Source organism: Engraulis encrasicolus, chromosome 2, assembly GCF_034702125.1.
Source record: "Engraulis encrasicolus isolate BLACKSEA-1 chromosome 2, IST_EnEncr_1.0, whole genome shotgun sequence".
NCBI classification, from domain to species: Eukaryota; Metazoa; Chordata; class Actinopteri; order Clupeiformes; family Engraulidae; genus Engraulis; species Engraulis encrasicolus.
In genome coordinates, this window is record NC_085858.1 from 35729020 (window position 1) to 35873198 (window position 144179).

A 144179-nucleotide genomic window follows, 5' to 3' on the forward strand; every position below is an offset into this window, starting at 1 on the left:
GTATAGCCGTGTGCGAAAATGGCATTTAGCAGAAAAAAAACCCAATTTTAGCCATAGAAATCAATAGAATTGGGCGGGATTTTGAGCTTCTAGGCGGGTTTTGACCATTTTTTGGGCTGGAAATCATCAGCCTCATCTGGCAACCCTGCTTGCAGGTGCATCACAGTGGGACAGACATCACTGGAAAGGAGAAGCTGGAGCACACTGCAGCTTAGTTTTCAAGACTTTATTTTGTGCACACACGCTACCAACGTTTCAGTGTTGCTACACCTTCTTCAGAGTCAAATGATAGCAAGAGAGAGACACACATTTTAAGACTTAACATTCACAGGTGATCCCACTTGGTTTGGCTAAAAGTTGGTCTCATCTCATTGCAGGTAATTGACCCCAACCCCCAACACCAGGACAAGATTGTAGACAATTAGACAGCTTGCCAACTTCCCAAAACAAAACAAAAAAGTGAAAAAACAATAGGTAACACTTTACTTACTGCATAACACATTCATAACAGCTCTTATAACGTCTACACGAAGCATTCGTGATTGTTTCATAACACATTCATAACAAACCTTTCATGAACGTACCTAGGCCTACAGAATGGCCGCAACTTGTCAAAATAAAAGTCAACAACCGCAAACGAGAACCATACCCCTTTGGATCCACCGCGCCTTTCTGCATTGCATCTGGGTCAATGATTTCGACAGCGTCAAGGTGTAGAAGACCCATTTTTGATTTATAATGTAAGATTTGCATACCTAGGCTGGTTTTGTGATATTTTGCTAATTAGCATGTTATATATAGGCTACTGGTTCCAGGCACTGTAGCCAACTATGGGTCTAGCTAGCTACCCGTTGTTTGCAAATAGCACTAGTCTAGAACTAGTGTTCTATTCGCAGTTCACCATTTACCTCGTCCTCTGCCAGTGTACCTGTCTGCCTGCGATGTGCACGCGTGTTCCCCAGACATACGGTTCTGCAGCTGCTGCATGTCCGGGCTTCTCACCACCTGCTCCGCGGCACTCGCCCGTTACGGGATGGTGGATGGAATCTTCGCATCGTAACCAAACCATAGCCTACACACTCCCAAAATCCATCCTTTCCCTTAAAATCAATAAACTGATGTTTTCACAATGCAACTAGCAGCTCAATCTCTTCATTTCCTGACCAATTAGACTACCTCTCAGCGCTAAACTCAATAATTACATTATAATGCATCTGATGTAGGCCTAAACTTCACAATATATCCATGAAATGCTTATTAAGGCCTAAGTGAGTAAATAACCATCCAGACTGTCTAGGGTAGCCTACCCTACACTCAAACTCCATGGCAGTGAATACCTGAGAGCAGAGGTACTCTAACAATGGTTAGAGTACCTCTGCTGAGAGTTACTGTTAAGTGACACTGGATGTAGACTTCATAAGACATTCATGACATAATTATACCTTAAGTGTAAATTAAAGCCATTCCAGTTGCACCCGATAACTAAAGTGACATTAGATGTAGACTTCATAAGATATTCCTGAAATAATAACAAAGGCCAGAGTGAGAAAAAAATGCTATTCGGGTTGCACCAATATATTCACCAAAATTTCAGGCTATGAATACTTGTTAACTCAAGTGAAGTGACACTGGATGGAGACTTTATAAGACATTCATGAAATAACTACGAAGGCTGGAGAGTGTTCATGCAATTCAGGCTGCATCAACACAGTTGTGGGAGAGTCTACCACCCAGAACTTGCCAACAAATACTTTAACTCACGCTTATTGGCTGTTTTCTGGGGGGGGGGGCGTTGCGATCAGAATTCTACTGCTCCAAGCACTCCACAGAGAAGCACGGCCAGACTACAGTAGTGGAGCCAATCCTTTGGCGGAAGTACGTAGGATGGTTTGCGAGGCTATTTATTATCAACTCTGGGGTGCATTTCTCAAAACCATAGTTGCTAACTACTTTAGCTACTTCTTAGTTTTCAATTCAATTTCCCATTGGCAACTACCCAAGTGGCTAACTGGCTAACAACTGCGCAATCTAGAAACGCACCCCTGTCCTGAGACTAAATACCTACGAGCAGTACATAGACCAAAGCTTCTTTCCCAGACATGCAGGGCAGGCCTCAGAAGTTAGACTCTGGAATGAACAGTGCTATTCTCCATCGTCTCCAGCTGCGTCCATACTGTGAATACTCAAGCTGTGTGTAGTCTCCAGAGATACAGTGTTGAGAGCCGAGCACAAGTTTGGTGCAGAGTAAGAGCCAGGTTGTGATTCATGTTTATTCGACGTTCTTGAGTTTTGGAGAGAAAAAAAAAAACACATGCACACACACACACACTCACACCGTACAGCCGCATTCACTGAACGTTTCGGCCAGCAGCACCCACACAATAACAAACACAGAATAGACAGATCATCAAAGAGATGATAGACACGCAGAGAGAAGCCTGCCAGCTTCCCATCATCAGCATCCTGCCTGATTTCAAAAGACTTCCGTGCAGCCAGGGCCGTAACCAGACATTTTCGAATACCGGGGTCAAATACTGCGTTCTGTACTGTATACTGTACATTTAGAATGCTTCAAATACCTCAGTCAAACTTTTAAGTTTGTTTTCATTAATCACTGCCTTGAGGATAAATGGGGGTGGCATGTACAGACTGAATTCATCATTGTTGATCATTGATCGATTTTCATCATAGACAAATTTTAAATTTCTAAAAAAAATACAGAGGACATGACCTCTGTGTCCTCAATGGTAGTTACGGCCATGCTGCCAGCTTGCCATCATCATCATCCTCATCCTGCCTGATTGCGAAAGACTTCCATCCAGCCCTATTAGGTGTCCCTGGCCCCAGCCCAGCAAAGCCCCACTGCAACGGCAAGGAGCGGTCACTTCTGCGTGTGTGAGCGCCGAATAATGTAAACTGTGCCTGCACCAAAACAAAAGCCGTCCCTCACCCCAATCTGTAAAGAAGAAGAAGGCATTTTGTTTTTTAGTTTTAGCTAGAACAGAAATGTCAGTGTTGGGTTAATGGTCAGAGATGAATCACCAGTAATAATTAACGGGAAAAAATGTCCAAACAGAGAATTGTTTGGATGCTGTTCAGCTCATCACCAGTCCCGGTGCTCTGTCGACGTGGGCTGCTTTGGCGAAATGAGCTAATGGGCTTTTAACATTACTTGAACCCTAACCTACAAAGTAATTCTATACCTAAATTAATAACCCCTAGACCAATGACCCTTAAACTTTTTTTCTTAAAGCCCCCTTACCTGTTACCAAGAAAAACCCAAGCTAATCCAGTACTGCACATCTCTGCCCTTGCTACACTTATGAACATTTGTGCCGAATAAGATGATGGCGTCGTTATTGTAACTATTCTTGACCTTATTTATAAGAGTAGACGGTAGCATTCTTGAAAAATGACAGTTAACATTGAGTCCTATGAGACCAGTTAGCCGCCAGCTGGTCTCATAGGACTCAATGTTAACTGCTAGCTTGGAGGTAAAATTTGCACTGCCATACCCAGAGAACGGCCAAAAGTAACTCAAGGGGAGGTGTAAAATAAGTTTATTTCCAAAAATGTGACCGTATCACTTTAGCAATTCCATGGTTTGGGACATGACAAGGTTTGTACAGTCAGAAAGACCATTGGAATCCAGGCATGATGCTGTACTGGTAACACCAGCCACCAAACCTCTCATAGAGTTGAGTGTGGTCACTACAATAGCTTTGACCAGGTGAACTTTGAGGAGAATCTCCTGAACAAACTAGAGCTGTTTCACTTTTTGGTTGTCCAGATGTCTGCACCAAATGTGGTGATTGTAAATTTAAACAAAAATACCTGAAGCACTTGACTCACCAAAAACCCTGCCTGCATGTCTAAATGAGATGCTTATTCCCAGATGGAGGCCAATTGCCACATCTTTGTCACTGCCAATGTGCCAATGCCAATTTTCTCCACTCGACAAAGGATAGATGTGCAGCCGCTGTGGCTGATGTGTGGCCAAACCCAGACCCTTTGATTGGCATCCAGAACCTTAACAACACAGTTGGCCAAGGTCAAAGACATGCTATTGTTCTGTGCGTTAAAGGAGCACTTCAGCCAATTTCAACATGCAGTTGTAATGCTCACTCTACCCTGGACTTGTCAGTACATGAGATTTTTTTTCAGCCTTTATCGAGACGCTGGTCATTGTAATAGGGGCAGGTGTTTGTTGAAAAAACCATCTTGATTTATTCCCAAAACATCCAAAAGGTTATGTAACATCAGCAGACAACCATCAAACAAACTTTTTGGAGTAGGACTATGTTGAGATTTTTTAAAATGTTAACAAAATCTGCTCCTATTAGAGTAGATCAGATTTCGGAAAGCACTGAGCCGAAAAATGCAGCATCACCAGATACTGACAAGTCAAGGGTAGCATAACCAATACAACAGCATATTGAAATTGGCAGAAGTAGTCTTTCAACAGGTTCCGATGAGGTCTGAGCCTTCAAAACCACTGATGAAATAAATAAATGGAAGAGGACAGCATAGAAAACATGGTTCATTTTACAGAGGCAACTAAAAAGTGGCCATGCTCTCACCAAACATTGAGGAGAATGGCAAGACGATTCTGGAGAAGGTAGTGGTTCTCATGAATGAGAGGTTCAGCAGCAGATTGTATGGATAACGCTTGGCATTAATTATTTGACAAAAAGCTGAGACCATGTGCAACAAGAGCATTGATACACCATCAAACATCACTTAATCAATCAATAAAAATGTATTTATATAGCACAATATCACAACTAAACTCAAAGGGATTTCAAATACACTATACTGCACTACAACGGTGCTTGTGGCAAAGCCGTATGGTCCGCATATGTCCCTTAATAGGCTACTTACTGCACTTCGCCTTTGTAGAGCCCATAGCCTACATATTCTCACATTCACACATCAGCTCTGGAGGCTGCCAAGGTAACAATTGTCCAGGATTTATGTGAAAAAGTGCTCTCTCTCTCTCTCTCTCTCTCTCTCTCTCTCACACACACACACACACACACAGCACACAGCACACAGCACACACACACACACACACACAAATACACCAAATCAGACTGGGAGTGGGTTAAGGCAAGTCTGTGCCAGAGAATGAGAGAAGATTGGCAAAGAATGGACAGGGCAACCAAGTCTCCCTTCTCAAAGTTTGTTATGTGCGGCAGGTGCAAATGTTTGTGTATGTGTACCGCCTCATGAAGCAGCAAATGTGAAGTATAATTCTGCCGTATGCTTTTATATCCGTTCTGTTATGGTTTACCATTACAATGTGTAGTGCTTGTGGATTATGTTTCTGCATTAAAGGGCTATTCAAAACATTACACTTTCAGACTGTGTGATGCACACAGAAATGTTTTCAATCAAAATGAGTTGTTCCCTTTCGGTCGATTCACTCGGTACAACACAGATAGTATGGGATATCACGCCCCCGCGTGGTCTGACTTGAAGACACCTTTATTCACGCCTGAAAGGCAAGTCGCGTGGTGACGTAGCAAGCACCGCCTACGTAGTACTTAAGCGCAGTCACCAGCGATGCTTCCCCAGTTCAAGCTTCTTCACCTCGCTTGGGCACCTAACTCTGAAACACCGCCTGTCTAGCCCGCTAGCTGGTTTTAAGTGTGTACTAGTTGACGTGCATATGTGTGTGTCTCATTACAATGAGCTCGCCAAAACCGTCTAACTCCGCTACCCCCGGCCCTAGACCGTGTCCACAGGGTTGTGGTTTTTCTCTTCATGAGAGGGATCACCACGACGCCTGCCCGGTCTGTCTGGGGATCCTCCACGCTCGCAGAGCATTGAACGACCCTCAGGCATGTGCGTTTTGTCGCCAGCTTAGGATCTCAACGCTGGAGCGGCGTGTTCAATTTGTTGAGCGAATCCTCGGCCAGGCTGCTACCGCCGCCCAAGACCCTCTCCTCTCCGATTCCTCCGAACCCCTGCTGGGCTCCGAGGGCGACCTAGAGGGCTCTGGTGGTACGGTGGTCAGCTGGGCGGACCAAATGGAGGAGATCAGCGAGTTGGAGCTAGCTGCTCCACAACAGCTAGCTCCACTAGCTCAGACAATCGATGCTACCGAGGAGGAAATTTTCGACTTGGGTCTGGATGAACATGGTTTTTCGGAGGACGAAGACCAGCCCGACTTACAGGCAACTCAGGCTATACCCCCGGTTGAGACGGATAACACGTTTTTCGCCTTATACCGCCGGGCAGCCCAGAAGCTGGATGTGGAGTGGCCCCCCACCCCCCCTGCTCAGAAGCCGACTAGATTTTCGGGGTTCTTCCTGCCTCAAACACCAACTGCAGCGAAGCCTCGTCTGCCCTTATTTCCGGATTTTGTTACTGAACTAACAGCCTCCTGGAATAAACCCCTATCCACTCGGGCCTCCATGCCCGGATATGCGCCATTCTTGGAACACGAAGGGGCAGATAAAGCGGGCCTTCTTAATCCTCCCCCAATGGAGTCGTCCCTAGCGGCGTACCTGGCCCCTGCGCAAAACTACGGCGTGGCCGGCCCCACAACGCTGCCTTCGAAGCACTGCCGGTTCTCGTATGCGCAATTGGAAAAATGCTACAGGTCACAGGCGACTACGGCTCGGGCGATGTCCTCCGTATCTATGCTGCAGACCTACCAGGCAATATGTCTCGCGGAGCTAGCCAGCCTGCTACCCGAGGGAAGTGCACTCACGGAGCTACTCAATGAGATTCGTGTAGCTACTGACCACTCGCTACGCATGTCACGCTGCGCTGCTCTATCTCTGGGAAGAGGAATGGGTACGACCGTAGTGGCACAGCGTCACCTATGGCTCACTCTGACGGATATGCCAGATAGAGACCGAGCCTCATATCTGGATGAGCCCGTCTCACCCGAGGGCTTGTTTGGGCAGTCACTCGACGCTATGCAGACCTCCTTCGATTTGCGAAAGAAGCAGGCTGAAGCTCTACAGAACGTGCTGCCAAGACGTGATGCTAAGCCCAAGGCTAACCCTCATCCCTACAAGCAGCATCCTCAGCCCCAGCCTCCGGTGGGTTTCCGACGCCCGGGTACCTCTTATCAACCCGTGAAGAGAGCTGCTTCAGCCGCCCCAGCGCCGCAGAAGCAGCCTACGGATAGAGCCCCAGGCCAGCCGGCTTGGCCCAGACCCCCCGCGCCTGGCCCACAGAGGCACGCCGGGATGGGGAAGAGGAAGCAAAAATCATCCTAGCTCCGGCTTCAGCTCCGGGACGACTGTCAACTTTGGGAGACGCTGCAGCCGCCCTTCCAGTGCCACTGCTGTGCCACGACATGTTTCAGGGCCCCAGTCCGAAAAGGACTCGTTTGTCCCTACCCACACAGTCTCCCAAGCATTCCCACCCCCCCACACCACTTCTGTTCCAGCCCCACTGTTCGGGCATAATAAAAGAGTGCGTGTCTGTTGTTGTGAAATCGCCTCAAATAAAAGATGCAGTTCATTCTCACACAATTTCGAAGGGGTACAAAACAGAGCTAAACAGTGCTTGCCTCCCTCCACAGGAGGGCGCGAGTGCTCTACCAACGCAGCCACCGGCAGGTCGCCTTGCGTCTCGGTTATCTCAGTGGCGCGCATGCGCAATATCGCCATGGGTACACTCAATAATAATACAGACTACAGTTTCGCCTTCCCCCGCCTCAGTTCTCCACAATTGTCGAGACAAATGTGTTACAAAATGCTGTCGGGGCTATGAGGGAGGAAATAAACTCTCTTCTCTCGAAGGGGGCTATAAGAATAGTTCCGCACACGGAAGCACAGGGCGGCTGGTACAGTCGGTACTTTGTTGTGCCAAAACGCAATGGGAAGTTACGTCCGATCTTAGATCTGCGTATGCTAAACAAACGCTTGAAGGTATTCAAGTTCAGAATGTTAACTTTACGTCAACTTCTGAAAGTAGTCGGACCGGGAATGTGGTTCACATCAATAGATCTGACCGACGCATTTCAACATGTAGCTATTCTCCCAGCCCACAGAAAATTTCTCAGATTCGCATTCGAGGGCACTACTTACGAGTATTTCGTCCTCCCTTTTGGTCTAGCGCTCTCTCCCCGTTGTTTTTCAAAAACACTGGAAGCAGCCCTTGCACCACTGCGAGCTCAGGGAATTCAAATACTAGCTTATTTGGACGACATGGCTATCATATGCCGTTCGGAAGAACAAGCAGTCACACACACGGCCATGGTGCTGTCTCACATTCAGGCTTTGGGGTTTTCGGTGAATTACATGAAAAGTTCCCTGACACCTCGTCAACGTCTGGAGTTTCTGGGTCTCGAGATTTGCTCACTTACGGGTCGAGCCTTTCTAACAGAACACAGAACAGCTGCATTCCACGAATGTCTAGCTCTGTTTCAATTGGGACGCAAACTCCGTTTTCGCACGTTCCTTCGCCTATTAGGTCTGATGGCCTCCATGATAGCGGCTGTCCCACTGGGGCTTTTGCACATGAGACCGTTTCAGATGTGGGTACTGTCACACCGTCTAAATACCTCACGTCACCTAAACAGACGAATGTTGGTAGATGCGGCGTGTCTAGCTGCGCTGTCGCCATGGAGACGGAGGGATCTCCTGCGCAGGGGAACTCCCATAGGCAGGATTTATTCCCGAATTCTAATAACGACAGACGCGTCCCTCAGGGGCTGGGGAGCCATATGCGAGAACAGAACAGTGAGAGGGGTCTGGACCCCATGTCAGAGCAGACTCCACATAAACTATCTAGAGCTGCTGACTGTTTTCCTGGCCTTAAAATGCTTCCTCCCCACGGTGGAAGGGCATCACGTTCTGATCAAGACGGACAATACTACAGTAGTGTCATACATAAACAGACAGGGAGGGACACGTTCACTCCCGTTACTAACATTATCGAGGTCGCTCCTCCTGTGGAGCGAGCAACATCTCTGTTCAATCCGAGCGACGCACGTCCCGGGCGCTTTGAATCTGGGTGCGGATCTTCTCTCCAGGGGCGGGCCCCTTGTGAGAGAGTGGCGCCTCAACCCCCATGTGGTGTCTCAGATTTGGGACCGGTGGGGCAGGGCCCACGCCGATCTATTCGCATCCAGAGAAAATGCGCACTGCCCTCTGTACTTCTCGATGCTGGATCCCAGCGCTCCACTCGGGGTGGACGCGCTGGCGCACAGCTGGCCAAGGCGCTTGCTCTATGCGTTCCCTCCGGTGGAACTGATCACGCCTACACTGGAACGAGTGCGTCGGGACAATCACTATTTAATTCTGGTGGCCCCGTGCTGGCCAGCGAAGCCATGGCACGCGGAAATAGTCAGCCTACTGGCGGACGAGCCGTGGCCTCTTCCCCTGCGGCCAGATCTCTTGTCACAGGCGGGGGGGCAAATCCTGCACCCTCGACCGGAGCTATGGCGCCTGCAGGCTTACCTGCTGAACGGTCAGGTTTAGTAGCTAGGGGCCTACCTCCCAACGTTATTGCCACTATACAGAATGCTAGAGCTTCATCTACGCGAAATCTATATTCGTATAAATGGCGTGCGTTCGAGAACTGGTGCCACAGCAGACGTATTGTGCCTTTTCAGTGTTCTGTAGTTGATGTTTTGACATTCCTGCAGGAGCTCTTCGAGCAGGGCCTGTCTTTCTCTACCATTAAGGTCTATTTGGCTGCTATATCAGCATGTCATGTAGGCTTTGAGGGCGTGTCACCTGGAGCGCATCCTCTAACTATTCGTTTCATGAGGGGTGTGCATCGTCTAAGACCATTTAATAGGTCGTCGGTGCCCTCGTGGGACCTCCCTGCTGTTCTGGAGGCGCTGTGTGGCCCTCCTTTTGAGCCTCTGGAGTCAGTGGACATTAAAGTCGTGTCCTACAAGACCGCACTTCTGCTCGCATTGGCGTCAGCAAAGCGCGTATCTGACATTCATGCTCTTTCAGTACATCCATCTTGCACTCAGTTTGCACCTGATGGGGCAAAAGTTGTTTTGCTGCCTAACGCTGCTTATCTACCCAAGGTCATGCCTAGGTCTTATCAGTCTATGGCGATTGAATTATTTGCCTTTTCACCCCCTCCGTTTACCTCTGAGGAGCAAAGGCGTCTGCACTGCCTCTGCCCTCTGCGGGCACTGCGCACATACATGTCACGAACTAGCGAGTTTCGGTTGTGTGACCAGCTCTTTGTTTGCTTTGCTAGGCCAGCTCGCGGTAAAGCATTGTCTAAACAACGTCTCTCCCATTGGATTGTCGAGGCTATTACTTTGGCCTACAGCACAAGGGGCATGTCATTGCCTGTGGGTTTGCACGCTCATTCAACTAGGGGGATGGCAGCATCCTGGGCTTTATTCAAAGGTGTATCTCTGGATCAGGTCTGCTCAGCAGCATCCTGGTCCTCCCCTCACACTTTTGTACGCTTCTACCGTTTGGACGTGGCGGCCCCTTCGGTGGCCTCCTCGGTCCTTTCCTCTGGGACAGGATGTTGACATGTGTCAGCCCTTGCTGTGCGGGGCGTGTATATAGGTCCCATACTATCTGTGTTGTACCGAGTGAATCGACCGAAAGGGAACGTCAGGTTATGAATATAACCACTGTTCCCTGAGGGAGAGGAACGAGGTACAACACCAGCTTGCCCCGCTCAGCTCATGCTCGGTGAAGTTCGCTGGGTTGAACTGGGGAAGCATCGCTGGTGACTGCGCTTAAGTACTACGTAGGCGGTGCTTGCTACGTCACCACGCGACTTGCCTTTCAGGCGTGAATAAAGGTGTCTTCAAGCCAGACCACGCGGGGGCGTGATATCCCATACTATCTGTGTTGTACCTCGTTCCTCTCCCTCAGGGAACAGTGGTTATATTCATAACCTGACGTTTTCATTGTAATTGTAATTGTATTTTAAATCAGTTAACATTACAGTTGACATCTTGGGCTCCAATTACAGGATGGGGAGGGGTGGAAAGGCGTTGGATAGATACAACTGGCTTTGGGCAGGCTTCACTTTGTGTGTGCCACACTGACAATCTCTTACCCAAAAAGACTTAATGCTAGAATAAAAGCCAACGGTGCTGCAACAAAGTATTAGTTTAAGGGTGTGCAACCATGTACATTTTTTTCTTCTTACCTTCAAAGCTTTGCATTTGTTTTACAATTGCATTGTGCAGGTTATAGCTTATATTTAAAGGGGAAAAACGTGAAATAATTTCTCATTTTTAAATCACAAAACAATTACTTTTTATAGCAACTTTATATGCTTCTTTGACACATACCTTACATACATAGAAATATACTGTGCAGTATGACGTGCAGTGAAATTGCATGTTTGTCTAATAGCGAAAGTTGGTATCTAAAGTGAATTATTCATTGAAAGCTCATGTTGTAAGAATTAAACTATAAGCCTTGATAAGGATGTACAGCATTTCATTTTTTTAATACACACACACACACACACACACACACACACACACACACACACACACACACACACACACACACACACACACACACACACACACGCAGGGCCGCTGACAGCTTTTGCTGGGTCCAGGACAAAGTCATCTTAAAGGGGCCCTCTACCCAATACATACAATCTAATGGGGACCCAATTCCGGGCCCCTACCTCCCTGGGCCCGGGATGACATACCCCTTTGTCCCTCCCTGTCGGCGGGCCTGCACACACACACACACACACACACACACACACACACACACACACACACACACACACACACACAGACTGATCCCCATCCCCCCAGACCAGAGCAGGCCGTCTCCTCTCCCATGCTCTCCCACACACTTCCTGCCTGGTGCTGGACTCACTTGCATGGACATCTGGATTGTGAGTAAAGTCATGTGACTTGTTCTGCTGCCAAAACATCACTTCTAGGAAGGCATTTATCTTTTGTGCATAGACAGACATCGGGAACATGGCAATAGAATAGAATAGAATAGAATAGAATAGAATAGAATAGAAGCGAATAGAACAAGTGAATTCTTTAGAAATGCTGGCTTAGCATGTTGACCATACTGCCTATTTGCCTTACTATTCACCATGTACAGAATTATGTGATATGAACACAAACTCTTGTTGGGACAAAATATCTGGCAGTTTCATGGACTTGCCAATTCTGTTAACTCATAGACTTAAGAAAGTGCTGTGGGAACATATAGAAAACACTTCCGTGCCTCAGTGGTGTAGTCTACTTTTTTGAAGTGGGTATACTGTATATTCGAGAATTTTTTGAAGTGAGTATACTGTACATATTTATGCTATTCTAAATAATGGATCAATCAATTTTAAGTGGGTATACTGAAGCCCCTAAAATTTAGAAGTGGGTATACTCCGTATACCTGCGTTCTACGTATACTACACCACTTCCGTGCCTCCATTACAGAATTTTGACAAATCCCATGAAACTGCCACAGATTTTGTATCCATGTCTATGTCACTAGTTCACCCCTGAGTGCTTAGTGTATAGTCAGCCAGTTTGGCATAGGTAGCTGGTCCCTTTAAGCAGAAGTCATGTGGGATGACATCCGTTGCAACCCCATTTGTGTAGGGATAGTGATATGGAGCAGCTCGGGCAGGAAGTGGGATCATTCGAGAGCCCTCACGCAGGACAGTTGAATGGGTAAGAGGGACTCAATCTTCATGAAAAGAGGAGTAGGCACTGACAGCTGTCACTCAGTGGCCTTCCTGCTGAACTAGTATTGTATTACATTTCACAGGACTCTGTGAGATCAGGTTGAAATCATCCTATGAGGTTCTTGAAGAGTACAGTAAAGACCCTAGTAGTAATTAAATGTTTTCGACAGTGATATACATTTTCATTTAGGTGGGTTGCTTATTTACATGAGACTGTAGCGAATAGGCACTGTCACCGGTGGTATTGGCTGATCCGCACAGCTTATATCGTGTGAGGCAGGGTTTCCCAAACTGGGGTGCGTGCACCCCTGGGGGTGCGTGGCCTGCCACAAGGGGGTGCGCGAGCTGAATTGAGAAATGGCCGATATGTGTGTTTTTATAAAGCATTAATGAAAATTAAGTCGTTTTTTTTTTTAATGGTGCATTGTATGCTTGAAGAAACATCAAGTCTATTGGAAAGGATGATTTCCTAAATGACTCTGCATAATGTGCAATGATTTGTGCACTGAAGCTAAATACAAGTACACCAAAACATTCGCTTAGGGGGTGCGCGAACCACATTGAAATGTACAAAGGGGTGCGCAAGGAAAAAAGTTTGGGAACCACTGAGGAAACAACTGCCCAATCAGAGCGTAACGACAGACTGTGGCATAAACAAGTATGTATGTCCTGCTGCACTGGTGTCTGGAATATTTGTGTGGTTTTTTTCTGGCCATGAGTTGATAAGGTCAGCCTTTATGACAGGGAGTTACTGAATGACACTGGTGCGATGCATGGCCTGCACTTCCTCCATGCTAGGAGAGATATACAGAGAGCTGCTTAGAGAACGGACTTCATCAGAGTGTCTGACACAGATTGGAATACTGGAGCCTTGTGTTCTAGAAGACTGACTCCTCTTTTCAGTTCTATTCATCTCTGATAAATACTCCACAAAGAGAGTTTCTGGGAAGGTCTTGCATAACCTTGTCTCCTCCTCTTCGGAGCCCCCCATGCCTTGAGGGACTCTACTTCCTCTGCTTGGGAGGGGTGCATTTGGGGGTGTGGTGGTGATGGGGAGCGTGTGTGTGGGGGTGCTATCCTCTTTTCAGTTGTACAGAAAGTGTACTGTGACATGGTTCAGTGTGCAAGAGAGCAGAGCAGTCGGTGAAGATGTCTGCACACTGTGTCCCATTGCTGGACGCGTGGAGGAGAAATATAAGTGCTCAAATCAAGAGGAGCCAATCGCTGAAGCTATGTCCTCAACATGTGTAAGTGGCCTTTTAGAACTATGATTCTAGCACAATGCTTTTAAGCTATAGCAAACAGTTGGCCTATTGTCTTGATGTTGTATTGTCTTGATTTGACGTTTCCAACGTTTATCGTGTGCACAAAAGGCTGAATGCACAAAACACTTTTCCTGGCCGTCTTACGTAAATGAGGCAATTTGATTGGTAATCATAAACGGGGGAATACCTTAGATGTCTATCAGGCAGTGGCTGGTAATAGGGGACGGTACAGGCTACATCCAGGCTAGGCAACGCCCATGTATAGTAATGACATGACATGATGCTGTGTAATTGAGGGTTAAAAATGTTTTGAATGACCATGACATGTTGTCATCCTTTCTTGCCTCAAGTCATCTGTTGATGTTGTATTTTATGAGGAGACATGTTATCTCTCTTTCCGTCATTTATGAGTTTTTCATGTTCCCCAAGCACATCACAATGCCACTTTTAAAGGTGCACTGTGCAGGAAGTGGTCAAAAAGGTACTACAACTACTGCTCACTGAAACTGGGCTGCCTATTGCCAAATTTGATATTTTCATGACAGTTTATTAAGTAATAAACTAGCATTTTCTAGTATGGCCCAAGTACAGTCAGTTTTGCAGCTAAAATGTCTATTTCTTGAAATTCAGAAGATCCCCCTTTTCATGTATGAAAAGTGCAATCTTCCCAGTCATAATGAATACTTAGAATTTGATGGTGGTGGTAAGGATTCATGAAAAAATGTAGCATTAGTGAATGGGTAGCATGGATTCTGAAAATAAACAACTAAAAATCTTACACAGTGCACCTTGAAGGCTGTCCGATATCTAGTGTGTAAATCGATCAAATATGATGATAACTTATTTTATAACATATTGTTTTAGTGCTTCGCCAGATGGTGAGAGCTGCAGTTTGACAACTGACTTTGTTTGCGAGACTCTCATTCCATCTGGGACTTCAACAAATGCTGCAATCTGACTGCTTGGAATGCCATGTTTGTCCAGGTGCCATGCTTGTCCAGTCCAGGTGGTGGGTTGCTTATTTACTGTGATACCGTGGATGCAAATAAGCACTGTCAACTTGGTGGCATTGGCTGATGAACTTCTTCTGGGAAGGTCTTGCATAAAGCTTCTCTTCTCTTCGGAGCCCCCATGCCTGAGGCTTAGGGGACTCTACTTCCTCTGTTTGGGAGGGGGGTGTATTTGGGGTGGTGGTGAGAGGGAGTGGGGGGTGCTAGTCTGTGTACCCGACCATTATATTTCTTCTCATAGCCTACATGGGGTTTTGTTTGTTTGTAAACACGGTGTTGTGAGGAGGGGCAAGACACTGGCAGCCAACCACGTGAGCTATTTTTTTGACCGACAGCGGTTTCCAACAGCCAGAGGTTGAGTTGTGCGCAGTAAGGGTCGCGCAGCCAGGGGAAAACAAAAAATGAGAACCCATTCATGAAAATAAGTATTATGGGTGGGTCATGCCAGCTAGGGGGGGGTGTTATCCTCTTCTCAATTGTACAGCAAGTGTTCTGTGACATGGTTCAGTGTGCAAGAGAGCAGAGCAGTCGGTGAAGATGTCTGCACACTGTGTCCCATTGCTGGACGCGTGGAGGAGAAATATTAGTGCTCAAATCAAGAGGAGCCAATCGCTGAAGCTATGTCCTCAACAGGTGTAAGTGGCCTTTTAGAATTAACGATACTTTTAGCAGAATGCTTTCTAAGGAAGCCAATTGTATTATCTCTGTGACTTGACGTTTCCAATGTTGCCTATATGGCTCGTAGGGGACGGTAAGCTAGGCAACGCCCATTTACAGTAGTGACATGATGCTTTGTCCACAGACCTATAGGCTAGGGCTGTGGCTGTGGCTGTCATTGAGGGTTACAAAATGAAACAATTTGATATGTTGTCATCCTTTCTTGCCTCGAGTCATCTCTGGATGTTGTAGGCTATTATATGAGGGGACTTGTTGTCTCTTTTTCTGTCATTTCTGAGTTCCCCAAGCACATCACTATGCCGTTTTTTAGGGTGACAGATCTGATGTGTGAATTGTTCAAATATGATGGCTAACTTATTTGATAACATTTTTTTGCGCTCAGCCAGATAGTGAGAGCTTTGGTAGAGTGACCAAACGTCCGTGTCCTGGGCGCCCCGGGATAGTTCATGAAATTATGGAAACGCGCGGGTATGGTGTCATTTCCTGGTGAACCAGTATGGTAACAGGCTACTGGTACACTGCCATCTCACGCGTCTCCGCAGGCGTGGTTTAGTCAAAAGATGCTTGCACGTGGTTGGAGCAACCTAATATGAATGACATGGCACTTCGACCACTCACGTTGAAGCTTTGTGACGTAGGACGTGTCGTCACCTAAGCGCCGCCAGGTCGTACAGGTCGGGAATCAAAACAGTTACAGCGTGTTAGAGAAGAGACTAGCAGAGAACATAATGGCTGTAAATGACCGATGTCGTCTTTGCAAGGAAAATCTCAGGATAAAAGGTGTCATTACAAACAGCAGGATTTTCCAGAAGGACACTAATGCAAAATCAATCGAGGAACGGCTGGCAGAAATCGGGTTGACATTAGCAAATGTCCAGGAGCGTTCGTTTCGAATTTGTCAGAAGTGTTTTCGCTTCATTGCTAGGCTAGAAGAGAGTTTGAGTACTTTCAGAGAATGGCAAGACGCAGAAAAAGAACCGAATCGCCCTACTATAGGCCTATCCAGTTTAACATCAGCCACGACGACCGCAAGTGCAGCAGACACCACCACCACCACGGCCTCGGCCTAGGCAATCGCAAGCAAACGGGACAGAGCCCGAACCCCATCGGAGCAACCACCGACCCCTACGGCCCCCCAGCTCCGAAATTACCGAGGCCAGCAGCCACCGACAACACCCCAGCTCGACAAAGCGTTACAGAGGTGAGAAAATATATTGGGTTGTTAGACAATAACCAATGATTTGCGCCAGTGCAAATACAATAAGCATTTAGCCAATTTAATGGCTACTCAACCTGCTTATGTTAGCTCCACGCATCAAGCCAAGTCTACTTAGCACCATGCCATGGTAAGATAATGGTAGACAACTGTACCGAGAAAATCTCAACTGTCTTACAACTACTTGCTGTACGCCTGGTTTAAGCAAGTCTTGATTAGACGTGTGTGTGTGTGTGTGTCAGAGTGTATTTGAAGAGCTTTTTTCCACAATGCTGTAAATCCATTTTCAAAAATATTCCAAAATGAAGTGTTTTGTAGTCTATTTATTGCTAATATCACTGAAATGTGTTTTATAATGTTTACATTTGTTCTGAAAATACCACATAACATTAAACCAGTTCCAATTTTCCCAAATGCCATCATAAAGTTGGATTTAAAAAATAAAATAGGAATAAAATGACTTCTCATTTTGGAAAAGAGCTCTTCATTTGGTGTTGGATGTGTGTGTGTGTGTGTGAGAGAGAGAGAGAGAGAGAGAGAGAGAGAGAGAGAGAGAGAGAGAGAGAGAGAAGAGAGAGAGAGAGAGGAGAGAGAGAGAGAGAGAGAGAGAGAGAGAGAGATATCAGTCCACCAAGCTCACCAGTCCACACATTTGCTTGTGGTGCCCATCCCCCATTGTCACCCCTCTCTGCCCCTCTCCCACTTTCACAAGATGTTCTGTTCATAGTCCTCTCCTGTCCATCTCCTGACCACAGACAACATTAGTTGTTGTTTACTTTTATTAATTCCCAACAGACCATTCAGGTACTTCCACATTTCCCAAGTAACCCATGTTTTATGTTGGTCTTTTTGATTTAACCGTGAAGTCAATTGAACTACATGTTGTATGAGTTGTGTTATATAAATACATGTTATTATTATCATTACTTTTATTATTGTTATTGGAGTATCTTAAAACACTTTCAGTGTTATGTGCATATACTAATATAGTATGCACTACTAATATAGTAGTATTTAAGTCAATTAACTCGTATTGTATTGTAAAAAAAAAAAAAAGTAATCATGTAAAAACTGTCCCTGACTATATTTTTTGGGTGTGTGTTACAGGTGGTTGTCTATTACCCCACCAGAAGTAAAGGTGAAAGGATGGTGTGTCCAGATGGCACAGCGGTAGTAGTGGAGGCCCTGGCAAGAAAAAACTGGAACTGGGCAGCCAAACAGATAACGAAACACCAAGAGCTGTTTGGACCACTCACAGAACACATTCAAAACATTCTGGAGGAAGAGTGCAAGAAGATATGCAGCCCTTTCACCCATTTCATGCTGGCCAATACATTGGCTGACAGTTTTAAGGCATTTTCATTTCAGAAATTGCAAGCAGATTTTCAGATTTTTTTTTTGTGATACCTCAGCATACTAAGATGGATATGTGTACCATGATGTGCATAATGCAGAAGTCACTTGCCCTACAACCAAGGACACTTCCAGGGCCCAAACACCTTACACTGAGACACAGCTAGAGACTGTTGATGGCCCATTGGTTATGTACCTGTGAATTTAACAGGCTCCCTCTTGATGTCTGTTCAGCTGAGTGGAAACAGATTTTAAAGGGATTGTATGGTGAATGTATATTCTATTCATGCCATTCAATAGTTTTTATAGTTTTGTTAATATTTATTATGTTTCTCTGTGCACATTATTTATGTCTTATCATTGTACAGTTAATACAACACCCAGATTGTCACAATAACACTTTTATTTACATATGTCACAATAAAAAATATTTACATTTTCTCCAAAGACTTTTGTACATCATTATTTCCATTCTTGTATTTACATTGCTATAACAGCATGTGATAACATTTTGCTAGTTGGACCCAGAACTACTGCTGTGTTGCGTCTCAGTTTCAGACTCATCATCAGACTCATCAAAATAGCCAGTGAAATCAATGTCTGGCACTAAGAAAGTGTCATCAGGGAGAGTTTGCTCTGTTTACTCAAAGTCATCAAACACCTCACTTATTATAAGTAGAATTTCCTGAGCATGCCGTAGCCTACACACTGGTAAGTTGTTTGTTATATAAGTGATATCAAAGATGTAAGGACTATGGTTGACTGCTGCTTCTATTAGCTTTGTTCCAAACCCGGTGCAGAAAGCCTTGCTTGTGACAAGTGGCATGTTTGGTACTAATGTACGCCTGTACTGCTGCAAGCAGGCCCTGATAACATTCTTGTCCTCTTCTGTCACATCTCTAGATCTTTGTGGGGTAGTAGTGCACACCTGTGTTTGCACAGACTCAAATTTTGGCACAGGCTCAGAACAAACACCAGATGAACACAAACAAATGGAATGGCAATAGGTGCAACGACTATGACCAGGCTCCAAATTTGTGACATGCATGTCGAAGTGGCTAAATAAGGCTCTCCTTAAACAGCCTTGTGTGCCTGCCTTAATCACTTCTCTCACTGTCTTGTCAACCCTAGGTGATCCTTTGATTGCATACAAGACTGCATGTGAGGGTAGAGGGTATTACTAGATACATGTTTCAGGCCAAGCCTGATGTTATGTCTATTTGGGCTCACTGTCACCCGGGTTGCATTGTGCATGTGTAGCAGCTTGATGACCCTCTCTCTGTTGACAACTTCTGCTGAAGCCGTCCCAGGTAGCAAAAACCGTTAAGAACAGTCGGCCTGATCTTGGCGGAATGTCGGCACAGTCGGCTGAGTGTCGGCTCGGCTGGAACACTGGTTACCGTGACTCAGCCAACACTTCATAGAACACTGAAAATAACTGTCACTTCATGCAGTAACCGAGCCAACACTCAGCCGACACAGAAAATAACGGTCAGTCTCATGCAGTAACTGAGCCAACACTGAGCCGACACTGTCGGTATACGGTAATAGGACCATTATTGGGCCGCGGACAAAGCCAGAATCGGACCGACTGTTTTCACTCGCGAAAAAAGGATCGGACCAACAATGGGCCAGATAAACTTTGCTACCTGGGGTCAAAGCCATGACAGGTGTGCCTGAAAGATAACATGCATTCTGTTAGTCATCAATAACCAAACAGCTATAGGCCGGCTCAGCGGCCCTTGACGGGCTTTTGCTTCCCATATCTGATTTCTATTAATACTTTATTTATGAAGGCTTTATCATGTACTGGGTTTGCAAAACAATGGGGGTAGTTTTATTGCAAGGAGTCATAATTTGTTATGCCATTAACACTAACTGTTAACATTACATTACACTTAGCAGACGCTTTTATCCAAAGCGACTTACAGGAGGTTGAATTACTTACAGAGGGTCAGTGCAATGTACTCTGAAAGTTAATACAATGTGTATTAAGTAGCCTACAGTAAAAACAACAGCAATAAAAAACTGTAAAGGACCTGTTGATAGACAAGGGTTAAGTAGGTTGGCAGGTTTTTTAGAAGGTTTGCTATTAAGCAGTGAGTTTTATTTACAATGTCTGACCTTTCTTTCACAACTTAGCAGAGTTGTCCCAGGCGAGAAAAGCTCTCTCTCTCAATGCTGGATTCCCCTTTACACCGTTGCCCCTGAAACATAGAACGATCTCCGTGAGTACATTGAAATTGCTGGACGTTAGCACACCTTTAGCACAACTGGGTGGGGGAAGGGGTTTGTTCACACCGAACTTCACAAGGCTCTGGCGTCAGCACTGGGCATAGCAAACAGCGAAATGGCTATGAAACGTTTAAACTACGCCCAAACCAAAACAATCCCTTTACTTAATCTGACACTAAAGTTTCACGACCTGGGGGGTGGGTGCAGCAATGCTTCCTGGTAAACCAGTAGCCTTTAAAAAACCTTGGGCGTCAACAAATAGCTTCTGGTTCAGCAGAAAAGCAGAAATGTGTTGAGTCACAAGTTCAATAAAAACGTTCCAATAAGCCTTACGGGCGTCCAAGGGAAGTGTTTAGTCTGGGTCTCATTCCCATGGGGTATCTGAATCCCGAATCAAAATAGCATGCGTGTTTCTCCAGCACTCACGAGTGTGCTACATGAGCCACAATTTCACATAAAGCACAATAAATAATTGCTAATAACAACCTTGTTTTTTCACTTACCATCTGTAGATTACGTGAACTTCATCCACAACAATTCCCACCAGGTTTTTTTGATAGACTTCAGAAGAAAGCATAGCCAGCCACTTCTTCTTTAGCCATGACTCGGGACTGCTCCTCCTTTAGAGAATCAACTTGAGGTATTTTGGATAACACCGCTGAAATTGCTGCTTCCATCCCGACCCATGATAACTCCTCGCACGCCGCCATTACTGTTGTGATTCAGTGAGGGGGCGGGCACAGCCGAACTACCCTGGGGGAAGGTGTCGCGTTCGATAAACGTCATACCCACTGAAATCCCTCCCTACGATCCTGATTCGTCATGCTGCCCCGTTCATTCAATAGTGTCCGGCTGCGTCCTGCGTCCACTAAAGACACGCCCACCTCTCGCTCGAGACACGCCCTCTCGAGACACGCCTACCGGTAGTGGCAGGAAACAGGATTTAGCGCCGCCATACGAATTCAAACAGTGAATAAAAGTTGTTAAACGGTATTTCATATAATGATGAGATACTGAGAACCTCAGCTGATGAGAGCTGAGAACCTCAGCTTTCCATAACTGAAAACGGCATTTTCCTAGCATCTACCAATCCGAAGGTGTGCGGGGTTACTTTTCTAAAGATAGCGTTTTGTTTCCTTGGAAACGGAACAGAGATGAAGCCAGACAGACTGACGAAGCGATAAAACAATGTATGTCATTTGACTCGGTTTTGCATTATTATGGATGCATTTCTAATCTTGACATTCTAATGAACAATCTGTGCGAGTTTCAAAATGCGTTTTTATGGAACATGGGAGTAAAATGTGTTAACAGTACGCCCGTCTGGGATTTGTTAGCTAGTCCGCTAGTTAGCTAGCAAGTAAATAGATATTACAATCGATCTGTCTCAATGGCCCAAACATACACAAAGAAACACCAGGATTTGGATGTTTAATATCAGCAATTTGTCAAAGCAAAACATTTTGAAAACATTCACAGACCAGTTCATTATATCCACAGCCTTGAGTGTCGGCAAATCTTCCCACTTTTGACACATGATGTAGTGTAGAGCTAGCACTTGCTAGCTAACTAGCGGGCCAGCTATTTTAACAAATCCCAGACGGGATGTAAACACATTTACTCCCATATCACATAAAAACACATTATGAAATTCGCATAGATTGTCCATTAACATGTCAAGATTAGAAATGCATCCATAATAGTGCAAAACCGAGTCAAATAGCGTGTGCGTAACACATAAACCGCGTCCGTTTCCAAGGAAACAAAACGCTATCTTTAGAAAAGTAATTCCGCACTTAAAGTAGGCTACCTTCGGATTGGTAGCTGCTAGGAAAATACCGCTTTCAGTTATGGAAAGCTGAGGTTCTCAACTTTTAAACAGGACCCATGGTGTGTCTTTAGGTCTAAATTAAAAATATTCTGTGTCAGATCGAAAAAATTAAGTTTTGAATGGGTTTCAATGGCTCCAACGGGCTTCAAAGGGCTGTGGTGTAATCATTGACAGTAAATAGAATGGACGCCAAAATTCTATTTCATTGTTGAAGCCAAGTTGGAGCCAAGGTTGGACCCAAAAAGACCAAAAAATGGCCAAATCCCATTCATTCCTATGAGAGACATAAAACCCTGTATCTCCCTTAAATGCCACTCCAGGGGGATCATTTTTCGCTCAACTAGTAGGTCCCCTTGCTCTCCAACTTACCAGGGTGGTGATTTTTTGTGGTGATGTTTTATTTTAGAGAGATATTAAAAGTTAAATTGACCAATGAGCATCAGAACATGGTTTGATTGACCGTTAGAAGTCTTGTTGTTGTCCAATCAGCACCTGCGTTTGGCGTTGATTTGGCGTCTGTCGGCACCTTACCTGTCGCTTCTGCCTTATCTGTCGCTCTTGTCACCTGATTGGCTGAAATGAACGATCCATGTTTTAGAGGCTGTCCGGGTTATCGCCTGTTCATAAACAATCGTATTTTAAGTTTTGCTGGCAGACTGAACCGTGCACCGTGAAGCAGAACATTAACATTGAAATCGCGTCGCATTCATCCATCTTGATGTACTGAAATGAATTTCGACACAGGCTTGTTATACCCCCTGATTTACTATGTTTACTGCTAAGCTAATGTATCACGTCGTGTAACACACGACTACCGGTACATTAAGTTTATATTGGCCGCGAAATATTTTACATCTGTAAGTTAATACAGTGTAGGCTACTATTTTACATCTATAACCTATCTATAGCCTACTATTTCCACGATCTGCTTACCTTGATCCCCACAGATACCACGCAAAACGCTAAAATACGAGGGAATGCACTCATTGATATTGCTACTATGACAGACTGAGTGACTGGATTACATTAACTTGCTTTTCGTTTTTACCTGGTAACAATTCTATAATAATTATATTCTCTATAACATATCAAGGTTAAAATGCAACTAAGTAGAAGCTTGCAGTATTGGCAGGCAGTAGCCTATTTGAACAGTCTCAGCCATGCAACTGAGAAGAGGTTTTGCTACACAAAGATTATAAAAGAAAACTACCCCCTTATACTGCATACCCCTAGACACACAGCATACTTGAATAAAAATAACATTTTGTTAAACAGGTGCATGAGTAAGGGACAGCTCTTCCACATACCCATGTCATTGTAATGGGGGCAGGCGTTTGTTTACATTTCAAAAAAACATCTTCATTTATTCCCAATAACATTCAAAAGGTTATGCAACATCAGCAGACAACTAGCAAACAGACAGTGATACCTTTTGGGATAGTATTTGGATTAGGACTATGTTAAGAAGGTTTTTAATGCAATCAAAGTCTGCCCCATTAGAGTAGCTCAGATCTCAGAAAGAGCTGAGTCAAAAAAATGCCAGCATCACCGGGTACTGACAAGTCAAGGGTAGCATGAGCTATACAACAGCATATTGAAATTGGCAGAAGCTATCTTTTAAGAGGCAAATGGTTGAGTAATCCAGTGCCACTTTGATGTTATGGGCATTCTAATTTACCAGAAATCACCAGACATAACCTTACATTCATTTTCAATGTTTTTTTTGTTGTTGTTTTTTTCTGGTGGCCCAAAATTGATGCAATGCCGCTGCCCATTGACTTCAATGGTGCGACACCTTCCATTCTAACACACATTGAGACACACTGCCATGCAAAGCAAGTAAGAGTGTGGGGAGATATAATCACAAACAGTAACTACATTCCTGTCCTGATGCATCTGCCAGATGGCAATCTAGCAAAGAACTTGTGCCGAGGGTGCAGTAACACATGGAGAACAATGATGTGATGCAGTATGTGATGGTTTATTAGCAGTTTTGTGGTTGTAGTGTCTTCTACAGGGTTCACAAGAAGTGTAGATTTTGCAGAGGTGTTGGTGACCCATGACTGGTCCTGGATGGTGCACCACCTTCACCGAATCTCCCCTGATGCTGATGAGTTGGACATGCTGGAAATGTCATCTAAAGTTTGGCAAAGAGAGAAGATTAGAGGAGAGTGCGTGCGTGTGTGTGTGTTATTAACCCATTTTAGCCTGATGCTGCATACACGATGCATTGTCCAAGGCGCCTGAAGTGACATGGGTGCATTCCAATATGCAGACTCCTGTCCATTCTCATGCAAGATGATGCAACTAATTTCACGTTTTTATGTGCCTCAGAGGCTGAGCAAGTTAGGTTTTTACCGCCCCTGGCAAAAAGTATGGAATCACCTGTCGTGGAGGATGTTCATTCAGTCATTTTTATTTTTAAGAAATATGATGGATCACAGACCCGACTCAGAACTGAACTCATTTCAAAGGGCAACTGTCTGGCCTTAAGAAACACCAAAAGAAATCATGAAAAGTAATTCCGTTAGTAAGAAAGAGTTACTTTTTTTAGAGCATGCATAGGGGAAAAAATATGGAATCACTCAGCTCTGAGGAAAAAAAATATGGAATCATGAAAAACAAACACACAAACAAGCACTTCAAAAACTTTTTCTGGATTTTGGAACAACGTCCAGCCTCGGAGTAATAGTATTAATGAGAAAAAAACGGTATCCTTCATCAATTTGGCTTCAAATGTCTCTGATTACAGTGACAGAACATCTTTACAGGTTGGGACCTTGCCATTGACCATTTAAAAGTGATACTGTCCCATTTTTTGAAATAAGCTCATATTACACACCCCCTTGAGTTAAATAACTGACGTTTACCTTTCTCCTGTACTTTCAACCGTTCTTTGAGAATGGCAGTGCAAATTTTACCTCCGAGCTAGCAGTTAACATGGACTCCTATGAGACCAGTTAGCCGCCAGCTGAAATGAGTTCAGTTCTGAGTCGGGTCTGTGATCCATCATATTTCTAAAAAATAAAAACGACTGAATGAACATCCTCCACGACAGGTGATTCCATACTTTTTGCCAGGGGCTGTATATGGGTTGTAATAACCAACCTACCGTAGAGCACATTTGTTGTCAAGTGTAGAAGCCTGGCAAATAAAGACAGGAATAAGTCGGTCTCAGTATCACTATGCAACTACATTCACAATGTAATATGTTGGTTTAGTTGAATTCTGTCCATCACAATGTAATATTATGGTTTACATTTAGGCATACAACTTTCACAATGCCATATTAGTTACATTTAGCTAGATAGTGTCCTATTTGGTAAGGACATGTACAAGTGATGTAGGCTGTACAGCAGGGGTGGGCAACTTTCATTATAAGGTGGGCCAACATTTTTAATTACCACAATCAGTGGGCCACATCACCACGCACTTGAGAGAATTTACAAAAGGATACTTCACTTTTTCTTTATTTATACCTGAATGCTTACACTATTGATTTATAGGGGGTTAAAAACTGTCCTTTGTCTTTTTTTTTTAAAGTGAGAAGTTGGGCTGCATGTGGCGCCCGAGCCTCCAGTTGCCCATCCCTGCTGTACAGTATGCTAACAGAAAGGCTCTCATAGTATTTCAAATAATGGTCTATATAAAAACTGGTTATAATAGGTACAGTGCAGCATAAACAGGGTTGAGGGGGTGGTTTATTTTATTTCGTTGTACCTACCGAGTTGTTTAGCCAATGTCTGTGTGACACGTTCATGCTGCCACCTCCACAGCATCCTCTTCACAACCGCAGGGGCAAAACACCTGAAAACATAATAATGTAATCCTTTTTCAGTCCAAGATATAGACTAGAAAATGAGTGACAGCATCAATCAGATATGCAAGTGTAGTGGACCCCCCATTTTTGGCTTTTTGTTATTCCCTTATTCTCACTCCCTGTCTTTTTGTTGTCCTGTCAGAAGTTGTCTTTTAGTTTAATTATGCTTTTGCACGTTTTCGCCAATAGATGGCATCATAGGACCAGCAATGAGTGCAGAGACCCTCTCTGGTGCAGTAGCCGGGTCTTTCTCAAATGCAAGGCCAGTGTCCTTCCAAGTGTGTCAGCCTAATTAGTCACGCCCAGTGATTGGATACTTTTTGGTGAACTCTACAGAATATCCAATCACTGGGTATGACTAATAAAGGGTATCCAATCACTGGGCGTGCCTAATTAGGCTGATACACTTGGAAGGACACTGGCCTTGCATTTGAGAAAGACCCACTAGTGACTTCAGTCACATAAAGAACGAAACGTGGAAGTGACAGGCTTTGTTATGATACAGAAGTAGGCCAGTGACAATGGCCTCACAATTTGGAGACACCCCAACCGGAGGTAGAACAAAACCCAAGAGAAGTCACATTTTGGGTGCTTTTTTTGTTTGGAGGTGCATATGAAAATGTGTAAAAAATTTTAGGCTTAGCATTAAAATCACTTTGGCCAAGAATCATTTTCATGTATGGGACACCCTAGAGATGAGGAAAAACATTATTGGGTTTTGTTCTACCTCCGGTTGGGGTATCTCGAAAACGAAGGCCTTTTTGGGTCCATTGTCACTAGCCTAAAGGCAGCGGTGTCAGCTGTTCAGTTATGCTGAGGAAAATGTAAATAAACAACGAGCTCTACACACTTGAGGACCTTATTCATTAAGTGTGCAACATAAGCATTCACACAATAATGCCACCAGGTCACATTTAAGATTTAATTAGGAGTATTTTGTTATGGATCTTATGTAGTGATAGACTTACCATTTCTTGTTATGGCATATCTGGCCTATTCCCAAGAGAAGGCTGATGTCCCTGTCTGTTGATCTGATTTTGACGTCGGCAAGATGCTTCGTGCTGTCTGGGTTTCAAACCTAGTGGTGAAATGACAAGGGATTTTATGTAAACAAAATGCTTATTTCAGTAAGTGTACATACAGTAAACAGATCTAAGAAGTTCCCAGAGCACCCTACGATAGCTGGCATGGTTGGCACAAAGACCCAAAGAGCAAAATTGTCCCAAGATTGTCTTCCAAACAATTCCACTCCAAACATTTTCCTTCTGAAATAAACAATGTCCATATCCAATCAAACCTCAGTAGGCAGCTATCTCGTCAGGTCGGCCCAGGGTCGGCCTTACCATAGACACATCTGTGGCCCGTAAATTTACAATCTCAAACGTCATCGCCATATAAGCCATGGCACAACACAAGCGTTTATTTTTATAATAAACAAGATATCTCGGCACGTTTGCGCTAGTTATCCGAACACTGATTGTTAACGAAATAGTGTAGAGCTAGCTGCCATTTATGTTATGCTAGCTAGGGTCAAGTCATCTCATCCAAACTAGCCACAGTAAGGGCGAAATTACGCTTCAAATGAACGGGAATGACTCAAAACATTAGAAATATATTGTTAGAATGTACCGTATACAATGTTAGTCTGTGAGGTTAAATAGTTTTCTTACATATATATTTTTATATCCCAGTTACGTACCTTATCTTCTGCATGAATCGAGGCCTCCTGTTTCATTGGCACGAATGAACGAAAAATCCTGTCAGGGAGCGGAGCAGTTAACCGCAGCCTTTTGTTTACAGTTGTTACCAGGGCAACGCAGCTAGGACCCCAAAGCGACAGATAAGGCAGAAGCGACAGGTAAGGTACAGAGACGTTCTTAATGCAGAAGATCTTTGGTAAGGTACCGACAGCGTCCATTCTATTTACTCTCAATGGGTGTAATCCATTTTTCAGACCGCTCGAGACACGCCTTCAGACCGCTCGAGACACGCCTTCTCAAGACACGCCCCTGTCTTGCAGGACGCAGACAGACCCTACTCCGTTCATTTCGTGAACGGAGGAGGAGAGCGAATCACAGGTGTACCAGAAGGTTTGTGTAGCCCAGCCCCCGCCCTGGGCGTCAACACATAGCTTCTGGTTCACCAGGAAAATGGTGTCATTGAAACATTAAAAATCCTGTAGATAACATATAATACACAGCTTTACTTGAGCCTGCATTGAAAAGTAGTTCACCAGCATTGCTTTAAAGGCCAGGGAACATGATTCCAATCCGTTCTTTGTCCGTAACAGGTTGCGCCTCTCACTTGTGCCCATATCGAATGCATAGGCTACACTACGCACCTGCCCGGCGTAGCAACACAACGCGTAGCCTACAGTGACAAACTATTAACTGCACATGGGCGCATAGGTGCTAGAGCGTGTGTTGCGCACCGACTCTCTCTCTCTCTTCTAAATGAAGGAGCTAGTAGCCAGAAAATCATTCGAACAGTTCTGTCAGCAACATGACGAAACGCAAACGTTCATCATCGGTGAGTTAGGCTACTATGAAAATTCCTGAATATGCCGATGCATTGTGCGCAAAGCAAATATTTGAACGATCAGAAAAAAACAAAGAAAAATAATCTGCTTACCAAATCAACTCTTAGATGAAGCTTAGATAAAACGAACAAGTTTGCGAGGATAACAATATGGTAGGCTAGATGAAAAAGGGTTAAGAAGATGACAGGCAATGACAGATGACAGATTTTTTTTTGTAAACTCCAACAGAGCATATGTTCAAAAAAGACTGGAAGAAAAAAAATCACTGGTCCAGGCACTTCAGTTGATTACTGACTGTTACCCCATTAATCAACTGAAGTGCCTGGACCTAACTCACGCAGATGGATGCATGTGTTAGTCCTATTTCCATGTCAATGCTGGGGTGAGTTTCTCAAAAGAGAAGTTGTTAGCCTGTTAGCAACTTCGGGAGTTGCCAATGGGAAAATGCATTGAAAACAACAAAGTAGCTAATGTAGTAAGCAACTTTGGTTTTGAGAAATTCACCCCTGCCCACACACTTTTTTTCTGCTGATTCCCAGCAGGAGTAGGCTAACTCCATGAACATTTCTCAATGTTAAATTTTAGTGATGGGCAAGTAACCCAAATTCATTATAGTTCAGGGCCATATTCCAAATGACCTGGGTATACCTGAAAATTCTGTAGAAACAACCACCTACTGGTAGCCTAGTTGAATTGGACAGAAAAAACAAATCAGGTCAAATTGCAATATTTGACTCTGGAATGTAGCCTAAACTAATGAATTCAAGTTGTCCATCAGTGTATAGGCCTATGCAGTTGCCCCCCACCTAGCAACTGGCTTTTTTTGTGAGTCTCGTATTCCATCTGGTACTTCAACAACTCAGTCTGATTGGCTGGATTGTCATGTTTGATTGACACTTTGGAAGCTTCTTTGTATATGGCTTCTGTAGTCTATACTGCATTTGGAAGATACTACAGTATGTACAAAGTAATTAGTGGTACTATTTCTCACATTAATGCAATGAAGAAAACCACTCAAGTTCCATGCAATAACATATTCAGTTCATCTCAACATTTGTGTAATATGCACAAAATAAGGATTGGCAGCAGAAAGGACTGGTAATCATATCATATTTCATGACCCTGTCTTAAGTGACATCATTGTATGTACATACCACACTGCTCCCTTTTATAACCTGACAATGACACACCTATAATGAATATTCCTGAATTTGGTAATGAACACAGATATTAAAAGTTGCTGCGTGCACATTTCTCTCTCTCTCTCTCTCTCTCTCTCTCTCTCTCTCTCTCTCTCTCTCTCTCTCTCTCTCTCTCCTTCTCTCTCTCTCTCTCTCTCTCTCGCTCACACACACACACACACACACACACACACACACACACACACACACACACACACACACACACACACACACACGCACACACTACACATCAGATATAGACCTTGTCTCGCTTGCTTCCTTGAAGGACACTGCTGAGAGAGAGCCAGTTGAGCCAAATGCCACGATGGCAGGCGAGGAGAGAGCTGCATATTGCACACATATCATAATATCACTTGCACTTGATGTTTGTGGTCTGTGGGAAACAATGTGGTGTGTGTACAAGTGTCCTGCCTAGCCATGCTGCGCTGCTGTGCCTTGTCCTGCCTCCCCTTGCCTTCCATGGCATTTGCCCTCTGACCCCCTGCGTCGTCTGCTTATTCCCTTGCAGGGCGCTGCTGAGGGAGCCTGGCGTGGTGGCATCTCTCGCCGAGCAGAATGCCAAGATGGCAGGCACGCTCCTCCGCACCGATGGCACCGCTGCGTTCCGCCGCTTCACGCCGGACTCGCTGGCAGCGATTGAGGCGGCCAAGGCTTTGGAGTGTGTGGATTGTGAGGAGGAGATGTGTCAAGACCAAAGCCAGAAGAAGAAGAAGAAGAAGAAAAGGAAGAATAAGAAGGAGCAGAAGGATCGACCCAAACCCTCCAGCGACCTTGAGGCCGGCAAGGTCGTGCCCTTCATCTTCGGCGACCCTCCACCGGAGCTGCTCAACGTGCCCCTGGAGGACCTGGACCCCTTCTACAGGGCAAAGAAGGTCAGGGGTGTATTTAATCTATCAAGCAATTGATTCATTTACCACCGAAGCACCAAAATATATCACTTAATTATTAAATGCCACCAAACCATGACAGGAGGAGCACACAGGATTCCAGTTTTCAAACTACTTAGAGTGTTATCATAGTGTTATCTTCAATGGAAAGTCAATGGAAACTATTTTCAGATGAATTAGGCAAATGCTAGGCATAAATGTCAACTAAACCAGTGGTTCCCAACCTTTTTCTTCAGGGACCCATATTTTGACCATTGTAAGCTTTGGTGACCCAACTGCGTGAGGGCCCGCACGAGAGGGAGTAACATGATACTCTGTTTCCTGCTCATTCTTAACTAATTTTAGTTATGTAATTTTATTCGTCTTCGGTAAAATATAGGTGAAATGTTTAATGTAGCACAACATTTGATGTTTCTATGTATATATTAGGTTAGATGCTTTGTCATTTATACAACATGGGCTATATGTGGTATTAAAATGAAACCTCTTAAAAACAAGAAGGCTTTCCGACCCTCTGTGGATCTTTGGTTAGCCATAGGTTTGGTCCGGACCCATAGGTTGGGAACCACTGAACTAAACAACAGTAAATCAGCTCATGTTTGGGTTTAATCAAGTTTTGGATACCGTTCACACATACATGGATATTTTTTTCAGTTTTAGCATCTAGTTTAGATGTGAATGGAGTTTTAGAAATCTCCTCCTAAAACATCTAGAACCTTTAGGGAGCTGAAACACACCTGTCGTGTCCACATGTACACTGTATATGTAAATGGATACAGAATCAATTCTGTGTTAAAAAATATTGACATATGTTTTATCAAGGCCTTAGGCCTAGTCCCCACACAGCAAACTGCCAGGCGTTTTTCGCCAAGCGGACTATCGCGCTGGGGGCGTGGTCACCAATACTTACATTAGATACTCCCTGGGGCTAGCTACGCTTCTCTGCCTTTCAAACCTAGTGGCCCAGTCAGCCCCTAGCGGCAGACAGCCTGCAGATCCGGCAAGATAGCAAACGGCGAACGATCGTTTACACACATTACCCACCCAATATCACAACATAGTGTCTACAATACTGCGATATCGCCCCCATTCAAAGTCAATGAGAGCAGAGCGTAATTCAGTGGTGTGGGGACGGGCCATGAGAGCATCAATAGCTTGAGAGCATGAGAGTAGTAATACATCTTTAAAATGCCTAGGTCTTCATTTTCTCTCTTTCAGACCTTCGTTGTCATCAGCAAAGGGAACGTGATCCACAGGTTCAACGCTGAGCCAGCTCTGGATTGGCTGTGGCTACGGCCCTTCAGCCCTGTCAGACAGGCAGCCATTCAAGTGCTTTTGCATTCATATCCTTAACATGTGACCCAGAGCGCACACACACACACACACACACACACACACACACACACACACACACACACACACACACACACACACACACACACACACACACACACAAACACACACACACACACACACACACACACACACACACACACACACACACACACTTCAAAACACCTCTGACCTCTGATATAAGAAATGAAAAACTAACAATCTTTTGATGACATAAACAACACACTCCTTCCTTAACCCACATATACATTGTTCAGATTGTTCATCGTCCTCACCATTCTAGCCAACTGTGTGTTTCTGGCAATGCCCTACTCAGCAGACGCATTGGGGTGAGATGTCTTAAATGAAATCCTTTGCACAAATCTGACACATCCAATTTCTCGCCTGTTACTTTCCTTCTTTGCCTAGTAACACAAAATGTGAACTGCGCTTGTTCAACATTAAGCTGCATTCACAAAGTCTTTCTGTTTTCATATGCATGTTTGGGATTCTAAGATTCAGAAAGCTGTACATGAGTTATCAGAACACAGCTACTGTAAAGTTGGAAACAGCTTAATTTGTGGTCATAAATTCATGAAATTCTGAGTTTTAGATGTAATGTAATATAATTGATGATTCCCTCCCGGTTTGACTAAAAAACACCTTGCCAGCTGCACCTTTAAAACACAGATTCAGTATCATCTACCTGGCGTAACCCGTCTTCTCCTGCCTGACCGCTTATGATGTTGCAGGTTTACCTGTATTGCCGTGTACACTTTAGAGGCCTTGATCAAGGTGCTATCCAGAGGACTGTGTTTGGGGCGCTTCACCTTCCTCCGCGACCGGTGGAACTGGCTCGACGTGTTTGTCATCCTCATGGGGTGAGTGACGCACCAAGGAGAGCAAAGCTTTTGGTGGGGCCTGGCGCAAAGTCATCCGGACAGTCGTGGTCTTTAAAGGGGTATGCCACTACTTTGGGGCTTAATACAGTTAAAGGGACAGTTTGGTCAATTTCAACATGCATTTGTATTGCTCACGCTACCCTTGACTTGTCAGTACCTGGTGATGCCACATTTTTCGGCTCAGCCCTTTCCGAGATATGAGCAATTCTAATGGGGGCAGCGTTTGTTTACATTTTTAAAAAATGAAACATAGGCCAACTCCAAATATTTTCCCAAAAGGTACTGCTGTTTGCTAGTTGTCTGCTGATGTTTTATAACCTTTTGGATGTTTTTGGGAATAAATTAAAATGTGTTTTTGAAATGTAAACAAAGAGCTGCCCCCATTACAATGACCAGGATCTCGGAAACGGCTGAAGAAAAAAAAAACAAATCTCAGTCACTGACAAGTCCAGGGTAGTGTGAGCATTACAACTGCATGTTGAAATTGACCAAACTGTCCCTTTAAATCGTTGGCCAGGGTTTAGAAAGGTGGTAAAGTGTCATATTTTTCATGTAAGCCATTGTCTTGCTTTAAGACAAGTTAAAAGAGAGAGTATGTCGCTAAGCTAGTGAAAGTCAATGCATCCGTGTAGCATGCTACATGCAACAGTGATGCATTGACTTTCACTAGCTCAGCGACATACTCCCTCTTTTAACTGTATTAAGCCCCAAAATAGTGGCATACCCCTTTAATGGTTGAAGAGATGGGCTTTGGACCAGAGAGTTGCAAGTTCGAATCCCACCCTTTCACACTCCCTACCGCACTCCATGAGTGCATTCCAATATGCGACCTTGCGTCAGGTGCGTGTTATGTGCATTGCAGTTTGCAAATGAGAAAATTAATTTACAATTGAGTTTGCAAGATATTGAAATATAATGCTGTTGTCAGTGATGTCATCATGACGTATTACTTTCTGGTATGAGGCCGGTAAGCACAAGTGGAGGAGGCAAGGTCGCATATTGAAACGCGGTGCCCTTGAGCAAGGCACATAACCCCTTACTGTTCCAGGGATTGTACCAACTCCTGTTTGTTGTAGCTCCGCAGAGTAATCTGAATCAGTCTCTCTCTTTCTCTCTCTCTCTCTCTCTCTCTCTGTCTCTCTCTCTCTCTCTCTCGTGTGTGTGTGTGTGTGTGTGTGTGTGTGTGTGTGTGTGTGTGTGTGTGTGTGTGTGTGTGTGTGTGTGTGTGTGTGTGTGTGTGTGTGTGTGTGTGTGTGTGCACTACTCTGACGATTAATGACTTGAAAATGAGGATGATCATCACTTATACTGGGAGCTGATTTGGGACAGTCATATGAAATATAATCTGCATCAAAATGTGTAACAGTGTGCATGTGTTGTGCTGTGTCTTTGTAACAGTGTGTGTGTGATGTGCTGTGTCTTTGTAACAGTGTGTAGTGATGTGCTGTGTCTTTGTAACAGTGTGTATGTGTTGTGCTGTGTCTTTGTAACAGTGTGTATGTATGTGATGTGCTGTGTCTTTGTAACTGTGTGTATGTGTTGTGCTGTGTCTTTGTAACAGTGTGTATGTGTTGTGCTGTGTCTTTGTAACAGTGTGTATGTGATGTGCTGTGTCTTTGTAACAGTGTGTATGTATGTGATGTGCTGTGTCTTTGTAACAGTGTGTATGTATGTGTTGTGCTGTGTCTTTGTAACAGTGTGTATGTGATGTGCTGTGTCTTTGTAACAGTGTGTATGTGCTGTGCTGTGTCTTTGTAACAGTGTGTATGTGATGTGCTGTGTCTTTGTGTGTCCACAGGTACCTTGGGATGTTCATACACCTGACAGGATTTACTATGTTTGCTGTGCTGAAGGTTATCCCCCTGTTGCCTGGTATGGACCAAGTCATAGCCGAAAACGTTGTTGTTGTTGTTGTTGTTGTTGTTTAGTTTAGGTTAGTTGTTTAGTTTATCATATATAAGCTACTTAGACTTCAACTCATTTTCTGCATGAACATTACAGGATCTTAAATGATCAATCAATCAATCAATTACTTATATAGCACATTATCATACAAAAGTGTCATTCAATGTGCTAGATAGAAAGTAGAGAAAGAAGATAAAACCGCTTTTACTTTCTTTTTAAAACAAGATACGGTTGGGCAGTTCTAATTTGGAGAGGAATCTGGTTGCAGCATTTGGCAGCATAATGACTAAATGCCATTTGACCCTTGGCACAACGAGTAGAGGAGACCCTGAAGATCTAAGACGTCTATTAGGATGACATTGCTCTAGCACAGGGGTTCCCAAACTTCACCGTGACAAGGCCCCCCATTTACCGGTAGATTCCAGCCAAGACCTCCTGACTTGAGCCATGCCACACTGTTTTTTCTGTGCACCCGGTTTCACAACTTGATGAAGTTGGTGCATTTCTAAACAGAGAGTATAATATATAGGGCCTATATAAACATTGTTAAGAAGAAAATGATTCCACTCCGATTGTTCAGCTTTTTTTGTTTATTTTGGCTACTGAAGTTATTCAATTTATGAAATTATTCATTTTATGTCACTATGTTTTTCCTGACAACCTGGTGCGGAATCCCAGAACCTGCTGCGGAACTCAGACCTGTGACTCAGAATTTTCTGTGCACAGTGTTGTACCTGAACTAGTTCATCATTTGAGCAAACTTGGACTGAACGCTCACTGTGTACTGCATGATGAACGAACCATGAACTAGTTCATTCTGGTGCCTGTGAACGAACGGCATGTGCATTTGTTTAATAAGGTGCCACATTTCCTTGGTGTTCAGGTGAAACCCCAGCCAAATACATTTCAAAAGGGCCCCAGTAATATAAAATGACAACACATATCTTTTCATTGTTCTGATAAAAAATGAATACCTGTCTGTGGTTTTATGCCTGTATAGGCTTTGTCAATGATATTGAACAACATAGCTCCAAATCTCTTGCGAAAAACACTCTGTGTAGTTCCCTTTTGGAAACTATGAACGAACTATGAACTATGAACAATAATGAACTATGAACAAATTAGTTCATTCTGAAATGTGTGAACTGAACTTTGAACTAGTTCCTGTAAAAGATTAACTTTCCCAACACTGTCTGTGCATATGTGAACGCATCAAAGTGTACCCAGTCCCCTTAGAAGTGAACCGTATGAGACCTTTATTACCGTGGTCTCAGTACGGTTCTCTTATAAGTTCTGACAAGTTACACTTGTGACTAGGTGTAATCACTTAAGGAGGGCTCTAGAGCAGTGGTTCTTAACCTGGGGTGCGGGCACCCCCTGGGGATGCGCCAGAGATTTTAGGGGGTGCACAGAATTTTTTTTTGTTGAGAATGCAACCAAACTTCTGCTTGCGGACATTATAATTAGGCCAAATCAAAACCAAATTAAAACATGGTTGGTCCCCATGTAAAGTGATTATGGTATTGATCAATGTCTCAAGCAAGAATCATTGTAATTAATCACTTAAATGCCTATACACGTGTAGACATTTGGGTTGGGGGTGTGCGGTTTGTCTTGGGCACAGGTAAGGGGGTGCATTAAGAAAAAAAGGTTAAGAAACACTGCTTTAGAGGAACGGGTGTGATCAACAAGAGGCCTGAAACCCAATAAACGCCAGAAAGATCAGACGGTTCTTTCTGTAATACACTCACAATATGAACGGAAACAGAGTACTTTTGCTGTCAGTTTACACTTTTTGTTCCACTTGAAGAGGACTGAGTTTTCCTAGTGTCTACTCATGGCCAGTAATACAATGTCCCTGTTCTTTCTCTGCCGAGACTAGGCCAGAAGCGGGTTGTCGGCGCGATGGCCCATTCCCTGCGGAGGCTTCGTGACGCGGCTGTCATCACCCTCTTCAGTCTGGTCATCTTTGCCTCAGTGCTGCTGCAGGTCTTCATGGGCGGCCTCCGGACAAAGTGCATTCTTATTGAGGGTACAAACGGGACGTATGATGATCTTGGCTTCTGGCATGATGAGGATCCCTATGGTCCTAGACACATCAACAACCATTGTAAGCCTACTTAACAACAAAGCAAAGACCATTGGTCGTGTGTGTGTGTGTGTGTGTGTGTGTGTGTGTGTGTGTGTGTGTGTGTGTATGCGTGTGCGTGTGCGTGTGTCTGTGTGTCTGTGTGTGAAAAATGGAATCCTTTGAATGGCCATGGTGCATCTTCACCTTTGCCATTGGCATTGTCATGTCATTGCTGTAGCCAATATAGCCGCTGAAACCGAAAGGATGAACAGTGGCACGCCATATTTATGAAAAGGCGAAATGCATACAAACAAAAGCCGTGCACTGTTGATTTCTCCTTGTTTACTAAAGTGACTCTTGCCATTTGTAGCTAACCAATATTTTCTGCCGGGCCGCTTGGATCCTTTGGTGTGTGGAACACGGTCGGACGCTGGGTGAGTTCTTTTTTTTTAGATATTGTTTTGGTCTTTTTGACTTTATTTATGATAGTACAGTGAAGATGGTGACAGGAAGCGAGTGGGGAGAGAGAGACGGGGAAGGGCAATCGAGGAATCGGGGAATCGAACCCAGGTCGGCCGCATAGTAGAAGAGTGCCCTACCGTTAGGCCACGGGTGAGTTCTGTCAAAGGTTCTACATAGGATGACCAAGACAAAGCATTCTTCTTTTTTTTTTACTCCACCAAGGAAGTTATGTTTTCGGTCGCATTGGTTTGTCTCTTTGTTTGTTTGTCTGTTTCTCTGTCGGTCAGCAGAATAACTCAAAAAGTCAGGAATGGATTTGGATGAAATTTGGAAATGACAAAAGGAACAAGTTGCTACATTTTGGTGATGATACGGATCACGACGCGGATCCAGGATCTTTCACAAAACAAAGCAGAAAGACAAATAAAAATGTTTTATTTTTTGAGGCTTTTAAGCCTTTATTTTTGAGACAGGACAGTGGAGGTGAGACAGGAAATGAGTGGGGAGAGAGAGAGACAGGGAAGGATCGGCAAATGACCCGGGACGGAATCGAACCCGGGTCGCCGGCGTAGCAGTCCAGTGCCCAGCCATTCTAGCCACGGCTGGGCCCAAGACAAAGCATTCTATGCATTGGCATTCTAACAAAGAGGGATCAATTCCGGTCTCCTCAATAGGAGAGACCAGGGACATTTTGATAGATTTCCCCATTGACCGCCATTCATTCTGAACCCCTGTCGCCAGTCTTCCAAAGAGGCGTGTAAGATTAGAATCTTACAGCTGATTGATTCGGAAAGAAACTCCTCCTGAACTGTCCCTTACTTGTCAATTAGTGGTGTCAACAATGATCGATTCGGCGATCCGAATAGATCCGGGGCATGGATGATCCAGATCCAGATCCGGCAAGTTCCAGAATCAATCCGGCAATTTTTTAAAGTTTCAATTACTTCCATGGATATTTCGGGAGCAAATGAATGTTAAATTAAATAAAAACACTTCAAAACATTGCAAGACTGATACAGACTGATACAGAAAACAGCCAATAAATTGTTGCTCAGTATCTGACTACTTGTATTTCCTCATCATGGCTGAACATTTGCTTTGCGTTCAGTAGAAATGCAATGCATTGTAGAATTGAATCGAATCGGATTGGATCTAATAGAATCGAATCGAATCGGATCTACTACCTCCCGAATCGTGATCGAATCGGATCGTGAGGGCAGTGCCGATCCACACCACTATTGTCAATCGTCTCTGGATTCATAACCATAAATGAGCGTTGCTGTCCCTATGCTAACAACTGCCCATTGACCGCTGTTTTAATGTCACAACTGTTTTTTATAAGTTTATTTATTTATAAGTTTATTTATTAATATGAATTAATGCTGCCCATTCAAAAATCAGGTGTCATTGAAAAGGCAGTGATGCACATGGACACCTATTTCCATCTAGGCTCTTAACGATTATCTTTTTCATGGTCTTGGTCTTGGAGAGAACTCAGTCGAACACGCTTCTCCTCTCCTGTCCTCTCCTCTTCTAACCTTTCCTCTCCTAACCTTTCCTCTCCTCTTCCATTCTAACATCTCTTCTCCTCTCCTGTCCTCTCCTCTCTTCTCTCCTCTCCTCTTATCACCACACCTCTCCTCTCGTGCCCTCCTGTCCTCTCCTGTCCTGTCCTCTCGCTTCTCCTCTCCTCTTGTAACCTCTCCTCTCCTCTCCTCACAGTGGCTGCCCTGCCGGTTTTATATGCCTGTGGACAGAAGGAAATCCCAACTATGGCTACACAAGCTATGACAATTTCTTAGGGGCCTTCCTCTCTGTTGTCCGTCTAATGGCGCAGGACTACGCAAGTGACCTCATTGCCCTGGTTAGTGTGAACTTTTCAAATTCAAAAATTCAAATTCAAATGTAAAAAAGCTTTACTGTGTGTGTGTGTGTGTGTGTGTGTGTGTGCGTGTGCATGTGCATGTGCGAGTGTGAGTGAGTGTTTGTGCGCGCGTGCGCACAAACCGATGTAAGGCTACTTAACAACAAAGCAAAGACCATTGGTCCTGTGTGTGTGTGTGTGTATGTGTGTGTGTGTGTGTGTGTGTGTGTGTGTGTGTGTGTGCGTGTGTGTGTGTGTGTGTGTGTGTGTGTGTGTGTGTGTGTGTGTGCATGTGCATGCGTGTGTGAGTGTGGGTACACATGCGCGTGTGTGTGTGCGCGCGCGTGTGTGTGTGTGTGTGTGAGTGCGTACGCACATGTGTGTGCACGCGTGCGTGTGTGTGGGTGTGTCTGTGTGTGTTGCGTTTGTGGTTTGCGCGAGCAGTTTGAGAAAACAATGTGTGTGCACTGAATTTGGAATGAAGGATTTCCTATAAATTATTTTTGTTGGCCAGAGGCACTCTATCTTCTGCCTGGAGGAAGCAGCAAATGGTAAATGGACTGCATTTATATAGCGGCTTTCCACTCCTTCGAGCACTCAAAGCGCTTTACATTGTGCCTCACATTTACCCATTCACACACCGGTGGCCGTGGCTGCCACGCAGTGGACCACCCTGCCACCAGGAGCAACTTGGGGTTAAGTATCTTGCTCAAGGACACAACGATCGACTCAGACCGAGCGGGGCTCGAACCAGCAACCTTTAGGTTGCCGAACGGCTCCTCTACCACCTGAGCTACCACCGCCCAGTTTAACCCATCTATGCCTGAAGCATCTGCAAAAAACGCCTGCTGAATGCCTAAGCCTTTGTTGGGAAAGTTGCCCTCAGCCTATAAAAACCAATATCTTCAAGCCTCAATATCTTCTAGCCTCTGATGCACATAATAACATCAAATAAGTTGCATTCCCAAGACGCTCATCATGCATTACAATGTGTTGATTCAGCTGTAACATACCCACATTTTAATTAAAAAAGCTAAAATCTCTAAGGCCTGAATCCAGCGTATATGTGTCTCCAGGCATCAAAGGGTAAACAACACATATGAGTCATCAGGCTAAAATGGGTTAAAACAAGAATGGAGTGAGTTTTTCAAGATCCCCTTAGCTTTATTTGAAGATCCATGGTGTAAACATAATCGGCTCACAGACAGAAGATCCACGGTCGGTGACTAATCGCCCCATGGCTGGAAGATCCATTCTGTGAACTTCATTGACTCCTTCTGAAGTTACATCATCACTGACTGCGCACGCATTGTTGACTCAGACACACACCAGGGTTCCCACTGGTGCTTGAATTCCTTGAAAATGCTTGAATTTCAAAAAGTGTTTTCAAGGTTGTGAAAATGCTTTAATTTTTGGTGAAGTGCTTGAAAATGCTTGAAAAAGCCAAATAATAGAAATAAATTGTTCAGGCACATCAAAAATCTGAGGGAGTGAGATGTCAGATGGGATTTGCCATTCGACACCCTAAAATTGATTAGAATGCAGGAAATTGCATTTTAAAAACACAACATTTTCTGGGGCAGGACCCCCACACCCCCTTCCCGCGGCCTATTAAAGGTGCTGGAAAACTGAAAATTTGGTGCTTGAAGGTGCTTGAAAAGTGCTTGAATTTGTTGATGAAAAAGGTGTGGGAACCCTGACACACACACACACACACACACACACACACACACACACACACACACACACACACACACACACACACACACACACACACACACACACACACACACACACACACACAGTGCAGTCTCCAAAGAGAGAAGACCTGCTGTCCTGAAGTGTTATGCTATTCCACTATTCCGAGAGGGAATAGGCTGTTCTAGAAGCATTGGAGATGTTTGTGGTTACAAGAAATTAAATGTACCGACTGGACTGAGGACACCATTAGGGCCTTCAGGCCGACCAGAACGGAGCTGGTGTTAGTGCCCGCACCAGTTACGTTCAGCACTAAAGTGCTAGTCTGCAAACCGCCCGTGTTCATACCGGGCTCTGAACTTTTTCCACACGTGACGGTGGTACCCGGATGAACCTGCTGACGGCCACGTTGTCGTGGCGGTTTGCAGAGAAAAAACTACAATTTTGCGGTTCGCGAACGCAAATATCTGTGGCGTGAACACGCCGGCCGGTTTGCGATTAGGTGCGGGAACGGGCTTCAGCACGGTTCTCAGTCGGCCTGAACGCGCTACATCAGGAATGCCCGTGCCTGTGGTGCCCACTTCATATCTGAAGTTACTGTGACCATCCATTTTCTTGTTTGAGAAAAAAAAACAGCTGGCTTGTTTCTTTACAAATGTGCGGTGCATGGTCGATTCTGCTCCAACCATGCGCGCGCAGCCTGATTACATCACAGAAGTGTACAAACGTTAAAGGGACACTGTGCAGGAATTGGTCAAAAAAGGTACTGCAACTATGCTGATCATTGAAACTGGGTTGCCAAATTTGATCTTTACATGAACGTTTACTAAGTAATAAACAAACATTTCCTAGTATGGTCCAAGTAGAGTAATTTTTGCAGCTAAAAATGGCTATTTTTGGAAATTCAAAATGGCGGACCATGGAGAAGATCCCCCTTTTCATGTATGAGAAGTGCACATTTTCCAGTTACAATGAATACTTAGAATTTGATGGTGGTGGTAAGTATTCATGAAAAAGGTAACATTAGTGAATGGGCAGCATGAATTCTGGAAATAAACAACAAAAAATCTCACACAGTGTCCCTTTAAACGGGTATATTTGCTCACAGGCGAGTTTTTGTAGACAGTCTGTCTCAGGGGTGTGGCATGACATTCTGTGCATTATGTTCAACCAGCTGAAATGGATCATTAAAATGTGAAAGGAAAGTTATGGGATTCATTATGTTACCCCCCCACCCCATATGTCTGGCCCTGATGATTTTAAGACGAAAAATCCCCACTCACAAGCTACGTCTCATTATTCATTTATAAATTACCACCATGTCCACAAGCAGACAAGTTTCGGCTCTTAAGCCATCATCAGTGTGTGTGGACATGGTGGTAATTTATAAATAAATAATGAGACGTACCTTGTGAGTGCGGATTTTTCCTCTTTAAGTTGATACCTTTTATCGCGCACCCTAAATCTTTCATTTTTTTCCCAGAAGTTGAGCGCGTCCTCTGACAAACTTGAGGGCCCTGATGACTCTCACTCAGAATTGGGTACTCATGACATCTTATGAATTGGATGGGGGCCGCTACTTTCAGATGACTACTGTATAATATGTCCTGATCCTGACCACAGCTGTCAGCTGATCAACCGAGTAACTTTAACTTTAACTTTTTAAAACTTTTTTTTTAACTATAACTTTTCTCTTGACCCGCAGAGCCTGCGTGCGGGTGGGACTTACAACATATACTTCTTTGTCCTGATGTCGCTGGGATGCTTCTGTCTGCTGAGTCTGCTCCTGGCAGCCGTCTCCATGGCGTACGCTGAGATGAACAACGCCGCCATCCAGGACGCCAAGGAGAAGGAGGAGGAGTACACCCTCATCCTGGAGGAGATGAAGAGACAGCAGGAGCAGGTGAGTCAGGGTTATTGAGAATTCAGTTACTTTTTGTGTGGTCTTTTTTCGACTTTATGTCCGATAGGTGAGAGAGGTGAACAGGAAGCGAATCGGGAGAGAGACCGTTAGGGGCCGGCAAAGGATCCGGGAGTCGAAAGGAATCTAATTGAACCCGGGTCATGTTAGGCGAGTGCCCTACCGGTTGTCCACGGCAGGGCCAGGGTTATTAGAATTCAATTACATTACACACGTCAGATGGTTTCAACTAAAGCAAAAAAAATAAAGTGATGCATCTACATTAGATCTCATCTAGTACATTACAAAAGTTATGCATCTAAATTAGAACTCCAATAGTTTGTAGATCACTGTTTTCTGAAAAAGCTCAAGTGAAACATAACAACATTGCTATGAGTTTACCGGGAGTCTCAAGTAACTGATTAAGCAGGATCATCACTATTTTGGTAATAATGAAGTTTTAACAATGGCGCTACATAGAAGAGCACAAGAACCTGGAGAGGAAAAGTACACAAGAACATCTTTGAATAGCAGCTTAAGGAGAGTTGTTTGATTTCCAAGAGGTTTGAAATGAACACTGTACTACAAAATTGGAAGAGAACACTTTTATTCTGAAACAGATCAAGAAACAGCGTGCCGAGGTGATCAGTGTTCTACAATACAACCACATGCAATAACACCTGAGAGACAGTTACACAGGACCATCCTTAAAGACGGGCGTCTTGTCTGAATTAAAAGAATTTGAGTGAAATGTTAGTTCTATCCACAAAAGACTCGATAGACAAAATTAAATGCAATGGAAGGTATTAATTTATAACACAAGGAAAGCAATAATTATCTTCGGTGCAGACCTCGGCCTAAAGGAAGGCACATACTGCACTGTACCCTGGCGATGTACAGCATGAGGCGGGGGTGTGGGGGGGCAAAGCCTACCCTCCCATTAGAGGATGGGGACCAACTGGTTATGGCAGCTTGAGGAGAGGGCATCGGATGGAGAGGGAATCGGATGGAGACCGGCGCGAATCACATATCTGGGTTATGATGACCGCTAGCCTTATTATCATGACTTTCAAATCTTGGTCTGACCAAGAGCAAAACAACTAACATTTTCAAACGGTATGGTTGACCTGCACCTACCTTGGTTTGCTACTGGTCGATGGCAGAAAAGGCTGAGCCAAAGTTTAAACCAGACATTTTCTTAGTCCCAATAGAACGTCTCTGCTGAAACCATGTCACTGCCTTGAACACACCTCTACCCAGGATCGTTGGAAATGCTCAAAGCTGACTTCCTGAACTCAGAATGGATACCTGAACAAGCTCTTTTCCTGAGCAAGTGTAGCAGAGCCAAAGGTATTGCGTCACTGGGCTCACTGCAAGGGCGGAGCCTGGTTATGATGACCGCACAGTGAGAAGACCAAGAGACCAAGAGAGATTGTTGTAGAGGAGGAAGTGGGGCTGTCAGCGTCGTGCTCTAGGTAGCAGAGAGCAGAAACAGACAACCAGAGGGTTTTTAGATGCGTTCTAGCATCTCTATAAGAGGGTATGTCCGTCAGTCGGTTTGTCCGTCTGAAACGCTTTCTTTAAAATGGCCAAAACCCATTGTTTGCCGCCATTTTTCATGTTACATTGAATTGTGTTCATTAATTTGCATCTATAAGCAACAAGTGGACGCCTCTTTGTCTGCCCGTCGAACTTGTTAAATAAACACTCTGACATCCTATTGACTGCAGGCCGAGGATGAGAAAGTGCCATAGCAGGGAAAGCCCAAACCGATAGCAGATTGGGTAACTAAGGGCGGAATTCTCCCACCCGCTTAAGTCAAAAAAAGCGCGCAACGGCGCCTCCGAGCTTACTCAAGCCCGTGAGTAAACGGGGCTTACGCGCGATTTCATCACTTGCGCGCTTTGGGTGGGGCCAGGTCAAAATCAGGGAGTTCCCCATGTTAATCAACCCTAAGCGGATTCTCCCGTCCACTTAAGCGTGTTTGCCTTTACGCGCATCAAAGGGCTGTAGTAAGGTCAAGCGCCACTATGAGGTAAAATGTAATATTGCATTTGATGCTCGCTTGGCTCGCATTTTGAACATGTTACACGGTATGCTTTGTTGTTGTTCCTTACCGTCCGCGTGAGTCCAAATCGAAATTCATTCACAGTTCCACATAAAAGTCCTACATTAATTGTGACGAAATATGACCAGCTACCCAGAGCATGTTCTCATATCGGTGAACTTACAAACAAAAGCAGGTAATTAATCAGTATGAGGAGCATCATGTCTCCACGGACGTTAACCAAAACCAAAAACATCTAGTTGCACCACTAGTAGACTAAATTGACAAGGCACGTCAGACTAAAGACCACTGTTCCAGTCGTCCTAACAGACACCCAAAGTATGCCTATTCAAAAACAACCTTCACCATTTTTACTATGTTGTAGCCACGCCGTTAAGTAAGTTAAGTTTTTATTTCAACTCCTCCACTTTTGTGATTTATTGGAACTCGTGCATATGTGCATGTAACCTATTAAACTTTCTGAACTGATGCCCGACATACAAAACCACCACATACTGAGGTAGGCTACAGGTTGTCCTATCTGTTTTTGTAAGGCAGAAAATATTTCCTGAATGTCATTACAGCTAAACGTAAAAGGTAGGCTTACATATCAGAGCATGTCTTTGGCATTTCGCTTCTGGTCTCTATTACACCCCATCAGCTGCGCGTTTAAGTCCTGGTTTGGCATTGCATGCCCATGTCCAATTAATTTCCATGTCTGCGACAGAATATAAAATCTCCATTTTTTCATGACGATCGATTTCCTTGATCATTCTTCAGCATGCATGTAGCCTAAGTGTAATATGCTGACGGACAGCTGAGATCCACATATTTCCAATTATTTTAATGTCACGTTGCTGTACAGAGAAGCGGAGAAACACTTTTAAAAGTCAGCAAACAGGCCTACTATGTGTTTGTTTAACTGTGGGAATGATCAGCATTTTAAATCACTTTTTGATTTCCGGAATTGTCCAGGCAACACGCCAAACTCCATTTTTAACAAAACGTTCAATCATGTTTATTATTTCAATCAACCTGTTGCGCACCAAAACGCTCAGCTGAGTTCCCGCCAAAGGGACACATCGCGTTTCCATGTCGTTATCTCACCTCCAATACTTGCCTTGAGTTTGTGAAAAGGAGTGGAGGTTAGATTTTGAAACGCTTTTGCAAGAGGACTTTTGGCACGTGGTTTTAAATTCAAAGTTAAAGTTCAGTGGACTGCCGAGGTTTTCACATGGTTGATCTGAAAATCCATGCTCCATAGTTTCTTTGTAGCCACAACTGATGAACTTGGCGGAGACTCATCCCCCCATTTAGCATATATCACGCCTATGTTGGGCTACGCGCTGTTTTTCTGAGTTAAGCGCGAGGGGTGTGGCGACGTTCCAGGGGGGAGAATACGCGCAAGATAAGACCGCGTAAAAAGTGCGTGCCTTAGGGCGGAATTCTCCCGTCTCCACTTAAGTCGGTTTTACGCACGCACTTTTTACGCGGTCTGATCCTACGCGTATTCTCCCCTCTGAAATATGACCACACCCTTCGCGCTTAACTCCGAAAAACAGCGCGTAGCCCAACATAGGCGTGATATATGCTAAATGGGGGGATGAGTCTCCGCCAAGTTCATCAGTTGTGGCTGCAAAGAAACTATGGAGCATGGATTTTCAGATCAACCACGTGAAACCCTCGGCAGTCCATTGAGATCCAACACTGAACTTTAACTTTGAATTTAAAACCACGTGCCAAAAGTCCTCTTGCAAATGCGTTTCAAAATCTAACCTCCGCTCCTTTTCACAAACACAAGGCAAGTATTGGAGGTGAGATAACGGGATGTGTCCCTTTGGCGGGAACTCAGCTGAGCGTTTTGGTGCGCAACAGGTTGATTGAAATAAACATGATTAAACGTTTTGTTAAAAATTGGGTTTGGCGTGTTGCCTGGACAATTCCGGAAATCAAAAAGTGATTTAAAATGCTGATCACTCCCACAGTTAAACAAACACATGGTAGGCCTATTTGCTGACTTTTAAAAGTGTTTCTCCACTTCTCTGTACAGCAACGTGACATTAAAATAATTGGAAATATGTGGATCTCAGCTGTCCGTCAGCATATTATACTTAGGCTACATGCATGCTGAAGAATGAACAAGGAAATCGATCGTCATGAAAAAACGGAGACTTTATATTCTGTCGCAGACATGGGAATTAATTGGACATGGACATGCAATGCCAAGCCAGGACTTAAACGTGCAGCTGATGGGGTGTAATAGAGACCAGAAGCGAAATGCCAAAGACATGCTCTGATATGTAGGCCTACCTTTTACGTTTAGCTGTAATGACATTCAGGAAATATTTTCTGCCTTACAAAAACAGATAGGACAACCTGTAGCCTACCTCAGTATGTGGTGGTTTTGTATGTCGGGCATCAGTTCAGAAAGTTTAATAGGTTACATGCACATATGCACGAGTTCCAATAAATCACAAAAGTGGAGGAGTTGAAATAAAAACCCTTTACTTAACGTCGTGGCTACAACATAGTATAAATGGTGAAGGTTGTTTTTGAATAGGCATACTTTGGGTGGCTGTGAGGACGACTGGAACAGAAGTTTTTAGTCTGACGTGCCTTGTCAATTTAGTCTACTTGTGCATGGTGCAACCTGCAACGAGGTGTTTTTGGTTTTGGCTACCGTCCGTGGAGACAACATGATGATCCTCATACTGATTAATTAATTACCTGCTTTTATTTGTAAGTTCACCGATATGAGAACATGCTCTGGGCAGCTGGTCATATTTTGTCACAATTAATGTAGGATGTTTATGTGGAACTGTGAATGAATTTCGATTTTGACTCACGCTGACGGTAAGGAACATCAACAAAGCATAGCCTACTGTGTAACATGTTCAAAATGCGAGCCAAGCGAGCATCAAATGCAATATTACATTTTACCTCATAGTGGCGCTTGACCTTACTACAGCCCTCTGATGCGCGTAAAGGCAAACCCGCGTAAGTGGACGGGAGAATCCGCTTAGGATTGATTAACATGGGGAACTCCCTGATTTTGGCCTGGCCCCACCCAAAGTGCGCAACTGATAAAATCGCGCGTAAGCCCCGCTTACTCACTGGCTTGAGTAAGCTCGGAGGCGCTGTTGCGCGCTTTTTTTGACTTAAGCCGGTGGGAGAATTCCGCCCTAAGTGAATGAGTTAGGTATCGCAGGCAGCCCCAGGAAATATATCAATAATGGGGGCCATACATCATCACTATGAGTTTATACATAGCCTACAGTAGATGCATACCATGTGCAAGCATTTTATGTGCACAATATGTGAGGAAAAGTGGTTAATGTATGAGCCTTTAGTATTTCCTAGTATTTCCTACTAACCCCAACTCCAATGAAGTTGGGACGTTTGGTAAACAGTGAATAAAATCAAAATGCTATTATTTTCAAAACACTCAATCTATTCATTAGATGGAGAATAGTGAAAAGACAACATATTAAGTGTTAAAACCGAGAAAAAATATTGTTTTGGGGGACATATGTACTCATTTCTAATTTGAGAAATCCAACACGTCTCAAAAGAGTTGGGACGGGGACAATAAATGGCAGCAAATGTCGAGGAAGACTAAAAACAAAACAAAAGACAACACTTAACAGTTAAATACATTAACCGATGAGATGATTTTATATAAAAACAGTGTTAATTCCTATCTTGGACATGATTTCACCAGCTTAAATGGTGGGTGTATTCCTTGTCATGTTTTGCAATGTTTTCCTTTCTGTAGTGCTTACAGTGTGACAGGTCTTGACCAAAAACCCACCATTTTATCACATGCTGGTCCTTATGATGGAGCCAAACTGTTAAAACATAGTAGAGAATGCAATTTGACCTTACTATGTGGCAGTAATCGAAGATCTCCCTTCAAAATATAATGCATGAGTGGCTTTTCATGCTGTTTAAAACCCATTTATACCATTCAGCACTGTATTTAACTCTACAGATGAGTGAGAACATCTTAACCAATGCACTACTGCATCCGCATGCCATCATGGAGGCTGACTTTTGAAGCTAGCACTAACACAAGTTGGATGGTCAATTTTCACTGTAGCACAGGATGTGCAATGCTCTATTATTGTCAAAAATAATGGACTTCTACAACTTCTGCTGACTTCTGTAAGCAAAGGACAGTTTCCCATGTCTTCTTGGTCTATTTCAAGTGAGCTCAGGTGTTTAGGAGAATGTTAAACCCCTGTGTCATTTTCATGCATTAAGCATTCTTAATATGGTCAATTTTCAATAGCTCTAGCACTCCAGGAATTAGAGTGAGACTGCAGCCAATATATATTTCATGATGTCATGAACCTATACAATGATTTTATTAACAAAAATATGTCTTATATACACTCAATCGTGGTAAATCAAAGGGAATTCAAAAATGTATGTAATAACTATGGTAATTATTCCCTTTGCATCTTTAATTCTGAGTGACTCAGCCTCTCTGTGATGATCTTATACCTGGACACCTATATTGTCCGTCAGTACAATTCATTTTGAAATGTTCTTCTTTGTTGTTTTATCTTATTTGGATGTTTACTAAATTTCACTGATCCCCGTCCCAACTCTTTTGAGACGTGTTGGATTTATCAAATTAGAAATGAGTACATATGTCCCCCAAAACAATTTTTTTCTCGGTTTTAACACTTAATATGTTGTCTTTTCACTATTCTCCATCTAATGAATAGATTGAATGTTTTGAAAATGATAGCATTTTGATTTTATTCACTGTTTACCAAACGTCCCAACTTCATCGGAGTTGGGGTTTGTACATTCTTTCAGTATGTTCTGTTATGTCATCCCATGTTATAATATGTTATTATGGTCACATTGGGCTTTCTCATTCTAAAAATAGATACGGAAGGAGGATATGGGAGAGTTGCATTTTCAGGTCAGAAAATCTGGAATTCGTGGTGCCGAAGGGGATCTTTAGATCATACCTGCAAACTCTTTTGGTGACAGTCACCTTTTTCCCGGCAAATTAGGTCATTCACATGAATCGTGTAGAAGATTTGGGAATCACCATAAAGAACACTAGAGGATTGTTCCGCTGGAGACTGTCACCTTTTTTTCTCAGACGAGTTTGCAGGTCTGTTAGATAATGACATGACTCCTCAATTAATTGGACTCAAAAGCATGAATATGTTGCATAGGTTGTCTAGTTATTGCTATTTTTGCTATTGCTGTTTTTGTCTATTTGTGTTTTTTATTCAGTGAGACCAAAGGCAATTTTCATGGTGGCATGACAGTAAAGCCTGGCTCAAACTACGCGACTATCGCGCCGATTCTCGGCTGAAAACCCCCCTTACGACAATCGCTGGAACGTTACCCCCCAGGACCATCGCAAGCGATTGTCGGGAAAGATTTCCTCGTCGTGAGCGACGTTTGGAGATAGAACTTTGGCAGCTCAAAGAGTCGCCGATCGCAAGTCGTAGAAATCAAACAGCGTTTGATATTTGCGACTGGAAATAGAACGTCGGGCATTGTCTCGGTGGCTGCGAGCAGCGACAAGATTGACAGTTGCGATTCTCTTCTAGTGTGCGGTGCACCCCGACGCCAAAATCGGACACACAATCGCTAGTCGTGTAGTTTGAGCCTGGCTTAAAGTATTCTATTCTATTCTATTCTATTCTATTCTATTCAATGTGATAGTCAATGTCATTCCATGTTTACAGCAGAATGAAACCAGCGCCGTAGCCACCTCCGACGATCAAGATATGAGCACTGTAAATGTCTTAGCAGACACAGAAATCACTGTGGAAGGTATCTATCTATCCATGTATCTATCTTGGGGGTGGGGTTATTGTTATCTGATAGATTATGACTGTTTTGCATTATTATTATTATTATTATTATTATTATTATTATTATCATCATCATGTTGTTGTTGTTGTTGTTGTTGTTGGACATAAAACATTTACACCAGTAAAGATAAGTCTCTGAGGCCTGTTGCAATAGATGACAAAACCAACAAAGGTCGGCGTCTGCGCCTGCACTTTAGACCCGTGTATTGCTTGGTGCGTGCACTCCCAAAAAGTAGTAATCACTCGAAATAATGATAAAAGGACGCGCACACAAGGCTTGTGTGAAAAATGTATACTGTAGACGAAATTTTACAGCAGAAGTCAGAGGTTAACTGGAGCAACAAACGTTTCAGACCTAGTCCATTCTCAATGTCTCCAGTAGGACCCGTAGGACCAGTCAATGTCTCCAGTTGACCTCTGACTACTGTTGTAAAATTTGGCTACAATATACATTTTTCACACAAGCCTTGCGTGCACCTCCTTTTTTCATCATCTCGAGTGATTGCCTGTTGCAATAGGAAATATGAAGAAGATTGGTGAAGAACGGCACAAAGCCACAGTATACGATAAACAAAAGAACAAAGACTTACAAAAATACAAAAATACCCAGGGCAGCCACAGGTTGGGTTGATTTTCTTAAGAAAAACAAAGACAGAAAAAGAGATAGCATTTGTGGGGTTCATCATAAAAAAGACAATCAACTCTTTTTTGGACTTTGACAGATGTCCAGCATCCTTTGGATCGTTGTACGTCTCTCTGGCGTAAGTGTGCGGGAACAGTCCTGGTGTGGAACTGCTGTTCTTCATGGGTAATCCTAAAGAAGATTTTGCATACGGTGATGACGAACCCCATCACAGACCTGCTCATGGTCATCGTTGTCATCACCAACATTGTCTTCATGAGCATGGAGCACTATGAACTGACTTACGAGATGGAGTACACACTGCAATTAGCCGATAAGGTGAGGGATTTATTTTCATGTGAAGACTTGTAATGTGCACCACTCTGGCAGTGGAACATAATAATACTAGTCATTGAAAAGACTAAACCACTTAACCACTCTGCCATTCGGGTAGTAGCAAAGTTGTAAAAGTTTCATTGAAACGCTTTACTATTTGGTGTGTGTGTGTGTGTGTGTGTGTGTGCGTGTGCGTGTGTGCCAGGTATTCGTTGCAGTATACACAATGGAGATGGCTCTCAAAATCACTGCAGTGGACCCTTACCATTACTTCCAAGTGAGCTGGAATATTCTAGATGCTGCGGTTGTGTTCCTGGCTATACTGGAGTCGAGTCTGGCTGATGTCCAAGGTCTTTCGTTTCTCCGTCTGTTCCGTACGGTGAGCAAACTACTTTTCTTTTTTTTTTTTTTTTTTTTAAATTGGGGGGGGGGGGGGGGGGGGCTTTATTTGACAGTATAGTAATGACAGGAAGTGAGTGGGCAGAGAGAGACGGGGAAGGGTCGGCAAAGGACCCGGCCGGGAGTCGAACTCTGGTCGGTCGCATAGCAAAGTAGGGCCTAGCGAACTACTTTTCATCATCACTTTAGTGAGTTAGTGGTTTATTTTCAAAATGTATGCTGACCATTCCAAAAAGGATATTTTCATGAGTATGTACTTCCGAGTAATAAATAATATTTACTTGTCTGACCAAAGAGGTCATTATTGTCTATGACTAATATTTCAAAATGGTGGAGTGGGGGAGAAGAATCATCTTTTTACGTTACATTTCATTACATTATGTCCTAGTCATTATGAAAATGTGTAAATTTCCAAATTATTAATCACTGGTTTGCAATTTTTTTTAAAAATGAGGGGGGGGGGGGCATGTATGGCCTTTATTATGACAGTGCAGTGAAGAGTTGGACAGGAAGTGAGAGGGGAGGGACGGGGAAGGTTGGGATCGAATGCGGGTCAGCCGCGTAGCAGACGAGTGCCCTACTGTTAGTGCTGCGGTAGGGCCACTGGTTCGCACTTTTTAAGCACTTAATCGCCTCCACTATGCAAATCTGAATCTCTGTCCATCGTTCAAATGAGAGACTTTGCCACTCTCCTGTAACACTTGTAGGAAACTTGTGAAATCAGCTACAGAAACCTATTCCTTCCCAAAGGGAAATTAATAATAAAATAATAATAATAATAATAATAATAATAATAATAATAATAATAATAACTTGATTTTATATAGAGCCTTTCAAGCAGGGCTTTGAACCGGTTCAAGGAACAAAAACGAAACCGGAAACTTTATTATTTTTTATGTTCTGCAACGGGAACACTTATTTAAAAATTATGGTAACCGGTTAATACCGGTTAATACCGTTCCTCAAACTAAAAAAAAAGTAATTATTTTCCTGCGCACGTTACCATGACAGCTGAGGTTCATGTCCTGTGTGACATCAGACATTCTCTGATTTTGAATGGAGAGAGAGCTGTGGAATACAAAGTCTCCACTCCACATCTTAAATAACACTGTCATACAAGGGCAAAGTTTCCATTGCATCATTGTTAGATCTTGCAGAGAAGGGTGTTTAAAGCGCACTGAGAATGTTCTTCGTTATTGGGCATCCATGGCTGCTTCAAATATGCACAAACTCACAATGGCCATCTTAGGGCTCCCCATGACCCAAGTTAGCATGGAGCGCGCAATTTCATAATTGAGGTTTATTCTCCGCTTCTCCGCTTAGGTCGTCCCTGAATGACAATATTCTGAAGGATATTCTTTTCATCCGCTTGAATAAACAGTTTGGAATGTAGGCTGACCCATTTGCACTTCCGTCTTTCTTGGTTAATTAACGTCACCTATGGGGAGTAATCAGCTGACAGGAACAAAATTAACCGTTCCGGGAACAATATTTTTTTTTGTTCTAACCGGTTCGGGAACGTCAATTTATTGGTGGAACACATAACCGGAAACGAAATAATTCCGTTTCTGTTCGGAACGAACCGTCTGGAAAAAAATAACGGTTCAAAGCCCTGCTTTCAAGGAACCCAAGGTTGCAGGGGGAAGGGCCAGTGTGGTTAAAGTCCATATGCCTCTGTGAATAGATGGGATTTAAGGTGCTTCTTGAACATAGCCAATGTGGGGGCCTGGCGTATCTTGGGAGGTAGACTGTTCCAGAGTGTGGGGGCAGCAACACAGAAAGCTCTGTCACCAACAGTACGAAGTCTGGCTCGGGGGATGGTAAGATGGTCCTTTCCAGAAGACTGCAGAGACCTGGACTGGGACTGGGGTTGGAGGAGTTCAGAGAGGTACTGGGGAGCAAGAGAGTGAAGTGATTTATATGTCAAGAGGAGAATTTCGTAATCTAAACTCTACACTCAGTACCCGCCCGGTGATGCTGCATTTTTTGTCTTAGCCCTTTCCGAGATATCAGCTATTGTGATGGGGGCAGCTTTTGTTTACATTTTAAAAAATCTTAACATAGGCCTAGTCCAAATATTTTCCCAATATGTATCATTGTTCGCTAGTTGTCTGCAAGATGTTTTTTTGAAATGTAAACAAACACCTGCCTCCATTACAATGACCAGGATCTCGGAAAAAAAGAAAGAAAAAAAAGTTATCCTTTACGTCTCCTAACGGTGCATTTGTTGTTGATGTTTGTCTGCAGATTCGTATCTTCAAGCTGGCCAAGTTCTGGCCCAGCTTCCACAGCCTCCTGAGCGTCATGCACCCGGCTAACGTGCTGCGCTGCGGATCGTCTGTCCTGCTGGTCATCTTCTTCTTCTTCTTCACGGTGATGGGAACACGCCTCTTCGGCCAGAGCTACGAGTTCTGCGTCTGCAAGATCACAAAGGACTGCGAGCTGCCACGCTGGCACATGGCCGACCTCTACCACTCGTTCCTCACTGTCTTCTACATAGTCGGCGGCCGCTGGGTGGAGGTCCTGTGGGACTGCATGGAGGTGTCGTCTCCGGCTTTGTGCGTGCCCTTCTATATGGCTGTCACGTTCCTCGGCACCTTGCTGGTAAGTAGCGGTTCGACCTGTATGAGGAGCATTGCCGAAATATACTGTGGATTGGGGTGCCCTACAGAGGGCAGACTTTGGTGGGGCCCAATGCACCACCTTGCCCCTGCTGGTACACTGTATTCCCCAACATGTTCCACGAACTCTAAACTTTTGTGGAAACTTATTCCCGTTAAAGTTTTAGTTTTGTGACCAAATGTTTTATGTAAATACTACATACATGCATGCATATGCAGGACACAAAATCTTTCAGAAGATGATCAAAAACTTTGAAATGACTGAAAAGATTGAAAACTTTAATTCCATAATTAGATTTTTAGTTTTTAGCAGCCCAAGTCAAGTATGTACTCCAAACTCTAAAATGCACAGAAACAATGGTTTACACAAAAGATTTGAGTTAAAAACTAAAACGTTTGTGTAAGTCTTACATAAAATCAGACATGTTATGTGAAAACAAATGTTATGAGAAAAAATAAAATCTTGAATGTTTTAGTAGCTGCTACTCAAAGATCTAACATGCTCCATTGACATAAATATTTCGAGAATGGTGCAAAAATCAATGCAATTAGTACTAAGCAGACAGTTAAAAAAATTTAAGTTAACAAGCACAGCATTGTTTAGCTATATTGGCTCTAAGTTTTTGATTCCAAAATTAAAAGTTTTATGTTTTCCCATTTTAGAGCCCAAAAAAAATCTTGGTTGGTTTATTGATTGGTTGGTTTATACTAATGCACTAGGCTACCACCCCTCTGTTTAAACCAAATATAACATTAGCTTTAATTCCACAAACATGAACAATGCTTTATATCAAGTTTTTTTTATTTATTTTGTTCCATGTGGTTGACAAACAAAAACAGTAGACAATAACACAACAATCATACAAAACACAACAATCATACAATACACAGCAATCTAAATCTAAATCTAAAATTTAGACCACACAGTCAACAGTCAATATATTACAAAAGAATCAACCTCAACACATTAGGCAATTTAGTCATTTATTTGTTGTCCATTTCTGAATCTTTTATTAAGAGTTGGTGGCTGAAGGAGTTCCATATAGCCTAACTTACAATAACATTTCTCCCAAAATAGTGTCAGACTTCACAACACAGTCAGTTGTTTATCCTTTGGAGTGTTGAGTAGAGCTGATGGATCATAGAGTTCTGGTCCCATATCGGCTGCCTGTGGAGCATAAATAGGCCTAATAAGTTTAAGGCTTTCATGAGGACTTGTTGGATTAGGCCCCTACAGCATGATTGCTACACTGGTTTATACAGAAGTTCAATGTGCAATATGTCATCATGAAAATGCAACGCATCACTTGCAAATACACTGCAGATGTATGATACAAGAAAAAGATTTGTATGAAAGGCCTACACAGTGCTAGCCTAACTAGCAGTAGCTAACATTCTAAGCTAAGTTGCTAACAAAACATACACTCAGTGTAGCATCAAGAGCACCTAATGTCACACACAGCAACATAGTAAACTACTACACATACACACCAATACACTTGTATGGGTCTTTTCTTACCTTGAAGTGAGGTTGATAGACACATTTTTCCATGCCAAGTTGTCAGTTGTGGTTTGATGGTCACATGGTGTTGAGTAAATCTATCCCCCATTGACAGATTCACCATTTTTAGAGAAGTTTGTATTTTATGTTACATTTTAATAAAATAGGGTTTCTATGGTTCTGACATGGATGGGTTCTTCTTTACACAAAGCAGAAGCTGGTAAACAATTAAAAAAACAACTAAAACAACCAAAAAAGTGAGTGAGCCAGCCTTAGGATTCGAACTCTCAACCTCAAGATAAGGACATGCCAATATGGCTATATGCAGAGGACTATCCCCTATACCACTCAACTGCAGGTTTTGTATTGGTAGAAAGTTAGTCCTGTTTGTTAGAACAGTGATTCTCAACTGGTGGGTCGGGACCCAACAGTGGGTCGCGGAGGGTTCCTGGGTGGGTTGCGGAGCTGTGATGCAATGCACTAAAAATTACTATGATGTTGAAGACAGAGTGAAACATGGTTAATAGGCCTTTTCCTCTCCACTACCTCATAAGACACATTGTATATCAACATACAATGCAAATAATAATGCATATTATGAAATGCATGGTAATATTTTGTATTATTATTGGAAGAATCTGACGGTGCGACACACAGTTTGGGTCACAACGTATTGACCATGGCAAATTGTGGGTCACAAGACTATTCCAGTTGAGAACCACTGTGTTAGAAAGTATTGGACTTACTCATAATTAACAGTCAAATGTGTTTCACACATACTTTCCACTTCAAATTCGACCAACTGACATCATACCAAAACAATGGTGTTTGAATGTGATTTTTTTTTTTTAATAACATCCTGTGCTGGGAATCGAACTTGAAACCATCATGTTTTGAGGCCAACTGCTTAACTGTTAGTCCATGACTGCCCAAGCCCAACACACTGACATCCATAGTCTCATATCTCAGATACTGTATAGTTCCAATTGACATGATTTAAAGAATTTGTAACTTTCACAGTTTCGAGAGAAATAAACAATAAATATCTACTTGAGTGTTTTTTATTGGTAATACAGGATTCAAACCTGCAATCCTCTGATCTTGTGGCCATTCCCCTATCCAGACCACAGCAACTCAAACATTGTCTTGCTTTACCGAAGCCTTTTTCTTTTGTAATTTCGCTCAAAACTAAATGTGAAAAATATTGCTAATTAAAGCTGGAGTCATGGGTCTGGTGGCCATCTGAACATTTTCATACCATGTTCTAGGAAGTAGGTAAGGTTATCTCCATGTTGGGGATTGAACTTGTAACCTTTGAGGTTGAAGACCAGCTGTTTAACCACTACTCCATGGTCGCCTCAGCTGTTGTCAAGACATCTAACCACTCATATTCCAGATAGAGTTCCAATTTACAAACTCAAAGACATTGTGTTAGGATGTCAGTTGTACTTAAAAACACAATGCCAACCAGAGTTAATTTATTGGTACCTGAAAACCTGTTGAGAACACCTAAAATGTGTATGTCATCTGGACATTTTTGCTATATTGAGTACTACAGCGTAAACTTTTCTAGTTCATTGTACTGTTGGGGAATACAGTGTAAGCCAGCTAGACTGGCAGATTTAGTGAACACACTGCCCCTTACATAATTAGACACACACACACACACACACACACACACACACACACACACACACACACACACACACACACACACACACACACACACACACACACACACACACACACACACACACAATTCATATGGTTTCGTTCGTTCCAGATGTTGCACCTCTTCCTGACCTTGCTGTTGAGGTCCTTCAGTGGGGACCACTTGGCCTCAATGGCCAAGGGCAACGGCAGCAGGAGAAACCTCCGTGTCGCCATCGGGAGAATCACACACGGCATCAGCTGGGCGGCCAGGCATGTCCAGCAACTGCTGGGTCAGGGTCAGCAGCCCGGACCGGCAGAGGGGAAGGACGTAGCCCTCGACCAGCTGGACACAGCAGGTGAGTCTGGGCTGGCATGTTATCATGACGTCCAGAGGCTATTCTGGGGTAATGTGGGGCCCCAAGCGAAAATTCAAAGTGATGAACATTTGAAAAAAAAAATTGCCATTACCGTAGTAAAGTGTGAATTGTTATTCACTATCTAGAAGCTTGAAGTCCCAAGCAGCTGCTTGCCTAGCCTGGTGACAAGATGCGCCTCTGATGATGTCTTACTGTCCCCCGATGGGCGGAGGTGTCAAAAGTAAAAGTACATTTGTGTTGTAAGTACAACACTAGCCCACACGTAGCGGTTACACCATTTGCTCCATTGCACCTTATGAGATAGATAGACTGTGTTGTTACTGAAAAACGCCAAAAACCTAACAAGGACGCACCCCAAACTTGATCTAAATAGTGCATAGTTAGCTGATCATACCCGTAAGGCAAGCACAGAGGTCTACTGGTCAATCAGATGAGTATGTGTTGGAAGGAAACTGTGTTTGGTTTTTTTCTTTTTTTTTCTTTTTACTTTTGACATCTCTGCCAATGGGGCACCTAAGTCAAGTAAAAAGTGGAGGAGACACGCTCACACTATCGCCTAATGATTCTCACAGTTCTTAACCCCTTAGCGCAGCACTATGGCTCTCTGTAATGTCATAGCCATGTTGTTATGATGTAGTTAAGCATTTTCAGCAAGTGAATAGGGTCGCCGGCGACCCCTGCTGCAGTAAGAGGGTCTACCTGGGTGCTGAATCCCACATAAACCATAAATTGTAAAGAAATACTGTCCTTCGCTTCCGTCATGTTCCTAAGTCATGCCCTTCTGCTTAGAACCATGGGACCTTAACTTGCCTTAACCTGCCTTTACATTTGGAAGTAACGGGGCGAGTCAAGCTTAATCCTGATTCTGTTTGACACATGCTCTGGATTTCTCGTATGATAGCAGCACATTTTAAAGATTTGGATTGGTGTCACATTTTCAGCAGGAAAGAAAGTTTTTGCTCTGTTTTGTTGTGCCTCACGAATTTGACGTGAACCGGTCCGAGGCTGAAGAGGCACACAGCCAGCCCTACCACTGCATCGCCAAAGTTACTGCATGTCAGGCGATGTCTCTCATGTAGTCCAAATAATTAAAACATTTGCAATTGCACACACACCTTACAAATCGCTTGCCAAGTGAAGCTGACAACAAGACCATTGGCTATCATTAAATCTGAGGTACAGCATATGTCTGATCTAGGAGGAAGAAAGGCGAGGTGGTTTGATCAGTCCCTTAGAGCCCCGTCATTTACTTCCCAGGCCTCGTGAGCTGACTGGAAGGTTTAGGAAAACATTAGGTAGCCCTTGTTTAGTAGTCTAAAAGAGAAAAACACGCACATCCGTCTCAAAAAAATTGGGTGCTGGATTAGCAAAAATACCATGAAAACTGAAAGAAAAGTCCGCGACACCAAGCTCTTGAAGGACATGCTGCTCGAAACGTCACATTAAAATAAGAGAAAAAGTCACTGACTTTTCTTTCAGTTTCCATAGCCCTTGTTTAGGCCATGAACCTGATGAAGATCTGATGAAGACAGATTGATGGAGAGATGTGCTTATTACCTCTGATTGAAATAATATTTTGCTGTTTGGGGGGGATGGCGCCCCCTGGTGCCCGCTGTGTGTTTAGCCATCCCATGCCCCCACACAACCACACTCTACACCTGTTCTTTGTTGCACCTTGATGAAAGGCTGAGCATCCTAAACATTTTGCTATTACACATTTGGGAGCATATACAAAGTATTAAAATTGGATGCCGACCTTTACAACTACTTTTCAGAGTCTGGGCCGGAGCCGGCGGATGGTCAGCCGGACGAGCTGAAGGACAAATCTCTGACGGAGGATACGGCCGCCACGGTCCATGTTGCAACGGATGAGGCGAGCGCTGAGGCTGATGGTGGCGAGAGCATTATCATACAGGAGCTCAAGCCAGAGAATGGCCACAGCGATAAGGTACAGTGCGTCTAGCTGCATTAAAGGATGGCATGACATACTGTATATTGCTTCAATATAAGGTATTATACACACAGGACGGTATTAAGCCAATGTGGTGGCCCCGGGCACTATACCTCACTGGTGCCCCCTTTATAAACAATATTTGTTAAGTTCCTGTATTTTGGTGCCCCTCCCCAACTGGTTAAAAATGGTTGGTGCCCCTGGGCACTGTGCCGCTGACCCTTATGCATAACCCAGCCCTGTATCTAGATCTAAATGCATGAAATGACAATGCATTATTTTGCATTATTACATTACATTGATGCCATTGCTATTGTAAAGATAATATATTACGTTTAAATGTATTTTAAGTAGGGGTGGGCATAGATTAATTTTTTTAATCTAGATTAATCTCACTGTAATTATGAAATTAATCTAGATTAATCTAGATTAATCTATATCAAAATGGCTCATTCAGAATAGGCACGATAGCGAAATAATGCAGAAAAAAACCTTGGGGTTTCTTAAGACAGATGGCGCATTAGACCAGAGCTCATCTTTTTTTTCCAAAATGCATCTCATCTTCAAAAAATGGTCATGTTGATACTTGGTGATGAAAAAAATATGTGTTAAGTGTGTCCAATATGTTAGGAAGCATTTACAGTTATAAGATAGGCCTACTGAAATTTCAAAATGAACAGCGCTATAAGTTGTAGAGGCAAATACAGATAAATCTATCAAACATTTAGGCTATTTAAACAAAATTACCTCAACAATTCAGCATTTCTAATGGGCAGAGAGAGAGAGAGAGAGAGAGAGAGAGAGAGAGAGAGAGAGAGAGAGAGAGAGAGAGAGAGAGAGAGAGAGAGAGAGAGAGAGAGACTGTTAAAAGGAGCAGCGGCTCCTTTAAGAGAGGGAGGAGCTCTGCGCGTAGTTGTCAAAACATCATCTAGAACCTACAGCACTGGCACACGGCGATTTGACAGTTGTTCTCAGAGTTAGAATGCCAGATGAGTTACAACTCGACATGAATTCAGTTTGCAAAAAAAAAAGTCAAGCGCGACAACCGCGAGGTTTATTACCGTCGAACATGAGAATATCTCACTGAATCGCAAATGTGCGCGATTGCAACACAAACATTCAGCGAGAGTAGATATTGACAGTTTCAGTTTGACAATCTTCAAAATGCATAGGACTATCACACGGAATGTTTTGCAATTATAGCACAGGCAAGATTTCTGAAAGTTGTTTATGTATTCTATGCAATGCGTGAGGAAATGTAGGCTATGTCGGGCTGGTAGCTACTCACACACAATAATGTCTCTCTATGCTTCACCTCAAACAATAACGTCTCTTTAGTCTACAAAAAGCGCTCAAACAACAACTACCACGGCAGAGGGATTAATGTTTTCAGCATGCAAACACTTCATATTTAGTAGGTCTGCTGAAACAACAGGTGGAGAGAGGAGAAGCGACTGGAGCGCAGTCTGAAAGCGTCTGTCAATTAAACGCTATGGTGACGTGCATACCCAAACTCCAAACCTATATTTTGAGAATAGATTAACGTGCGATATTTTCTTTATCGCGCGACAAGAGTCTCACATTATCGCAGCACGTTAACGCCGATAACGGCCCACCACTAATTACATGACATTCAATTATTATTGTATGGATAAGGTACGTCTAAATACTTTGAATTACATTACTTGTAGATACTGGTGTTTCCTTGATTGACTTGCAGTCCATTAGGTACAGTAGTACAGTAAGGTGAAAAAGGTGGACTGCACTCAGGTTCTTCTTTTCTTCTTCTTTATTATTTTTGTTGTTTTTACATAGCAGCAGAGAAGAGACAAACATTTCGTCTGTTGCCTTACTGCTGCTACGTAAAAACAAAAATAATAATAACAAAGAAGAAAAGAAGAACCTGAGCGCGATTTACTTTTTTCACCTTGTAAGATTATTCAACTGGAGATGCACCACACGGAAGAGAGAGGTGTTCTAACTAAAATGTTGCTGCTTAATGTTTCCGTAGAAGAATGGTGTGGAGAGCTCTCCACAGCACACGGCGATGGACGAGGAGGTCCCCATGCCCCCTGAATGCTGCACGGAGAGTAAGTAATGCTGCAAACATGACACTAGTGGAACCGTTTTACACTTTGTCACTGAGGGTTGGAATTGCTTCACATAGGCCTACGGTATTTGTGGGTGAAGATAGGAAGTTAAAGCATCACCGTAGTTTTTCACACTAATAATGTCAACAGCAATAATGTTATTGCTATGATTAGGATTTTATAACTTAAATTGTTAAATGATTATTTTTATTATTGTATGAGATGCTTTTGCCTGACACCTTTGCATGCATGTACCGTATGCCTGTGCTTGTGTCCAGACTGCATCCGCCACTGCCCCTGCCTGGCCCTGGATATTACCCAGGGTAGGGGGAAGACATGGTGGACGCTCCGGAGAGCCTGCCACGCCATAGTGGAGCACCGATACTTTAACATCTTCATGATCATCGTCATCGTCCTCAGCAGCATTGCTCTGGTACGGTACTGTCATCAGGGATTCATTTCGTATACTGACTAGTAAGCTCAACTCGCCTTTGTGGGTGTACATGACCATTTGGTGTGTTCCAATACATTCGAGAGGGAGGGGAGGTTCTTAAAAGCCCTTCAAGCTTCCCCTTGAAACAGAGGTGAGACCTCCACTTCTGAACCCATTTCGCACAGCTTTTGGTATGTTAAATTAAACATGTTAAAAAGGAGGTAAATGCGTTAGGATTATTTATTTCACATCACACACATTGTAGGCAATGGGAATTCTCTTGTACCTTTGCCTGAGTGTTTTGGGTGGCGTGAAATGTACTAGAATGTTGAGTTTACTGAAGATCCCTCTTAGTTCTGTCCAGATAGGCCACTACTTCTACTTCAGGCACTTTTGCATGCACCTTAACTCTTATGACCAGGGTTGCTGTCAGCGTTGGCTGGGTTCAGAACAAATTCATCTGAAAGGGCCCCAAAACCAATGCATAAATGTAAAGAGGACCCAATTCTGGGCTCCCCCATTTTGTAACCCACCCCACCTTCCCTAGCATATGACCAGTGATGTAGTCTACGTAGAACGCAGGTATACACAGTATATCCACTTCAAAATTTCAGGGATTTCAGTATACCCACTTAAAATTGATTGATCCATTATTTAGAATAGCACAAATATATACAGTATACCCACTTCAAAAAATGCTCAAATATAGAGTATACCCACCATAAAAAAGTAGACTACACCACTGCATATGACTACATTGCTTTGGCTTTTCTTGTGTGTCCACAGACCTTTGAAGACATCTTCCTTGAACATAGACCAGTCCTGAAAATGGTAGTGGAGCATGGTGATCAGGTGTTCACAGCGGTCTTCCTTACGGAGATGGTCCTTAAATGGATGGCCTATGGCTTCAACGTTTACTTCAATGATATCTGGTGTTGCCTCGACTTTTTCATCCTAAATGTAAGTCTACGTTAATGATAAAAGACACCGTTCTCTCTATGTCAGTTCTACATTTTGTGTTCCATATTTTTCCTTCTTCATACTATCTTAAATAGTGTTCCTGACAACCGCCTTTTGTTCCTTAATCTTTGAGAGTTTGAGAAATTGTACTATGCTTGCCAGATGATGATTCTTACCCAAGATATGCTGGCATGTATACAGCTTAACCCATTGACGCCTAAGGCACCTGCAAAAAAGGGTGCTGAATGCCTGAGCCCTTTTTAAGAAGAGCTGCCCTCTATAAAAGCCTACATATCTCAGCTTCTACAGCACATAAAAATATGTACTGAGTTGCATTTAAACAGTAAGACCCTCATCTTTCATTAGAATGTGTTCATTCATCTCAAACAAAAAGAGATTTTTAATGAAGTTGTCTCAAATCTCATGAGCCTGAATGTTGCGTAATGCAGCTCCAGGCGCCAGGGCCAATGTTGCGAAATGCAACATCAGGCATCAATGGGTTAATCTTACTATTGGCTCACCACTTCACCTTCAAGACCCACTCTCCCTTCTGGAAGGAACCAAATTACCAAAGACATTTTAATAATCAAAACGATCAATCTATCAGATAGGGCGCTTATGGATCATTGAAGCAAGAGAGGAAGGTTTTTTTAATATACAGTATATAAGCTGCGGAAAGGAAGCAGGAAAGGAAGGGAAAGGAAAGGAGAAACTCCATGGCGTCATGTTTTTGTTGCTTAGTGCACAGTTATCAACTCATTTGCTTTAAAATGTGTTTATTATTAGTAGTTATCAAAAATAAACAAATCTCTCTTCAAGGTGATGGAGAAATACTGGTACGCACACACACACACACACACACACACACACACACACACACACACACACACACACACACACACACACACACACACACACACACACACACTGCTGTTGCTAACAACACACTGTGTCTTCCCCCAGGTGTCCGTCTTGAGCTTTGTGGCCAATGGGCTGGGGAGCCCCAGGCGCTCCTCCCTCCCCTTCAGAGCCGTCATCCCCCTCAGGCTGCTCTCCAGGAGCCAGAGGATGCAGGTGAGTCTGTCCAGGGGTGAGAAGATACGTGTACTCTATGGACCTTTCCCATTTGTATTTTTCTACCCCTACCCCTACCCCTCACCCCTACCCCTTACCCCTCCAAACAGAGTCTGCCTGTCCGAACCCCTCCTTTTTGAGGGCTGCAAAGCCCTCCCCCTTACCCCTACCCCTCTGCCTTAACGACTATTGGGATACCCCTACCCCTACACAAAACGGAGGGGGAGGGGTAAGAGGTAGTGCCAAGGGGTGAATTGAGATTGGGCCTATGTGTTAGGGCCTCCACACATTGTCTCCGACAAAGTGCGGAGCACTGCTCCGCCATACAGTCCCTCCAGGATTTTGCACTGGGATTTTGTGATTTTTGCGGTCAAAATGTCTGATTTTGTGGCGGCATTTTCTCATTTTTTGCAAAGATGTTGCGCCCCTTTCTGGTAGTGTTAATTTTGACAGGAATTTTTTATTTAGTTTTAGTTTTAGTCTCTTGACGAAAATGTAATTTTAGTCATCTAAATAATTTTTATTTTAGTCTAGTTTTAGTCGACTAAAATTCATACAATTTTAGTCAACGAAATCTAAAATAATTTTAATCAGCTAAAATATTACATTAATTTCATCTTGTCTACACTTCTCTATAATATCGTCAAACTATAACACAATTTGGGGGAATCAATGATTAAAATGACATATTGTAATCATAAAATATTGTCAAAAACTGCCAGAGTGTCTTATAAGCCAGTGCGTCCAATGTGTAAAAAAAATCATGGCCGCGACACTCATAAATCTCTGTCGATATTTTAGAACGACTTCGGGGGAAAACGGGACTGCGCGTTATGAAAAAATACTTGTGGGTATAGCCTACCAGTAGGCTAATGAAGAGCGTCGCGGGGTACAGTAGCCAGGTTACTGTATGCAAGCGTTACAATGTCACCTGTTGGAAGACGCGTCTCTCTCTCTCTCTCTCTCTCTCTCTCTCTCTCTCGTGCTCGTATTGCAAGCTGTTGCATATTATTTGCTTGATGCAAAGTTGTGATGGCATACACGCTCTCGTTGACATGGTTCTGTGTATGGTTGCATGGATTCGTAAGACTTTATTGCAATAACACAGTGAAAGCGTGGAAGGGCCGTTCACTTCCTATCTCGGTGTCCTTGACTGAAAAAAGTTGCAAAACTCCACACTTCCGAATCCTTTGCGATCGGCACTACAGTGATTGTTATGAGAAGGCTTGTGCCTACGCATAGACATAGACCCTTAAATTACAAACATTAGCGAACATTGAAAAAAGATCAGACAACGACCGTCGGGTAGCATGCTCATGAAAGCGACAGGGAAGAGTGGAGAAGTTGCTCAAAAATGTAACGTAAGATGTTTGCTACTGTGCGACAGCACCGCCACTATTTCATGACTGCATACACTTCTTCGTCATGGATGGGAAACAATACTTTTTCCAGCCAGGATTGCACTGAAAAGTAGGCTACTGCTGTTAAAAAAGGTCACGGGTGTGCAGCACCGATGCCTGCGTGTATGTGTGAGGGAGGGGAGGAGAGAGACGCGGAGCAGCTGAGATGAGGGTCGCGACTTGCGAAATAGCAGGCAATTCTTTTTCAATGTTTCAGTGACATATTAACAAAAATGCTTCCTATTGGTTTTCGTCTCCGGTGGTATTGTAGTCACATTTTTATTTTTTTGACGAAAATATAAATCAATAAACTCCACAGAATGTTGAAGGGGACAAAGGGGAAAATTTGCGGGAAAAATGCGGCTTTACAGGAATTACGTGGCATCGTGAAATTATGCGGAATATCATTGAATTTGCATGAATCCACGCGATCGCTGAATCGCGAAAAACTGGAGGGACTGGCCATAGTTCGATTCCATTGTTGTCAATACAACCCGCACACCTGCGCCGATGTCCGCGGACATTCATGGATGTCGGCAAGAGATTAGAGGCGAGTTCTATTTTGTCGGAGCCGCCCATTGACTGACTATTCATGCTATGTTCGTGTGAAATTGGGTTTGGGGGTCAGAATTGTGTCGGAAGTGAAAGTGAAAGCTCCACAGTGCTGTCGGAGTGAATGTGCGGAGGCCCTTAAGGCCCTAAACAACAATGACTATGAAGATAACGGCATGACAGTCTTTGTTTAAAAAAGTGAACGCGAAAAAGTGAAAGCCCAACTGGGAAGCTCCAACTCCCGTTGTCATTGCGCGAGTAGGCGAGAAGCAAGTAACTGTAAGTGTGAATGTAAAAGTCTGTCCCGGTGTGAAAGGATGCAAATGAATCTCCTCTCCTGACTGGGGTACACGCCATTATAGTTCCTCACATCCTTTCCTCTTGCTTTTGGCCTTGTGATGTAAAGCTTGACGTCATTGAGGATGAAAGTTTCATTCATTATCTTGCAAAAGCACAATTCACAATTCTGTCTCCCTATCGATTGTACATCTGTCTGTCGCTGTGTGTGTCTGTCTGGTGTTATGTTGATTGACATTGTGTGTCTCTGCCTGTGTGTGCTCCTGTTTGTCTGATGCTGTGTTAATTGCCATTGTGTGTGTCTGTCTGATGTGATTACATTAAATTACATTGCATTACATTACATTTGGCAGACGCTTTATAACCAAAGCGACTAACAAACGAGGACATAATCATAGCCAACATCACCAGCAGATACAAAGTGCACAGGAAATATACAGAACAACAAGTGCAGATGCAAAGAAGGGTTTTTTTTTTTTTTTAGAGTAAAGTACAGCGCGCTAAGCCCCCCACATTTGGGCTTACATTGCCCACGGGGACCCCGGATCGAGTCCGGCCAGGGTCATTTCCCTGCCCCATCTCTCTCTCCCAATCATTTCCTGTCTACTCTCACACTGTCCTGTCATAATAAAGGCCAAAAAGCCGTAAAAGATACATTTAAAAAAAAAGACTACACACATACACATCATGTTATGTTGATTGCCATTGTGTGTGTCTGTCTGTGTGTGTTCCTGTCTGTCTGATGCTGTGTTAATTGCCATTGTGGATGCGATGTTAATTGCCATTGAGTCTGTCTGTCTGATGTGATGCTGATTGCCATTGTGTCTGTATATCAACCTTTTACGAACAAACGCCCCCTTGTTCTCATCACAACCCTCCCAACTCCCCCTTGACCTCATCATAAACCTGACAGTGCAATAACAAAATTAAATGGCCTAATGCTCCCCAATGGCAACTAACCACCGCCCCCTCTCAGCTGTATCCTTCTCAACACCCCCTAGAGCTCCCCAACGCCCCCTGGGGTTCTGTAGCGCCCCCGTTGAGAAACTCTAGTCTATATGATGTGATGTTAATTGCCATTGTGTCTGTCTATCAGATGCGGTGTTAAAGTGATACTGTCCCATTTTTAGAAATAAGCTTATTTTACACCTCCCCTTGAGTTAAATAATAGGGTTTCACCGTTCTCCCATACTTTCAACCGTTCTCTGGGTATGGCAGTGCAAATTTTACCAAGCTAGCAGTTAACATTGAGTCCTATGAGACCAGTTAGCCGCCAGCTGTTAAGAGTAAGAGTAAGAGTAATTTATTTGTCACATACAACCCTAGCTTAAGCTAGTGTGCAGTGAAATGAGAGTTGGTAACTCCATATGTGCAGAAAAATCTAAATTACAGAAATTAATTATACATCATAAAATAAAAGTAGACGTTTTTCTTAATTGCTGTGTAGACTCAACGACAAGGTGAAGTTCTCTCTGGAAAGTGAACGTAGTGTAGATGTGGCACTGGCGTAGCTGTTGTGAAAAAGTCACATGGGAAGGACGCTTCCGTTGAGGCGTGCTGAACTCGCTTAGTGGCAAAGTAAACGAGGCAAAGCGCAGTCCAATATCCACCCACCAACATGTGTGTGAAGTTGTCAGGTCACCGGTCGCCGGTCGCTCGAGGCTTTTCCACTCAGAATCCCGTTTGGCGTTCCCGTCTCCATGGAGAGTTCCGCAAAGCGTCGTCTCATCTGACATAATCCGCTAACTACTAGCTTGGAGGTAAAATTTGCACTGCCATACTCAGAGAACGGTTGAAAGTACAGGAGAATGGTAAAACCCTATTATTTAACTCAAAGGGAGGTGTAAAATAAGTTTATTTCCAAAAATGTATCACTTTAATTGCTGTTGTGTCTGTCTATCTGATGTGATGTTAATTGCTGTTGTGTCTGTCTATCAGATGTGATGTTAATTGCTGTTGTGTCTGTCTATCAGATGTGATGTTAATTGCCATTGTGTGTGATGGGTGTAGGTGGTGCTACGTGTCCTAAAAGGGGCCATCCCGTCCCTCATCAACGCACTGCTGGCGTGCCTGACCTTATGGCTTGTCTTCAGCATCGTTGGCGTCAATCTCTTTGCCGGAAAGTTCTACCACTGCTTCAACAAAACCTCAGACGAATATTTTACAGAGGAAGACGTGCACAATAAAACAGAATGTTTTTTGCTCATGGAGGGGTTGAATGAAAGGCCTACAGAAGTTGTATGGAAGACCACACATTTCAACTTCGACAATGTTATGAATGGCTATGTGAGCCTGTTTCATGTGGTATGTACAATGAATCCTATATAATTTGTGTATGTTGTCGTTTTAATGCTACTTTCTAAACAGGACAAATATGTGGGTTTTGTATTTAATAGCTTTGTTGAAAGTTACATTTGTGATATCACTAGTTTGAGTAGGCTTACTCACTTGCTTGTGTTATGTTATGTAATGTAATGTATGAAAATGACTTCCTGGTGACAGGTGGATCTTCTTATTGGTGTAGAGTAAAGAAAAGAAAGTTCCCACGCACTGTTCATTTCCATGGTTTACTGCGACGTTTCGGTCTATTGCAAAGCAATTGGTTGAATTGCTTGAAGAGGGTCAGTAGACCAAAACGTCAGCGTAAACCATGCAAATGTGAACAGTATGCGGGAGCTTTCCTTTCTTCAACATTGGTGACCCAGGGGTTCCACTCCTACGCACCTGACCAAAGGAGGTGTGCAAGAATTCGACACTTGTTGAAATTGGTGTACAGTACCAGTCAATGCTTGATAGCATGCCCGTAGCTACCATTGAGGACACAGAGGTCATGTCCTCAGTATTTTATTTCAGTATGTAAAATGTATCTATTGATGAAAACCGATATATGATCAACAGTTATAAATGTATACGCCACACCCATGTATCATCAGGCATTGATTAATGAAAACAAACATCAGAGTTTGACTGAAGTGTTTGAAGCATTCTAAATGTACAGTATGCAGTACAGCACAGAGTATTTGACCTCGGCATTTGAAAATGTCTGGTTATGGCCCTGCATGATAGGTATTGCTGTCCTCACACAGTAGAGGAAAAGTTATGTGACTCCCCACTGTGTGTCTCCCACAGTCAAGCCAGAAATCAGGAATGGACGTCATCTACAGTGCTGTTGATTCACGTTTGGTTAGTTTTTTGTTCTGCACACTTTTCCCTGTCAAATAATATTAGCACTAATACATACAATGTTATTGCCTGCATAAGTACCTTGTAAGGCATGTACTAAGGTACTACTAGGTCCTTTCTAAGGTTAAATTGGTAATAAATCCCTTACTGTGCATGAACAAGACATTTGTGAATACATGCCTAACAAATGTTTGATTTTTCTTTGTACGTGCCTTACAAGTTACTTATACAGGGATATTGTATGTACTAGTGCTGCTAATAGATGTATCCCTAAAATAAAGTGTTACCAAAGAGAGATGCGATATACTTGTACTATGTTGCTCATTGTAGTTCTGAGTATGAAATACAGTAAAAACAAACATACTGTTTCATTAACAGATTGAAGAACAACCAATTTACGAAGACAACCTCTATGCGTCCCTGTACTTTGTCTTCTTCTCCATCTTCGGGGTCTTCTTTACGCTTATCTTCTTCATTGGGGCAATCATAGAGAACTTCAATCAACAAAAATCCAGGATAAGTATTACCAGAGATTCTTTAAGAATATAGAGATATGCCAACATAATAGGTTTCTACGGGCACCTAACGTGACCAGGTTCCGGTCTGCCTAATGGGGCGTGTCATAATGCTCCTAGAATGAATAGAACAGTCCTTAGGTCTGCCTAGGTCTGCCTTAAGGGGGATTTTCCCCCCTTCCCCCTTGCAATAATAGAACCCGGAAACAATGGGCCAATGGAACCTGTCTCTCTCTACTCTCTCTGGTATTACGGCAGACCAGTAGTACAGGAAATTGCTAAAGATGTAAGCTAAAAGGTACCTTGACATGAAAATTACCTGAAATGAATATTGAACATATTTAATATACATGTATTCGTTTTATTAGTTTATATACGTACGTTTATAAGTTGTATGTATACAGTAGCCTATACTGTGTATGTAGTAGTTTGTATATATACGGGAGAGAGAGAGAGACAGAGAGAGACAGAGAGAGACAGAGAGAGAGGTAGGCCTACTATACTAACTACACTGTATTATACTATACTATATAGTAGGTCTATTATAATGGTGGGTAGATTGTGATTATTGAATAATCGGCAATGTCCCTCTACAGCGGAGAGCAGAACATCTTCCTCACAGACAGCCAGCGGGGAGTCTACAGCGCTATGAAGAAACTCGGTCTTCAGAGCTCCCAGAAAGCAGTGTCACGGCCACAGGTCAGCAGTGGACATGCACAGTATTTGCAGAATGAATTCAACACTGCTGAGTATATATGGTCCCACGCAATTTAGTGTTAGATCATTCAACTCTGAGTGTTGAATGAACACTCAAAGAGTTGAGTATAACACTATTTTAGAGCATATATGACTTCGGTGTTAACCCATTGATGCCTGATGTTGCGTTACATCCAGGCTTACGCGACATCCAGGCTCATGAGATTTGAGACAACTTGATTAAAAATCTCAGTTTGTTTGAGATGAATGAACACATTCTAATGAAAGATGAGGGTCTTAGTGTTTAAATACAACTTAGTGCATATTTTTATGTGCTTCACAAGCTGAGATATTTAGGTTTTTAGAAGCTGAGGGCAGCTTTCCTTAAAAAAGGGCTCAGGCATTTAGCACCCCTTTTTGCAGGTGCCTTAGGCGTCAATGGCTTAATTTAACAGTTCAAATTCAGCACTTAAATTCAAGTGGGACCATATGTGCTCAGAATAGTGTTGTATTAACACTGCAGCAATTACAGTAGGGTGGATTCAGGTAAATTGGGCCACTTGTTTCCATTCACTAATATGCAAAAAAAAAAAAAAAAAAAAGTGGCCCAATTTACCTGAATTCACAGTACTGTGTGGGCCAGTCTGCTTCAATGTTCTCTTGACTTACTGTACTGTAAGCCCTTTGCTGCTTGTGGCTGTTTGTTCAAGCTCTCACCCCTAGTCTTTGCCAGTCTCTATCCAATCCACGCATCATGCTCACATATTTGTGTCTCCTAAATGTTTTAAAGGGTGTTTTTCTTGTCCCCTTGTTTTCATATTTACCTCACAGGGCCTATGTTGTCACTACATGTATGACTTGGTGACCAGTCGGTGGTTCGACATAGGCATGATGGTGGTGGTGCTGCTAAGTATCCTGACAACGATGCTGGAAACAGCCGATACCCCTGGCTTCTTCTTAGGGGTGCTCTATTTTGGACAATTGGTCCTAATATTTGTCTTCCTCATTGAATTCATTCTGAAAATATTGGGCCTGGGAAAGAGCTACTTCAGTACCGGCTCGAATATCCTGGACTTCATTGCACTCATTGTGAATATAATCAGTAAGTGCAAATGACACTTTTTCTTCCATTTTTTTCCCCAACGCTTTTCCACATAAATTACTTTATTTTTAACCACACACAAAACAAGGTGGTCATGTCTTGCCTTAAACTTTTTACCCTGTGAACATACGTGATGTATGACTAATTGAGTTTATTTCTTGTTTTAAAGGTTTATTTCTGGCAGACCTTATCCATTTCTACCTTTTCCCCATTGCACCCGTATACCTTTTACGACTAGCAAGGACCGGTCGGGTTCTACCTCTAATTCCTGGTACCGAGGGGATCAGGACGCTTTTCTTCGCCCTGAAGATGGCCCGTCCTGCTCTGTCTAACATCGCTCTGCTCTTTGGCCTCACCATGTTTGTCTTCTCCATCTTTGGCATGTCAGAGTTCCCCTTCTTCCTGTCAGAGGAAGGCGATACAGGTATAGACGAGTTATTTAACTTCCAGACATTCTTCAGCAGTTTCAAGTGCCTCTTCATCTGCACGCTTTCGGGCGGCTGGGAATCTTTCGTCTACAACCTGGTAAGAAGTCCGTTATACCTCGACAAGAAGCACCCAGGATTTGACGTGTGGGGTAGTTGGGTTAACCCCTTGGAGGGAGCCGCTTTCATTTACTGTTATGTGCTCGTAGTCTCCCTGTTAGTGATCTATATGTTCATCGCCTTCATACTGGAAACGTTTGACTTTGATGAAGTCTCAAGCGCAGATGCAGCGAGGGAGGATGACGAGCATGATCATCATGATTAAATGGAGGTGGTTGCTACATTACCGTAGGTCGGTAACACTTCACAATAACCTTCCGCTAATTATTTAACTAATGTTATTATATGGTTGTGACGTCATCTGTCGAATGCTCCATTCATTTCAACGGGGCTCCCCAACGTTCGGACGTCTGTTATTTTTCGATAACTGACGGGTTGGTCTATAACAGACCGCTGTCAATGGCAACAAGACTTTTTTCACTGCTAAAGCGACTTTTCAACAAGACTTAATCAGCTGCTGTGATAGACAGCGTTGTCCTGGCTACCGCTGTCAATGGCAACAAGACGTTCACTGCTAAAGCCACTGGCTTTACAAGTCAGTGGCTAAAGCGAATGTTTCATATCACTCCGCAGGGGGTCCGGTCTTTTGTCACTCTAATCAGCTGCTGTGATAGACAACACCTGTTGTCCTGGCTACTAGAGGTGCTTAGGCCCTAACTCGAATCTTTGAGGCATCCGGATTGATTGGATCATTCCAAGGAGGGTATCCCGATTAGACGGATCATTCGGATCACTCGGATCACTTATTTAAAATAAATAAAAATAAATAATAATAATGTATTTTTTAAAACGTTTCTGCCGTTAAGTAGCTATGCGCCTCGCCTTTGTTGTCCCATTTATCAATTCATGTTGATAAATCAAAGAGTAAGACAGTTTGATCAACAAAACTCACTTGATGAATCGTCACAGTTCCTAAACTCATGCTGCGATCCGACCCACCTGGGTCTCCTCATTAAACATGCAACCACGACTCGAAGAGCCTTTGGCAGCAGTGAAACGGCATGTTCCTGATTTTGCAATAAATAATGTGTGTGTTTGTATTTAAGAAGACTAAAAGTCAAATATTTGGGAGCAGAAGTCTAGCTGAGCAGGGACAGTCAGGAGTCTTTACGCTGTAACGCAGTGAGTGATAGTAGAGTCACGTCTGTAGACTATAGGAGTAGCCTGAGATGTAAAAGTGTTGGCAGAGCACTGTTAACATTTAGAAATGTAGACCTCAACAAAGTCAGAAGCACACACATAGGGAGTGGGGATCCGCGACTCAATTGGCCACAACAGGCAGGACGGTTCAAATAGGCTCGATGAATGACGAGGCGGGAGTTGGTTTAGTTTTACTCAGTGAGTGTTCGTGACTGAACAGCATACTAGACAGCAGGCGCGGAGTGGCCATCGGGAAATCGGGGACTTGTCCCGGTGGGCCGCGGCCGCGAAATATATTGCAACGGCCGTATTACGTTCTCAGACGGCCCTAAAACCTTTGAGCGAATCAAATTCTCTGCTGGCCTCAAAGTATTCTATCGTCAAAGCTAATGTAAATTAGCTACCATTCAATTCTTAATGAGGTAGGGGATGACTCAAGAGTATATATACCGTTTACCCGACCGCAATACCTCAGTGACGGTGTCAAACACTAAATTGGCCACACCCCTTCTCTACTGATAATGTTCATACACCGTAGATCGCGGAAGTTTACTAGATCTTAGTAACATAGTTTCGTTTTCAGTATTTCAAGAACCTGTGATATTTAGATTGGTTACCAAGGAACGGAAATATTAGTCAGTTGTGATTTATTTTCCGATTTCCACATGACTGTTACAGTTTACAGTCTGCCACTGCAGATTCACTTCTTCTGTGGTTATTGACTTGGGTTACGAACATACTCCACCAAGTGATAAGGAAGTGAACTGCAGCTAAGCAGGAAAACACGCTGTCACGCTGTACATGTTTTGATGGCATTGGTTTGGAACTAGAGGTATATCTCCTTACAGTCGAAATAATGTTATATCATACATATATTTATATATGGCACATTTAGGATGTAGCCTATGCAATGTCTGAAGAAATGGAACAAAATAATTTACCACACAAGATTCTGATGTGAGTGTTGGTGTGTAGCATAAACTGTGGATTAAAATGTAATTGCAAGAAACAAAGACATTTGCTGCGACGAAGACAGCGTTTTTAAGGTAGGCCTACATCGTTTGGTTATACATTTTGTTGACTTATAGTTGTGCTTTGAAGTAGCTAGGTTTGGCTTATTTGCTGCATGGTGGGTTTATTGCACAATGTAGACATACTTTTTGTAAAGCTATAGGCTACTATACTATATTTTGTGAGCCTACTCTTCTAAAAATCCCCACACTCAAAACTTTGTGCCCATGCTCATCCGTCTTCCTTAAACGATATTTCAATTTCAAACTGTCAAAATGACAGTGGAGTGCATAATGGAACAGCAGCGTGATGTAGCCTAACCTAGTAGGCCTATGAATGCTTTGGACTGTGATGATGGCTCCAGTGGTGTAGTCTACTTTTTGAAGTGGGTATACTGTATATTTGAGCATTTTTTATGTGTACTGTATATATTTGTGCTATTGTAAATAATGGATCAATCCATTTTAAGTGGGTATACTGCAATCCCTGAAATTTTGAAATGGGTGCGTATACCTGCGTTTTACATAGACTACACCACTGGCTGTGCATTTCATCAAGGTGTAGGCTAAATTCTCCAATTCAGGTTGATATTTTGACTACACTAATGTTCACATGTAGTACGACTGCAGATTTCGTGGCTTTTGTCTTTTTGGTTAGGAAACCATGTTGTTCGCTTTGTTGTTTTTTTTTTTGTTTTTTTTTTTAAAGAGGGCCGCTAAGGGGAAAATTCTCCCGGTGGGAAAAGGTGGGCCACTCCGCCCTGGCTTTTTCTAGGAATTTTTGGCATGAGGGAGCATCATGGCAGGTTGCGGGGGGGGTGAAGGGGGAATTTACTAGGGGCGCTCAAAAAAGTAATCTATATATATATATATATATATATATATATATATATATATATATAAAAGAAGTATGAGGGTGCACCCGCGGAGGTATGAGGGTGGAGCGCCCCTATTTCCCCGTTCAGAAAAAGCCCTGCTAGAGAGATTAGAGAATGGCTGTTGTAGTCAACTAAAGAGGATATATTCCAGTTTCACAATTTCTCGCGCTGTAACTGCCATTTTGTTGACATATTAATGAAATGCCGTCTGACCCGCCTGGACAAACTAGGTTTCAGCACCTCCCTCTGCAACTGGCTGCTGGACTTCCTGATGCAAAGACCACAAGCAGTACGGGTAGGGAACAACACCTCGAGCACCCTGACCCTGAGCACGGGGGCTCCGCAAGGCTGTGTTCTCAGCCCCCTGCTGTTCACGCTGCTGACACACGACTGCACAACGACCCACAGCACTAACCATCTAGTGAAGTTTGCGGATGATACAACACTGGTGGGCCTCATCACCAAGGGCGATGAGACTCACTACAGAGAAGAAGTAGACCTGCTGGCCAGATGGTGCAAAGACAACAACCTCCTGCTGAATGTCAACAAGACCAAGGAGATTGTTGTCAACTTCCAAAGGGTCCAAAAACAACTGCCACCACTGACCATCGACGGCGATGCTGTGGAGAGAGTGAGCAGCACCAAGTTCCTTGGAGTGCACATCAGCGACGACCTCTCTTGGACCACCAACACTACATCACTGGCGAAGAAGGCCCATCAGCGTCTCTACTTCCTGCGCAAACTAAAGAAGGCAAGTGCTACACCCTCCATCATGACAACATTCTACAGAGGAACCATAGAGAGCGTCGTGTCCAACTGCATCACAGTGTGGGGAGGAAGCTGCACGGAGAAAAACAGGAAGACACTCCAGCGTGTTGTGAACACAGCGAAGAAGATCATTGGAGTACCACTCCCCTCCCTGCAGGACATTTACACCACACGCCTCACCCGGAAAGCACTGATGATCATCAAAGACACAAGCCACCCTGCACACAAACTGTTCAGCCTCCTGCCCTCTGGAAAGAGGTACAGGCGCCTCCGTTCCCGTACCACCCGGCTGGCGAGCAGCACAATGCACCAAGCGATCAAGATGCTGAACACTCAACCCACTCTCCCTCCACTGTCAGCCTCTAGCCAGCAAGGCCCCTGACAACCCCCCCCCACTGTCAGCCTCTAGCCAGCAAGGCCACTGACAACCCCCCCTCCCCATCCCCCACCACCATATCTGCGACTGAACATTCCACCTGCACTACTATATTTGTGAATGAACTTTCAACCTGCACTCAACACTAAACACACACACACACACACACACACACACACACACACACACACACACACACACGCACACACACACACACACACACAAACACACACACACACACACACACACACACACACACACACACACACAAGCACACTGCACTTTCTGCACTAAACCCAACATACACACACTGACACACACACACACACACACACACACACACACACACACACACACACACACACACACACACACACACACACACACACAGACACACGAACACACCCACAAGACGCACACCGCACCTTCTACCTGCACTAAACACATACACACACACACACACACACACACACACACACACACACACACACACACACACACACACACACACACACACTGCTGCTGGTGTACTTGACAGACCTTTTTATATTTATTTCTTCAAAATGCTACTATTACCATGTCAGAACGCTATAAAGGACTTTTTTTAGGAAAAGCACAAAAACACAACAAATACCTCTTAATGTATGTCCTCTACAAGTCTTCTGTTGTCCAGTCTTGCACTTTAAATGTCTGTATGAGCACTGTCTATGTCCATACTGTCTTAAGTCCATGTATATGTACTGTCTATGTCTATACTGTCTATGTCCTTACCTTAATTAGTCTATGTCTGTATGGGAAAGCAAGAAATGTAATTTCAAATTCTTTGTATGACCAGTGCATGTAAAGAAATTGACAATAAAACCTACTTGACTTGACTTGACTTTGGCGGGTCAATGCACGACAGCCATCCGGTCTGTCCGGATGAGGTCTTGATCCGGCTCTCCAACCGGATCGTACGGGTTTTATATCAGCTTTACTGGCTACCTAGCTGTTGCCTAGCGGTGTTCCACAACAGCACTGTTTTGTTTTGCGCAGCAACAATCTTAACATTAAATAGGTCTAAAGAAATGTCCCCGCCATGTGTGAATCATTTAAGTATACCCATATAATAAGCGGGTTAACTTTCGGCGAGTCGGTCGCTTTGTGGAATAGCAGCACTTCAGAGAGAACAAGACCCCTCCGCTCCGCGTCGGGGTCTAAAGATTCTCTCTGTCGTGCTGCTATTCCACGGTAGCGACTTTCTCGCCGAACGTTAACCCTTACGTAATACTGATGTATAGCATTGAAATGGTGATGACTGACCTCTAGTAAGGGGTGGCCAGGGAAGAGGGAGCAACTAACTAATGGTAAGCTATAATTACGTCTCCCCGAAATTGGGGGGTGGGGGGGCATAAGCTCTGCTACATAATCGTGATTATCGTGATCGTGATGGTGATCTAAATAATGGGGATTATGATTTTTTTCCATAATCGGGCAGCCCTTATATATTATTGTCATCTGCAAATGTTTAGTAAGTGTTATACAATTGATTTAATAATGATATATCAACGCTTATAATAGTATTATAGATGCACAACAAACCATTAGCTAACCATTAGTCAACCATTTATGCGGAAAGTTATTGTGAAGTGTTACCCACTAGGTCATCCCTGGAATTTTGTGGCTGTTTTTCCCCCAGATTTGGTTGGTTAGGGCCGGGTGATTCACCTTCCCCCAGATTGTGTTCATGGAAATATCAATTCACGACTCGTATCGATTCAACAGCCCCTACCCCAACCAAACCCCCCACCTCATATTTAAAACGAAATAATGGCTCCACTGTCTGTTAATAGATTATCTACATGTACTTTAATTTTGATATGAAGTGCCTCAACAAACCTTGAATAGTAGCAAGACATATCATAGTTAACCCAGTCAAATAACATATTTTAATTTACCCTCAAACACTAACATCTCTCCTCTACAAAGTCTCTTAGTAATGATGTGTAAGATACAGTATCTTGTTTATTCTGTCATGTATTCTTGAATGATCTTGAATGATGTTTGAATTAAAATGGAGATGTAAGGTCCCACCTACAGTGGGGTGAACGATGGAAATACGTATGTCATCAGACTAAGATTTATTTTTTTCTTTCTCTGCTTTGGTTTTCTATAGTTTTTGTACCACTATCATGTTTGTTCTGAAACATATATGGTTGATTATCTACTGGTACACCATGTCTGTTCATGTTTTCCATGTTCAACGTTTACCTGCAACTGGTATAGAATAATAAGCTTCAGCCCCATAGCCTGAATATAGTTAACTACAGTAGATCATTGGTTCTGTGGGGGGGGTTGGGGGTGGTCTAGCTTATCTCTGACATACTAGGTAAGGGGGCTTTAAGGGGAAAAAGCTATGAACCACTGGACCAAATTATTGCATACCAGCAGGACTTGTCTTATGGTACTTTGTTTCGTTTTGAAGTTCATACAGTATTATTACATAGTAGGTGCAGTACTTTTTATCCAAAGTGACTTGCTGATTTTTTATTATTATTACGTCCCCAACTAATGCTTCATTACATTACATTACATTTCTTCAAACTATCTTTATATGCTGTATATGTATGTTTGTGTTCTAACAAAGTATATACTGTACCTCTACTGTTTTATGTTGATACATATATTTTTGTAATTTCCAAATATGTTGCCTTAAACTAATCATTGTGGATTTTTATACAAAAAGACTTTTTTACAATAGTCTGACTATAAACCCTCATGTATTTGCGGAGTCAGCTGTCTTTTTGCAGCTTTGTCAATAAATGTGTCTCTTTATAGTTATTTTAAGCGATGCAGGTTGTCTTATTTATTTACATATAAATGCATGATATGTAGATTTCACCAATTACTTTGCGGAAACATGGTGAAGATAGCCTTGTTCGCAGCTGGGCAGCATATTTGCCAGTTTCTTGCCAAGTTACGAGGGGACACATGTCGGTTTCGTCTCTGAAAAGAAGTCTTCTGCTGTTTTAGACCAAAGATTTCCCTACTGGAACACCATGCCACCATGCAGCTGACACCTATATCATGGGTGAGTCAAAGCGTAAACAAAAAGAAAAATTAGAGCAGTTGTCCTCACTGCTTAAGATGCAACCGTTATCAAACATTTCTCATTTCATCACAATGTTTTTTCCCTCTTGCCACAGGTTATGGCACATCATACACATCATAATTTGTACTATATATAATTTGAAAGCACTTCGAGTCAACTTTATAGTTGTGATACTGCGCAATATAAATACATGTTGTATTGTAATAATAATACATGTTGTATTGTGTTGTATCACAGGGACTGACAAAAACAAAGACACATCAAAGGGACTGACAACTCGGAGGCATGGGATCTATTCGTGTTACTGAGTGTCATAATCAGTTGTGGGATTATCACGTTCTACTTTTTTGTTTCACTTTTAGAAATCTTAACTGAAGATGTGTAATGCAAGGAAGACATTAAAAAGGCTTTTTTTAGTTGTGATAGTGGTAGCTGTGCACACACAGTTAGACGATACCCTCACTCAGGAGTAAGTTAGTTAAGTGAGTTCATTGGACAGGCTGTCCTAAATCACAATATTGCCACAGGTACACATAGTGTGTGTGTGTGTGTGTGTGTGTGTGTGTGTGTGTGTGTGTGTGTGTGTGTGTGTGTGTGTGTGTGTGTGTGTGTGAGAGAGAGAGAGAGAGAGAGAGAAATACAGAGAGAGAGAAAGAGAGAGAGAGAGAGAACGTGAGCATGCATACAAAACATGCATACTCTGCCCTGAGTTGAGGGATATTTCACGTTGCTGGTCCCGTCCATTTGAGATCATATTGGCTGTATGTGGCCCCTGAATCGAAATGAGTCTGACACCCATGTTGGGTGTATTTGGTAGTCTATAAGTGTTGAATTAACACACTATATACTGTGTACAGAGTTTGAACGTATATTCTCACTACCTGCGTAAAAGCCTCTCATCCACTATTCACAGCCAGGTGCCATGCACACCGTCTGTTACAAAAATGTTCTTTTTTTTATTAATTATATGTTACAAATTTGTTGTTACCAGGATGGCAATAGTGCATTACTAAAAACCATGTGTTATGTCATAGTAGAGTAGCACTATGGTAATTAACCTTTCAATGACTATTACAGCGTGCCTCAGATGGCGTGCATTAAGGGGCTACAGAGACCCATATTTGTTTACCATTGTAAACTTTGGTGACGGCGTGTACTCTTGCAGTGTTACCTCATTGCCTCTTACACTGTATTTTTTAATCTCCCAAACGCTCTGTTCCTTGTGATGGTTGACTCACTTAACCGTTTCGGTAACACTTTATTTTAATGGTTGGTTCACTATAACAAGGGATCTACCACATTAGGTACAATGTAATAACCATTGTAACAAATACCATGTAATACCAGTGTAATACCATGGACCAACCCTAACCCTAACCCTAGATGTAAGTACAAAATTGGTACACAGTGTTACACTGGTATTGGGCTACATGGTATTAAATATTGTTACACTGGCTATACCTTATGTGGTAGGTCCACTGTAATATGTGAACTATTAAAATTAAGTGTTGGCTAACCCTTGTTTGTTTACTGGTAGGCTATCTATTCAAATACATGTATTAGATGGACCCTGAATTTTGTTGTTTGGTCACACATATGAATTAAAGAGTTTATTCTATTTAACATATCAAATATTTAAACATAAAAAAATATTTTAAAAATCAATAAATAAATAAAATCAAGAGGGCTTCAGATCAGGAACTCCATCGCTGTGACTGGCATAATCTGCAGTACCTTAAATGCACACTAAGTGGCAGTGTTATCCCTCTTTTAGCAGAGCCGTACAGGTCTACGGCTCTGTCTTTTAGCAGAGACGTAGACCTCTCGTAGATATAGCTCCTTTCTTAAAAACAAGCATAGTTTCTAGGGTCTCTTTACACAGCTTGGGAATTCGGCTTGTAAATGACATTTAAATAAGAAATAAGAAATTGTAGGCTATGTTTTACTCCACTTGTGTATGCTCCCTGGAGAGTTTGAAGGGTTTTTAACATTGTTTATTTATTTGTTTGTTTGTTTATTTGGTTGCAGTGTTTTGCCAGGTGAATCAACTATGGCCTTGTTTATTATTATTATAATTATTATTATTGTTATTATTATTATTATTATTATTGAGTTGCTGTGTCACTCTGTTGCTTGCTGTCATCACTAGGTCAATTACAAGATTAGCCTAGTCCCAGAGGTGTGGCGACAGTAGGCTAGGCCTAACGATGCCACCTGAGGGCAAGGCAGTTGCTCTCTCTCTCTCTCTCTCTCTCTCTGCTGTGTTATGGAAAGCTCAATGTGACTACTAAAGCATATTATTAGTACACTTTAAAACTGTGTTAAGCTCTCGTAGTTGAGCTTTAAACCGCGATATTTCCGTACGGTGCATGAGGAGAGCTCTCGCACCTGTGCTGAGCTATCCATGGTGCTGAATCTTTGGACGATGGAGTAGCCTACTGCGCTTCCGGAACATTTCCATCGATATGCGCGCCTACTGTCTATTTTGATGGACAAGGTCGCTTTGTCTCACTTTGGTTCACGCAGATGAATAAAAAGACTATGAAACACTTTGTCCATTTACAAAATAGGCTAACGTTTATTTCAATTGATCACAATAAATATAATGACAATAAATAAATAAATAAATAAATAGAATGACAATAAATAAATAAATAAATAAATAAATAAATAAATAAATAAATAAATAACGTGTCGTTGCTCATTTGGTTTTCCTAGTCTGCAAAAACGCGTGGAGCTGCACGAGATTGAAGTGGACTTCATCCCTCACGATCTCCCATGCGCATGCGCTAAGGTCCTGGAAGACAAAAGAGGGACAACGCATGAGGTAAAGGTATGAATAAAACATCTTCACTCGGGGCTGAGGATTTTGGAGCTTGCAATGCTTACCTTTTCTGTGAGGATGGCATTGAGTTTCTCAAAATAGGACTTCAGGGTTGCATTTTCGTTGGAGTTCTGGGATCCCACCTAAAAGAAGGAAGAAGTGAAAAAAAACGTGAAATATTTTCATCGTAGGCCTATTTACAATGACAGCTTTATTTTGGCTATTTATTTTAGTCATGTGTTTGGGTGTGAGACTTACACATGGTTTTAGCTTCTCGATTTGACGATGGAGTATGTTGATGAACAATTCGAGTTCGCTTTGATTCCATGAGGACGTGACTTCGCTCATATCTCTCCGGAAGATGTCGCGGACATACCCCAGCGCCTCCAAGGCAACTTCGGCTACATCTGCACCCTGTGAAGGCCAAGACAACGGCATTAATGTTAGTCAGTCAGGCCTGACAAGCTATGATAATCATTTTATTCTGTTATATGCATCCAAGCGTCAGACACCATCCACTGTATTTCTACTTTTCTTAAGTTAATTATTTGTTTCATTATTTTACTTAGTTATTCTCGGATTTATATGTTCCTAGGTTGTTACTTGCTATGATCTTTAATCTTTCTATATAGTTTACTGCACATCAACAGCACCTGGACAGTGGTAGTGCACAGGAACTTTGCTTTGAGCTCTCCCTAGTTTAGTTTGATATGCTTTTTTTTCTAGACTTTGGTTCAATGTACCACATACTCTTGTCCGTTTGTACTCAGACCACAGCAGACAGAGCTGCAGAGGGCAGGCATTAGATTAATGATTAGAAAAACGCAGCCTTACCTGGGCCTTCTCATACACACCCTGGGGGAAGAGGCGCGCCCCCTTCTCTTTTACGCACCCCAGAGGGAAGTGTCCGCCCTGCGCAAGAAACAAACAAAAAAGGTCAATATAGCCTAGCCGTTTTCATATGCTGCAAACTTGGGGAAAATATGTGTACACGTGGGCGTAATTTCGGCATGGATGTAAGGGACGCGTCCCCACCAATATCCAGCGATTATCGTTTTGTCCGCACCAATTTGATCACTGGGGCTGGGGGGAAAAACGGTCTCCCGTCTCATTCGCATTGCGGCGAAGAAAGGGTTAACCAAAAGTCCTTTGCCAAAGGCTGACGACCAATCTGATTGGCTGTGCCTTCCCCTTCTTTCACGTGAGACTCTAGGTTGTGTATGGTTGCTAGGAGGCAGGAGCGCCAAAAAAAAAAAAAAAAAAAGAAGCTGAGGTCTTTTCGGTAGGTTCTATCACTGCGCTTATCAGTGGTGTTACCACACGGTACGTTATTAAATTACTCTAGCAGGCTAACGTTCCAGAATCTTTGGTGCAACGTGGGTGACACGGGCACATGACTGCCAAGTGAGATGGCAGGCAAAAGAAAAAAAGTGGACATACGGAGCTACTTTTCAAAGAAATCTGTAAGTCACACTATCACTCGCTGATGAAATGACGTTTGGAACACAGCCCGTTAGCAGGGCAAACTCGTTATCTATGAATCAAGTTGTCTACGATGGCACAACTAACTGCAGAGACTGTTGTGCAGTTGAATATCCAATGGCTGTCAATATGTTAATGTTGCATTATGTCCTGCAAATGATAGAATGTTTGTGACAGTGACACAATAACTCCTCGTCAACATAACACGAGACAGATTTATCACGAGGGCGCCTTTGTAAAACGTCGGCGGGCACCTTAGCATAATGACAAACAAAAAAAATGCAGAATTCAGAAGGGGATATGTCTGGAGGTCTGAGTACCCGCGCCTCCCATTTTGCCTCTCGTCCCTCTCTGTCTTTTCTTTCAATTTCGGTTGCGCGTGCATCACTGCATCCAAAGGGTTGGTGCTGCCCACCCTCTCTCTCTCTTTCTCTCGCTCCACATGAATTTCACCAACCTCTAACCTATTCAGTGTCTCGTTCTACGTTTCCCCAATAATCAACGTCTTTGAAAGCGTGACATGAAATCAGTGCGGTAAAGTTAGTTTGATATTGGACATTCATTTGACATTCAAAATAAAAACTTGATGGATCTGAAAAATAAGTCTTGTGGTACATGAGGGACTTCTGTCCCTATGTTAAAAATATGGTTTGATGACTCAAGGTCAAAAGGTCAAGGAGCCTAATTAGTTTATATCAACAAATTAAGTATTTTTATTATTTGTAGAATTACTTGAGTGCTAAATCTAAAAAACAAGTCTTGTGGTAAATGAGGTATATTTATCTCTGTTTTATAAAACTGGTGTGGTGATCCGAGGTCAAAAGGTCAAGGAGCCTAATTCATTTACAACACATTTTTCATGATTTTATTTTTTTCTGAATTGACAGAATGAAGAATGACAAAATGAACTCTTGTGGCATGTGAGGGACACATGCCTCTGTGTTACAAAACTGGTTAACCGACTCAAGGTCAAAAGGTCGCGGAGCCTAATTCATTTATATCACTCATTTTTGTAATATTATTATTAAAATACCCACCAAAGTGATTCATCTGTAAAATAAGTCTTGTGGTACATGAGGGACTTCTGTCCCTATGTTAAAAATATGGTTTGATGACTCAAGGTCAAAAGGTCAAGGAGCCTAATTAGTTTATATCAACATATTAAGTATTTTTATTATTTGTAGAATTACTTGAGTGCTAAATCTAAAAAACAAGTCTTGTGGTAAATGAGGTATATTTATCTCTGTTTTATAAAACTGGTGTGGTGATCCGAGGTCAAAAGGTCAAGGAGCCTAATTCATTTACAACACATTTTTTATGATTTTATTTTTTTCTGAATTGGCAGAATGAAGAATGACAAAATGAACTCTTGTGGCATATGAGGCACACATGCCTCTGTGTTACAAAACTGGTTAACCGACTCAAGGTCAAAAGGTCGCGGAGCCTAATTCATTCATATCACTCATTTTTTTAATATTATTATTAAAATACCCACCAAAGTGATTAATCTGTAAAAACAAGTCTTGTGGCAAATGAGGGACATTTATGTCTGTGTGATAGACCTGGTGTGGTGAGCCAAGGTCAAAAGGTCAATGAGCTTAATAAGTTTATATCAATATTTTAAATATTTTCATTATTTATAGAATTATTTGAGTGCTAAATCTAAAAAACAAGTCTTGTGGTAAATTAGGTATATTTATCTCTGTTTTATAAAACTGGTGTGGTGATCAAAGGTCAAAAGGTCAAGGAGCCTAATTCATTTACAACACATTTTTTATTATTTTATTTTTTTCTGAATTGACAGAATGAAGAATGACAAAATGAACTCTTGTGGCATGTGAGGGACACATACCTCTGTGTTACAAAACTGGTTAACCGACTCAAGGTCAAAAGGTCGCGGAGCCTAATTCATTTATATCACTCATTTTTGTAATATTATTATTAAAATACCCACCAAAGTGATTCATCTGTAAAAACAAGTCTTGTGGCAAATGAGGGACATTTATGTCTGTGTGATAGACCTGGTGTGGTGAGCCAAGGTCAAAAGGTCAATGAGCTTAATAAGTTTATATCAATATTTTAAATATTTTTATTATTTATAGAGTTATTTGAGTGCTAAATCTAAAAAAACAAGTCTTGTGGTAAATGAGGTATATTTATCTCTGTTTTATAAAACTGGTGTGGTGATCAGAGGTCAAAAGGTCAAGCCGCCTAATTCATTTACGACACATTTTTTATTATTTTATTTTTTTCTGAATTGACAGAATGAAGATTGACAAAATGAACTCTTGTGGCATATGAGGCACACATGCCTCTGTGTTACAAAACTGGTTAACCAACTCAAGGTCAAAAGGTTGCGGAGCCTAATTCATTTATATCACTTATTTTTGTAATATTATTATTAAAATACCAACCAATGTGATGAATCTGTAAAACAAGTCTTGTGGCAAATGAGGGACATTTATGTCTGTGTGATAGACCTGGTGTGGTGAGCCAAGGTCAAAAGGTCAAGGAGCCTAATTCATTTATACCACCATTTTAAATATTTTTATTATTTATAGAATTACTCGAGTGCTAAATCTAAAAAACAAGTCTTGTCATAAATGAAGTATATTTATCTCTGTTTTCAGTCTTTATGGAGGCCTGTGTGTTTATGTGTGTGTGTATGTTATGTAAAGGTGACCCAGAGTCCATTCGCGTGCGTGCGTGCGTGCGTGCGTGCGTGCGTGCGTGCGTGCGTGCGTGCGTGCGTGCGTGCGTCATGGTCTTGTGGAATGAAGAGGGGAAGAGGTGAGGAGGATGTACCTAGGGTTAACCAGTTTTGTAATACAGAGGCATGTGTGCCTCATATGCCACAAGAGTTCATTTCATAACATTGGTTGGTATTTTAATAATAATATTACAAAAAAGAGTGATATGAATGAATTAGGCTCCGCGACCTTTTGACCTTGAGTCGGTTAACCAGTTTTGTAACACAGAGGTATGTGTCCCTCACATGCCACAAGAGTTCATTTTGTCATTCTTCATTCTGTCAATTCAGAAAAAAATAAAATAATAAAAAATGTGTTGTAAATGAATTAGGCTCCTTGACCTTTTGACCTTTGATCACCACACCAGTTTTATAAAACAGAGATAAATATACCTAATTTACCACAAGACTTGTTTTTTAGATTTAGCACTCAAATAATTCTATAAATAATAAAAATATTTAAAATATTGATATAAACTTATTAAGCTCATTGACCTTTTGACCTTGGCTCACCACACCAGGTCTATCACACAGACATAAATGTCCCTCATTTGCCACAAGACTTGTTTTTACAGATGAATCACTTTGGTGGGTATTTTAATAATAATATTACAAAAATGAGTGATATGAATGAATTAGGCTCCGCGACCTTTTGACTTTGAGTCGGTTAACCAGTTTTGTAACACAGAGGTATGTGTCCCTCACATGCCACAAGAGTTCATTTTGTCATTCTTCATTCTGTCAATTCAGAAAAAAATAAAATCATAAAAAATGTGTTGTAAATGAATTAGGCTCCTTGACCTTTTGACCTCGGATCACCACACCAGTTTTATAAAACAGAGATAAATATACCTCATTTACCACAAGACTTGTTTTTTAGATTTAGCACTCAAGTAATTCTACAAATAATAAAAATACTTAATATGTTGATATAAACTAATTAGGCTCCTTGACCTTTTGACCTTGAGTCATCAAACCATATTTTTAACATAGGGACAGAAGTCCCTCATGTACCACAAGACTTGTTTTTACAGATGAATCACTTTGGTGGGTATTTTAATAATAATATTACAAAAATGAGTGATATAAATGAATTAGGCTCCGCGACCTTTTGACCTTGAGTCGGTTAACCAGTTTTGTAACACAGAGGCATGTGTCCCTCACATGCCACAAGAGTTCATTTTGTCATTCTTCATTCTGTCAATTCAGAAAAAAATAAAATCATGAAAAATGTGTTGTAAATGAATTAGGCTCCTTGACCTTTTGACCTCGGATCACCACACCAGTTTTATAAAACAGAGATAAATATACCTCATTTACCACAAGACTTGTTTTTTAGATTTAGCACTCAAGTAATTCTACAAATAATAAAAATACTTAATTTGTTGATATAAACTAATTAGGCTCCTTGACCTTTTGACCTTGAGTCATCAAACCATATTTTTAACATAGGGACAGAAGTCCCTCATGTACCACAAGACTTATTTTTCAGATCCATCAAGTTTTTATTTTGAATGTCAAATGAATGTCCAATATCAAACTAACTTTACCGCACTCATGAAATCGGCATTGCGCGTCATACATTTTTGAAACAAATAGGCTATGGAGACAGCACCGCTCGTGCTTATAAATCGACGTGGATCAATGACCATATTCATAGACCATGCTCTCCACATTAATTTCACCTAGGCCTACCTCTAACCTATTCCGTGTCTCGTTCTCCATTCTCAATAATCAACGTCTTTGAAAGCGTGACATTAAATCGGCATAGCGCGTCATACACGTTTGAAACAAATAGGCTATGGGGACAGCACCGCTCGTGCTTATAAATCGACGTGGATCAATGACCATATTCATAGACCGTGCCCTACATCTGCATGACATGAACCTATGATTGATAATGCAAAAAAGCTTCTGGAATCTTTGTCTTGGAGCACTTTTGTGTCCCCACCAATGTCAAAATCAAAGTTTCGCCCTTGTAATGAAAGTCTGTTTCTTACCATCTTTGAGAGAAGCAACACGCTTTCCTCGTTCTTGCTGCCAAGTTGAAATTGGGCCCACCTGCATCCTTCTGCCAAAAGCCACTGGGCGCACAGCACAACACAGAACTGAACGAGGTTTCCAGAATGCATACTTACGAGCTTACAAGTCTCAAAAACTCTTAGAAAGGCTAAATTACTCTCTTAATTTGCCAAGACGTATGAAGAGTATGCCATAGCTGAAGGGTATTTAAACGATGCCCATATCTTTCGTTTTTGCATATGCGGTAGGCCTATGTGGTTGGCACCACATTTCGTTTCCCTTGTGGCTTTCAACATTACAGGTCTATTACCATTGTTACTCTACTCATACCCATTTACTTTAATAACCGTTAGGCCTATTATTATTATTATTATTATTATTATTATTATTATTATTATTATTATCAACCTATTATTGGAAGAAGGTGTTATAAAATTAAGAAAAGCGAGGCTTTGTGGGCCTACCATGTCAATATCGTAATATGTTAAGTAGCCTATTGTGTACATTATTATGGATGTACATTGGAATTATATCCAAGTTTGTAAGACGTGTATTTTGTCGAATGTCCTGTAAAGAAATGCGGGCCCATGAGTAGGCTACTGTGAAGGATGGCCGTAGAAAAGTGCAGACTCTCCATCAACCCAAATAATCCGTTTTTAGATATATTTTTGACACTGAAGAAGGCTCTGTGCAGCCGAAACGTCTGTCATGTCAGTCCCTGCAATGTTAAAATAAAGAGAAAAACAACAAGAAAGAAGAAAAATTGAGTGCGATCCATTTCCTACTAGATTACTTCAGAGACGCACCAACAAGACGGAAGAGCGCGGTGTGTGGAAGATAACCTTGTAGAGGCCTATATATTTTTTTTAAATCACTGTCCAGAATATAGGCCTGTACGCCTAGCCTACATAAGCCTGATGATTAATTTTCCGATCCTCAATCATTTACCCTATTATCAAATGATAATGTATTCATATAACTGAGACTTACAGATGAAAATGTGCCAAAGCACGGCACACTTTTTATTATTCATTTGGCAAAATTAAAGAACGTGTGTGTGAACACGTGCAAACAATCGCTTAGGCCTATCTAGTCTAGTCCACTTACAATGGTGCGTTGTTGAAAAGTTGTTGTTACTGAAAGACCCATTCGAAGTGAAAGGAAGCTCTCGCAACAGGAGCAGATAATAACACAATTTATTGTATTTAGTGTTAGTATTATTTATTTATGATGCAACTTGCCTTGGTGGACGGCAGTCATCTCTGTGAATGGTGGTTTCAGAAAAGGGAAATCGCAGTTACAGTCACTTTCCATTTTGTCTTTCTTAAGAATTTCGTTCGGCTTTCTTGGGGAATCCCTGTGGAAAGAGCTTGCGTCGACACGAGATTTACCTTCACGCATTTCTGATGTAACAACAGGGATTCCGTTAATGGGGAGTGGTTATGTCACGCCAAGTAAACCTTAAGTTAGGCTATATACATTTCTTTCTTTGCACTTTAAAAAAAAACCATTTAAACAGCTTTTATCTGATTTTTACAATTTATTTAACTATGGAGTGATGCTTTATCTCAAACCAGTCTATGAGACAGGTATTCCGCTATACACATCTCACAGGGACGCGGTTGCCATTGTAAGCAATGGCATCCTTCATTCAGTGTCCAGGTTAAATGTATTTTCCCTGGGAGAGACCATTGAAAATCGAACAATGAGGGAAAACCTGGACAGGTGGCAACACTATAGGCCCAGTGGATATGGGGTCTTGGCATGGTGGCCCACAGCCAGGTCTAGACTGGGACAAAAAATCAGGCTGGGCATTTCGGCCAAGTCTGGTCCACCAAGCAATGAGGCCTGTGGTAATATTTTTAGTCATCTATTACGAGCTTTTTTGACCACAACAGGCAAAATGGATATTTAAATCCGACTCGGACATGTTAGCTCTAGTGGCATGAGGACTGATACCACTGCACTGAGAGGAGGAACAGGCCAAAATCGTCAACAGTCCACCAGGCAAGTGCCCTACATGTCATATGGCCAATCCAGCTATGCCCACAGCCAGAGAGGCTGGTCACACAAGCATGGTGGCCCAGAGAGATGGGATACACACATCATGAGCGGCCCGGCTTACATTCATTTATCAGTCATGATGTAGGGCTACACTGCTCGGCATGTTCGTTCAAGTTCAATTGTGTTATAGTTATATATCAGCAGTTGCTGAATGTACTTTAGTGTGCCCACAAATTCAACAATACAACCAGACAAAACAAAACTGAGGGGGGGGGGAGGGGGGGGTTGCATGGAAGAATAAAACAAGGGGGCATAGACTATAAACAACAGGAAATAACACAGGCCTACAAAACATTGAAAAGTACAATGAAGTGAAATGGTTAAGATGCCACCACCCATTTCCAAATAACCAAGTGGCCAACTGGCCAGCAGTGATTATGGCATGGAAAAAAACTGTGGTAAGATGCCACATGCTTCTGTGGTCAAACCGATATGGGCCACATCATACAGTTCAACTGTAAGGTTTTGGGGGAAATCTTCCAGTTTCTCCAGCGGACCAGCGGTTTGCATCAAAGAAAGTATATTATTCACCTCACTCCTTTCTCTTTACCTCAGAGAGAGAGATTGTGTCTGTCTGCCTGCATGTGCGTGTGTGTGGTTATTCTCTACTGTAGGCATAGTGTTCACTTCCCCAAAAGCCTCTTGGTTTTACCATCATTTATTCTGTATATAGCACCGATACTCTATGATGCGCAGAGATCAGTTCTTCATTCTCATCTCCCTGTTCTCTGCTATTGGACAGTTAGACAGGTTGGTATCATTCCTTTGGATCATGTTCATTTTTCCCTATGTTTCCTTACTGATTTAGAGTAGCCAACTTATGCAAGTATGAAGTAACCTACTATCCATCATTATTTTCTTTTTCTTCTGCTTTTTCAAACCGGTTGAATAACGAATGTGTATGATCATGTGCTATGTTTGACTGATTGATTGATTGATAATACAGTGTTGTGTCCTTCTTTAAATGAAAGTAATCAGAATCAGTTGTAGGCGCCTACTGTATCTTACATATGCATGTAGGGAGAGGGGGGGCTATATAGGCCTACTATGCAAAAAACACAATTGACAATGGGAAATATGTGGGTATAGCAGAGGTCTAGATGAAAAGTGTGTCTTTTTTATTTTTAATGTTTTGGGTCTGGGTTTGTCACTAAGAATAAAAAGGTAAGAGCAGAAAAATCCTGGTTGAAGGTGACTTTTTTCTCTTTGTATCTTGTCATTTGGTTGTCTGGCTCCCAAGTCAGTGGTGAGTTTCTCAAAAGGGAAGTTGTTAGCCTGTTAGCAACTTCGGTAGTTGCCAATGGGAAAATGCATTGAAAGCAACGAAGTAGCTAATGTAGTAAGCAACTTTGATTTCCAGAAATTCACCTCAGATGTTTCTGGATATGCGGGCCTTAACCTACTCCTATAGCAGAGGTCTACACATGATGACTCATGGACATGATGCTGTGGGAGAGGGGACCTTCATACTTCATCGCTGCACCTGTGTGACAGGCTCTCCATGAATATTTCAATTCTACAATACATATAGCTGACAGACACTGTGATTATTGTACCACTTAAAAACTGTAATATCTGCTTGCCAAGCCTCCTTTAATAACCCCTTGTGGACATTTTCCGTCTGAAAATAATGTGTTCTGAAGCAGGCCTGGGAAGGTTTCCAAAGAGGTACCAACATTGCAATGAGGTTGGCCTTGACCTTGGCTCAAGGGGCTAAGGAGCCTTACTGTTGCGCCAGGTAGCCTGAATTTCCTCGACTTTCAAATCTCTTCAAGACTTGGTCTGACCAAGAGCATACAAATTAACATTTTTCAAACGGCATGGTTGACACGCCTCTCTTGGTTTGCTACTGGTTGTTTGCTTCCCGACAAAGTGGGAGGGGTTCCCAATATTTCCGGAACTCAGAAACGATATTTGTATTGCTCCTGGCCTGACTAGAAGCAACACACTGAAGGTGTTGCGTCACTAGGAGGGCGCGCCCTGGCTAGGGTTCGATTTCCTTTTCTTCACTGTACTATCCTAATAAAGGCGGAAAAAAGTCCCGTCCTGTGTGTGTGTGTGTGTGTGTGTATGTGTGTGTGTCTGTGTCTGTGTCTTTGTGTGTGTGTGTTCAAAACACAGAAAGCTTTCAAGTGCTCTTCTGAGTAATCTCTGCACTCTGACTAATCTCTGGTTGAGTCTGGAGTTTTCAGTGCAGCCCAAGGCCAAGACAGGTGCACTGGTGATCCCCAATTGTCTGATACTTTAAGATGTGTTTATGCCACTGACTTTCTATGTTGCAACCACATCACAACTATGCTTGTCTATGCCCCTGACATTTCACTCTTTTTCATTTATTTCTGGCCATGAAGAGTATGCAATTTTTCACATTGACATAGGGGTGTTTGACCTCCCCTTTGACTTAACACTTGCAGCATGGTGAACCAAAGTCAGTTTCCAAGGAAACCATTTATTGTTTGTGTTTTTCACTCATCTGCACACACACACACACAAACTGTCTTGCTCTCTCATCCACACATGCGCGCGCGAACACACACACATACACACACACTCTCTCTCACACAGAGTGAGAGAGTGAGAGAGAGAGAGAGCAAGAGACGTCTGACCTAGTATTAGATGCGAAGCCTCTTGTTTGGAGGTGATTATCAAAGCTTTGTGTACGCCACAGCCTACTCATCCACAATTAATTGAAATTTGCCCACTTGGGTGACTCAGCCGTGTATCTACTAGTGTATGACTTTGGTGTAACTCATACTGTATCAGGAGAAAGGTATGAGGGAGATTTACCACCTTTCCTCAGTCCTTGCACACACTCACGCACACACACACACACACACACACACAGACTGACTGACTGACTTACATGAATACTGTAGTGGTTTGTCTTGATATAGAGCTGCTGTATTGGGCCTGCAGGGCATAAACAGTCGGCAGGATGCGTCACTCTGTTTACTATTGGGTTTCTTAATCAACATTATGCAAGTCTGTGCAGGGCTGGACAGGCCAACTGGCATAGTGGGCATTTCCCGGTGGGCCCCACACTCTTGCGGGCCCCTTTTTAAATTTTCTTTATTTTACATTTCTGAAAATAGGGGGCCACTAGGGTGCAGGGCCCACTGGTGAGTCAGTTCTGTGCCACTTATTATGAGGGGCCCCTTTAAGCCAAAATGCCCGTTCCCTATTTCTCCCCTAGTCCAGCCCTGAGTCTGTGTCAGTGTGCGTCTCTGTTACTGTCTTCTCGACTGCTTTTGTCAGTCAGTTTTTGTCTCTATTGTATTAAACCCGCAGTCGCGACCTGGACTGAACTCTGGCGTTGGAATTAAAGGGATACCTCTCTCTCTCTCTCTGATAATGCCTTTGATAGTTCTTGCCCCCGAGTAGGGAGATCTGGCAACGTGAATGTGAATTGTATGTGAGTCAGTTGTACTTACGTGTAGCCAACAGCTATCATAGACATGATTTGTGTTTGTGCTGCCATGTCTGGGGGCATCAATTTGAGAATACAATCCTGTTAGTATGCCCCACTTGACCTCCCCTGTAGCTCCAACCCCTTATTGTGTCTCAGTGGGACCTAATACATGGTTAAACATGAGGTCATTTTTTAATAACATTTCTAAACATTTCTTACAAGGGTGAGGCATAAATGCACTTTGTTGTGTGCAGTGAACAAACACTTGTGTGCTGTGGAGTGCTGTGTCACAATGACAATGGGAGTTGGAGTTTCCCAGTCTGGCTTTTCTTTCACAAAATCTAAAATCTTTCATGGAGCCTACGATAAAGCAGTGCCCCCTCACAGACCCACTCACAGACAGACAGGTTCATTAAGATAAATTATAGCTGCAAAGTAGCTGCATGTTTTATCCTGTCCTGAAATACCGCTGTGTTTGCTCAACTCATAACTCCTTCCTTTCTTAACACCTCTGTGAGACATGTGATCTTATAGGCAGATATCATTCTGTTCATTCTTGCTCTTTTATTTTGTTATACAGTCCATATGGGCCTATAATTTGATTCCGCAGCCTATATATAGAATCCATAGCCTGTAATCTAACACAGGAAGATATTTGAAATAAATGTAATATTTCTATTTCATTCTTTAGAGGAAGAAAAGGTCAAGCCATGTTTTCTTTAAGACATTTATTCAAGGTAGGCAATAAGTATAAATAAATAAGTATAAATAAATAAATAAATACATAAATAAATAAATAAGTAAATATAAATAAATACTCTCTCACGCGGGCGCGCGCGCACACACACACACACACACACACACACACACACACACACACACACACACACACACACACGCACACACAGGGCTATGGAGCCGCTGGATGCCGGTGGGGTCGTCTTGTCCAAAACAGGTGATCCGAGCAAGGGAGTAACTTTGACTTTGACATTGGTGGGGACACAAAATTGGTGGGGGTTCTCGGTTCTCCCCCGAGAAAATTTAGAAAATACAATGGTTAAAAGTACAATTTTAACGCAATATGTGAATGTATTAGCCTATGAATTAATGTACCTCAATGGTTTTAGAGGGGGATGATTTTTGACCATTTTCATTGTGTCTGTGTGTGTGTGGGGGGGCGGGCTGATTACCAATCATAAGTTCATGGCACACAGATGTTATATCAATGAGCAGATGATATGTCAACCAGCGTTCCTTAGGAAGTTGGTCTTTCAATCACACGGTTGCAGGCTTAAATCCCACCCTTAGGCTACCTCTGTTTACACCTCCATCCATGACTGGAGTGAAATTGACCAAAGCAGCTAGTTCTGATACAACATTGCTCCAGAGACTGTTACCAATAACATATAAGTAGCTTTGGGTTCAAATGTCAGCAAAGTGGTAGGCCTATTGCCTAACATGAAAATGATCACCAGTTCTGCCAATAGGCCTAGCCTACTCACTTTATTGACATTTAGGCCTATTTTAACAGCAACAAAAATGACACTGACATTTGCAAACCTTTTCTTGAAATAAGCTTGCATGTTTTTTTAAATAAAAAATAAATAAGACCCGGCCCAGAATTTTTTTTTGGGTTCCGGTGCCGACTGACCCTTTTTATCCTCCAAAATTAGCGATGCTGTGTGGACTGTTGTAGCCTACATACAAAACAACACATTCTCATAGGCTAACTCCCTATCTCTCGCTTTCTCCCTGCCTGTAGCTGCGTTTGCATCATAGCAGCCTACAGGCAACACACGTGCGCGTGCAAGTGTCTTTGCGCAGCGCGTCTTGACAGAAATCCCAGCGATGTCACCACATAGTTGCGCACCAACTGTGTCACGTTGCAGGCGAATTTTAATGCTACAACATACCAGTTAGCGTTGTAGCCCTTCTACATGACCGAAATGCAATACAACACAATGAGTAGGTGTAGGCCTATCTGCGATTTTTGAATGATGTTGGTTACATACTCTTCATGGAAGAAGGCTTCCATTTCAGCCGCGTTGGATGTTCAGCGAGATCAGAACCAAGTCGCAGCAATTAGTCTAGGCTACTCAAGTAGTCCTACAGTTAAATAGCCTGTAAAACCAAGTCAGGTTAATTTAATATGAAATAAGGGAAATGTTTTGCCGAAGTGTAGCCTTCCTTTAGGAACTCTTTCATTTACCACATGGGTCGCGTTAACAGAGGTTTGTCCGACGGATTTTTTTTTTTAAAGGAAGACTGAAGATTCTGAAGCCTGCCCGTCCTTTCGACGGTAGTTTAAATAGGCTACACCCGTATTAGTAGATCAAGTGTGCATTTCAATTCGTTATTATCTGCGCTGCGCAGATACCACATTTCTTCTTAAATAGGCCACTTTATCCTTCACCTTTCTCCGCCTCTCTCTGCTTGTCACGCAACTATTACGCATCTGCAGGGCTCCGGTCCCTGCACCCAAATAGTGAATTAGAAATTGCCGATGATGTCGGCACAACTGTTGGAATAGGCTAATTAAGATTCAGAACCGTTTGTAGGCCTATACGTAGGACTAGGCTACTACATTTCACCACAATCTGATTTAATGGCAGGGCGAAGTTATCCCTCTATCGCATTTCATAAAAGTTTTCATAAAAAGTTTTTTTTTCATATCATATACTCAGGCGTCGCCACAAACTCCTCGCTTGAAACAAAAAGTACTGTATGCAGGCCTATGTACCAGAAATAGTAACGCACGGTGTCTTCAGGCGCGGTTCTTGCATAGAGGCGTTGCTAGGCAACCGCCTTAGGCCCCGCCTTAGCCCCCCAAATTTAGGGGCCCCCTCTGACTGGGAGCGGAACATTTCACATAGTAATTGGGGCCCCTTTGGACAGTAATTCACAAATAAATGGTAATTTTCATAAATAAAGAATTTTGTATGTTTAAATTGGAAATAAGAGCAACACAATACATTACAAACAAATACAGATCCCATGCACACCCCTCTCTTTCGTGTTAAAATGGAATATTCCATCCATGCATGCCATGTGCGCGAGACGAGTTCCAAAACATTCGCTACGTTCCCACACAACATGCCTGCGCATATCTGCACAGCTCAAATGCGCACAATGCGTAATTACAGCGCATTCGGAACGCACTGTGAGTGCGCATTGCTGCCCATATATGCGCAGCGGGTCCCTCCGCGAACGCGCTGAAGAAGGAAGCGACTCAAGCGAGGTGACTGACATTTCTAGGTGGTGAACAGACATGCGAGTTTTGTGCTTTCCTGAATATGGATAACACTGTGCGTAAATGTTTTAAAACTCCAACATCGGTAACTTTGGATAACCCACGACATGACATGTTAGAAGCCTGGACTATCTCCGTGGATCGGACAGCGACAAGGAAACGGTGCCCTACACTGTAGCACTAGCAGGTCAACTACTGTGGCTATCCCCACTGATGGATCTGTGAATGGCCGCGGCACTGATAACCCCAAGTTTTGTTGAATGAATACCTCGTGAGATATTTTGTTTCAAAAAGGCGTTACTTTTCCTCTAGATGTGAACTGGAATTGGCTCGAGTAAGTTTTTCCATTGAAAATGACGCAGCTAAGCGCTTGCAGACGGTGCATCGGTTACTGTATCGTCAGACAACCTTCTCAATCTCTCTGAAATGATTTCAGAAACATGCTGTCGACATTTGGAAAGGCTTAAACAAGCATGCAGCTTTCAAGGAACATTCTGTAACTTGATGCGATGTGGCGAGATTTAGAACATCGCAGAATTAGCTGACATGTCAGCCATAGCTCCAGTAGATATGCTGGAGTTTTTAATAATGAACTGCGTTACGTGGCGATATTGCTGGCTAGTTCTGGATGCTAACAGGAGGTGATGTGGAAGTTCAGCCCGGAGAAACGCCGACGTGATTGACAAAAGACAGCGCTCTCTACTCATAGTAAGTCACATTGATTGTGTGTGTGTGCGCGCGCGCTTGTGTATGTGATTGCAATTGGAACTATTGCTACTACTATGCCTCAGTTGGTTGGTTTGGAATTCACCCGCCGTGGTGTTTTGTTTTGTAGCCAATTCAGTTTGAGATGCTTGCTGCTCGCCGTCCAATACGTCATGTGGATTCCCTGATTGTCGCTCCCAACGCAGGACGCTCCCCGGTCGGCTCACTCCCACTAGCCAGACTATCGATCCCACCGCCATATAACGGAGCTAGTTATCTTTTTGATGTTAGTTTTTTGTTTCTAACCCTAACCCTAAATTGCTTGTATGTGGCAGTGTATGATAATACGTGAAATATAATCGGGTGGGAGGACTACACGTCCGGGAGTGATAGAAACACCTGGGACTACACGTCCGGGAGCGATCTCAGTTGGGAGTGTCCATCTACCTCCCGTCATGTGCACACGCAGTTGGTGGTGTGGCGGTGGTGGCATTTGGGCGAAATGATAGGCCTACACTGCAATTTTACTGTCTATTTTTATTTGTGTCGTTGAACTTTGATCTGTGTTTGCCTGGTCTGGGTAGAGAGAGAGAGCGAGAGAGAGAGAGAGAGAGAGAGAGAGAGAGAGAGAGAGAGAGAGAAAGGAGAGGGAGAGAGAGAGAGAGAGAGAGAGAGAGAGAGAGAAAGGAGAGACAGAGAGGGAGAGAGGGGGAGAGGGGGAGAGGGAGAGGCAGGGCCGGGTTAAGATGACCTGGGGCCCGTAGGCTACAGGTTGCTGTGGGCCCCCCTGGAAGGCAAATATCACAACAAAGCCTTTGATGCCCATGTGTAATTGATTGATGTGCATGTGAAGATTGCAATGTTGAATATGTCAACATTGAATGCTGTCTAAATGTCTACAGCAAAACTTGGCCCAAGCACATTATGTTCAGGAGGTCTTCTGACTGTTGTAGAGAGCTTAGTTTTTGAATTGTGTATCTGTGATACAGAAGATGCTGTGAGCTAAGCATCTCTAAGCAAGCCTATTAGGCTATTATTATTATTTTTTAAGGGGGGGTACACACTTGGGTGGGCCGGTGGGCCGATGGGCCCCCTTGCTAACTTCGCCTTAGGCCCCCAAATGGCTAAGTCCGCCACTGGGTGTCTTACATAAGTAACTTTAATCTGACGTTTTGAAATGGTAGTTGTTAGACTAGGCCTACTCATTACTGAAAAAAAGTAGTGCGACTACAACGTTACCGGCAACACTGGTCGTGATTACACAGTAGGGGGCTAAATATTGGTGGGGACGTGTCCCTACCGTCCCCACCATAAATTACGCCCATGGATCCGAGACATCATGCAGAATAAACCTCAGCGCATGCAGTGTCTCCTTTCTCACGACCTCCCACGCGCAGACACTGTACTCCTGGAAATAAAACAGCGATTGCGGAAGAGTTAGGTTTAGTGAAAAATAAGGGGCAGGGCTTTTGTGGTGGATTTATTTTCAGATGTGCAATGCAGGCATAGCCTACCTTTTCTTCAAGGAAGTTTGTCATTTCTCCAAAATACTCCTCCAGTGCTGCTTCACTGTCGGAAAAGGTGTCTTCTTGGACTGTCTGCGACTTCTTTAAGACCTTCATAAGCAACAGAAAGCCCCATCATTATATGGACGACGCTTACCAAAACTGTCAACATATTGCATTTGCAAAAAAAAAACAACAACAAGGTACGAAAAGTATTCCCTTACACACTCGCTCTCCTCGACCACTCGATAAACCAAGTTTCGGAAGATGTCCAGTTCGACTTGGTCCCAGTTGGTTGGCATGGTGTCATTTTCATAGAGCACGTCGATATTCACGAGCGTTGCGTAAACAGCCCTCTCCACTCCGGTATCCACCTGTAATGAAGAATAGTTTGAGGTATTTGGCTCACGCTGCACTCTGCACTTCACTAAAAAACATCTCACTCGGAAAGAAACCCTCTTACAACTAGGGGCATGTCATGAAGGGACAGCATTTTATCTAATGTGCCTAAATAAAGAAAGAAATGAAAAAGCTCACCTGTGCAGTGGTGTTTGACTTAAACGAAGAGACAGGGAATGTAAAACGAGCATTGTGATCAAGGCACTCCAATGGGAATAGACCTCCCTAAAACAGATCAGAACACACATAGGGCCCAGGTCTATTCAGAAGCATATTCCATCAATATCAGTGCAATATATTTTTAAACCTTGAAAATATAGGCTACGTTTTAAATCAGATGATAACTTTACCATTTTCTCCAGAAGGCTTTGGATATTTTGTATCAACCCCCCGTGTATCCGGCAAGAAATAGGCAGTGGGGCGACTTGCGCAGCGCACAAAATGATGCACAAGTAAGTGAGGCTGTGCTGTGCCATTATGACTCAGAGACAGGAAAGCTGCAACAGAAAACATGCCTTTAAATCACCTCTGCAGTGATTCACGATGAAACAGTTATTCATTCATACACACAGTGCATCACATATTCTACACCACGACTAAGATATTGATACCGAAGTAGCCAGAAGTGCTTACCTGTGGTAGTTCCCAAGCCGCAAGTGTAGGCTGGTTTTGGATATTGTTTGATTATGCCCGGTAGAGCCATGTCTTGAGTTTAAATCTCCTTGTTGAATGAAGATGTATGAAAAGTGAAATGCAGCTCACGGCGTCTGGACGAAATAGTCTGGGAAGTTTGAGGAAACCGCAAAAGGAAGTTTCCCATCCTCAGTGGTGGTGCCCTCCCCCTCCCAAACACTCACACGGGGGCGCGCGCACCCCAGCTGGGTGACACACGAAGCGCATTTGAATGTATATACGCTAAAGTTCGAATTAAAAGTAGATTGTGTGCAGCCATGTTGCCTTGCAAATCACTTTATTCAAGAACATATAACGTCTCTTTTAGAAGCATGTGGAAACAAAGAGTGGAGATTGTAACGGTTTTGGAAGTGTAGTCCTATCCTAGAATCGCCGTGTGGGCGCCTCAGTGGAATTTGTCTTCTTTTTGACTTTGCTAACGGCGAAAAAAATTAAATATGAATGTGATATTCTATGATAGGCCTATCAACAGCATTGGCCTATTATACGCTAATTGATGGAATAACTGATGATGGAACATTCTTGCGATTGCGATGTTGCTTTCAGTTTCGATTTCCGCTTTCCTTTTCCACCCTCACGTAGCACGCTGGCTACACGAGGGGGGGAAAGCAGCCTCAGCTGAGTAAGCAATAACACGGTGCTTTCCCCTTTCTTGCATGCAGGAGAATCTCTCCTTTAATATGCTGTAACAAACATTTGAATTGATCCCACATAATTGTGCCTTTCCTCCACTTGGCAGGGCATTTCATTTTCTGTCTTGCATTAGGATATTGTAGTTTTCACTGTCATCTGTATATTCATAAAGCAGCACTTATTTTCCAAGATGTTCCTTCATTTAATTAGCCACATAGCCTACTGTATATACAGTATGCCTATTCCCTGCCCATACTGAACCCATTTATGTCCCCCATACTGGTAAACTATGATAGAACACACAAGGTTCTGAAGTGTTAAACCCCAACAGCATTATGTAAATGGATCCACTGTCATTCAAGTCAGAGGCAAAGGCCATTGTCAATTGGACCAATGCATGTGTAGATGGCAGAGAGGGCCGAGCAGGATGATGAAAGGGATGCAGAGAATCTAAACAAATGTGGTTTCATCATCTCACTATGTCAGCCTAAAAGGTGTACGTTCACAGTTTATTTCCGGAATTTATGCTGCCCATTCACAAATGTTACCTTTTTCACAAATACTCGCCACCATCAAATTCCAAGAATTCATTATGACTGGTAAAATAAAATCATTTTCATATATACGAAAAGGTGGGATCTTCTCCACGTCTGCCATTTTGAATGTACAGGAATAGACATTTTTAGCTGCAAAAGTTTGGTCATACTAGTAAATTTCAGTATATTACTTAGTAAATAGGCCTATTCATCATTTGGCAATACGCAGCATAGTTTCAATGAGCAGCATAGTTGCATACCTACTCTGACCACCATCCTACCCAGTGCACCTTTACAATTAAGATAGCTTAAATTGCAGTATCATGGCCATCTGAGTCTAACTTGCCCTCGCCATCCGTAACTTGCGCTCCATTCATATTGCTCAATTAGTAAAAGGGTATGGCTATTTGAGTCTGCTGCAGAGCAACTCTCCATCATGAGAGACAGGGGTACGGTATTTGTTTGTTGTTGACATTGTGTGTATTGTTTACTTCACCTTGGTGACTTGTGCTGGAGTGTGTGATTCGGGTTAAGATGACGTGTCATGGGCACTTATGAGATTGTGAATTATTAGAGAGGTGTGGTGAGAGTTGAGAAACTCCCCGCGGGGCAAACAAGAGTTGGCAGGCATGTCAGTGTGTGTGTGTGTGTGTCTGTGTGTGCGCGCACGCTGATTTGACACAGTTTTGGTCTCTGTCTCTGCCTCTCATGCCTCTCTCTCTCTCTCTCTCTCTCTGTCTCTCTCTCTCTGCCTCTCTCTCTCTCTCTCTCTCTCTCTCTCTCTCTCTCTCTCTCTCTCTCTCTCTCTCTCTCTCTCTCTCTAGTGCTCACTTCCCCTGAAGGCTGCTTGTCTCGGCCTGATTATTTATAGTCTTGATACCCACTCACATGGAGATGAGAGGGCTGCATCTGTGTTCTTGCCTTGTCTCGTATAGCCTTTTTCTCTTGTTGGAAAATACCTCTTCTCTTCTTTTGCTGTACAGTCCTCGGTCTAAGAGTATTGCTGACACAGCCAAAATTATCACGCCGTAGATATACTTTCCAAAATATACATTTTACTTCTCACTATTATGATCTAAGTATTTTTATCTAATGAAACTGACCATGAAGCCATATTTGTATCTGCCCAATGCTTAACGGGTGCAGTTTACAACAATTCCTCATACAGGCCTAATATTTGACTCTTTGATTTGATCTCTCTCTCTCTCTTTCTCTCTCTCTCTCACTCACTCACTCAAACACACAAACACATGTCTGCACACACGCACATGCACACGCACACACACACGCACACACACACACACACACACACACACACATACAACTTTAATTTCATTGTATGTTTTGCTTTTCATAATGTGCTTGAGACAAATAAAAACAAAGTGTCTCAGGATGGCTCACATACACGTGTCCAACATGACTAATAGCTAATTAACATCAGTGAGGTATCCCATCACTCCACACCTGAGAGTTGAGCCCAGGTCATGGCTGTGTGTTTGTGTGTGTTTGCGTGTGTGTGTGTGTGTGTGTGTGTGTGTGTGTGTGTGTGTGTGTGTGTGTGTGTGTGTGTGTGTGTGTGTTGGTTTCAGGTCTGGATCACAGGGACTTGCGCAATAACAATAACACCTGAGTATCTGACCATAATCTGACCCAGACCAATGTATGTAAGTACAACAACAATACAAACCATATATCATTTGCCAAAGGAGTGACTCACCATCCCAACTGCTCATGCCCTGCAGGCCCCGACCAGTGTAGCAGCTCTCAAAACCAAACATGTGCCTCCGTCAGTCAGTCAGTCACTCTCTTTCTCTCTGGGCTTGAAAGGGCTGAGGTGTGATAAAAAGGAGGCACTACACCTCACTCACATACCTTTCCTCTGAATTGTGAGGCAGACTAGTCATGCACAGTATATGGCTGAGTCAGAGAAATAAAAAATTAAAAAGGTCGCATAAATCTTTTCTTCTCCTCTCACTCCCTAAGGCAGGGGTGTAGAATCTTTTTCTTTCTAGGGCCACTTCCAACTTTATGAAGTCCTCCAATGGCCGTACAAACCAGGATATCCCCCTGCACTTTAGGCCTATACTGAATGTGGGGACCTTTCCAATAGACCTTCACTAGGTCCCCTGAAAATATAGCTTAATTCTATTTATGTGAAACTGCATGACATTAAAATTACAGTGTACATCGGGGGTTGGATAAGGCAGACCCAGCTCCATAGGTTCCCCACTCCTGCCCTAGGCTAGGGCATCACACACACACACACACACACACACACACACACACACACACACACACACACACACACACACACACACACACACACACACACACACACACACACACCACTGACAAATGGTGGAAGGCTATATGGAGCATTGTGTTTTTGTGCCTATTTAACCTCATGTGCACAGGACACACGGTTTTCTGTTTCTCTTTCAGAACCACAAAAAGAGAGACTACTCAGACATGACATTCATTACAAAATAGCATTTAATTAATAAATAATAATCTGGCCAAAAGTATACCTAGCAACATATATGTTGTTTACAAATAAATAAATATGTAAATAAATAAATAAATACACAAATAAAGAAATAAATACATAAATAAATAAATACATTAATAAATAAACAATAAATAAATAATAAACAAACAAACGTACAAACAAACAAACAAACAAATGGGCTGCATCTAGCCACGAGCATGGGGCCTATGTGTTGTGGTCCAGGTCTTCAGGATGAACTTGAGAGTTCGTGATGTCTCCTTGCGCACCACCTCCCACGCACATGTACTGTGCTCCTGGAATATAGGCACAATAGTCACAAAACAATTAAACTATTGCAAGTCACAATTAAATTGCAAAACAATTGTACATGTCCTCATAGGTTAGAAAAGTCATCATAAACAACAGTTGTTGGTGTGGTTAAAAAAAGGACATGTGTCCATTGAGTATCTAGTATAGACTAGAGAGTATAGAGTATAGTCTCTTTGTGTATTTGCCCCATTCTGTTTCCATGGATCTTACCTTTAGGTGTAGGAAGTGTGACATTTCTTTGAAATATGCATCGATGGGAGATTCTTGGTTAGGAAAGTCATGGTCCTGAATTACCTAAATAAGATTAATTCAAATCAACAATGAAGAGAATAATTATTAGTGACACAAATAGTAGTGGTGTACAGTAGTCCTTTTTTTCTTTTCTATTACGTATGTGCATGTTGCACTAATGAATTAATTGCATTTAGTCTCATTGCAAAAACGCAATGCTGTGTCTATTTTGTGCTATTGTATTGTGTGATCAGGGTTGTAGTGTTAGAATCTAGCACTTTAAGCACTTTAAAAGCGCCTTCTGTCCCACTTACGCATTGGTTCTCCTCCACCAGTCGGTATACTATGTTTCTGAAGTCGTCCAGTTTGGCTTGGTCCCAGCTGGAGGGCATGGTGTCATTCTCAAACAACACATCCATATTCCTCAGCACCTCATAAGCTGCTTCCTCTATGCTGACTTCTACCTGCAATGATGAAGCCAAAATGGTTGTTGTTGTTGTTGTTGTTGTTGTTGTTGTTGTTGTTGCTTAAAATCTTTTTGTTCCTCATTTATGAAACGGTCCTTACCTGTGCTGCAGTACTGTTTGACTTGAAAGAAGAGGCAGGGAATGTAAGATTGACATTTTCATCAAGGCACTCCAAGGGGTAATGACCTCCCTACAAAAACCCCCCCAAAAAACAAAAAAACAAAAACAAAACATGTTAACTTGAAACTGGAGACTTTTGTTTATTCATTATTATTAGCCTATATTCACAATAAAGTGTTTGCTTTTAAAGTGTAAAGCTGTTTTTGTTATTGTTATTATCATCATTATTGTTATTGTTACTATTATTATTATTATTATTATTGTTATGACGAAGAAGAAGAAGAAGAGGAGGAGGACGAGGAGGAGAAAAAAGAATTGTTATTTAGCCAATACATTACCATGTCTTGAAGAAGGTCGTCGACTTTCTGTAGAAGTACCCCCTGTAAGTGGCAGGGTGTGGGCATGGAATGCAGCTGGGCAGCCCACAAGACAAGGAGGCAGAGAAGAAGAGGACAGCTCTGGGGGGCCATATCTGTAAGATACTGGTGAGTTATAGATGATCTCCTAAGACGACGAGACTTGAGTCCTGCAGTGTGCTGAGATTGAGCTGTGGTCACGATTCTACCCAAGCTGTTTCCTCTGTGTGTCCTCAGTACCACACGGGCTGTGTTTTTATATCTCAATCCCATGAAGCTAAATGTTCTGAATGAAAGGATGTAAGAAAAGTGAAAGGTGCATCTGAATGAGGTCTGAGAAGGAGGGAGGGAGTGGGGAAATTCTCAACAAGCACCATTGCTTCCCTTTTTGTGGCATCTGAGGAGAGAGAGGTGGTGAGGGTTGTGGAGACCCAAAACACCACACACACACACACACACACACACACACACACACACACACACACACACACACACACACACGTTGCACACTGTAATTCACACCTTAAGTGGAAGTGGGTGCAAAAGATGGTTTTATGGTTTCATGGTTAACAACATAGTTTTATGAATGAAACAGTTTTGTTTCATAAAGGCTATCCCATAGGAGGGGGGGGGGTGTATCTTACAGGTAATCTAGTTGATTACTAAAAGATCACAGAAAGTACAAATTACTTTGAGTCAAAGTTTAACCCTAGGAAAAGGAAGAATTAGAATGGTCCTATAGGCTCTTTACTTTATCTTGAAACGTGGAATACTCTATTGTTTCACTCTCTACTCTCAATTCAGAGACACTTTTTATTGCTCTCTATAGGTTATAGCTGCACAATGTAATTAATGCACCTGTCCGCTTTGGTGGTCCAAGTCTATTCTTCAGTGGGCCATCATTGTTTCGTGTAACGCCACAGAGAGTTTTGTGGAATAGAAAGCATGAAGATATATAATTACAGTATTGATACCCTTTGCATCAAAGCTTTTTGTTAATAAAATGCAACCTATTTATAATCCCACCCTTCTGGTTAATTTCAATTTCCTTAAACAAGTATAAAGAAGTCTTTCCGGGCCAGATCCATATGCTTGGTGTTTGGGCACCAAAATAGGCTAGGGTATTATTTTGAGCGATAAAGTAGACCTATAGGCCTAATGTTAACTTATAATGTTACAATGTTACTAATAATGCTAACTTTTGAGGAAAAATTGGTCGGGAAACGGACAGTCCTCATTCCACGCTGAAGTAACGGGAGGGTAGGCAGCTCAGTGGAATATTGCAATGACGACGTGAAAGAGCAAGGATAAAGTAAGGCAGTGGAGCAACTTCTCCAAACGAAAATCGCTCACCAATCCGTCTGCGGTTTCTGAAAAATTCCCAATTTTTATTCGCTTATAACAAGATCCATCACGAACAGTGGCATCTCATCACTCTTTCGTTTTTGGAATCGCTGAATAAAACCGCAGGAGAGGATATGGAGGGTAAACCACATCGGCTTGGAGACAGCAGCATCTTCAACATCTTAAACAGGTACCACAGGGTTGGGCTGGGAAGCTTGGGTTAAAATATATATTTTATATCGTTTGTTAAAACATGTAGGCCTACTGTGAAATATAACGGTACCCTGCATGGCCCTTCTCTCAGGTCACGCATCCCTACTCTACATAGGTTAAACCATGGCAGTCCACAGTGGGGTCTTCTTCGCTCTGTCCATCCTCATCTGCCATGCCACTGCGGTGCCAGTGACATGTGGACTCCAGCGGCGTCTCTTGGAGGAGTCTCATAGACTCCTTGAGGACATGGTTGGTAGTCTAAAGTCTAGCTACCTATTTATGAAATTAAAAGTCCAAGCTTAATGCTATTAGTTAAGACAGTAAGGTCGTGATGATTATTTCATGATTTTAGAAAATCTGTTTACCTTACAGTCTGGGCTGTTTCCTTTGGAGTGCCTAGATCTTAATCTTGCCATCGCATTCCCCTTCTCGGCCTTTCAGACATCAGAGTCAGCAGAGGTGAGTGGCATTGCCATTTCGGAGAGGTAGAGGGGATGATTGTGAGGTTGTTATCATCAATTGCCATGAATTAAACAAGCCATGGATTGTCTATCATTGACCGTCTTGTCCACGAGTCTTTTAGAAAATTGCCATGTCTTGATTTGGACCGGTGTGCGAAGGCATGAAGGAATTTGGAAAGATGTGGCAATGGAATGTGACAGCGCTACCGAATTCAGAATATTCACAAACGCATCTGCAAACGTCATTATTATTAATCCGCAAATGTATTGCTTGGTGTGTTTCATGTAATTTCTTGGCCACAAGTTATCACAGTGCGTATCTCCCCCTCTCCCGCAGGAGAGTGCCGCAGCAGAGAGGGCGACCTATGAGGCGCTGGTGCTGGTGGACATGGTGTTCGCCATGGGCCACATGCCGGCCTCCTGGACTCACCTGGAGGCTTTCCAGCAGGTCATCAACCGCCAGATCGAGGAGAGCAAATGTGTGAGTGAAATAGGCACTGCAGACATGCAGATCTGCTCCTGGCACCTCACGCTGATAACAAACACACACACCAGTGACGTGCAGTGAAGGGTATGGTAGGGTAGGCAGTAAATATAGAATATATATCTATTTATATATATATATATTAACGGTGGGTTCGGTCCTCCCCCAGAAAAAAATGTATTTCTTAGATGCAATTTCCTGCATTTTAACCAAATCTGGAGAGTCACTATCAGCTAAAAACTTTTACAAATGTGTGTGTGTGTGTGTGTGTGTGTGTGTGTGTGTGTGTGTGTGTGTGTGTGTGTGTGTGTGTGTGTGAGAGAGAGAGGGGGGCCTTATGCCACAAGGTATGGTTTGAATAGGCAAATAGGCCTATTCACATAAACATGCTGATATTTTCTTTAATGTGCAACAAATTAGTAGGCCTATGTTTCTCTAAATACTGTAAATATAAAGTAGGCTATAAGATGCCATCAGTGCTTAACCACCACAGCTCTAATAACTAAATAAGTAAATAGGCTACACTATTTAGACATTTGGACATTGTCAGTAGACCTAAATCTGAAACAATAAGTGAAAACATAATTTCAATTTCTTGAAAAGGCCAGCTACAATTCTTTGTTTTGCCAAATTGCCAAATTAGCTCCAGGACCCATACTTTGTACACCTTTAAGGACCTGTAGGCCTACATTTTACAATAATAATTTAGAAAGCTACAACATTTTGGGGGAAAAGCTTTAACTTTTGGCTTTAGCAGTTGATTTTGTTGCTCTTCTGTTTATTCTGTTGCAAATGCCAGGGCGTTTCACATGGATGGAGGGTGGCACAGTGTAGCCTACTTTTGAAGATAAAATGTCTAGTTCACCAACTGTGAATCACACCATAGCATGTGAGGGGGAAACGATTTACATTTAGCAATAAACCAACCTAGGTAACAGCTCCTGCCTCACTGCCGCGTTTTGTGCTGATAATCAAACACTCACAGACAAGAAGGAAAGTAGGCAAGGGGGCGGGTTGCTTGCAAACATGACCCGTGCATTCAGACAGTATCGAGTAAACCAACGAAACCACTTCTGAGACTCATCCTTGTGCGTGATAGTATTCTCAAACACTTCAGCTACGGTTGTGCAAGGTGTTTCAAATAAAGTCAATTTGTGAGTGCGGAAGCACTCCGAGAAACCATCCCCAGTCAATCGTCCTGTTCCACGTTGATCTCAACTCGCACACCGCGCACTTCAAAAGAACGCAGCTGCACTTGCTAACAGGCTCCACACAACTCACGCATTGCGTAGTCATCATCATAATAAATTAGGGAAATGGAGTCATGTCGTACGCTCAAAAAAACAATCTCGCGTCGATAATAACACACACACGGTCTATTCATGTCCACCACCGCACAACCAATCTTCAATGTCAACACCCTGACAAACGGTGACAACAAAAGGCACCACGAACAAACTTGAGCATGTTCATGTTAAAAGGCTACCCGCAGCATAATAATTAGATGAATCTTACCTTAAAGCAGAATCACAAGTAGGCTGTGTTTTTCATGCAAGCTAGTTCCATTAAAAGCCCGGGGTGGTTGACATGATGAAGACATTTTGTCCCAGTGCAAACTACTTGAAGCTGCTACCCATCTGATGTTGAATATTTCCACAATGCAGCGATTGCAAACGGCTCAGCTGTCTGTCACTTTAACCGTCTTTCTTGCTACTTCTCGGCATTTTTTAAAAAAATAATAAAGACAAAAAGCCAAAGACTGCCATGTTTTCTTTCCGATACGGCTAGAGATTTGAACAAGCCTTGCCTTGCTAGTTGTTGCTATCATAGCTGCCTGTAGGGCAGAAATTGGCTACTACCTGAATTGTAACAATTTTTCATTTTGGGCGCTGTGATTGGCTCACATACTCCCGCCACAGAGTAAAGGCTCTGCTTTTAGTCCCATTGACAAGCTATGTGACAACTTAATACGCATGCGCAAACTTCTACATTGACAGCATTGAAGGCAGGGTAGGCAGAGGAAAAGCGAGCCTTACCGGGCTGCCTGGCTGGCATTCGAAAGCTCTGCTTTCAGCCTGTCTCTGCTACCAGCCGGGTCTGCTGCGCGTTGCCACGGCAACCTGCCCAAGCCTGAGCGCTTTGCTTCGTGCGATTACTTAGGTTTTTGATCGTTGTCCTGTGTATACTGTACTTTAAACAGCTCATAATTTATGCTGAATCAATGTTATTGTTGTGTAGGCCTATGTGAACTCTGAAGAATATTTTTTTAAACACGTGTTAGTTTTTATTTTTAAGACATTTATCCCAGGGTAGGCACTGCCTACCCTGCCTACCCTGACCGCACGTCTCTGACACACACACACACACACACACACACACACACACACACACACACACACACACACACACACACACACACACACACACACACACACACACACACACACACAATGTTTACAATTTTGTCTAATTTGACATTTTCCATGTTCTTTTTTTACCCAAGATTATGAGCAAAACTATTCACTCAATGGATGACGCCTCAGCAAGAGATGCGGAGCTGAAACTGTACTTTGGCCAAATAGCAAAGGTTTTGAGGGAACAGGTAAGGAAATACGCTTTCTCGGCAATGTTTACTTTGAAGTTTTTGTCACAAGTAATGGGTAGATTAGACTTGCTAATAATTCTCATTTTGCTTTTTAGGGATACAGCGTGTGCGCATGGGAGCTCGCTCGGAAGGAGATTCTGCGCACGCTCCGGCTTATTCTCCACAGCTCCAACTACCTTGTTTAGTTACAAACTCAAGAATTTACCAACTGTTGATCTACCTATTTACATATTTATGCAAGTATTTATTTAGCCTATGTATTTATTTGTTTTTGGCATATGTATGTATGTATGTATGTATGTATGTATGTATGTATGTATGTATGTATGTATGTATGTATGTATTTATTTATTTATTTATTTATTTATTCATTTGTATTTTGAAGGTATTCATCAAGATTTTATTTTTGTACTGGAAACGAATTTCAGAGATATGTGACATTTCTAAAGTGTTATATTTATGTACTTGCACTGTGAACTTTAATAAATAAATTAATATAATATACCTCCTTTGATGTTTCATTTATAATATGCAGCTTATTGTGCAAGCTGCTACAGGCTGCAGGTATTGCTATTTGCTATTCAATAGCAAAATTAACAACAACCACATCGACATGAAAAACAAAATAACTTGGACGTCTGTAGCTAGTGTTGGTACTGTTGGTGGGGAGGGAAACTAGTAAAAGCTGGTAGGGGGATATGTAAACATGAATGTATTCCTGTTTACTATTTATCTTTATTTTTATTTTTTTTTATGTAATCTATGGAATCGATGTAACCTAGTTATTTATTGCAGGGTGAAGGTGTGGTTGGTTGTAGGAGTGTGTGTGTGTGTTGGGGGGGGGGGTACTGAGCTGTGTGTGCGTGTGTGTGTGTGTATGGGGGGGTGTACTGAGTGTGTGTGTGTGTGTGGGGGGGGGGGGGTATGGACTGGATGGGTCAGGGGCAGTGGGTTAGGACATCCAGTGCTTCTGAGCATGTAGGCCTACACTGTTTTTTCTTCTATTGTTTTTACTGTTGTTTGTTTTTCTGTGTTGGTGTCACGTGTCCTATGTGTTCTATGTGTTTTTTATGATGCTGCAACCTCCCTGTCTCCAAAGCAAATTTCTCCTTCGTGGAGACTAATAAAGAAACCTAACCTAACCTAACTTCAATAATAATAATAATAACTAGACTGCCTGTGCAGTCGCCTTCGACTGCTTAAGGTATATCCCCGAAACGCGACGCTTCCAGTCCCCCATCATTCCTACCACTCCCGTCCACCATTTCGTAAACGTATATGATACATACAGACATGACATGACGTGCATAGGCTTAAAACCAAACGACTATTGTGAAAATCAAGCAAAAAATGGGGCACATGGTAATACTGTTTTAATGGTTCAGTGGATATACCACATTTGGTACAGTGTAATAACCAGTGTAACAATATTTAACACATTGAGTACCGACGACGCAATAATGCGTTTTTCACGCCCATGCGTTGTATACCAAAACGCAAACATGCGTTTTTGCATTTAAATATCATATTTTGAATCTACACCCTTCAATGGACAATATATGTGATTTTGGTAGCTCTGTGATGGACATAAATGACAACATTTGCAGTCCAAAGTTGTTTGATTGTTATGATGTTTGAGTGTTATGATTTGGATATTTTAATTTAACTTACCAAGATGTCTGGATGCCAACCCATGTCGCCTATCGCGCTGCCTGCATTGATTTCCCTAGTACGGTCACTGTAGCATGTGTTGTCTCTGACTTCACGCAATAGGTAAACACCATTGTATAGTGCCTGGAGTATCTTGAACTTTCTGGACTTGCTAGACCTTTACCAGATCCTTGGATCCAAATGGCACCCGATATGTGATTGCAGTAATGCGCTCCGATTTGGACGTTTGATCGCCAAAAAGATAAGTTTCTGTGTCTTCCTGTATGTGAGAAGCCAGAAGCTAGCATGGCTACATATCATGATTCCCTGATTGTCGCTCCCAACGCAGGACGCTCCCCTGTCGGCTCGCTCCCACTAGCCAGACTATCGATTAGGGTGGGACTACACGTACGGGAGTGATAGAAACACCTGGGACTACACGTCCGGGAGCGATCTCAGTTGGGAGTGTCCATCTGCCACCGCATGTGATTCGGATCGGATGGGCTAGGCTACATCTAAGCATCATATCATTTGGATTTGTTGTCAATGTTGGGCTATTATTTCGGGAGTCATCGGGAGCTATTTTAGCAAATGTCTCACCCTCTGCATGTGTGCAAAGAGTTTGTGTTCAGTCCACGTGAAAAACGGGGATTTCAAAGGGCATTGATTGCTGGTGTCGTAGTGTGACAGAGCAGGAGGTGTGCTGCCGTATTCGTGAATCGTGCTATGTTGTTGTTTCCCTAGTAGCCCACGATCGGTAGCGTGTATTGTGTCTGACTTCACGCAATAGGTAAACACAGAGACCATTGTATATCGTGCCAGGAGTATCTTGAACTTTCTGGGCTTGCTACCTAGACCTTTACCAGCTCCTTGGATCAAAATGGCACCCGAATTGTAATTGGAGTAATGCGCTCCGATTTAGAAGTTTGATCGCCAACCAGATAAGTTTATTTGATTATTCACCCCTATGTTGAACTGTCTTCCTGTATGTGAAAAGCCAGAAGCTAGCATAGATGGCTACATATGGATCGGATGGGCTACATCTAAGCATCATATCATTGGGATTTGTTGTCAATGTTGGGCTATTATTTCGGGAGTCATCGGGAACTATTTTAGCAAATGTCCGACCTTCTGCATGTGTGCAAAGAGCTTGTGTTCAGTCTGTGTGTGAAAAACGTGGATTTCGAAGGGCATTGATTGCCGGTGTCGTAGTGGTTTAGAGCAGGAGGCGTGTCTTGACGTGCAGGAAGATGTGTGTCAGAGCTAACCTTGCACCAAATTGTGATTAAAACCAACTCATCCCCTTTCAAACTCGTCACATTCTGAAGAAGCGCACCCTTCACAAAAACCTCAATATCTCCGATTGTAGCTGAATTCCATGGATACCCACTTCGGTTTAGCGTGGGTTTACTCGGCAATAAAAGCTCGTAGAGACACACAGTTTTCACCTACTAAGAGGGCAGCGTCTCCACTTTCAAACGAGTCATAACATATTTCAGTGGCCCTATCACATAATAAGCTGTGAGTCTACAAAAAAACGTAAAAAAGGGCTTAGAACGCTGGTATTCTACGACATAATTCCGTGAGCACCGCCGGTATTCAATGTGTTAATACAATGTGATACCAGTGTAACACCGCCATTTTTTGTACTTACATCATGTGTTTGTGCGTAAGTGGTATTACATGGTATTGCATATTGTTACACTGGTATTACACTATATTACATGGTATTGCATACTATTACACTCGTTATTACACTGTACCTGATATTGCATATTGTTACACTGGTATTACACTAGTATTACATGGTATTAAATATTGTTACATTGGTTATTACACTGTACCTAATATGGTAGATTCACTGAAATGGTGAACCATTAAAATAAGGTGTTACCGGGCAAATCAATCCACCCAGTCAGAAGTTATGGGCCAAATGAAAATTCCGCCATTTTGAAAGTGTTGTCTTCCAAACTCGAATCAGTTCATGAACCTACCCTAGAGCATTCACACACAAAATCTGAGACAAATCCATCCACCCGGTCAGTAGTTATGGGCCAAACAAAAATTCGGCCATCTTGAATTCAGCCATCTTGAAAGTGTTGACCTCCAAACTCGAATCAGTTCATGAACCTACCCAAGAGCATTCACACACCAAATCTGGGACAAATCCATCCACCCGGTCAGAAGTTATGGACCAAACAAAAATTCGGCCATCTTGAATTCAGCCATCTTGAAAGTGTTGACCTCCAAACTCGAATCAGTTCATGAACCTGCCCTAGAGCATTCACACACCAAATCTGGGACAAATCCATCCACCCGGTCAGAAGTTATGGACCAAACAAAAATTCGGCCATCTTGAATTCAGCCATCTTGAAAGTGTTGACCTCCAAACTCGAATCACTTCATGAACCTGCCCTAGAGCATTCACACACCAAATCTGGGACAAATCCATCCACCCAGTCAGTAGTTATGGGCCAAACAAAAATTCGGCCATCTTGAATTCAGCCATCTTGAAAGTGTTGACCTCCAAACTCGAATCATTTCATGAACCTACCCTAGAGCATTCACACACCAAATCTGGGACAAATCCATCCACCCGGTCAGAAGTTATGGACCAAACAAAAATTCGGCCATCTTGAATTCAGCCATCTTGAAAGTGTTGACCTCCAAACTCGAATCACTTCATGAACCTGCCCTAGAGCATTCACACACCAAATCTGGGACAAATCCATCCACCCGGTCAGAAGTTATGGAACAAACAAAAATTCGGCCATCTTGAATTCAGCCATCTTGAAAGTGTTGACCTCCAAACTCGAATCAGTTCATGAACCTGCCCTAGAGCATTCACACACCAAATCTGGGACAAATCCAAACATCCGTTCAAAAGTTATCGCGTTAACACGAAAGACCTTACGCGGCGGACGCGGACGCGGCGGCGGCGGCGCACGCAAAACCATTACATCCCCGACGCTCCGCGTTTCGGGGATATAATGATAATAATAGGCCTAATAATAATCAGGGCTCGAGTTGTAGGGGGATGAGGGGGGGATACCATCCCCCCAACAATGAAAATGGTCTAAAATCATCCCCCTCAATGAAAATGGTCACAAATCAACCCCCTCTAAAACAGGCCTCCCTTCTTCACATATTGTGTTAAAATTGCACTCTTAACAGCTACATTTTCAAAATGTTCTCGGCTTGAGAGGGCTGAGGTGTGAGAAACAGGAGGCACTACACCTCACTCACATAGCCTACCTTTCCTCTGAACAGTGAGACAGACTAGTCATGCACAGTATGGCTGAGTCAGAGAAATGAAAAAAAAAAAAAAACGGTCGCATAAATCTTCTCTTCTCCTCTCACCCCCTAAGGCAGGGGTGTAGAATGTTTTTCATTCAAGGGCCACTTCCAACTCTATTAAGTCCTCCAATGGCTGTACAAACCAGGATTTCCCTCTGCACTTTAGGCCTATACTGAACGTATACTGAACCTTTACAACAGACCTTTTCAGTCCCCTGAAAATATTAATTCTATTGCAAATGTAATTTTTAAGATTTCTTTACAAAACATGCATATTTTATGTGAAACTGCATGACATTAAAATTACAATGTATATCAGGGGGCGGGTAAGGCGGCCTCAGGGGCCATAACTGACCCCCGAACCGTAGATTCCCCACTCCTAGGGCATCACACACACACACACACACACACACACACACACATACACATGCACAGCGCTGACTAAAAGCATTGTGTTTTTGTCCCTATTTCACCTCACACCCATATGCCCACAGGACACGCATGACCTTGCGGTTTTCTGTTCTACAAAAAGAGAAACTACTCAGACATGACATTCATTACAAAATAGCATTTAATTAATAAATAGCAATAACCATCTGACCAAAAGTATACCTAGCAACATACATGTTGTTTATAAATAAATACATAAAAAATAAATAATACAAAATAATAAATAATACATTATAAATAATAAATAATAAATAATACATGATAAATAATAAATAATAAATAATAAATAACAAATAATAAATAATAAATAATAAATAATAAACAAACAAACGTACAAACAAACAAACAAACAAACGGGCTGCATCTAGCCACGAGCATGGGGCCTGTGTGTTGTGGTCCAGGTCTTCAGGATGAACTTGAGAGTTCGTGATGTCTCCTTCCGCACCACCTCCCACGCACATGTACTGTGCTCCTAGAATATAGGCACAATAGTCACAAAACAATTAAACTATTGCAAGTCACAATTAAATTGCAAAACAATTGTACCTCATAGGTTAGAAAAGTCATCATAAACAACAGTTGTTGACGTGGTTAAAAAAGGACATGTGTCCATTGAGTATAGACAGTATAGAGTAGGGGTGGGCAATTATTTTTGCCCGAGGGCCACATTGGGTTTAGAATATTGATTGAAGGGCCAGATATCACAGGCAATTTGACGGTGTTAACAATAAAAAATAATGTATGCTGGCATAATTTGATAACCATTTAATTCCTGCACATTATATTTGAAATGTGTTGAGGTGAATATAGTAGCTTATGCGACATGGTTAGTCTCAAACCTACAAGACCTTGACTTGGATAGCTCTGTTGAAAATCCTGGGTGAGAGTATCACTTTGGATTCAAAGGTTTTTCTTGTAGAGGCTCTGCAGGCCATATGAAATGTCACAGCGGGCCGCATGTGGCCCCCGTGCCTGAGTTTGCCCACGTCTGGTACAGAGTATAGAGTACAGAGTAGAGTATAGAGTATAGAGTATAGATAGTCTCTTTTGTGTTGTTGGGCCCATTCATGGCCCCATTCCGTTTCCATGGATCTTACCTTTAGGTGTAGGAAGTGTGTCATTTCTTTGAAATATGCATCGATGGGAGATTCTTGGTTAGGAAAGTCATGGTCCTGAATTACCTGAATAAGATTAATGTAAACCAACAATGAAGAGAATAATTATTACGCAAATATTAGTGGTCTATACAGTGGTACTTTTTTTTCTATGATGTAAAAATATGTGCGTGTTGCACTAGCCTAGTGAGTGAGTCGCATTGCAAAAAGTTCATGATGTACAGTGAAGGGGGAAACTGGACTGACAAAGGATAAGTCCTGCTAGATATTCCTTCTGCCTGTGCTCCCAACACAGGTGATTTCACCTATTAGCTCACCTGTCTGAAGGGGTGTAGTAATTAGGATCAGCTTAATTGTCAGGAGGAAATGCATGGCAGGGTTTTTTTTTCCAAATCTGAAATCGGGATGTTCGTCCCTAGTGACAATAAAATTCCTTCTAATCTAGTTTTTTTCTGATAGTGTTAGAATCTATAAAAGCCCATTAATGCCTTTTCTGTCCCACTTACGCATTGGTTCTCCTCCACCAGTCGGTATACTATGTTTCTGAAGTCGTCCAGTTTGGCTTGGTCCCAGCCGGAGGGCATGGTGTCATTCTCAAACAACACATCCATGTTCCTCAGCACCTCATAAGCTGCTTCCTCTATGCCGACTTCTACCTGCAATGATAAAGCCAAAATGGTTGTTGTTGTTGTTGTTGTTGTTGTTGTTGTTGTTGTTGTTGTTGCTGTTGCTTAAAATCTGTTTGTTCCTCATTAATGAAACGGTCCTTACCTGTGCTGCAGTACTGTTTGACTTGAAAGCAGAGGCAGGGAATGTAAGATTGACATTTTCATCAAGGCACTCCAAGGGGTAATGACCTCCCTACAAAAAAAAGACAAAAAAACATGTTAACTTGAAACTTGAGACTTTTGTTTATTCATTATTATTAGGCTTTATTCGCAATAAAGTGTTTGAAATGCTGGTGATTTTTTTGTTATTGATTTTATCATCATCATTATTATTATTATTATTATTATTATTATTATTATTATTATTATTATTATTATTATTAAGAAGAAGAAGAAGAGGACGAGGACGAAGAGGAGAAAGAAGAATTGCTATAAAGTTAAGATAAGACATTACCATGTCCTGAAGAAGGTCGTTGACTTTCTGTAGAAGTGCCCCTTGTAAGTGGCAGGGTGTGGGCATGGAATGCAGCTGGGCAGCCCACAAGACAAGGAGGCAGAGAAGAAGAGGACAGCTCTGTGAGGCCATATCTGTAAGCCGCTGGTGAGTTATAGATGATCTCCTAAGACGACGAGACTTGAGTCCTGCAGTGCGCTGAGATTGAGCTGTGGTCACGATTCTACCCAAGCTGTTTCCTCTGTGTGTCCTCAGTACCACACGGGCTGTGTTTTTATATATCAATCCCATGGATGTAAGAAAAGTGAAAGGTGCGTCTGAATGAGGTCTGAGAAGGAGGGAGGGAGTGGGGAAATTCTCAACAAGCACCATTGCTTCCCTTTTTGTGGCATCTGAGGAGAGAGAGGTGGTGAGGGTTGTGGAGACCCAAAACACCACACACACACACACACACACACACACACACACACACACACACACACACACACACACACACACACACACACACACACACACACCATGGTTGGTTGCACACTGTAATTCACACCTTAAGTGGAAGTGGGTGCAAAAGATGGTTTTATGGTTTCATGGTTGACAACACGGTTTTATGAATGAAACAGTTTTGTTTCACAGAGGCTAGCCCATAGGAAGGGGGGCGGGGGGGTATCTTAAAGGTGATGTAGTTGACTACTAAAAGATCACAGGAAGTACAAATTACTTTGAGCTGTCAGTAACTTCAACTCAAAGTTTATTTGAGCTGAGATGAGGGAAATTAAGCATTTAAATTGTCCTATATAGGTTATTTATTGTGTCTTGAACCTTGGAATACTCTATTGTTTCATTCTCTATTCTAATCTCAGAGACACGTTTTATTGCTCTCTATAGGTTATCGCTGCACAGTGTAATTAATGCACCTGTCTGATTTGATGGTTCAAGTCTTTTCTTTAGTGGACCATCATTGTTTTATGTAATGCCACAGAGAGTTGTGTTGAGTAGGGTGAAGATATGGTAATTACAGTTTTGATACCCTTTGCAGCAAAGTTTTTTTTTTAATCAAATGTAACCTTTTTCTAATCCCACCCTTCTGGTAAATGTGTAGCCTATTTTCCTAAAACAAATATAAAGAAGTCTTTCCAGGCCATATCCATATGCTTAGTGACGTTTGGGCACCAACATTTAGTCTACCAGCTACCACAGGCTACTATTTTGAGCGATAAAGTAGGCCTAGTTATAATGTTAACTTATAATGTTACAATGTTACTAATAATTCTAACTTTTGAGCACAAATTGGACAGGAAACGGACAGCGCTCATTCCACGCTAACGTAACGGGATACACATATCTACGCTGCGCTGCTCAATGGGATGTCGCAATGACGATGTGAAAGAGCTGGCACGTCTACTTCTCCAAATGAAAATCGCGCACCAATCCATCTGCGGTTTCTGAAAAATTCCCACATTTTATTCGTTTTAACAAGATCCATCATGAACAGTGGTCTCTTTCGTTTTTTGAATCCCTGTATAAAACCGCTGGGGAGAATATGGAGGATAAACCACATCGACTTGGAGTCTTCGACCGCATCTTCAACATCTTACACAGGTAGGCTGAGAAACTTGGGAGACGCACGGTGGATTAAAGTATATTTCAGGTCTTGTTGATTAAGTACTGTGCTTTGAAATATAACTGTGATCTGCATGGCCCTTCCCTCAGGTCCTGCATCCCTGATCTACTTAGGTTAAACCATGGCAGTCCACAGTGGGGTCTTCTTCGTTCTGTCCATCCTCATCTGCCATGCCACCACGGTGCCAGTGACATGTGGGCTCCAGCGGCGTCTCGTGGAGGAGTCTCATAGACTGCTTGAGGGCATGGTTGGTAGTCCACCTATTCATGGGATTAAAATACCAGGCTTAATGCTATTAGTTAAGACAGTAAGGCAGTAATGATTGTTACTCCATGATTTTAAAAAATCCTTTTCATTTTCCCTGACAGTCTGGCCTGTTTCCTTTGGAGTGTTTGGAACTTAATCTTGCCATTGCGTTCCCCTTCTCGGCCTTTCAGACATCAGAGTCAGCAGAGGTGAGTGGCATTGCCATTTCGGAGAAGTACAGAGGGGGATGTAGCCTAGGTTGTGAGGTTGTTATCAGCAACTGCGCTATTTATCAACAAACAATAGGCATGATTTAAAACAAGACATGTTGTCTGTCATTGACCGTCTTGTCCACGAGTCTTGTCATTTTTGGAAAATTGCCATGCCTTGATTTGGACCGCAGCGGCTCATCTTCTGTTCTGGTGTGGAATTTGTAAAGATGTGGTGGATATGGAATGTGACAGCGATACCGAAACCAGGACATTCACAAACGCATCTGCAAACTTAATTATTATTAATCCGCAAATGTATTGCTTGGTGTGTTTCATGTAATTTCTTGGCCACAAGTTATCACAGCGCGTATCTCCCCCTCTCCCACAGGAGAGTGCCGCAGCAGAGAGGGCGACCTATGAGGCGCTGGTGCTGGTGGACACGGTGTTCGCCATGGGCCACATGCCGGCCTCCTGGACTCATCTGGAGGCTTTCCAGCAGGTCATCAACCGCCAGATCGAGGAGAGCAAATGTGTGAGTGAAATAGGCACTGCAGACATGCAGATCTGCTCCTGGCACCTCACGCTGATAACACACACACATGCACGCACACGCACACACACACACACACACACACACACACACACACACACACACACACACACACACACACACACACACACACACACAATGTTTACAATTTTGTCTATTTTGACATTTTTCATGTTCTTTTGTTACCCAAGATTATGAGCAAAACTATTCACTCAATGGATGACGCCTCAGCAAGAGATGCGGAGCTGAAATTGTACTTTGGCCAAATAGCAACGGTTTTGAGGGAACAGGTAAGGAAATACGCTTTCTCGGCAATGTTTCCTTTGAAGTTTTGGTCACAAGTAATGGGTAGATTAGACTTGCTAATAATTCTCATTTTGCTTTTTAGGGATACAGCGTGTGCGCATGGGAGCTCGCTCGGAAGGAGATTCTGCGCACGCTCCGGCTTATTCTCCACAGCTCCAACTACCTTGTTTAGTTACAAACTCATGAATTTACCAACTGTTGATCTACCTATTTACATATTTATTTAGCCTATGTATTTATTTATTCATTTTTGGCATATTTATTTATTTATTTATTTATTCATGTATTTATTTGTATTTTGAAGGCATTCATCAAGATTGTATTTTTGTACTGGACAAATGAATTTCAGAGATAGGTCTAAAGTGTTATATTTATATAGGCCTACTTGCACTGTGAACTTTAATAAATAAATGAATGTAACATAGGCCTATCTCCTTTGGTGTTTCATTTATAATATGGTAGCCTATTGTGCAGGCTGCTCTTTTTTATGAAAAGGCCTACTGATAATGTTCAGCACTAAGAAGGCCTAGCCTAAATGAGTGTGTTATCCAAATAAAGGGTCAATGCACAATATTTATTAGAAATTTATTCAATAGCAATATTAACAACAACCACATCGGCATGAAAAACAAAATAACTTCAATAATAATAATAATAATAATCAAAATCATAATCATAATCATAATCATAATAATAATGTCCTTCTAGCTGTATTGGTTAGGCTTATGTTTATTAGAGATTTTAATTGGCTCAGTTGTCATTGATACTGAAAGCTAAAAATGTTTCCATGAGAGGCTCTTGAATGGCGGTTAGAAAAGGGAAATTGTAACCACGAGATCTTGAATTTCTGTCTTCCTCTTTATTCCAGAGAAGTAATTTGAGGGAAGTCCCCACAAACAACTGCTGACAGAATTAGTGTATCCAATTGTTAAAAACCTCCACTCCACAAAGGCCTATGTCCTTTTGGATAATCAACATTAGCCTTGGCATTGCTGTGGGATCTCTCTCTCTCTCTCTCTCTCTCTCTCTCTCTCTCTCTCTCTCTCTCTCTCTCTCTCTCTCTCTCTCTCTCTCTCTCTCTCTCTCTCTCATATGCATCCTCTCTTCATCCTTCTGCTGTTTTCATCATGGCATTCAGGCACTCCAGTGTCCTGTGGATCTCGTACCGGACTATTTCCCAGGCGCAGAGGCTGTAGCCCTAAAAACAAACACAAGTACACATTCAGGTGGTGCCTAGCAACACAAATCGATCAACAGTCACACATACAGTCCTTGTCAATGGGGATATGTCAGGGCTGGACTGGCCATCTGGTATAGTGTGCATTTCCTGGTGGGCCCTGTACCCTTGTGGGCACTTATTTCCAGAAAAAAAAACGTTTGTACATTTTTGAAAATAGGGGCCGACAAGGTGCAGGGCCGAATGAGTCAGTTATGCGCCGTTAATTATGAGGGGGCCCTTTAAGCCAAAAGTGCCCAGGCCCTATTTCTCCCCCAATCCAGCCCTGCGATATGTATATACATGTAAAACACTTTCACTTAGCCAGACTTTTTTGGCCTGTAGCACCAGCACCACAGTGCTACTTGGTCTGTGGAAAACACTACATATTACCGTTTGTTTGAGTGTGCGTTTCAGCTGATTGAAATAGTGCTTGGTCCTCTGCAGCAGGCCGCTGTGGACCGCCTCCAGGCTAGCGTTGACAAAGACATGGCCCTGCCCCAGCTGCAAACCAACACACAACCTCAGATCATGTTGACTTTGGCCTTGGAGTATATGCACAAACATACATATTAAAAACCCATTTTCTCAGAGCGAACACTATGTTACACTAATTGTCATCAAAATGGCAATTAATTATCAAGTCTTAATCAGTTACTTCAGGCTCTCGGTATTGTCATAGCAATGGTGTTATGATGCAGTTACGTGTTTTTTTTTCAGCAAAGAGTGAATGGGCTGCATAAAAAGGCTTTGACATAATCCCGCTTCACACCTTACTTACACACGCAGAGAGGTTGGTGGTTTGCCTGAACAGGATGTTGGCAAAGGCATCAGTGTGCTGCCTGTTCCAGGAACGGGGTTGGCGGGGTTTGGCAAAGACCTTTCTGACTTGACTCAGGACCACGTACGAGGCCAGTATCACATCCCCCTGCGCTAAAGAAACAAGTGTTATGACATAGTGCAAAATGGAAATGCAAGATATCAGCAAAAATGCACACTGTGCAGAGAGAGTAGAGAGAGAGAGGTTCCATTGGCCCATTGTTTCCGGGTTCTATTATTGAAAGGGGGGGGGGGGTCCCCCTTTAGGCAGACCTAGGCAGACCTAAGGACTGTTCTATTCAATGCTAGGAGTATTATGACACGCCCCTTTAGGCAGACCGGAACCTGGTCATGTTAGGTACCCTGTACCCATAGCAACCTATTACATTGGCATATCTCTATATAGGCTACTTAAAGAATCTCTGCTGTTACCATTTGGCTTCCTCCTCTATATGAACTCATGATGTTAACATTTCAACCATGTTAACTACACTTAGCACTGTAAAAACTTGGATAGTTCCTCAAAGAACTTTCACTGGCATGATATGGGGTATCTTAAACTTCACTGAGGAACCCTGAACGTTCTCTGAAGAACCTAAACATTCTGAGAACCTTTTATGGGTTCCCCACAGTGGCAACTAAAAGTTCCTCAAAGAACCTTTGGGTTCCTGGGGTATCTGAAGGACAAGAAAAGCAAGAAAACCCCTGGGTTCCTCCAAGAACTAATTTGTCACATATAAGTTCCTCTGAGAACTTTTAGGTTCCTCTGAGAAATTGTAAGCATTCCTCCACATTGACAAAAAGGAAGGTTTGCCATATTTATTCTTCAATATTATGTGGGAAGCCCTAAAGGTTCTCTGAGGAACCTATTAGAAATCTTTGGGGTTCATCCAATCACATGGGTTCAGCAGAGAACCTTTTGTGGTTTCCCCCATAGTAACAACTGAAGGCTAAGGATTTTTTAGTGTGATAATAGCCAGGCTTATTCTACTTACGCAGCCACAGTTGTCTGTAGGTTTTACCAATGGAGATGGCAACATGGTGTCTGGACAGCTCATCCAAACACTGATGCGGGAAAAGTTCACCCTACGAAGGAAGACCAGATATCAGGGGAAGACATGACATAATCTGCATTTGTGAGCACTGGGCAGTAAATCATATTAGCTANCCAGGGGTGCGCCAGAGATTTCAGGGGGTGCGTAGAATTTTGTTTGTGGTGAGGTTGTGACCAAAATTCTGCAAGCGAACATTATAATTAGACCAAATCGAAGCCGAATGAAAACATGTTTTGGTCCCCATGTAAAGGCATAAGGTATTGATTAATGTCTCAAGCAAGAATCATTGTAATAAATCACTTAACTAACTGTGTTTATACGTGTAGACGCTTGAGTTGGGGGTGCGCGACTTGTTTTGGGCACAGGTAAGGGGGTGCGTTAAGAAAAAAAGGTTAAGAACCAGTGACCTAAAGCATGTTACTGATGTCATGCCCCATCAAAGCAATGGTGTCTGGAAAAGCCCATCATTGTGCAGAACTTACCATTTCGTGCAGCAGTCGGAGGCTGTGTTCATTCAGATGTCTCATGCGACCTTTCCACCTGCACCCCGTTGTTAAAGACATTGTGAAATACATCATAAATCCAAACTTCAGATGCATCATTACGATGGTCTACAACACTTTACAGCTGTTCTAGTGGTGACTTTACTGATTTGCGGTATTACAACTTTGCAAATACTATGACTACTCAACAATGAGTCTTTGGCAGCTATGCTGTAGTCTTATTTAGGCTCTAGCCAGAGTGTACATCATGACGATGGGGGTATGAATAAGAGTGCACACTGGCCATCCACACTATTTATGACTCCTCTCGCTACCTCCCTGCATTCCTGTCCCTCTGTATATCTTTGTCATGTGTCATCTTTCACAATATGAATCACCCGATTATTTGACATAATAGGGCTTTGGTTGTACTCCGTTAATAGCCTGTCAGCTTAAGGGTTTTTACTTAATCACTGTCTCTGGCGATGTGCCAGGCCCAAAGCACCGTGAGTGACGCTGAATTATTTTCTTGACTTAGTCTAATTCTAATAATGTGTCGAGTTTTTTACGTTTTTGTTTGTGATTTTACATACAATGTTCACACAGTATAATAGAGTAGAATCACACATATATTTGAAAGGAAAAACTAAGAGATGCTTATAGATTACTTATCTCTACTGAGCCTTTCAAATTAAAGATCTGAAGCATACCATACAGGGACCTTGTTCCTGATTTATGTGTTTTTGAGGGGAGGACAGCTTCAACAGATTGTATGGGGCAGGGCTGGACTGGCCATCTGGCATAGCGGGCATTTCCCGGTGGACCCTACACCCTCGTGGGCCCATATTTTCAGAAATGTTTAAAAAAAAACATCTGAAAATAGGGGTCCACGAGGGTGCCAGGGCCAGAGTCAGTTTTGTGCTGCTAATTATGGGGGGGCTTTAAGGCGAAAGTGCCTGGGCCGTATTTCTCCCCCAGCCCAGCCCTGCATGGGGGCTTCTCAGACCTTCCATTCATGTTTTTGTAACCCATTGTAAGAACTGTGCAGTGCCTACATGATCTGTTCACATTGCTTTTCGAGTCTCGAAGCACACAGGTTAAATACCTGTCTATGTCCAATGTCCATGTCCTTGTCAGTTTTTGTCATGTTTTTGGTACAAGGTGTGTCTTAACCCTATCCAGACCGGGCTTTTTTGGCATTCCTGGGACCGGGGGGGGGGGCTCTTTTGATCGCCCCCCTCATAACTTAGGAACCGAATGGAGTATGACCACCAAACTTGGAATGGATGATCTTCAGCCAAAGATCTATGAATGACATCAGTTTGGTGTCATTATTGGATATTATGATGTCATTATGACATAATTTCCTGATTTTATTGCCCAAAATGTCATCTTAATGCATTTTCCATCTAACTTGGGTAATGCACATACATTTTGGTTATTATGTGCATCAGACCGGTCGATTTGAGTTTGACACCCCTGCTTAAAGGAACATCTGAGTTCCTTACACCATTCTCCAGCAAAACCGTCAAAGGTAAGTCAATAGTTTAACTGTTTCTCCAGATTCCAGCCTGTAGGGCAATGTCTGAGCACATTCTTGATCCACACACACCCTTAAAACCTCCTGTGACGGTACCTGTTTTTAAGAGGCTGAATGTATGTAGCGCCACCTGGTGGTTGAATGAATACTATCCTGAAATGCATTTCTGATGTGGTGCCCTGGGGATTTTTTCAAACTGGTTCATGAAATCAAGATAAAAATAGTAAAACTCACAGTACTTTTAATCCATCTCCTACTACTACTACTACTACTAATAATAATAACAATATGAATAATACAAATCTGTGTGTGTGTGTGTGTGTGTGTGTGTGTGTGTGTGTGTGTGTGTGTGTGTGTGTGTGTGTGTGTGTGTGTGTGTCATAAGGTCCAAACAATTAAACTTATCGTGTATAAAATCCAGAGTTTTTATTCATCTACATATACGAACATACATAACAGAGATAACAGAACAAAAGCAGTCACATTAAATAAAATTTCAAAAATCCTGCATAGGTCCACTCAACAAACAAATGCCCTAGCACTTCGCAGCAAGCTGTATTCCGATGAGTCAGTAATAAATTATGATTTGATCGTGAGTAGTAGTTGAGGTTATTGCGGTTGTAGAGCCAGCCATCTTGCTGGTTATTTGACACTAGCCCCAATAATGTGCAGCCTTTCCAAGTGCTTCAGGGCCACGGCTGTGGCGGTCTCCCAGCTGTCTTGGTTGTAGCCCTGTTGAACAGTGGGAAAACGACGGTTTAGACTCTTATTATGGAGCACTTGGTTATGACTCACGTGTGTCCTGGGATATGTTAATGTAGAGAAAAGACTTGACCTACAGTGCAAACACTCCAGTAAAGCAGAACATTATTCTATAAGGATGGTAGTAGGCCTACTGATACATTGATGAGGTAGCTATTACAGATGACAACTACAGAGTTTACATCAGACAATAGAACAAGAATCATTTAGTGGAATTTACCTGTCATATTTGATTGGCTAAGTAATAAACATTATTAAAGGGTGATAGGCCTTTAAGCTATTACAATAGTTATTAGAATTAGAATAGTTATTAGAATAGAATAGAATACAATAGAATAGAATCGAGTAGAATCGAATAGAATAGAATAGAATGGAATATACATTATTATCATGCCAGCATGAAATTTGTCTTTGACCACACTGTATAAAAACATTAAGCATGCTTTTAAACTTAGACTTCCATATGGCCGTTTTTACTATTTTGATATTTTTTCCAGCATGTGCAAAGAACAATGACCACATATTGGCCTCTTGGTGTCACCTGTGTCTTGAGATGTCTGGTGAGTGTCTGGAAGTGTTTCCTTGTGTTTCTCAGTAATCTCTTCATTCGTTTTGAGGTATGCTTGGAGGTCTTTACCTGTTTGAACGTGGATGTCGGATTAGTCACAACAAAACACATATCAACTCGTGATATTCATGACAGACAAACAAAAAATGAGCTTTGTGCCAGGGGGTCTTACTCCAATGCATTTCTGGAGTTCTGTCGTCTGTCGGTCGAGATTCTGAAGAAACATATCCAGTGCGTCTTGGTTGTGCTCAACACCAGCAAAGTTTCCTTCCTCGTACAGCTTCGCAATGTGTCCAAGTATGGTCTGAATAAAGACGACCTTATTTTCGCTCTGGTGGGAAAACAATATTTTAGTGGGCCATTCAGTTTTTCATTCATGATTTTGTTTGCATATTTTTGAAGAAGCATTTTTTTTATACCAGATTCGATAGATCTACTTACACTCTGGCGAAGAACTTGATTGTAGATGTTTACATTGTTGGAGAAATTCGAACCCCTTCCTTGTAGTTCAATACCTTTGAACTTCACGTAACATATAAGACATTTTAATAAAGGTCTACTGTGCTGACGGTAGGTATGCTATGCTATACGGTTTAATAGGCTATGTATCAATGCAATGGCATAGGCTATTTACCGTTTGACGGAGCATCGCCAGAGAATGGTTGGCCACAACCTGGAAGTTGCTGCGCGCTGCCATTCTCTTGGTCTCCATCCAGGCGCATCCTGACGCACAGGTCCAGAGGATGGACGCAGCGAATACACACACGCATATCGGCTTGAAGCTCATTGTGATTCCGAAATGTGCTTAGTCCCGTTAGAAGTAGGATACAGCCGGACCAGTGTTTGTGTTATATTACCGACAGAAATTAATGGTTTTAGTCCGTTGCGTTGTCAGACATTCAGGTGTGCTTTCCTTTGAGAGCTTTATTGGGATGCCGACATGCAGAGTTTTATACTAAAGCAGTTTGTCTCAAAAGCGAAATGGGCCTGACCAACCTGCAAGCAGATTCCCCCAATTTCACATCTCCACTCTCACCTTTGTTTACTTTACTTTGAGTATGATGAAAGCGATTACGATTTTTTCCCTTGGTCAGTGAAAGTGTGAAAAGAGAGAAAGCTCAGGAAAGATGAGTCACGTGACGCGCGCTAGGGAATGGCTGCGTAAACCGACAGCTCCTCCATACCATCTTGACAATTTATATTTTAAGTCGTATTACTGCTATTAAACGGAATTTGTTATAACGTGGGTAACCCTTGCCTACTGTTATGGCATCCCAATCGACAAAAGGCAAGTCAAGCAAAGCTAAAAACCCCGGCGACGGCGAAAAAGTTCATGCTAGCACTGACAAACATGGCGCTCCTGCTACCGATCCACTAGCCGTGGAGGTAGCCAATATGCACCGACTTCTGAAGCAGATGGACTCTACCCACAAGAAGGCGCTTGAAGAAATTCAACAGACAACTGCAGCAATAAACGAGAAACTGGACGGGTATTCCGAACGTCTAGACAATGTAGAGGCGAGGCTTTCCCTCCTTGAAGATGCCACGGAAGAGATCCGAGCTAACCATCCACCACCCATGTCTGAGCTGGTGGCACTGCAGGACCTAGTCGACGATTTGGAGGCGAGGAGCAGACGCAACAATTTACGAATTCGTGGTTTCCCAGAAAAATGTGAAGAGGGCAATGCTGTCAGTTTTTTGGAAGAGGTGCTTACCGGAGATTCTGGGTACGGATTTCCCGAGGGGCCTCGTCATTGAGCGTGCGCATCGTACATTGGCGCCCCATGTTAAGGATAGTCCTCCAAGGGCTATCATAGCCAAGTTTTTGAACTTTCGAGACGTTTCTCATATTCAAAGTGTGGCAAGAGAGAAGGGGCAGCTAACCTGGAATGACAACAACATCAACATCTTTCCGGACTATACTAAAAGGGTGGAGAAGAAACGCAAGAAGTTCAAAGACTGTAAGCAGAAGCTGAAGGATCGAAATATCCACTACGTGCTCGCTTATCCTGCAACGCTGAAAATCTTCAAGGGTGACAAGGTGGACCGGCACTTTGTCGATGCGGGTAAAGCCATGGAATTCATAAACCAGATGTAAGTTAAGCTTGGTGCCTAAATTAAGCCTGGATAACAGATAGCAGTGGCTGGACTTTAAATTAAAGATATAACATATTTGAAGTGAACTTTTAGGCTACTGCTTTGATTTTTTCCCCCCCATAAATCTGATGGGCTTGTTATCGGCGAGTTAGCCATTGAAATGTTACTACTGCTTTTTTTAAAAAGTGGATTTTGATAATGGGGACTTTTACAGTTAAATATAGTCCATGAACCAGTCATTGGAAGATGGGAGCCATAAGCCTTATATCCTATTATTTTTGTTTTGTGCCTCTATTACTTAATTGATAGAAAAAAGAATATTTAAGCGAGTTAGCCATTGAAATGTTACTACTGCTTTTTTTTTTTAAATGGATGTTGATAATGGGGACTTTCACAGTTAAAAATAGTCCATGAGCCAGTCAGGGGAAGATGGGAGCCATAAGTCTCATAACCTATTATTTTTGCTTTGTGCCTCTATTACTTAATTGATAGAAAAAGGAATATTTAAGCGAAGGGATACTTGTTGTTTTTTGTTTTGTTTGTTTTTCTTAGCAGTTTTTTATCTGCTTGATGGTATGGAAGGTTGAGCAGCCTTGAAAGTGAGTGTTCACGGACATTTAGTTGAGTGTTTAGTGGTGAAGTTCTGCACTCTAGTTAGAGTGTATACTATTGTGTTATGTGTATTTGTTTCCTTTCCTGTATCCTTATTTTTATGTTTTGTTTTGAGGCCGCACTAAGTCATTGCTTATTTATAAATGTAATACATGAGCAACCGTGATGATCACAAACGGGGGTGGAAGTTCTGTAGTTGGAATGTAAAAGGCTTGGGTCAGTTGGTAAAGAGAAAGAAAGTACTTAATACATTGAAAGCTAAGAAGTATGATATCGCTTTCCTCCAGGAGACTCACCTCTCTGAACTAGACAACAAAAAATTACAGAGGGATTGGGTTGGGCATGTATATTACTCAGTGGGCTCCAGTGCAAGTAAAGGTGTGACAATATTAGTTCATAAACACTTACAATTTCGAAATCAAAAGCTGTACACAGACGAACAGGGGAGATTGATCATTATGTTAGCCGAAATTGGTGGTCAACCATACATTCTGGTGAACATATATGCTCCAAATGCGGATGATCCATCTTTCTTTGGTCATTTAGAATGCAAAATAATAGAGATTCGAAATGGACAGGACTACCCGATCGTAGTTGGAGGAGACTTCAACCAAATTTTTGACATGGTCTTGGATCGTAGTCGTCCATCAAACCTAAAACAGCGTAAATCTGTGGACATCTTGATCAACATCTGTAAAGACATGGGCTTGGTTGACATATGGAGACTACTAAATCCAAAAGGCAGAGATTATACTTTCTATTCTGCCAATCACAAAGTATACACCAGGATTGACTACTTTCTAATTTCTCACTCTCTTATCCCTTACATAGTGACATGCTCCATAGGCTCCATCTTAGTGTCGGATCATGCAGACATTTCACTTTCTATACAACAGCCAAATAATGTATACAGAGCCAAGAGATGGCGATTCAATTCCTCTCTACTTAAAGATGCGTCTTTCAAAATACAGCTGCAGGAGCAGATTAACCTGTTTAAAGAAACAAATATTCCATCATCTCCTTCCCCATGTACTACTTGGGAAACGTTAAAAGCGGTCCTTAGGGGGTTTATCATCCAATACGCTTCGCATGAAAAGAAGATAAAATCAGCAGAACTTGCTAATTTGGAGACTGAGGTAAAAAAAGCTGAAAATACTTTTAAAGCCAACATGTCGGACACAAACCTGCGTGAACTCACCCGTCTGAAATATAAATATAACTCTTTACTGTCTAAGAAACTGGAATTTTCATTGTTTAGAGCCAGGCAAAGATTTTTTGAAGGTGGAGATAAGGCAGGACGCATGCTGGCTAACTACATAAAACAACAAGAAACATACTGTTCTATACCAGCCATATGTGATCAGCAGGGGGTGTTGCATACAAACCCTGTTGACATTAATAATACATTTAAGGTGTTTTATGAACGTTTATATAGCTCTGAATCCACTGCAAATAGCGTAGCGATCGAAACATTTTTAAACAATTTGGATCTTCCATCTTTGACCCTGGATCAGAAACAGCTTTTAGAAACACCAATAACTGCTGAAGAAATTCAGGAAGTAATTAAATCCCTACCCACAGGTAAAGCACCTGGCCCTGATGGCTTCACGGCAGACTTCTATAAATGCTATGCTAACGATCTGGTCCCCCTTATGCTAGACATGTACATGGATTCTATTGATAGGGGAACATTTCCACCTACATTATCACAAGCCGTCATTACACTAATTTTAAAGAAGGAAAAAGAACCTACGGAGTGCGGCAGTTATAGGCCTATATCTTTGACTAACTATGACAGCCGTATATTTTCTAAAATCATTGCTAACAGACTCAACAAGGTTGTCCCTTCTCTAGTTCATCCTGATCAAGTTGGGTTCATACGCAATCGCCACTCTGCAGATAACCTGAGACGTCTGATAGACATAATGTGGGCAGTTAAGGATGATGTGGACCCTACTGCGGCCCTGTCATTGGATGCCTTCAAAGCGTTTGATACAGTGGAGTGGAAGTACCTCTTTCTGGTTTTAGAGCACATGGGATTTGGAGAAAAGTTTCTTGGTCTACTGCACCTAGTCTATAAAACGCCGGCGGCTGCTGTAATGACTAACGGCCTCATCTCCACCTACTTCAGGCTACACAGGGGCACGCGTCAGGGCGATCCTGCCTCTCCAGCTATCTTTGCTTTAGCTTTAGAACCCCTGGCAGCTGCCATTCGCTCAGAGGCTAGCTTTGTGGGCATAACTATTGGCCAGGTGACTCATAAGATCATGATGTATGCAGACGATATTTTGACCTTTGTCAAACAACCACAAAATCTCCATCCCTACGTTACTCTCCCTGATTGACTCATTTTCCAGACTCTCTGGTTATAAAATTAAACTGGTCAAAGTGTGAGGCCCTTGCTTTGACTTCATACTGTCCAAAAACATTGTTTCATCAGCTGACTTCAAATGGCCCAGTCAAGGTATCAATTACCTTGGAATACTGTTTCCATCAGAAATAGCTGACATCATGAAGGTGAATATGGAACCCTTGCTAGAAAAATTCAAACTAGACATTGAAAGATGGTCTCCCCTACATCTGTCCCTATGGGCCAAGGCTAATATTTTGAAGATGACAGTAGCCCCTAAATTCAATTATATTATTACAGTCCCTCCCAGTAACTCTTCCCATGACCCTGTATCATAGATTTGAACGATTGTGTAATGCTTTCTTGTGGAACGGAAAGCGAGCAAGAATTCGACTTCGAAAACTTCAACACAAGGTTAGCCAGGGAGGGCTTGGAATTCCCAATCTTTTACTTTATCATTATGCTTTCTGTTTGCGTCATTTGGCACAGTGGTCTCTCCCACCAGAAAGAGCCCCGCCTTGGTATACAGCAGAGGCTCACTTTTGTCCTGACCTTAACCTGACCTTGTATCTATCAGCCACACTTCCCCCAACTGCGCAGAATCATCCTGTCATCTCATGTTTGAAAGAAGTGTGGAGGAAAGTTGCAAAAATTCTTGACTTTAATCCTTTCTTAAACAGTTCATCTAGTATATGGTACAATCCATGTTTACGTATAGGGAAATCCACATTCTACTGGAAGGAATGGGTACAGAGTGGTATTCTAACATTAGGCCAGCTTTTTGAGGGACAAGATCTCAAATCCTTTGGCGACTTACAGGCTGAATTTAAGTTACAGAAACACAACTACTGGAGGTACATGCAAATGCATAGTCTATTAAAGAACACATTTAAGACCACACTAGTTCCTTTCAGTGCAGATACCCCATCTCACATTATAAAAAGATATGGAATGGGACATGAAGCCTCTGCGTACTACACAATGCTAGCGGGAAATCAGGATTATATTCTTGCATTAAAGACCGTATGGGAAAGGGATCTGGAGGTAACCTATACAGATGACGAGTGGAAAGATGTAATAAACAATCTAAAGAATTTGGCACGGGACATACGCACAAGGCTTGTTCAGTTTAAAATAATTAATCGGATGTACTGGACTCCCACAAAACTTTTCAAAGCTAAGTTGTCAGCCAACCCAACGTGTTGGAAGTGCACAGAAGATGGGACACTAATTCATATGTTATGGGGTTGCCCCAAAGTTCAACAGTTCTGGACAGCTGTTCATGAATGTATAGAAAAAATAGTTGGGGAAGATGTACCCTTCTGCATACGCTTATTTGTTCTGGGCGACCCATCCATTGTCAAAGATTGCCTTCCCGCTGTCTATGCAGAGTGGGTTCAAACAGCCATTATGCTTGGTAGAAAACTTATAATGCAGCAGTGGAAATCTGCACATGTACCTTCAATCACAGATTGGTATTCTTCCCTTGCCACGGTGGCGGCATATGAAGAGGTGTCTTTTCAACAGTTGAACAGACCAGACTGGCATTATTACAAATGGCGTGGATTCTTACAACACATAAATAACAATGATGGTTGAAGATACTACAGATTCTAACCCCCACTTTTTACTGTGACAATCATACATCACACATGTAACTCTCTAGTGCGGCCCCCCCTTTTGTATGTTGTTTTATGTTGCAATGTCTTATTTTATTTATTTATTTTTTATTAGTTTTACTCTTGTTGTTTTTATTATTATTATTACTGTTTTTTTTATCATTTTGTCTTTGTCTGTTTGAGAATGTGTGCTGTTTTATGTAATTGTGTACCTTGTATGTTTTAAAAAATTGAAATGAATAAAAATGTTAATCACAAAAAAAAAAGAAAGCTCAGGAAAAAAACATGAAAACTGGGAGATTAAATGGGAGACTTTCTTCATTAGTAGGCTAATCATAATTTGGCTAAAACCTGTTTTTTTTCATGTTTAATGTTCTTTCTTCAGTTATTTTCTCTGCGTAACACACGCCTCTCCAATTCAATGTCACTTCATTTTTTTTTCCATTTCATTTATTCATTCTGTCACAGATAGGCAAATGGATGCACGAATGCGCCCAAATGCGAATAAAAATCTGTCATTCAGAACAAAAAATGTGTTTTAGGATGCTGTCCAGTTGGTTAGGTGGAATAGGTGGTGCCTATGCGTAGTATCTGACTTATTACCGTATGCCTGTCCCTACTTTGCTATTCCAGTGTAAATAATACACGTTTCGTATTTCACTTTCATGCGGTGCGTGTAGTCGTCATGTTTTTGACCTTTGCCTAGCCCTAGTCGGAAGATGCTTTCGATGAGGTTGGCCACAAGCAGACCGCAGTTTCATTCAGAAATGAGGATAGGCCTATCTACTCAGTGAAATCAAATGTGTGAGCTTATCTGTTTATTTCACTGTAATACCCCAAGTGTTTGCATTTTAATGCCCCACACTCTTATGCACTCAAAAAACATTTTGATAAAATATTCCGACTTAACTATGGAAAAGTATGTTAAAGTAGGCCTGTATAAAAGTATGGAGTTAAAACTAATAATAATAATAATAATAATAATAATAATAATAATAATAATAATAATAGCCTCATGGAATAATAATAATAACAATAAGAATAATAATAATAATAATAATAATAATAATGTGCCTAATAATAGTAATAGGTCCAATAATAATAGACCTAGTAGCCTAGTAATAACAATCATACAATAATGATAACAATAACAGCAGTCCATTATTAGTAGGCCTATAAAACAACACTAGGCTATTATTATTATGATTATTATGATTATTATTACTATTATTATGATGATGATTATTGTTATTATTATCATGATTGATTATTGTTAACTTATTGTTATTACTATTATTTTTATCGTTGTTGCTGCTGCTGCTGAGGCTTCCAACACATGCCTTTTGGGCCTATTGTTCTTGCAGCACTTGTGCATTCCCTACTGAAGAAAAGACATGGTCCATATTTGGCTTACACACCCCAACGTGTAGCTAATAATACTGACCAGTGGAAGATATTGTGTCTTGTTGATCCAAAATGGTAGCTCATATAGTCAGTCTCAAACAATAGCCTATAGACTACACAGACAGCATAATGATGACAAGTCCATCCTTCAAATTAGATTCAAAAGGAGGTACTTGGTCTTCTTTCCTGAGCATCCTCAGTGAACAGGCGACAAGGGGGTACATAGGCTTAGATAATGAAGAGGTAAACCTGCTAGATATTCTTGCAGGCATCATTTAGTTAAGAAAATGAGGACTCCAGGCTCTTCTATTAGATGTTTTAACTTAACCTGGTTTACCACTGAACCAGATTCTTAGTATACCCCCGAGTTCTCCAGTAGCTTTCCCTGGGCAGCGACTGCAGCCTGAGGTTATAAGTTGGACATTTTGTCTCAATTTTCCATGAACCAGTTAGTCAGCACTAGTGACACGCTGACTGAAAACGTTTTTAATAATGACATCTATTTACATTATACTTAGTAGTAACTGTCACTGAGGAAGTAGGATTTGTTTTTTCAGCTCATCTTTTCACTTTTCCATGGATGCGCTAGGCCTACCACAGATTGCGCAAACTATGTTGTGAAGAATTGTTATATCTAAATGAAATATATGTCAACTGAAGAGGGTTTCAGCATTTAAAAATGTTGCATTGGCAGGTGAAAAAAAAATCTTTCCAACAAACTATAGGCCTACATTACAAATTATGAAGACATAAAATCTATGCAACAACATATAGAACCCATCAGTTGTCAGATCTGAATCGGTTAAAACCAACATTCCCATTAAGTTAACTGAAACACAGAATCTTATCACAGTATAAAAGGTTTAATGGTACAAAAACATTACAAAATAATATAATAATAGCTCAATCAATAAATAACATTCATCAAATAAATAAAATAAATAATATTTGTTCAAGGCAAATTGTCAGTATGATTTTTTTCACAGGGAATGTATCAAGGGAAGACTAGACATGAGGTCCATATAAGTGTCCAAGTCATAGCATTGGTCCAATGAGAGTCTAGTATTCGGTGTAGAGACCTGCTCTACAGCATAGTTATAGGGTGCTGGCTGTAGGAATCAATGGCCATTGGAACAGCATTTAGTCAGTTATAGGTCCATACATAGGAAGAGCATCCTACATAAATTAGGCTATATAGATACAACAATAGGCCTACTTTTTTCTTTCTTTTTGTAACACAATATTTTTCAAGGCATTTGATCCCATCTTTAATAAATAATATAAATAAAAGTAACGTTTTTTTTTTAAATATAATACATTTTTGTCAAGTTTTTTTCTTCAGATAAAAACCGTAGCAGTCCAGTTGCAAGCTTGTGACTAGAAAAAGCATCAGTCCAGTTCTACAGTAGGTCGAGGGTCAGTTCGGTTCTGGGTCGGCAGCTAGAAGCCGCTGCAGTCCAGGTGTAGGTCGATGGTTAGCAGGAGCAGCAGTGTACCAGTCCAGTTACTGCATGCTGATGGCTAGGAAGAGCATCCTGCGAAGATGGCGTTCCACTTCCTTCCTCACCACCTCCCAAGACTCCTGGCTGTAGTTCTGTACGGACAAGACAAAAAAAAGAGTTAGTTTGTTTGCAGATCAAATTAAAGGTCAACTTCAAGTTACTCTATTAGGGATACTAGTACTAACATACTACTACCACTACTACTACTACTACTACTACTACTACTAATAATAAAAATAATAATAAGGTATTATTATATGATAAGATCCCCTAGTTTATGCAAAATGAGCGGCTTATTTCCCCAAGCAGATTTGACCACAGGCTCTATCACTGTCTTTCTCCCCTCATCTCTCATAGAGCACATTTTAGCAGAGGGAGGCTCTACTCACCTTCTCTTGGAGGAAGAGGTGGACTTTGTGGAAGTGTCTCTGTAGTTTCTTCATGAGTTTAAAGATCCCTGTGTGGGTTTGGCCAGCCTGCAAACACAACAGAGATAAATGGTCATCAGAGGAACATCAGGAGGACACAGAAGCGCCTTGTATTTACATGAAGCATCTGGACTGAACTATTTGATATACAATCACACATTCATTGCAGCCTTACCTTCTATAGGCCTATAATCAATACCTAGCCTATGTTAATACATATTTAATTAACATTATTATTATCATTATTTATGATTGTTTATATTAACATTAAAGGAATCCAGACGCCTCTGGATAGTATATTACTCTATAATAATAATAATAATAATAATAATAATAATAATAATAATAATAATAATAATAATAATAATAACTTATTAGAATAAATATAGAGTTGGGCCCACAACATCATCCCAGATTTTGATCCCAGTGTAAATTTGAGTGTGGCAACCCTGCCATAACCTACTAATAATCCATGAATGATTTGGACTTACACAGGTCTGCAGGTCTTTCTCCTGGCGGTGGAGCACGTTGAGAAGATTGTCCAGACTGGTCTGGTCCCAGCTGCCAAGGATATTTGCAGTGTTGTTCTCGAACAGATTCACGATCTGATGCGTGGCATTATACAGGAATACCATCTTGTCATGGGCCTGGAATTATGGAAAGAGGAAAATTGATCAGGAAAAAAAGAGTAAAACCTCAGTTGTCATAGGATCCAGCCCACTTCAAGCACCATGAGATGTTTCTTCAAAAGCTCTCTTGAGGGGATGCCAACTTACAACACTGTCCTTAATACAGTACACTCAGAAATAAAGGTACAGAACTCGTCGCTGTGGCAGCACCCTCAAGGGGAGTACCATTGCGTTGCTTGGGTGGTACCTCAAAAAAGAGGTTTATTTCTGAGAGCGAGCCTATATCTACAGCAGTGGTTCTCAACATTTTTTGAACAAACACCCCCTTAACCTCATCATAAGCCACACACTGCCCCCTTGACCTCATCAAAACCCTGCCAACGCCGCCCTTAGTATTAAAAATAAAATAGACTAATGCCCCGCAATGGCCATTGGCAACTGAGCACCCTGCATCACCCTGTATCCTCTACGACCCCAGGAGTCCCAAACGACCCCTGGGGGGCTATAAAGCCCCCGTTGAGAAACACTAATCTGAACTATTATGTGGGACATCTTAAAAACAACATTATGCTTCAACTACTTTTATTTTTTTACACTAGTTTCTGTTCTCCTCCTGTTTCTTTTGCCTGTTCCAAACAACATCTGCCTACTGTGGTTCTACAACTTGGTTCTACAACAACTTCCCCAATGAAGAGGACAACACTTGCAGGTTTTGACATGGTTCTGCACCTCTCACACATTTTGCTAAATAGAGCAGGCCTACATGACACATGAACTTAGAAAAGTGTTGGTATGGACAAATGACACCCGATACTAGGAAAAAAAGAAGCTTACCTTGGCTTTGCTTGCAGCCTTGTAGAGATGTGCGGCACGGCCAGGGTATCCACTGGGTATAGGAATAAATCTGTCTTTAAAGTCTCCACCCTACAACACAGGGGGAAAAAATGATGCATCAACAAAACCTTACACCAGCTGATCCATGCTCAAGTCAACACATTCAAGATGCAGATCTTGACAATTGTCATATTATATTGAATATCTCAGACATGTTTTGGTAAACCTAAATGAATAGAGAGCTATGGATGTAGGTGACAAGACACTGTTGCCAGTGCGCAACATGTAGACACACTACACCGCACGGCTGATAAACCAATGCATTATAATCAGATGCAGTTCATAGCTTGGTATACAAACATATAGGCTACAGTACTACTTACCATTTCTGTTAGAAGTCTCAGGCATTCTTTACTTAGGCGCTCGTACATCGGAAGTCGTGTACATGTGGAACTGATGGTGTGGACGCCGCTAAGGACGAAAAGGCACATAAACATGTATTTGATATCCATATTCCTGACGAGAAGAGGTACAAGCTCCTTTGCACACACGAAGACTGTTTGAATTCACACATCTTGCAGGCGAGTTGGATATTTGTACAAAAAAGTATGGAAAGGGAAATCGGCAGAGCCTACAGAATTCCCCGTCTATCCAGAGGCAAGGATACACGGGACTTCACAGACAACTTTCTCTTTCCAAGTCCACTATCCCCCCACTTTCACTCTCCCTCAACGCCACCCTCTCTCTTCCGGCTGATCACAGCAAAGGGAGAAGACTCTGACTGTTTTTCACCCATTCGCTTTTACTGCTCGCAGTTTTAACACATTTTTGAACTTTCATTACACACTTATACTTGAACAGTTAACCTTCAGTAGAGCTAAATCTCTTACCTTGTGGATGTCCTCTGGTCCTGCTTGCTGCGTTTTCATAGCGTATCCTAGTTTGCCGTGTCAAATCCCAAAAGCGATAAAGCCAAGGCTACAAAATAAACATTATAGCCTACTTTTCTATAACGTCGACGGCGAGTCCGTGTATAGAATGTCTCCACTGACGTCGCAAATGAAAAATGAATGAGGCGCGGCTTGACAGGGTTTTTACAAGGCGCCTTCCTTTCACTTTCTCACTGCGCAGTCTGCGCGCTGCGGAACTGAGTGAAATGACGCAGCCTAGGCCTACAACGTTACATCAGCTTTGAGGGGATCATAACAAAACGTCAGACGCATATACAAATAAATAATACAAACACTTGTTTGTGCAAGGCAGGACAGTAAAAAACAAACAACATGAACACTTATGTGACAGAATAAACTAGACCTAATGAATAGGCTAGGCCTACTTAAAAGCAGGGCCCTAATGGTAAATTAACTTTTTTTTCACCACCAGCCAAAATGGCTAGTAGATGTTAATCTTACTAGCCAAACACTCACTAATGGGTCAAAGTGATTAGTACGTTTTCTTTTCTACTAGCCAAACTGATTTTTTTTTTTACCAGCATTTGGCCGGTTGGCAGGTATTAATTTAGAACCCTACATAAAATAATCACCAACATATAGCCTAACAGCAGTAGGTTCTGTCAGAATAAGTGCATTCTGGCCTCACAGAATTTTCTTCTCTGTTATTCAGGCCGGTAAACAAACTCCATAAGTGAACAGTCCGGACACCGGACACAGGGTGAAGTTGACTCATTGTTCATGAAAGTTTAGCTGTCTGGATAACAGAGAAGTAAATTCTGTGAGGCCAGAATAGTGAAAAGGGATTGCCTTGAAAACTGCTTGAGAGTATGATAAATTACAACAGGCTTCCATGTAGCTTGTTTGGGACAGCTGCACAGCACAGGTATGCCATGCCAGTAGAATAGCCTACTAGCTGATTTCTATCGGTGAGCCATAGAAAGGATCCTAAATGGTAATTTCACAGCTTGGTACGGTAACAGCACTGCCAAAGACAGGACATCTCTCCAAGCCTGCTCAATGAGTTATAAAAACTGAACTACCCAACATCCATAGTGTGGTAACACTTTATCATATGTGTTAAAGGGACACTGTGTGAGATTTTTAGTTGTTTATTTCCAGAATTCATGCTGCCCGTTCACTAATGTTACCTTTTTCATGAATACTTACCACCAGCATCAAATTCTAAGTATTCATTATGACTGAAAAAATTGCACTTTTCATACATGAAAAGGGGGATCTTCTCCATGGTCCGCCATTTTAAATTTCCAAAAATAACAATTTTTAGCTGCAAAAATGACTGTACTTGGACCACACTAGAAAATATTTGTGTATTACTTAGTAAACTTTCATGTAAAGATCAAATTTGGCAATAGGCAAATTTTCAATGAGCAGCATAGTTGCAGTAACTTTTTTGACCATTTCCTGCACAGTGCCTTTAAGCATTAGTTATGCATTTGTTAAGCATTATTTAAACCTTATAAGACCCTAAAACATTTGTGAACCATTATCTCTTTATTATTTCCCATTACTTAATCATTAACATACCCTGTTAATAGTTTTTGATACTGATACATGAGTGTGAGAGAGTCGGGGAAGGATTGGCAAATGTTGAATGGTTTCTGTATCATTCTGTATCATTCCGGCGGTTCTGCACAGAGCGTGTCTAGAGCGTTTGCTTGTGGTACTGGTCGTCCACCGTTGGGGTGGTCGGCCCTGGCTAGCCGAGATATCAAGCCTTTTAGTGGGTGAGCCTTGGGAGCTGCTATCCCAGGCCCGTGGTGAAGTGTTTCACCCACATCCTGAGCTGTGGGCTTTATGGGTGTGGACCATTCAAGGCTGAAGTCAGCGAGGCGGCAAGGGGGCTTGACCCCGCTTCTCCGTGGAGCTGGTTTCGACTCGACAGGCCACTTGGTTGCCATGTGGGATCCCACTATTCCTGAGCTGTTTTCTACTGCGAATCAGAAGTCCAAGGTAACCCTTAAGTTGGTGTTCATGATCGGGAGGGTTTGTAACTCCTGTAGAGAGTAGTTTGAACGAAACTCCGAAAGAGAACAGTAGGATTTGTATAAATCCCCGGTTCTTTGAGGGGTTGAGAGAAAACTACTCTAAAGCTACCCCTTTTCGTTCATGAAAGCTCGTGGATCTGGTCGAAGAGGATGTGCGCATGGGCGCACTGCCTTATATATGCCTGCAAGGATGGCGGGAATGGAGGCAGCCAGGTGGCCTCTGGCATGATTTGAATATATATTTCGGTGGAAATGTCCTGCGAGGACGGTAACCTGTAGAGAGTTGGAGAGTTGTTTGAACGAAACTCCGAAAAAGAACAGGAGGTTTTACCTGTTTGAGCCTAGCCACAGCATGAATCAGTGACTGCCACGTGAATTTCTGCATCGTTGTCAGGGTCAAGAAGGTCAAGCTCTGTGTGTTGTTCGACTGGTAGCTTAGAGCTGAGGAGAAACGAGGGGCCTGTGAGCCACGAGGTATTGCAAGTTGTGAGACTGGAACAGAGCGTGAGCTGTGGTCTACAGAATTCCACTGTTCGAGTGTTGTAGACTGCCCTATATGCGCTGAACTCTGCTATTTACGTAGACATAGAAGCGCCTTGCTTAGTTGCATATTTAGCCCAGCATGACCTTGCTGTCTATAAAAAAAGGGGACAGAGTCGAGTCGGAGGTCGACCTCTTCTCTAACCACCTCTGCAGTTTCAACAGCTACGACAGCTGCACACAGTACAAGCCTGGGGAGTGCAGACCCAGCAGCATTGTTTACGCTCAGGTAAGCAACAGCAGCTATGGCTTTGACAGATGCATCATAAAATACACAATTCCATGCTCTGGATCTCAGAAGGGGGAGTGGAAGAGCATGTGCGAGGCATGTGAATGCTACTGAGATGGCTTTGTGAGGCTCGCCAGTCTGTCCATTTCTCATGCATTTTCTCAGGGAGGGGCGAATCCCAATCCGAGGCCTGTTAACCCATTTTAGCCTTAGCTCTTTTTGGGAAAAGGTGCCCTCTGCCTATTAAAACCTAAATATCCCAGCCTCCGAAGCACATAAAAACATGAAATAAGTTTCATTTAAAAGCTGAGACCCTCATTTTGCATTAGAAT

At 42.4% G+C, this 144179-nt stretch overlaps 7 protein-coding genes and 1 long non-coding RNA gene across 11 annotated transcripts; 3 read left to right on the forward strand and 5 right to left on the reverse strand.

The window, feature by feature from the left end:
- The first annotated feature begins 8587 nt into the window (after positions 1-8587).
- Positions 8588-10769, forward strand: LOC134464268 (uncharacterized). The gene has a single exon (XM_063217742.1). It carries the CDS (start codon positions 8588-8590, stop codon positions 10472-10474), a length of 1887 nt encoding a protein of 628 aa, XP_063073812.1. The 3' UTR covers positions 10475-10769.
- A 2989-nt stretch (positions 10770-13758) lies between these two features.
- LOC134438094 (sodium channel protein type 4 subunit alpha A-like) lies at positions 13759-75026 on the forward strand. Of its 3 annotated transcripts, none has more exons than XM_063187681.1 (26): positions 13759-13874; positions 30285-30648; positions 31882-32005; positions 32264-32345; positions 32748-32876; positions 34696-34769; positions 36685-36912; positions 37244-37307; positions 39058-39199; positions 42603-42800; positions 50565-50652; positions 51416-51654; positions 51857-52030; positions 54298-54654; positions 57956-58181; positions 59978-60150; positions 62165-62243; positions 62522-62676; positions 63463-63636; positions 64600-64710; positions 68970-69263; positions 70089-70142; positions 70521-70658; positions 71252-71356; positions 72185-72455; positions 72625-75026. In XM_063187681.1, exons 1-26 carry the CDS (start codon positions 13777-13779, stop codon positions 73203-73205), a joined length of 4722 nt encoding a protein of 1573 aa, XP_063043751.1. In that variant the 5' UTR covers positions 13759-13776; the 3' UTR covers positions 73206-75026. The 3 variants fall into 3 exon arrangements, with proteins under 3 accessions (XP_063043751.1, XP_063043761.1, XP_063043757.1); XM_063187691.1 differs by having other exon boundaries at positions 50568-50652; XM_063187687.1 differs by lacking the exon at positions 13759-13874 and adding an exon at positions 15220-15537.
- Positions 24176-27880, reverse strand: LOC134462277 (uncharacterized). Its single transcript, XR_010037507.1, has 5 exons — positions 27735-27880; positions 27004-27113; positions 25940-26022; positions 25328-25359; positions 24176-24352 (listed from the first exon to the last, which is right to left on the reverse strand). It is a non-coding gene; the product is annotated as an uncharacterized LOC134462277 (long non-coding RNA).
- Positions 75027-82964: 7938 nt separating the features above from the next.
- LOC134464279 (interferon alpha-21-like) lies at positions 82965-89450 on the reverse strand. Its single transcript, XM_063217753.1, has 5 exons — positions 89319-89450; positions 83922-83999; positions 83346-83501; positions 83153-83230; positions 82965-83060 (listed from the first exon to the last, which is right to left on the reverse strand). The coding sequence occupies exons 1-5, from the start codon at positions 89448-89450 to the stop codon at positions 82965-82967; spliced, it is 540 nt and encodes a 179-aa protein (XP_063073823.1).
- Positions 89451-100083: 10633 nt separating this feature from the next.
- LOC134464289 (interferon alpha-4-like) lies at positions 100084-101478 on the reverse strand. Its single transcript, XM_063217762.1, has 6 exons — positions 101306-101478; positions 101023-101169; positions 100811-100897; positions 100498-100647; positions 100283-100384; positions 100084-100176 (listed from the first exon to the last, which is right to left on the reverse strand). Exons 2-6 carry the CDS (start codon positions 101146-101148, stop codon positions 100084-100086), a joined length of 558 nt encoding a protein of 185 aa, XP_063073832.1. The 5' UTR covers positions 101149-101169; positions 101306-101478.
- A 15916-nt stretch (positions 101479-117394) lies between these two features.
- LOC134464309 (interferon a3-like) lies at positions 117395-119399 on the reverse strand. The gene is made up of 4 exons (XM_063217779.1): positions 119268-119399; positions 118917-119006; positions 118634-118801; positions 117395-117502 (listed from the first exon to the last, which is right to left on the reverse strand). The coding sequence occupies exons 1-4, from the start codon at positions 119397-119399 to the stop codon at positions 117395-117397; spliced, it is 498 nt and encodes a 165-aa protein (XP_063073849.1).
- Positions 119400-121009: 1610 nt separating this feature from the next.
- Positions 121010-122374, forward strand: LOC134464320 (interferon kappa-like). The gene is made up of 5 exons (XM_063217790.1): positions 121010-121135; positions 121257-121343; positions 121735-121878; positions 122088-122186; positions 122285-122374. The coding sequence occupies exons 1-5, from the start codon at positions 121010-121012 to the stop codon at positions 122372-122374; spliced, it is 546 nt and encodes a 181-aa protein (XP_063073860.1).
- Positions 122375-137581: 15207 nt separating this feature from the next.
- Positions 137582-141226, reverse strand: LOC134462284 (interferon a3-like). 2 transcript variants are annotated; one of them, XM_063215231.1, is made up of 6 exons: positions 141010-141226; positions 140503-140590; positions 140120-140209; positions 139148-139303; positions 138618-138704; positions 137582-138320 (listed from the first exon to the last, which is right to left on the reverse strand). In XM_063215231.1, exons 2-6 carry the CDS (start codon positions 140548-140550, stop codon positions 138231-138233), a joined length of 471 nt encoding a protein of 156 aa, XP_063071301.1. In that variant the 5' UTR covers positions 140551-140590; positions 141010-141226; the 3' UTR covers positions 137582-138230. The 2 variants fall into 2 exon arrangements, with proteins under 2 accessions (XP_063071301.1, XP_063071293.1); XM_063215223.1 differs by lacking the exon at positions 141010-141226 and having other exon boundaries at positions 140503-140954.
- Between the last annotated feature and the right edge of the window lie 2953 nt (positions 141227-144179).

Coding starts and splice junctions, on each gene's coding strand:
- LOC134464268 (XM_063217742.1), top strand. CDS start 8,588: ATGGAGACGGAGGGATCTCCTGCGCAGGGGAACTCCCATAGGCAGGAT.
- LOC134438094 (XM_063187681.1), top strand. CDS start 13,777: ATGTCTGCACACTGTGTCCCATTGCTGGACGCGTGGAGGAGAAATATA. Junction 63,637..64,599: donor TCGACTTTTTCATCCTAAAT/GTAAGTCTACGT, acceptor GTCTTCCCCCAG/GTGTCCGTCTTGAGCTTTGT. Junction 64,711..68,969: donor CCAGGAGCCAGAGGATGCAG/GTGAGTCTGTCC, acceptor TGATGGGTGTAG/GTGGTGCTACGTGTCCTAAA.
- LOC134464279 (XM_063217753.1), bottom strand. CDS start 89,450: ATGCATTCTGGAAACCTCGTTCAGTTCTGTGTTGTGCTGTGCGCCCAG. Junction 83,231..83,345: donor TCGAGAAGCTAAAACCATGT/GTAAGTCTCACA, acceptor TCCTTCTTTTAG/GTGGGATCCCAGAACTCCAA. Junction 83,061..83,152: donor ATGCCATCCTCACAGAAAAG/GTAAGCATTGCA, acceptor TTTGTCTTCCAG/GACCTTAGCGCATGCGCATG.
- LOC134464289 (XM_063217762.1), bottom strand. CDS start 101,148: ATGGCACAGCACAGCCTCACTTACTTGTGCATCATTTTGTGCGCTGCG. Junction 100,648..100,810: donor AGTCAAACACCACTGCACAG/GTGAGCTTTTTC, acceptor TCTTCATTACAG/GTGGATACCGGAGTGGAGAG. Junction 100,177..100,282: donor CAAACTTCCTTGAAGAAAAG/GTAGGCTATGCC, acceptor TTTTATTTCCAG/GAGTACAGTGTCTGCGCGTG.
- LOC134464309 (XM_063217779.1), bottom strand. CDS start 119,399: ATGGCCTCACAGAGCTGTCCTCTTCTTCTCTGCCTCCTTGTCTTGTGG. Junction 118,802..118,916: donor CAAACAGTACTGCAGCACAG/GTAAGGACCGTT, acceptor TTATCATTGCAG/GTAGAAGTCGGCATAGAGGA. Junction 117,503..118,633: donor GCGTAAGTGGGACAGAAAAG/GCATTAATGGGC, acceptor CCTATATTCTAG/GAGCACAGTACATGTGCGTG.
- LOC134464320 (XM_063217790.1), top strand. CDS start 121,010: ATGGCAGTCCACAGTGGGGTCTTCTTCGTTCTGTCCATCCTCATCTGC. Junction 121,344..121,734: donor AGACATCAGAGTCAGCAGAG/GTGAGTGGCATT, acceptor CCTCTCCCACAG/GAGAGTGCCGCAGCAGAGAG. Junction 122,187..122,284: donor CAACGGTTTTGAGGGAACAG/GTAAGGAAATAC, acceptor TTTGCTTTTTAG/GGATACAGCGTGTGCGCATG.
- LOC134462284 (XM_063215223.1), bottom strand. CDS start 140,631: ATGGATATCAAATACATGTTTATGTGCCTTTTCGTCCTTAGCGGCGTC. Junction 139,304..140,119: donor AGGCTGCAAGCAAAGCCAAG/GTAAGCTTCTTT, acceptor CCATAATTCCAG/GCCCATGACAAGATGGTATT. Junction 138,705..139,147: donor AGAAAGACCTGCAGACCTGT/GTAAGTCCAAAT, acceptor TTGTGTTTGCAG/GCTGGCCAAACCCACACAGG.